The 141,905-nt window shown below is 40.6% G+C and overlaps 10 protein-coding genes across 15 annotated transcripts in view; 7 read left to right on the top strand and 3 right to left on the bottom strand.

Annotated features, from left to right (window-relative positions):
* Window positions 1-32,581: 32,581 nt before the first annotated feature.
* jak2b (Janus kinase 2b) lies at window positions 32,582-59,152 on the top strand. The gene is made up of 25 exons (XM_083978350.1): window positions 32,582-32,980; window positions 33,123-33,269; window positions 36,294-36,530; window positions 37,223-37,346; window positions 37,455-37,572; window positions 41,566-41,711; window positions 42,127-42,418; window positions 42,708-42,827; window positions 42,958-43,115; window positions 45,193-45,304; window positions 47,199-47,385; window positions 48,830-48,954; window positions 49,161-49,295; window positions 50,089-50,176; window positions 50,855-50,982; window positions 51,741-51,879; window positions 53,080-53,231; window positions 53,749-53,899; window positions 54,725-54,861; window positions 55,146-55,335; window positions 55,992-56,116; window positions 56,199-56,371; window positions 56,501-56,618; window positions 56,925-57,038; window positions 58,198-59,152. The coding sequence occupies exons 3-25, from the start codon at window positions 36,299-36,301 to the stop codon at window positions 58,303-58,305; spliced, it is 3,372 nt and encodes a 1,123-aa protein (XP_083834476.1). The 5' UTR covers window positions 32,582-32,980; window positions 33,123-33,269; window positions 36,294-36,298; the 3' UTR covers window positions 58,306-59,152.
* A 2,452-nt stretch (window positions 59,153-61,604) lies between these two features.
* On the top strand, window positions 61,605-65,743 carry LOC310991313 (monocarboxylate transporter 13). The gene is made up of 4 exons (XM_083978968.1): window positions 61,605-61,860; window positions 62,397-62,540; window positions 63,497-64,279; window positions 65,141-65,743. Exons 1-4 carry the CDS (start codon window positions 61,644-61,646, stop codon window positions 65,317-65,319), a joined length of 1,323 nt encoding a protein of 440 aa, XP_083835094.1. The 5' UTR covers window positions 61,605-61,643; the 3' UTR covers window positions 65,320-65,743.
* A 2,212-nt stretch (window positions 65,744-67,955) lies between these two features.
* Window positions 67,956-86,367, bottom strand: gldc (glycine dehydrogenase (decarboxylating)). The gene is made up of 25 exons (XM_083979249.1): window positions 85,936-86,367; window positions 85,675-85,753; window positions 82,277-82,412; window positions 81,640-81,804; window positions 81,376-81,453; window positions 81,114-81,261; window positions 80,550-80,746; window positions 80,351-80,447; window positions 80,112-80,217; window positions 79,632-79,771; window positions 78,545-78,625; window positions 78,272-78,369; window positions 77,230-77,314; window positions 77,062-77,103; window positions 76,789-76,931; window positions 75,263-75,338; window positions 73,465-73,590; window positions 72,393-72,542; window positions 71,969-72,081; window positions 71,280-71,421; window positions 70,476-70,587; window positions 70,283-70,378; window positions 70,009-70,181; window positions 69,799-69,879; window positions 67,956-68,889 (listed from the first exon to the last, which is right to left on the bottom strand). The coding sequence occupies exons 1-25, from the start codon at window positions 86,227-86,229 to the stop codon at window positions 68,749-68,751; spliced, it is 3,099 nt and encodes a 1,032-aa protein (XP_083835375.1). The 5' UTR covers window positions 86,230-86,367; the 3' UTR covers window positions 67,956-68,748.
* A 33-nt stretch (window positions 86,368-86,400) lies between these two features.
* Window positions 86,401-91,878, top strand: mboat4 (membrane bound O-acyltransferase domain containing 4). Its single transcript, XM_083979250.1, has 3 exons — window positions 86,401-86,536; window positions 89,677-89,901; window positions 89,997-91,878. The coding sequence occupies exons 2-3, from the start codon at window positions 89,723-89,725 to the stop codon at window positions 90,958-90,960; spliced, it is 1,143 nt and encodes a 380-aa protein (XP_083835376.1). The 5' UTR covers window positions 86,401-86,536; window positions 89,677-89,722; the 3' UTR covers window positions 90,961-91,878.
* A 1,050-nt stretch (window positions 91,879-92,928) lies between these two features.
* Window positions 92,929-96,249, bottom strand: coq2 (coenzyme Q2 4-hydroxybenzoate polyprenyltransferase). The gene is made up of 8 exons (XM_083978341.1): window positions 96,167-96,249; window positions 95,359-95,751; window positions 94,836-95,002; window positions 94,613-94,734; window positions 94,420-94,505; window positions 94,186-94,319; window positions 93,381-93,569; window positions 92,929-93,274 (listed from the first exon to the last, which is right to left on the bottom strand). Exons 2-8 carry the CDS (start codon window positions 95,687-95,689, stop codon window positions 93,113-93,115), a joined length of 1,191 nt encoding a protein of 396 aa, XP_083834467.1. The 5' UTR covers window positions 95,690-95,751; window positions 96,167-96,249; the 3' UTR covers window positions 92,929-93,112.
* A 1,244-nt stretch (window positions 96,250-97,493) lies between these two features.
* LOC310991946 (zinc finger protein 462-like) lies at window positions 97,494-107,530 on the top strand (the record flags this gene model as incomplete). The annotated part of the gene is made up of 9 exons (XM_083979877.1): window positions 97,494-102,368; window positions 102,478-102,710; window positions 103,080-103,198; window positions 103,385-103,519; window positions 103,647-103,881; window positions 104,157-104,299; window positions 104,402-104,625; window positions 105,042-106,140; window positions 106,995-107,530. 9 exons carry the CDS (start codon window positions 97,494-97,496, stop codon window positions 107,135-107,137), a joined length of 7,206 nt encoding a protein of 2,401 aa, XP_083836003.1. The 3' UTR covers window positions 107,138-107,530.
* Window positions 107,531-108,353: 823 nt separating this feature from the next.
* mfsd10 (major facilitator superfamily domain containing 10) lies at window positions 108,354-115,553 on the top strand. The gene is made up of 13 exons (XM_083978869.1): window positions 108,354-108,448; window positions 109,526-109,708; window positions 110,726-110,822; window positions 110,993-111,096; window positions 111,281-111,439; window positions 111,567-111,758; window positions 112,899-113,001; window positions 113,122-113,233; window positions 113,325-113,433; window positions 113,525-113,615; window positions 114,444-114,491; window positions 114,596-114,685; window positions 114,777-115,553. Exons 2-13 carry the CDS (start codon window positions 109,559-109,561, stop codon window positions 114,878-114,880), a joined length of 1,359 nt encoding a protein of 452 aa, XP_083834995.1. The 5' UTR covers window positions 108,354-108,448; window positions 109,526-109,558; the 3' UTR covers window positions 114,881-115,553.
* Window positions 115,554-116,750: 1,197 nt separating this feature from the next.
* Window positions 116,751-120,632, top strand: hint2 (histidine triad nucleotide binding protein 2). Of its 3 annotated transcripts, none has more exons than XM_083978424.1 (5): window positions 116,751-116,896; window positions 117,817-117,954; window positions 118,842-118,946; window positions 120,093-120,165; window positions 120,280-120,632. In XM_083978424.1, exons 1-5 carry the CDS (start codon window positions 116,807-116,809, stop codon window positions 120,369-120,371), a joined length of 498 nt encoding a protein of 165 aa, XP_083834550.1. In that variant the 5' UTR covers window positions 116,751-116,806; the 3' UTR covers window positions 120,372-120,632. The 3 variants fall into 3 exon arrangements, with proteins under 3 accessions (XP_083834550.1, XP_083834549.1, XP_083834551.1); XM_083978423.1 differs by having other exon boundaries at window positions 116,757-117,049; XM_083978425.1 differs by having other exon boundaries at window positions 116,758-117,066.
* A 1,342-nt stretch (window positions 120,633-121,974) lies between these two features.
* Window positions 121,975-135,018, top strand: LOC310991755 (long-chain-fatty-acid--CoA ligase ACSBG2-like). Of its 3 annotated transcripts, none has more exons than XM_083979661.1 (15): window positions 121,975-122,331; window positions 123,982-124,056; window positions 124,170-124,399; window positions 125,383-125,666; window positions 127,129-127,217; window positions 128,144-128,264; window positions 128,401-128,481; window positions 128,657-128,806; window positions 129,606-129,773; window positions 129,872-130,053; window positions 130,818-131,051; window positions 131,422-131,639; window positions 132,504-132,643; window positions 132,750-132,993; window positions 134,609-135,018. In XM_083979661.1, exons 2-15 carry the CDS (start codon window positions 123,992-123,994, stop codon window positions 134,698-134,700), a joined length of 2,298 nt encoding a protein of 765 aa, XP_083835787.1. In that variant the 5' UTR covers window positions 121,975-122,331; window positions 123,982-123,991; the 3' UTR covers window positions 134,701-135,018. The 3 variants fall into 3 exon arrangements, with proteins under 3 accessions (XP_083835787.1, XP_083835788.1, XP_083835786.1); XM_083979660.1 differs by lacking the exon at window positions 121,975-122,331 and adding an exon at window positions 122,405-122,938; XM_083979662.1 differs by lacking the exons at window positions 121,975-122,331; window positions 132,504-132,643; window positions 132,750-132,993; window positions 134,609-135,018 and adding exons at window positions 122,390-122,938; window positions 132,173-132,207.
* A 3,614-nt stretch (window positions 135,019-138,632) lies between these two features.
* LOC310991307 (flavin reductase (NADPH)-like) overlaps window positions 138,633-141,905 on the bottom strand; it is a 5,931-nt gene continuing 2,658 nt past the window's right edge. For both annotated transcript variants that reach the window (XM_083978960.1, XM_083978961.1), the window contains exons 3-6: window positions 140,906-141,107; window positions 139,804-139,968; window positions 138,971-139,446; window positions 138,633-138,912 (exon numbers count right to left, since the gene is read on the bottom strand). In XM_083978960.1, coding sequence (XP_083835086.1) covers window positions 139,289-139,446; window positions 139,804-139,968; window positions 140,906-141,107 — 525 coding nt within the window. In that variant the 3' untranslated portion in view covers window positions 138,633-138,912; window positions 138,971-139,288. The remainder of the gene's footprint in view (window positions 138,913-138,970; window positions 139,447-139,803; window positions 139,969-140,905; window positions 141,108-141,905) is intronic.

Here is a 141,905-nt window from a genome sequence, read left to right as displayed (position 1 = left end):
CATGCTCCAGATTTCACCTTTGTAGTTATGTGTTTGAGGCGGTGCATGATAACTTATCTTACCTAACCTTCTAGTGCACTGCACAAGTTTAAGTTCAGCAGTCAAGCGGCTGCAGTGTTTTTCCATTCCCTGTTCATTTGACCCAGACAGTCATTGTACCTACTGACTGTACAGACATTAGCTGCAAGGCAGAGGGTTTTTTTTTTTTTTTTAATTAGCACATTTCAACAACAAGGCAATTCAAAGTGCTTTATATGTGACATAAAACATCATTAAGCGGAGACATTAAAGAAGCTCCAGACAGTATGAAAAGAAAAAGCCTATATAGCTGGAAATGTTCTCAACAACTGTGCACGGTCCTCTGTTGTGTTTATGATACAGCTCAGCCTGTGACTCATCTCAACACGTCCCACTGCTTCTCTTATTCTCATATCTCTACATACTTAATTCACACTGCACTAAACATAACTGGAAATTTCCACTTGTACTCTTGTCTACAACTTCTCAGGCACTTGAGCCGACACCTTTAAAACTCACTTCCTCTTGTTTAGGCTGCATAGTTTTGCATTATTTTGTTGAAGATCCTCACAAATGCAAACCTGTGTGGGAAAGCACATGTGTGAGGAGCAGTGTGTAATGGGATGGTATAGGGTACTGAGTAAACAATGGAATGATTGTTTACATCTTCTCTTGTGTTTGTTTGCCTCGTACGCCCTGTGCACCGTTCTCTCTCACACACACACATCTCCACACACACCCTCACACTACACAGAACAAATTAAAAGCCAAGAAGCAATCACGAGTTGGATGCTGACGCAAACACACACAAGCATCAAGTGACACCAAAAATCAAAGAGTAACCCAAGCCCACATGAACACACTCAAACACATCGGGCTATAGATTAGGTAGATCATTTTAGTCTACACACACAAACACACACACACACACACACACCTATTGTAGTTGGCATTTCATGAGGCCCAACTGTCCCGTGTCCAATGTGTCTTGATAAAGCTTTTACAACCAAGTGTGTGTGTGCTTGTATGTGTGTGTGCATGTGTGTGCGTGTGTCTGCAGGTCGCTGCTCTCAGATCAGGTCCTGCTCAGCACGGTTTTGATTTCCCCAATGAAATCACCAGCTGTACCTGCACAACATGAACACACACACGCACAAACACACTGTGTTTGATTGGGGCTTTTTTGTGAGTCACATAACACAAACTGTCTATTTCTCCATCACAGCTGAAACAAAGGGGAACATATCTGCTGTGGTGGGTGAAACAACCACAATGAATTTTTCTCTGCTTCCTCTATTTTCTTCTTCAAATGTCGCTCACCATGGTAACATGGTGACAAATAAAGAAAACTAAACAAAACAGAGTGATCTGGTGGCATTTACAAACGAAGGAAAGTCAATTTCTCTGCGCATTGCTGCAAAATAGGTAAATATCAAAGAGTGATGCCTTACTTTATGCTTTTTACTTTTCTATTAAACTTCCTCTAGCTTCATGTTTTTGAAACACTTTGATTGCACAGCCATGATCTGTGCTGAATCCATATTTCTTTAGTAACTTGGTGGCTTGTTTCCTGCTGTATGTTTTGTCTACTATACTCTGATCAATGGCTAAGTGTGTGTGTGAGTATAAATCTATAATTTGTTGAGATATAGACTTTATGCGTCATGCCTCATGGTGAAAGAACTGGTTTTCTTTCAAAAGAAACCAAACTTTTCTAAACTAATGTTTACCAAAAACACAATGGAGCAGAACCTTTTGAACCTTTTTGTTTTAAGACAAACAATTTAGTTGGTCTGATCTGGAGCCAGATGTCATTTTAATTACACTTTCTTTACATGGTTTAATGATGTTTCAAGAATTCCAAGGCCATAAAAATGAGTAAAAAGTGAAACATTAAATTGAAAAAGTTGTAGAGAGGATTTGTAACTTTGTAAAAGAAAAGTTTAGAGATGCTGATTGTGCCACAGAGGGTTGTTCAGTTTCAGGGAACATGTTCAGACCAAGCTCCAAATGCTGCTGGAAATACAGCAGCTAATAAAGGGCCAGGGTTGGTTTCAACAAAAAAAAATGGAAATTGTTCATTTGTCCATGCATGTTCTGCTTTTTTACCTGGATCCACATCACATGTAAAAATGCCAGTGTGGCTATTTACACTTGGGTTTAAAGCTTCACTGGGCTGGACTACTTCAGTCAGACACATGGGAGAAGTTTTGGCCGACTCTTTCTAACAAGCTCATGTGTGAGCGGGTTTACTTTAATTTAACCCAAACCATGGTCTTCTTCCCAAACCTAATCAGTTAGTTTTGTTGCCTAAACCTAAACAAATGAAAAACCAAGATAGTAAATCAACTAAGTCTATAGAAACTCTCTCAACTCTTCTTCATATGGACTTTGTTGCTCTCACCTCACTTCAAGCCTCTGTGCCTCTGTATGTTTAATATGAGCCTGATGGCAGCAGATATTCAGAAAGCCACCCGGCATATGGCTCTGCTTTAACAGCACCTTTACTTTTTATTTGCTTCGAGGTGCACTGTGGAGATTCTGACTGCTAGTGGCATTTGAAGTAATGTTTAATGATTGAAAGCGAGTTTTGAAGTGTTTAAAAACACTTACGAAATGTTTTTTAGGAGGTAACTTATTTGTTTGTTTGATCCTCTAGGATTCACACAATTTGATTTTTTTCAGGGAAACACAGAAAACAAGAAAACTCTGCAGGGAATCTTTGACATTATTCTATTTCTCCGTATTTATTGTACATTTTCCTACAACTGTACATGCAGCAGCTTTTGCATCATCTGTCTCTTTTTGGGCGGAGGAATCCCTCCTTTGTTGGTTTTAGTTGAGTTTCCCCCTCACACAGATCTGACAGTGTCAGGACAGGGTGTTGTGCAGGATACACAGGCAGGTAAAGCAGTAAATAAATGCAAGGACAGATTGTTGAATCATTCAACAAAGTTGTCATCACTTGAATGCCAATCTAGGCAATGACATCAGGCATAATGATCTTGTATAAACACATCTGAATATGTTAATAGATGGAAATGCTTCAATGCTAAAGTGTGTCAGTGCACACACTGCTGCACCCTATAGCCCACAATGGGACCAGCGACTTTAACAACAGTAACCTCAGATGCAGCTCTCAATGCCAAACTGGGTCAAAACTTCCAATTGTTCTCGCGAGTTAAATACAAGTAAAATCGATTAATAAGCCGCGGCAAAAATGAGGCCATCACATCTGGATATCCAGCTGTAGCCTACCACCGGACGGGGGAGGAGCTGTGACCTGATTAGAAACAATGCATTGAGCGAGTCACGGAGCGAACGTGTGCTGACTTCCAGAATAACTTTAAGGTTTGAAAACAACTTCATGATGTGGCCTTCTTTTGAAAACTTCCACGTATCTCATCAAGGAGAAGTAGGGCAGAAAATCACTAAACAACAGCCACAAAGCAGGAGAAAGAAAGAAAAAAAAATCACTGCCGGCTGCACTAGTTTACTCACGTAATGTCAAGTTTTAATACCTTTTGGGCGGCGGTCGCAGATGTTGATAAAAGAGAGGAGAGAAAAAAAGAAGAGCCAAACAAAACCCTCCGTTTATTTGCTTGTTTGTTCGTAATGATAGGTGTTGAGTAAAACCTGAGGACAAAGTAGTCGGGCATTACACCTGGATCCAGCTGAAACCCTGCAGTGTGTTTCTGCCCGATTCCTCATGTTGTTATTTAGCTTTGTTGTTATTACTTTTCTTCCCAACAGATGGATCCAAAAAACAGTCGAGCCATGGGGGAGAGAGAAAGAGGAGAAGGGGGGGGGGGAGAGAGACAAGGTAGGAGAGAGAGTACATAGGATCAGGGAAAGAAAAGCTGAGGTGACGGAGGAGGAGGGGACAGTAGAGCCGCCTGGAGGAAACAGAGGCAGAAAGGCGAGAAAAAGGGCTCAGCTTTGTTTATAACACCCTCCAACTATTATTAGTGGAGGTGGGGGGGGGGCTTCACCTGCTTCAGGCATGGTATTGTATGCACTGGTGAGCTGCAGTGCTACCTGAGGGTGTGTGTACAGTACTGTATGTGTGTGTGTGCATGTGTACATATGAGTCAATGTTCAGAGGACGTGTATAAGTATAAGGTCTGTTCCCTGCATATGTTAATGGATGTTGGTGTTTATAACCTTTAGGGATGTCTTGTGTGTGTGTTTCTTAGTGGTGGAGGCACTTGGGTGTATTTCATCAAGCCGAGGTCACACAAAGTGGAAAAGTCCCACACTAATTCAAAATGTGTGTTTATCCTATTTGGATGTTTGAACTTCACAGTGGAGAGTGATGGAGTTTGACACAAGAAGGCTGTTTTCTTCTTCTTCTTTCTTTCTTCTGCGAAATGCATGAAGTTGCTCTGTGTTACATCTTGGTGTGCAACGTCACGACATCACAACTAAAATCGCTATGCAATACACAGCAGACACAAGGGTAATGTGGAAATGTAAAGCCTCCAGGTGCATGTACACGTTGATTTTACTTTAATATTTGAATTAATTCTACAGTACTTCTTATATCAGTATGGTGCAGGCCTCACATCGAGAGGGTTTTGAGCTTCATGTTCTCCCTGTTCTCTTTGGGTTCACTTGCTTCCTCCCACAGTCCAAACACATGCACTAGGTAGGAGTCTCTCTGAAATGCCCGTAGATGTGAACATGAGAGTGTGAGGTTGTTTCTCTGTATGTTAGCCCTGTGATTTACTCTGCCACCTGTCCAGGCTGTCCCCCACCTTCGCCCTTTGTCTATAGTGGGATTGGCTGTGATCCTACGTGTATAAGTGGAGTAGCTGATGGATGGATTACATTACATTACATAAACTCATTTTGTGGACACTTACATAATTATTAAAGCAGAAGTGAGTGATATATTTGTGTTAATATAAGTCTTAAATAGTTATATCTTCCGACAGCAATCACTTGTGTTTGGACTGAAACACAGGTCTGTCAGTCCCTCTGCTCTGCTCTGAGCCGAAGAGAAAACATTTATCGTATCCTACAGTTTTTATCCAATGAGGAGAGAGAACGGCATGCAGGGCTGTGTGTGCAGCCAAGGAACGCCGTGAATGTGGTGACGTAGCGACGAGGACTGTTATGGTGCGTTCAAGGAAACTCGTATTTTTCCGACCGTGAAGTGGTACCAGTTCGATCTGGTACGAGTTCACCGGTCGGAAGTTACGAGTGGCCGTTATAGTGACTTTCACCGGTAAAACAGGTCGGAAAAACACGAGTGGGTTGCCTGGAACGCTACAAAGTCGTAAGTTGTGACTTGAAGCTGTAATTTACGATTTCAAAAGCCTGCCTGGAACGCAGCATTAGCGAAAACGACCGGATCACTCACTTCTGCTTTAAGTGAGTGTGAGGGACAGAAGTAAAGCTTCAGTGGTGAAAGCACCACATAGGCTACTCCATCTATTTCAAGTGATCAACTGAAGAGTGGAGCAACTTTTCTGTCCGGCAGTTAAACTTTTGAGTTTAACGACTGATTGAATTACTCTTGTTTTTCATTTGCTTGTTGTGACAACCACATTTTTATTAAAGAACAAAAAGTATTACAAGTGAATTAGTAAATAGATAAGAGGTCTAGATAGAAGAGTTTATATGATTACCCAACAAGGCACAATATTTCTGCTGTATTGTGTTACATATATAAACATATATCTGCATGCACTTATCTGTATTTATCAAGGCAAACAAAGTTATAATTACCTCGTGTATGATGAGGAGAAAGTGATGAAAACAGTTTTCACATATTTTAAAGAGATTCAGCAGTTACACAACTAAGAACAAGAATATTTCCATTTTAAATAACATGAATATTACTGTACACAGTCATAATGAAATGATAATCCTAGAAAACAGACATCAGTTGAACAGTTCCTGTTTTTATACAAAATGAATCATGCATGCGTGTCTCCTCCTCCTCCTCCTCCTCTTCATCTCTCTCTCTCTGCGTTTATTTGTCTGCCTGCTTCCTCTGCTCTTTGCGGACCCTGCAGCTCAGTTCAGGAGCCAGTTGTGACAATGCAGAATCTTTAATTGTCATGTGAGGTGACCCATTGTTTCACTGCTGTCAGCGCCGTCAGCCAGCACCAAAGGAAGGTGAAGGAACAGGCAGGTAAAAGAAGTAGAGCAAGCAATAAGTATAAAACAATAAGATATACTGCAGGAAGCCTGACAAACTATTCATGCAAGCAGAGACCAGCAAGAAGCAGACGGACAGGTAGCCAGCTCCACTGTAGAGAGTGGGAGACTGTACCGTATAACTCAGTGTCTCCTGATTTTTGTTTTTCTGGTGATCAAAGGTTTGTTTACGCTGCTTCAGAGCGACCCAACAAATGAAAGAAAAAACAGGAAATGGAGCAAAAACAAACAAACGATAGAAATACTGTAGGAGATTCTACGTCAAAAGTGAGAAAAGAAAATGACACGGAACCAAAATATAATAATTCAGTGGTGATGTTCATTAGTTTCACTTTTCAGTTGTTTGTGCGGTGGGATGAAACAGATCGCCTTACAATTAACCAAACTGCTTTTGGAAAGTGACACGAAGTGACATGAAGTGTGAGCTGCACAGCTCACACACGTGTCATGAAGCAAACGCCATGCAGCCTCATTTCAAAGTCAGACTCTAACTCTGATTTTGTCCTTAGAGCTGTTCATACACTGTTTAATAAAGATTATGAACAAATTTGTTACCATGATGATCTGATCTTAAGCCACACTATAATCACAAGAAGGAGAGACTAAAAGGATGATGAATTCTGATAAGTTCTGTGAAAATAAGGCCAGTTTGGTTTGTTGCTATGAGCCTGAACTATGTAACACCACACTTTGAGCCAGATACACAAAAAAATGTATTTTATTTCATGTATTTTGTTTGAATTTTTTTTATATTACACAATCTTCTTCTTTCAATCCCCTGATGCAGAGCAAGGTGGAGTCAGTGGAGCGAGATTTCTGTCAGCGGAATCACACACACACTCACATATATATATATACATAACCAAAACACACACACACGTACACACACGCACACCTAAGCTCTATCTCCTCGCTCTGATTGTCAATGAAGGGGCTTCATGACGATACATATTTCTTAGTTCTCCGCAGCAACATCAGATGCTTCATTTTGTTGTCAGACTTAACACGGAGGATTTTCAGTCAGTAACAGGAGAAGCAGGAACAGTCAGCTAAATGTGATCTTTTATTTCTGTTTACTCATCTTCAGCTTGATATGAGTTTATCAGCAGAAAAAGAAAGCCTATTGGAAGAAAAAGAGCATATCAGTATTTGATATCAGGTTTTCCTGTCATCCACAGTTTGTGATGCTGATACTGATACACTGAGAGAACAGCTCACTCTGATAGTTAAGGCACTGTTGTTGCTCGATGTGTGTTGAAAGCAAACATTTTTAAGTGATCTCATGTTCATTTGTCTTTTGAGTAGCTAGTGGTAACTGATGGCTCATTCATGCCTGATGACTCTCTTGTAAACTTGTGGTTAAATGAAGAGTGTTTTAATCTGACAGGTCTGACAACAGCAAAAACAACAAAACAAACCTTGTGCTGTTAGAAAAGCCCTTGAGTATCATGTCAAATATAGTGGTTTTATATTCTTGGAGTTATATACCTACTTAAAGGGGAACCACGCACGGTTCCGCTGTTTTGCTAACCCTCCTCCCGGCCATGTGCATTTGTTTTCAACAAAGTCATGGAGCGGTGGATAAGGTTAGGTTATATATCATGTATGTTTTACAATGTGTATATTTGTTTAGTCTTATCTGTCATAAACAAGAGATTACGGGTTACGGGGCCCGTTTGTGTTGTGGTCCTGCCGAGACAAGTTCTGGGTCACCGGGTCGGAGGCGCTGATCTTACAAGGTTGGTTTTCGGCCAAGAGACGCTAGGGTGAAGACAGAGAGCCTCCATTCTCCTGTAACAAGTTTATTTAATCATCATTATTGCTCCAAGGCTGTTTAATTAAGGTAAATATGCAGAATAGTTACTGTAAGGTAAAAAATCTTGCATAAAAAAGCCCTTTGAACTTTCACATTTGACTGTATTCTGTCTACATTAAGATTCATATTTCTCAAAAACTACCTGTTATTACTGGACCGTCCACTTCAGACTGGTAGTACTTGACCTCAGGATAAGTCAGGATGAAGTCAGGGTTCACATACCATTTCCAGCCTGCACTGTAAATGTTTGAATGACGTTCTCAGTATGGTTGATTGTGTATATTAGTTAATGCAAAGTGATGACCTGACCATTTTAGGACGAATTTATACATAAATTGGATCTTGTTCAGAGGGCTCATTTACCTCTTGTTGCCAAATAATCTTCTGTGAGTGAATTCTGCTATGACTTTTACTCAACAATGCAACATTTGCACATTAATTAACCACAGAAACAAACAAGTGGAAGCGGCGACAACATAAACAGTAATCATCATTACTGGGGGTAAAATTAAAGCCAGTCAGTGTTTCCCTCTTCTTATGCAGATGCTCTTATTTTCCAACCACCATCGCCACCTCGCACAAATCACCACGTGGCTTCTGTCTGGCAGTCCAACCACTAATCCCACTGCTTTTTCTCTCCATCACACCTCTCTCTGTTGTTGATTTAGCTGCATGCTGAACGACAGGGAGCACAAGAGAAACCATGATGATTCACTCAAGCGAGAGAATAACACCAACTCCTAATCTAAAATAAGTCTATACAGCATAGGAACAGAGCAGAAATAACAGCAAACACGAAAAGACACAAGTGACAGAACAACACATTGAATGCACAATGATGTATGGACTGTATTTGTGTGTGCTCATACAGTAGGCTATACATGCTCTCTTTGTTGTTTGACTGACAGCACCATCAGGATTGATGACCAATCAGTGTCATCCGTGCAGCACTGCATGTCCATATGACGGTTTGCGAACGGAGCTCACTTTTCTTGCACAGACCCCCCCGTAACTCAGAGAAGGCACGGAGGACTCTGAAACTTCTCCCAGCCCTTAGTCGACATGAGGGTGAGTAGATAATGAGTGAAATTTGAATTTTGGGTGAACTATCCCTTTAAGATGAACACACAGTGATTGGAACTGGAAACCTGCCCACACTTCTCCTGATTCGCATTGTGGCACAAATAACTTGATGGATCAATTGTTTCTCAAACCACTAAACTATCAAATTACTGAAGTAGTTGACTAACCAGGTGTTTATCAACAGCTGTTTAGCATCTGTTCATATTTATGGAACATCTGTTTCCAACAGAAGATCACAAAATTTGGGGAGGCCAGATAATCTTGATTGTCACTGATGATATTCCCACCACTGGTCAGCAGAGCACTGAGCCACGGTCTACTGAGCAGGAACTGCAGGGAAGTGAATGAGTGCTTCCAATACACTGAGGTTCGCCTGGGTAGGGGAAAATAAACAGCTTTCATTACATCTATCTTTAAAATTAAGGCTTTGTTTGCACCATTGGTTGGGGTCTGACCTCTATTGTGCGTCTTCCTCTTTGTCTCCCTCCAGGTTTCCTCCTCTCACTGTCTCTCCTGACTTTCTCTCTGTGTTCATTAGTGTGTTTATTAGTGTGTTTATTCGTAAATACAGCTCTATCGAAGCTCTGTCTTTGTCTTTCATTTATGTGTCTGGTGAATTTGCCGTTATAGAAGTTGTGATTTGACCACATGCGTTCCAGCCTCATGCCAGGTTTTGACCTCGTCTTTTCTTAGTGGGAAAAAATACATATCTTTGTTTTCTATTTTGGAGCCTGTTGTTCTCTTACAGTTTTCACAGAACACAAGATTTTGTTGTTGTTGTTGTTGCTTTCCACTTTAAGTGCCTGCTGCCACTGTCGCTGTTTTTCATAACCCCAAGATCGCCACAGACCACTGACAATGCACTGCAGGAGTGGGGGGAAAAAAACCCATCAAAGGTGTGCCTTGAGAGAAAAACAACTTTTTGTACCTCGTATGACTTGTTGAAAAGCTTTTTCAGAGACGAGGCAGCAGGCAAGGCAGTGTGGCATATTTTGACCTTAAGTATGTAAAGACATTATCATACTGATTGTCAAATAATGTGATAAAGACGCTCTCATCCCGAAGAGACAAACAGAACAAAAGAGAGAGAAACAAACAGAGCGGGAGCAACTGGAAAAGGAGGGGGGGGGGGTTCTCCTCCATTAAGATGCAACTGCTCCTCCTCCTTTGGGAGTGCAAACAAGTGGGAGAGGCAAAGAGAGGAGGAGAGGAGGAGGAGGAGAAGGATAAATGAGGAGAGGAGAAAATGAAATGAGAGGACAGGAGAAGACGGGCTGGTTGTGTTGATCAAAGTCTGAATATTCACAGCACTCTCTGCTCCGAGATTAAATACTAATTACTCTCAACAGCTGCTCAATGAGCTCACTAAGACTCATTATGTAAGGGATAATGTACAGTTCGGAGGTTGTTATGGAGAAATAAACCCCGACAGGTTGTATGGAACCCCGACGCGAAGCGGAGGGGTTTCATACAACCTGAAGGGGTTTATTTCTCCATAACAACCGACCAACTGTACATTATCCCGCTTATTACACGGTTTACGAGTGAAATAATTAATTTGAAACATAATGTTGATCAAAATACGACTTTCATCGATTTAAAATTGCATTTAGCGAATCTGCAAGACGTAGCTACCGGTCACTTCCGCTGTTTTGCCGAGCCTCCTCCCGTTCGTGCATTTGAAGCCTTTGATAATCAATCAGTGGATCGATGGATTACCATACACGTGTTAAGATGTGTGTATTGTGTGTAGTCGTATCTGTCATAAACAAGAGATTAACTTTACTGTTTACGGGGTGCGTTTGTGTCGCGGAGCCGCGGTGCCAGCTGCACCGAGAGGAGAGGAGAGTTGACACCGGGTCAGAGGTTCTGATCAGCAGGTTTGGTTTCCAGCAGCATGTGGAAGGAGCCTCCACTCTACTTGTAACAGGTTACAAGTCGTTTATCTAACATCACTATTAGTCCGAAGCTGTTTAATGACGGTAAAAATGAAATATAAGGTAAATATCCTGCATAGTTTCTCTTTTCTGTGCTGCGCTGATCAGAGCGGCATCCCTAGCAACGGTCTGTTATACTTGACGACGGTCATTATTCAGAAATAACAGACCGCAGAACGCAGCTCTGGACCAATCAGAGAGCAGCATTCAATAGAGCCGTGTAATAACACAATGTAGTACATGTGTACCACTTTAGAAACACAGAGCTTCATTGCTAAACAAGACGTCCACCAAGAGGAAATAAAAGCAGCACCGTCAATGGGCACAACGATTCCTGCAGGAAAGTTAAAAACTTTATTGTGGATCATTTGTTGAGACCTTCAGGAGAAAGACAGGGCTGTTTGATTAACTAAGCAATAAATGTTTATCTGTCACATCCAGCAGTGATTATTGAGCAGTTATTGTGGTACAGATGTGTTACTGCCATTGCAGTTCTATGGGGGAAGCTATCATAAAAAAAATGTTTTAAATGAAAGATCGTACCAAAACCATTTGAGCAAACAAACTGAGAGTATTTTTAACATTTATGTGTTTTTATTTCTCAACAGAGCTGCACAGGAGCTGCTCTTAATCACATGAAGTGCAACATACTGTACATGTGTGCAGCTAGAGGGTAACCTTTAAGCTTTGCAAAGTTAGTGCTTTGTTGTTGACATTATGCTGTTCAAACCATAATTAAAGCTACAGTTTGACATTAGAGGAGTTTGGTTTTTTGCCAAGAGTTAAGGCCATTTTTTCAGGTGGAGGAGGGGGAGGTTACAGTGAAATTCTGCAATCCCCAATCCAGAATAGTGGTCCATGCTCTCCCTGTGAGACACGTTCACTGACAGCCAATTTGGGGCTTTGGGGGCCAAATTCAGACACTGTCAGAAATTTAGGAGCAAGTTTTCACAGTGTGACCACTGCTGCTGTAAGAGTCCCGCAGATGGATGACATGAGCTGATGACTCCCAGCCCCCAAATACGCTTTTTTCATAGAAGTTGAGTTTTTGGCAGAATAGTTTTACTGTGCTGCATTCAATGACTCTCCTCTGAATGAAAGAATGAAGATGTGATGTAACACATTGATAGGAAAAGAGGGAGTAGCAGGACAACACAACTCAGAGTTCAAAAGTGTCATTTAACATCCAGGAATTAGTTGTAGCATTAGTCAGTTCCTGGTAACATTGCATGGTTGAGCGGTTTGGGAGTTGTAGCTGTGTGTATGTTGTGAAATATCTGTGTGTGTCTGTGTGTGTGTGTGTGTGCATGTTGTGGGAAAGAGGTGCATTCGTAATGCCAGTGGGCGGGGTGTTTCTGTTCCAAACCAGGGTACAGGCTGGGAAATGAGTTATGAAATCCAAAACTCTCAGCGAGCACTTGGTGTTGACTCATTGGTGCTGATCAACAACAAACTCCCACAGACTGTATTTCACTGTGGTCATTTTGTGCTGTGTGGCAGCACAAATCTTACTTATTGCCTTTGTGAGAACACAAACCATCTCACGAACTACAGCAGTGCCGCTTGTCTTTCCTCGAAATCCCTCCTCGCCATAACTCTGCGCACTAGTATCCTGATGCTGCAGAAGCACCATCATAACATATAAATAACAATAAAAGAACGCGGCAGATGGTGGCCGACCCTGTCGCACAACTGGGTCAGCATGTTGGGAGAACGGACCAGACTGCACAGTGTTTAGCACGAGCAGAATGAGACACGGTGCAGCTGAGATGGATGATGGAAGCTGAATTTGCACAATAAAGGCTGTACGAGCCTAACATAAGAACAAAGAGGGCAAAACAAGCTGAAAAACAAAGCTCAGGAAGTTACCCGGCGCTAAAAATATCATCAGTATTCAGTGGGGGATGGCTGTCCGGCTAAAACATGTCCCCACATCTTTCTGTTGTTTTATTCAACTGAATTAGCTGCAGTTTATCCTGCTGGTGTGACAATAAGTATCCTGAGTGCATAACAGGTGGAGAGAATCGTGTGCATGTGTTTGTGTGTGTGAGTGTGTGAGTGCAGTCGGGGTGTTGCTTTTTGTTTGTTGTCTGTGTGATTGACAGTCGGGCAGCATGAGAGTTGACGGTTAATCAGTGCGTCACTTCCTAATGGGCTAAAATGTACACACACACACATACATACACACACTCCAGCACACACAAGCTCAGCTAGGAGTATAATTGTCTGTGATTGCATTTGGATACCCATCCACACTCATGCTGATTAGCATCATGGCGTCAACGGAGAGAGGGAGACACTGAGAGAGAGAGAGAGCGAGGGAGACTTATTAGCCTGCACAGTTGTCTGCATATTGCTATTAATAAGAAATTTCAGCCAATTAAAGTGAGTCTGAATCCACTAAAAACCAGCAGCCCAATATATTTGGAGGGATGCATCAATGTGTGGACTAGTATTGGGATGTTCTTGCCTAGTAACAGACTGTGTCTAAAATCTTTTCCCTACTATAGTACAGCACTCACTACCCAGTTTAAATATGCAGAAATGTTTTGCCAAATTTATTGTTGAAACTGTGTGGACTGTTTATACAAACCAATGTTGTGTCTGTGATGTTTAACACAGGTTCCTGAGGAGAGTGGGCTCCTCTGCTCCATCTAGGCGGTTCCTTTATCCACCTACCTCTGGGCTAATACAAGAGACGGCCATCGACATGGGGGGCGTGTGCTTCAGTGCAAGCTGATCTTTGGTAAGCATACGGTCACCCATCTGTCACTCATAGTGGCAAACCAACAAGTTATAATACTGTAAGATTCAAATGGGTGAAGAACCCAGAGGAGAAACCAGAACTCACTGGACAGATTACATATCCCATGATGGATGCATGGATGGATGGGAGGTTAGTGAGACACTAAACCTGTTTTTGAGACCAAGTTAAAGGGATAGTTCAACATTTTGGCGAATTGGCGCATTGCCATAATCCGTATGGTCATAGCAGTAGGTTTGTTATCTTTAATTGTCGGTGCAAGCTATTTTTAGACCGGCGGAGCAGAGCGGCGAGCTGCTCAGAGCTACGCTACGGAGGCTCATGGGATTTCTTGGTTTCCCTCTTCGAACTCATCAAATACACAATCCAACAACTCCAAAACGCTCTGGTGTGGCCTGCACATTCACCACGCTATGAGATAATAACACATCGTTACGAGACGGAGCCGTTTTAGAGGTAAATTCATGCAAAACCGCTGATGTACGTTGCCTTCAGGGACAGTTTTTCAGCAAGCAGTCTCTGTATTTACCTCTAAAACGGCTCCGTCTCATACCGTTCCATTATTATCTCATAGCGTGGTGAATGTGCAGGTCACAACTTGTCCACGAAAGCGTTTTGGAGTTGTTGGATTGTGTATTTTATGAGTTTGAAGAGGGAAACCAAGAAATCCCATGAGCCTCCGTAGCGTAGCTCTGAGCAGCTTGCGGCTCTGCTCCGCCGTTCTAAAAATAGCTTGCACCGACAATTAAAGGTAACAAACCTACTGCTATGACTATAGCGATTATGGCAATGGGCCAATTTGCCAAAATGTTGAACTATCCCTTTAAACATGCTCTGTCTGCTGTGTAGTTTGTTTTTTTTAACATGTGAGTCTATGGGGGCTGACTCACTTTTGGAGCCAGCCCTAATGTGGCCATTGGAGGAACTGCAGTTTTTGGCACTTTGGTGTTGGCTTCACTTTTCAGCCCTGGAGATTGATCCTTACGAGACTCTTGACTGCCCTGTGCCAAAGTCTTGTAGAAAATCTTCCTCAGAGGAGTACAGGCTGTTGTAGCACCATATTAATGCCCATTTATTAAGACTGAGATATCCAACAACAAGCCAATATATTTTGGTGTCATTCTTCACCTTGCTGATAACCACCCATATGCATATTTATTTCGATATACAAATGTTGTCAGGACTGTGATTTGTTTTTAAGGCCACATTTCACCGTTTCCACCCTGAAGATGCTGTTGGCTGTTACGTCAACAATAAAGTTTGCAGTAAAGCGTGCAGACTTCCATGTTCACCCAAATTAAAGCACCAAGCAGGTCCTTGTGGTTGATACTTAAATATGAAAAGCATATTTGTTATGTGAACGTATCGTCTCGTGGCTGAATTATAGCAGATTATTGTTAATAAGCAGATCCTGCACGCAGCATCTCTGTGAAAAGATAAACAGTGTTCACTGCCGTCCCTGACGGTAGATCACATGAAAAGACCGAGGATGTCTCGCTCTTTCTATGTACACAGATGGTAACAGAGGAGGAGAGTGAATGGGTGAGAGGGAAGGAGGGCAGAGAGGAAGTGCGGAGAAAATGGAAGCGGGAGACCGAAAGATGAGAGTGGGGAGGAGAGGAGGAAGGATAGTGGCGAAGATGGTGAAAAGAGGGAGGGAGAGCAGAGAGAGCAGTGGGAAGAGGAGAGCAGAGAAGGAATGACAGCCATAATGTGTCAGCGTGAGTGACAGCCATGTATGAATATTGCATGTGTGATTAGGGAGCGGAGAAGATGGGGCTTAAATGGCTTGTTAACCAGGGCCCCTAAATACTGGCAGAACCATAGCAAGGAGCAGGGGAGAGGAAGCTGAGGAGGAGAGGGCGGCGCCGATGTACCGACAGAAAGAGAGCTGATGAGCGAGGGAGGGAGAATGTAAGAGGGTGGAGGAGAGATAAGTTAAAGTAAAGGGACAGAAAAATGACTTGATCTTTTATTAGCTGATACAGCAAGACCTGTAGACGGCAGCAGACACCACAAGGGAGAAAATGAGGGAAAGCAGCCTGATCATGGAAGAGAGAGATGTTCAGGTTGTAGAAACAATGGAAAAAACACAAGTCATGCCTGATCAAGAACCATCTTCAGTCGATCTCAGACATTATACAAGATTCACTCTGATATCAAACCTTGTAAAGAACTTAAACCACTAGCCACAAGTTTCATACAGGAGCCGAGCCTTACCAGCAACGATTAACAGATTAACAGCAACAAATCACTGCTGAACAATAGATAACTAATAGCCTACGTTTTTATATGATAATGCTATGGTGATGATTTACTATGCTTTATGGTCTTAAACAACCTGGTTAGCTTTAGGGAAACATGATCTGAGTTGAATTAGTAGGTGGTAGCTCGGTGTTGCAGTGGTTAGCATTGTCACATCACAACAAGAAGGTTCTGGCTTTGAATCCAGGGCTTTGGGCTTTTCACTGAGTGAAGTTTGCATGTTCTCTCTGCGCCTGTGGTCGTCCTCTCCAGCTTCCTCCCATACACTTAAGTTAACAGGCAACTCAAGATGTGACCTGGGGTCGTCAACTGGGTTTGGATCCAACGCCCTGTGACCATACACAGATACAGCATCCATTGGCAATATAGCTAATGGATGGATAGATGGATGGATAATAAACAGTTTTGAAACAGGAAATAAACAGACCAGAGGGTTTGTAACATGCATGCAAAAATTGAGGCTAGTCTATGTAAATCTATCAATATAGTGTCTGTAATATATGAAGTTGTGTTTCATCTATTCATACATTTCTAAATGAGCATATGATGCCTGGGGAATGGATTACGTTTGTGTTTCGGTGTTTTAGATTCTTTTCACGGCCTCTAATCCACAAAACTATGCTCTGCTCAAATGCTGATTTCTAGGAAAAAAAACAAAAAACCTTTTCATATATTTTTTTCAAATGTTGCTGCTTGCTTAGTCGTATTTGTTTCTTTTCAAGTCACATTTTGGATCTTTGGATCTGACTTTTCAGACCATAGATCCATCCATTATTTCATTTGATTGATTCATTGATCAATTTATTAATTCAAACTATGACACCTATGATTTGAGTGACATTTAGGCTACTTATTATTATTTGCTAACCATTTGGCAACACAGTTAGTTTATTTTCCAGCAGTTAAATTTAAATACATTTATGTTGAATTCACTGCCAAATTTTGAGAAAAAGTCTGGTAAAAGCTGGTTCATAGACATTGAGGTAAATCATGCAAAACCACCAGTATTCTTTTTTTTAATGGCTTATAGAAATGTGTTGACAATAAGACTTGGAACTTTCACTTTAGCCAAGACACCGTGTTATTAATTCTCACTAATTGTTTGCTGACAGTGAACAAAAACACTTATGGCAATGAATTATGATTTTCTTCTTATTGTTTTTATTGTTCACAGCATTTTGGACAAGTTTTTGGCTCTTGTTTGTTGTTTGCAGCATCTCAAACTTGTTTTTGGCAATATGGAGTTTTTTTCTCAGCTCTCTCCACCAGTCCCTGGCAGTGCCAGAGCTGTGATTGGGCAGTGCTGGGCCGTGCTAATCGAAAGTGGCTGCATGCCCGTTTTGGCACCGTGTCACATATCAGCGGAGCAGCGGACACTTTCTCAACTCCAAATTCATGCTGCAGGACATTTTCTGGCAGAGAGAATTAGCTGGCCAAGCCAGACATACACGCACATGGGCACACAGACACAAACAACACACAGACCCACACACACACAAACACACACTGTCACGCAACGCTCATAAGTGCAAAAATGTGTAAGCAGAGAGGACAAATGAGACACAGACTTAGTGGGGGTGGGTGGTTTAGGTGTGAACATGTAAATGACAGGCGTATGGACAAGAATAACCAGCCAGTATGTTCCTCTGCTTCCCTTCCCTCATTCCTATGAATAAAATATTGACGAGACTACTTAATACACATGACGGCTGATTTGGGTAATTTGCAAATGACAGATGATTTGCTTTAATTCAGACCTTTTACTCTCTTCAGTCTTAGGCCCACTTCTCTTCCTGTTTACTACAAAGTTTACTCCAAAGTGTTGGTGTTTGGGCATTGTTTAGCTCAGTGGGTAGAGCAGGTGCCTCATATGCAGAGGCTATGGTCACATAGCCACAGCGGTGGCTCTTTGCTGCATGTCATTCCCCCTTTCTCTGTCTCCCTGTTTCCTGTTTCTCTACAGCTATCCTATCAATTAAAGGTATAAAAGCCCGAAAAAGTATTAATGTTCAATAACATGTGATGCGTGGTCTTGTGTGGTCTTCTGTCTGTTGCTGCTGTGGTAACAATTTAATTTCCTGCAAAGGATTAGCTTAACTTTAACTTAACTTGTCGATAGCCTGTTTCGAATTAGTCATCATTGATCAAAATGGCTACACACGGGGCGGTGCGTGGCGCAGTGGTTAAGGCGGCCGCCCCATGTGGAGGCTACAGTCCTCAACGCAGGCGTTCCCGGTTCGAGTCCCGCGTCGGGCAGACCTTTCCTGCATGTCACTCCCCCTGTCTCTGCCTCCCCCTTTCCTGTCTATCTCCACTGTGGCTATTGAATAAAGGCAAAAACGCCAAAAAATATACTTAAAAATAAATAAATAAATAAATAAATAAATAAATGGCTACACACAGTAGATGCTATAAATCACCATTGCACTGGTGTGTATGTGTTTATAGTAGATGCTTGCCTGTAAACTTTTTTCTCGTAACATGAACTTCAGACTTCCTTCATTGCATACATTCACTGCAGAAAGTGACAACGCAATGGAGAGAAAACACATTCATTTTATGTATTTTGTAGTTATGATAAGATTTATGATAAACATATGATGTGTCTCTGGAAACACTTAAGTTGTGTGTGAGTTTTTGCAGTGTGTTCGTGTGTTTCCAGGTGTTGTGAGTGTTTGATAAAGCTGTTTCCTGAATCCGTAGCGCATTTAGGTGTTTTCTGAAGTTGCAGTGCGTTGAGCTACGGGCCACCGTAGTTTTTCTTCTTTTTATCCATTTCATGGCGATTGTTCTTTCATTTGCTTAGTGCTTCGGACGTCCTCTGGTAGCCATGGCAACCCTGTGTTTAGTGTAGCAAGGCAATGAACTGTGGGTAATTCCCTTTGGCAAAGCGTGCAGAAATGTGGACTTATGGAAAGTGTGCATAAAGGGCTCAAAATGTGTACAAGAGAGCTCTTATGTGCTGGATGATTTTAGAGTGGGACAGCCCTAAGCCCTCGAGGACTTAGTGGGAAGGCGCCTCAAAGTCTCAGAGCCCATGAGGGTGGACATTGGGATTGGGCCACAGTCACAGACTGTAACCATCACACTTCCTCACTCCCATCTCAGACTCCCTTTATCCTTTGGTGCATGCTTGTTTATTCATTAAATGCCTTGAATGTTTATGAATGTGAGTCTGTGTGGACACTTTAACCGTTACAGTCTCTAAAATCTCTCCACTGTGTTTCTCTTCAACCATAGCTCTTTAAGTTTCTGCTGTAAATGTCAGAGCGATTTTTTTTAGCTGGACTGAGCCGATCTCCAGTGGCCAGTTTGACAATTAAAGCAGCTCTTTAATGACACAGAATGGGCCCTGGAGGTTTTGCAGGCTGGAGCTCACCTTGGTGTACTCTACATTTACACAAACCCATCATCATCATCACAAGTGAAAAATAGAGACTTTGTTGAAGGTCAAATCTAAATAATGTAACAATGACACTGTATGCTACAAAATAGCTGGCTGTTGTGTGTCATATATGTGTATCATATAGTAATTGTGTTTTCAGCAGGTTACTATTATGTACATCAAACAAAACAACATACAGTAGCTTTATATCCTTTATATAAAATCTGAATTGTCTGTAGGACAGCAACCTATTTATTTTGTGTATTACTTAAACATTTTTATATATTTAATAATATAATAATGATATAACTCTATAATAACATAGCTGCAACTGGGACATTAACTTTAAGGTAACAGTACAACATCATGACTTCTATGGCACCACCATGGAAGTTAAAGGTTCAGTTTTGATTTTCAAGGTGCATTGTGAGTGGTCGCACCCCAACCAATCAGAGCAATGAAACCCTTCTGCAGTGTGTTTAATATTGTAGCAGATTCTGCAGACAAAAACATTAATGGAAATGCTTAAGCGGCGCTCCTGTCAGTCTTAATAGTTGTGACTGACCTAAGCCGTCTCAGGGGGGACAGAAATCTGTCTGAATGGGAGGGTGGTGGAGGTGCGAGGGGGGTGCAGACCCAACTGTGAGAGTGAATAAACATGAGCTTACTGATCGGTCTGGTTTCCAGGCTTCTCCTCTGGTGGATTGAGAGAACATATAGTGTGGGAGACATGCCAGAGTGCAGACAGACGTATGAGCTGCATCACATGCTGCTAAGTTGTAAAAGCCAAGAAATCACAGTTTAAACCCCCTGAACATGCACACACACACACACACACACAAAACTTAGACTCACTTACCATTCAAACACTGAAGTGTATCTATTATTTGCTCCATAGCTAATGTCCGTGAAGGTTCTCAGTCATCCAGGTCATCTTATCCTTGTGGAGTTGTCCGATCTGTCCTGAAGACGTAGTAGTACTGCTACTGCAAAGGATGTCTTACAACTTATTCTATTATGAAAACAAGCATGCCATTAAGCATAAAGCACTCATTAGTGGAGACTTTACTAGACCATATAGGAGGATATTGCATTAAATTCAATAATAATGTAATGTAGTAGTATAGTAGTATAATGTAGCTCAGTCATAATCTCAATTCTCCATCCTAAACAAACATGCAAGAAATAGTATTCATTCACTTAAGATTTAACAGTGGAGGATCAGATTTTTGTATTGCTATTTAGCATATCTTCATATTGCAAGTGCACACTCTCATCTGTTTTATCTGTAGGTGGGATAATAATCATAACCTGTCAAACGAACCTTGCGGGAACCAAATTTATCTCCCAACATGGGAGACGAGTCCATAAAATGTGATTTTGCAAACATGCGTTGGTCCCCCGCAATGTGATGAATACAAAGTGAATACATAGGACACACACAAACACACACACACACGCATTTCATCCTCCTGCCAGAAATCACATCTTTTGCAAAGACCATTTTTGCATTTAGCTCGACTGAAAGCTAATGAAGTGGCATAAACATGATCTTTCACGCCGAGGTGCCCCTTCTTAGATGCACAGGCCAGACAAAATATGAAGATCATTCCACATGACAAATACCTTTTACCATATTCATCGCACTGTCAGGACACACACGTCATTCCTTTTTTTCTTTTCTTTTTTTTGATCTTTTGTGTCAGTCTGCTGTTGTGCATCTCACAAAAGAAAATGGGGCATGTAAAAGGAGGAGGCATCGGCTATAATGCATGTGTTTGTCATGCACTAATCACATTTTTTATATACTGGTAACAACAGGTTTAAATTCAACCACTAGAGCTCTCATTTACATTCAGCAACCACCACAACATATACAAGTCCACAGCACAGTCAGTGTCTACTGAAATCTACATTAGATAGGTGTAGTCATCTGCCAGCGAAAATGAACCCTAATCTTGTGATATACACTTTTGAAAACAGACATTCAGAGAATGTATATAGAGACAGGGATTTCTCCTCTACCAAATACACACTATATACTTTTATAAAGGTTGCTATAGCTTGCGAAATTCAGAGAAAAAAGAGCAAAGGACACGACCTTTACATTCAAACAAAGGATAAAGACTTAATGTGTCTCCAGCTGGTGATTCAGCATCACATACCTTTGATAAATAATTATTATAATGCAGCTCTCACAGGACTTTGATGGTTAAGCTTAAACATGACATGACATTTCCGAGTAAAATCCTAGATGCTGTAAAAGTTTCTGAGCCATTTTCTAAGAAAGAGTGAAAGAGCGAACGAGAGAGGATGAACGAGATGAAAAGAGAGATGAGGAAAGAGAGAGAGAGAGAGTCAGGTAAAGCACAGAAAAAAGATACCAGAGTATAGGCAAATGGAAAAGACAGTTGGAGGGAGAAAAGGGAAAAGTTATATAAAAGTGCTTTAAGGAGCTTATCGCTCATATGATAATCATCATTCAATTTGATTGGTTGGCAGATAGAAGGTCAAGAAGGCAGCTCCTCATAATTGTGCCTCCCAGCTCGGCCAGACTGAGTCTTTTCAGGTATCAGGTATCATGTGAATCTACAGTATGTGTGTTTGCGTGTTCTTGTATTTCTATCTTTGTGAGGTCCAATTTGAACTACTGACCTTGTAGGACTTTTTTGGCGGGGACATTTTGTGGATCTCTGTGACGAAGGGTAATCCTTGGGTTTAGGGGTTAAAGGTTGGGTTATGGGTTGTTGTTGGGTATATCATGGCACAGACATGGAAATATGTTTGTGTGTGACAGAGAGAGAGGCAGATAGCGAGAGAGAGGCAGGTAAAGAACGAGATGTGACATTAGGTTCAAGTCCATTCTAAGCTGTAGTTGACATTATCATGGATTAAATAAAGCTTGTCTGTGCGTGAGGACTTTTTTTTGGGGTTGAGTTTCCATTTTTATGACAAAATGTATGTGTTTCTTCATGAAGTCCAGCAATTCCTCTGGTTGTGTGTTTAGGTTGAAATGACCATGATGATAATAAAAACAATATTTTTCTCTGGATTGTAAGACAGTGATGTATATAATATATGAGCATCTCACTATCAATAATGGACAATGAAAGGATGATCGAACAAAAAATACAATAAGTCTAAGAAGGAACATAATAAGGGCAATGATGTTAATTAGTTAAAGTTAAAAAAAAACGCACATTCATAGAAATTCAAAATTCAACACTGGAAACGAATTAGGTTAATCATTAAAGCAGAAGTAAGCAATCCGGTCGTTTTGGCTAATGCTGCGTTCCAGGCAGGCTTTTGAAACCATAAATTACAGCTTCAAGTCACAACTTACGATTTTGTAGCGTTCCAGGCAACCCACTCGTGTTTTTCCGACCTGTTTTACCTGTGAAAGTCACTATAACGGCCACTCGTAACTTCCGACCCGTGAACTCGTACCAGATTGAACTGGTATGACTTCACAGGTCGGAAAAACACGAGTTACGAGTTTCCTTGAACGCACCATAACAGTCCTCGTCCCTACGTCACCACATTCATGGCGTCCCTTGGCTGCACACACAGCCCTGCATGCCGTTCTCTCTTCTCATTGGATAAAAACTGTAGGATACGATAAATGTTTTCTCCTCGGCTCAGAGCAGAGCAGAGTGACTGACAGACCCGTGTTTCGGTCCAAACACTCTATGTAAGTGATTGCTGTCGGAAGATATAACTATTTAAGACTTATATTAACACAAATATATCACTTACTTCTGCTTTAATAGAAAAAAATCTATTGTTTACTGAAGTTAAAAAAGGGTCTTGTGAAATACATAATGCTCCTTTCTTTCTTTCTATATTGAAATAATCTCATTCTGTGTTGTATTGTATTAATATACAGGAATTAGGTAACTGACTTGTGAGTTTCCACTATTTGATTATTTTTCAGATGTGATTTGTAGGATTCATAAAAAAGACAACAGTGTGATTTATGATGTATTATTGTTGCAAGTTGTTGCGTCCACACACACACACACTGGAAACATGTCCACAGTCTCTTAATAGCTTCTGTACCAACAACAGGAGTTTTGACAGTGAAGATACTGAAGCACCACTGTCACTGTCTCTTATAAATTATTGTTGTTTATAATAATAAAAAAAAACAACTGCGAGAAATGAGTTCATCCTTACAGGACAGTTGTCTTCCTTTGCCCGATTTACAAAAGTGAATGATGAAGTGCAGGTAATTGCTTTTTTTTTTTTTGAGGTAGATACGTTGTTCTGGAGGAGAAACTTTTAATTGAAAACCAGAAGTTTTGCAACTCTCAGCAGCACTTAAAGCATTAGTGTTGTCCTCATTTTGACAAACACGTGTCTGTTTCCTTTGCAAAAAAAAACACTAGGCTATTAAAATTAACAAAGTAGGTTGTTTTAAGGACCTCAACTTAAACAACAACAACAACAACAAAAAAACAGCAAAGTGTAACAAAGGTTACATACAAAGATGCTGTTTTGTGCAATAAAAACACAGGACACTGTTACAAAAGCTTAACTGAGTATGCAAAGTCTTCAACAACATTAAAAAGCCTTGGAGAAGAAAAAATAGCATAAATAGCACTCTTCAAGTGTGTGTGTGTGGGAGAGAGAGAGAGAGAGAGAGAGAGAGAGAGAGAGAGAGAGAGAGAGAGAGACGCAGGTGGTGAGTTTCAGGCATGGAAAGCCTTTTGAGACTCTGTTCAAACCACCAGGGACTAAAAAGAAGAACATTTTTATCTCTGTTCTTTCTATTTTTTGTCATCACTCTCTCTTTTTCCTCATGTTCTTCTCCTGACTCTATGTTCCTTTTTTTTCTCATTTTCTTTTTTTATGTTGTCCTTCCTCCTCAGTGCGCCTCTCTACGTGAGTTGTGTGCACATAGCCCCATCTAGTGGTCAATCATATGGAAGGAAATATTTAGTCACCAGAGTCAGAGACCACTGGCCCAGGTTTTTAAAGATGGGGAATATCTTAAAGGTCCCATGTTTACAGTTTTTCCAACTTTAATTTGAAGTTTGACACCCTTAAGAACATGTAGCTATTAGTTATTTTAACTATCACAACGGCCCTGATTTGTTTTACATCTCCTCTCAGTCTTCTGTCTTTTTTTCAAACAAACACCCAGAATAGATGGTGGGTCTCGTGGCGGGTGTTCCTGAGAGTGGTGACTGCTCTGTTGTGACATCACAAAGTTACAGAAGTCCTGATAGCTCATTTTCAGGCTCAGTTTCCTAATAGGGGCTGTGTGCATTTCTCTGTTCACTGAGCACTTTGATATATTCACAGTATTTATGATAATCCTAGACCTGCTTTATCATTTAAAAAGACAAAAGTCTACATTTATACAAAATGGGAACTCTAATACTTAAAAAAAAAAAAATAAATAAACTTATTCGGTTTCTTGCTAAGATGGGAAGATGACTCTTATATCTGCATTAGGCATGATTAACTAGAAATACAACTTTTTTTTTCTTTTTTCAGTTTGGTTGATTACTTCTGCTTTAACATTTGATGTTTGATTAAACATCAAATGTTAAAGCAGAAGTAAGCGAAATGTTTGTGTTAATATAAGTCTTAAATAGTTATATCTTCCGACGGCAATCACTTATATAGAGTGTTTGGTCTGAAACACGGGTCTGTCAGTCACTCTGCTCTGCTGTAAGCCGAGGAGAAAACTTTCCTTGTATCCTGCAACCTTTATCCAATGAGGAGAGAGAACGGCATAAAGGGGCAGTCCTCTCTGTGTGTGCATCCAAGGGATGCGCGTGAATGTGGTGACGTAGGGACGAGGGCGGGGACTGCTAACTGACAAGAAGTTAGCCAAAACGACTGGATCGCTACTTCTGCTTACTGTAATTCCTGAGCTGCAGATGTGCTGTTAGCAGACTTCATTACCTTGAGACGGAGCCATGCTGGCAGGTTCACCCTTTTTCCCGGTCTCTGTGCTGAAGTTGAACCATTTGACAGCATCATATTTACCCTGCAGGCATGAGAGTGATATCAGTCTTGTCATCTGACGCTTGGCAAAAAAATTACATTTCTCCAAAAGAAATTCTATCTAAGGCTTTATTGATTGTTCAAATAACGCAATCTTTACAACAACGGTGCAAGGTCTGTGCCTTCCTGCCACCCTCGTAAGTTCAACAATGCACATGTAAAACCTGAAATCTCAGATTCATGTGTTGCATGGTGTTTTGGTTAAAACATACAGAAGTGCTACGGTGACAAGCTGTGATTTTAGAGGTGTTTACATGCCCTCACTTGTCTCATAAGTCTTTATATTACGTAAGCTTAACAAACAAAGGAAATAAACCACAGACCCATAAAGAACAAAAGACTGGAAGTTAACAAAGGTGGAAAACACAGTAGTAGAACTTTTTGTGTTTGTTCACAAAAGTTAGTTGGCATTTTGACAGGAAGCCTTGTTGTGTTTCCTTCAGATAATAACTCTATTAGAGTATCCGTTCCTCAAGTATTGATTACAGTGACACACTCTAAATCTTGTTTTTACGATTTAAAGGAGAGAGGAAATTGCTGGATCAGATACATGAAGAATAGATGTGGGTAATTAAAAGGTTACTTAATAGTCGTGATGAATAAAAACTATTCCTCCTTCTTCGTCCCTCCCACAACTTCCCTTTCTTCCACCACCCCGCCCTTGTTCCTCTTCTGCTCTTTCTCTCGGTTCCTCCACTTGTTCTTCTTCCTCTATCTTCCCCCTGTGTGTTTTTTATGTCCTGCCTCACTCGCTCTTATTGTCTCATTTTTCTCCCTCCATCTCCTCTGTCTGCCGAGGGCAACCCGGCTGTGATGCTGTTTTAGATCCACTGGAGGGATAAGTGTCGGAGCAGAACAGATTCTCCTGTTCCTGTGTGTGTGTGTGTGTGTGTGTGTGTGTGTGTGTGTGTGTGTGTGTGTGTGTGTGTGTGTGGTTGCGTGTGTGTGTGTGTGTGTGTGTGTGTGTGTGTGTGTGTGTGTGTGTGTGTGTGTGTGGAAGCAAAGACAAGTGTCACCTGAATGCCTTAGGCTCTTCCAATGGCTTTATTCATCCAAGTGTGTGTGTGTGTGCGCGTGCGTGTGGATCAGGTGCTTGCCCATGGGGTTCACTCGACGTGTTTGCCTTGCAGCAGATAATCTGTGTATCCAGCTTTATCTATTAAGGAAAATCTTATAACGTGCAGCGATAATATATTTTAGACCCGTGGCTCTCAGTACAACCAAAGAATGAATCTTCCCTGTTAGTTTTCACTGTGTTGGTTGGGCGGTGGCTCTTTGGAGGCGCAGCATGTCGCTCCACAAGATGATGCAGATTGAAATGATCACAGCAGCTGTCAGATGGATCGGAACAAAATGTTTGTACAGATGTTCATGGTTCCCAGACAATGGGCCTCATTCACGAACCGTTCTTAAGAACAAATTTGTTCTTAAGTCCTACTTACGAAGTTTTTACGAAGATTGTGGCATTCATGAATGTTTTCTTATCCAGAATTTGTTCATAACTAAGAACAAAATCTACGAACAGTCAGGAGTATACTTACGCACTTTTAGGTGCTGAGACTTCTGCAAAAATAACCGATTATAGCGTTTTCTTTTGTTCTGCAGTTGTATGATATTATATGATTTGAATAAGAATTCTTTTCTTATCTTTTATGATGTTTTTAATAATCATATATATTAATAATAATAATTGACAAATCATTGCAGTCTCTTAAAAAACATTAGAGACACTTAATTCATATCAGTTGTTTTTTTTTCTCTCTTTTTATTTTGGATACATACAGCTGCCGATATGATTTTTTTCCTAATTGCGGGCTGCAACAGTGCACAAACCGTTTTTTTTTTCATATGTGATAATATGATGATATTTATGATGGCACACGTGAGAGTGTGGTCTCTGATAACAACCGAAGAGCTGCATCCACTGCTGACGCTACTAAATACAGCCTAAATATAAATATAAAAATCTTAACTAAATATAAGCCTTTTGTTTGTTTCTTTGTTTCATTTCTGCCGCAGTAGCTCCACTTCACAGTTCTTTTTACTTTTGGAGTCTGGTGCTCCCTCCCAGATTTTCATTTGCGCATTTCAACTTTCTTTCTCACTTTACCTTCTCTGCTCAGTGCCTGTGGGTTCTGTGTGCACACGGCCCTGCAGTCTCATGCCCTTTTATGGGCATTGATGGGGCGGTTACCTATGCTGATCCTATGTTAATTAGACTCACCTGGCACACGCCCTCAACTTACGAGGAGTTGGCCTAAGAACACAGCTGCGAACAATTCTGAGGCTTACGAACGCGTTGATGAATCTGACGTAGGGTTTTCTTAAGGAACTTCTTAAGAACAACTTAAGAAAGAATCTAAGAAGGTTCTTAAGAAGATATTGGTGAATGAGGCCCAATGTATCCTCATGATCCAGGTGCTGGAGAAATACAGACATAACTAAATTAATAATGACATAAATGCATAAAATAAACAAACAAATGAATGAATATACAGAAATTACATTTTTCCATTTCATTTATTTGGTATTTATTTAGATTTCTGTATTTATACTAATTTCATTTTTTGATGTTCATGTCCCTGCCTGGGTGAATTGTATTTTGTAATTTTGCCAGTCCCTTGGTTTTTGATCTACAGTGACTATCGGGTCATATTTTCCATCAGTCCAATGCTTTAGCTCAGAGTCAAACACCTTCAGAACTAACAATATGCAAAATACCTCGTGTTTACTGTTGATTAGTGAATGTTAGCATGCTAATACACTAGACGACGTATATGCTGAACGTTGGTATGTTGAGAATGTTAGCATGCTGATGTTACAGTACTCACATAGCTGTTAATGTGGCTTTTTCAGCTTGTAACAATTATTATATACTATATATAAAAAAGGCAAACATTAGAAGCAGATCTAAAACAATAAACATCCTGTCGGCCCCTGAGATCTCTCCTTGACCCCTGGTGATGGTCACAAACCCCAGGTAAGGAACCACCTATTATAGTGTGTTGTGCCTGTACTTCGGGGGTGGGTCATTTCCTCTCTCAACAAAACAAAACAATACCCTGGTGCAGAAAATGATCTCAACACGTAAATAGATTTCCCAGCTGAGTGTGGAAAAGTTGACTGACCTCAACTTTGTCCAACATCTTCAGGTCAAATGAGTGTCCCTCTGATAATTGCCTCTGTGGAGATGAGTGAGAGCAACAGGTTTTAAACTGCAGATCTTTGTTGTTGGGGAGGGAGGGGGGTCAAAGCCTGGAAAATCATCATAATTTAGTCCTTAATTCCTATAACACTTGTCTTCATTGTGGGCAGCTGGTCATAAATACAGGAGGATGAACTCAAAGCGTGTCAGTAACCACCACAACCACCCACTTACCCAGTTGTTCCTATTTCCAGAGTAATGAAATCACTGTCATGAGTCTGTAATGTCACTATTTCTAATGTGCACCAGTTTCAGTGATACATTCGGTGCATGAAGTCAGAGTTAGCCTACACACTGGTTCAAACCAGTTACTAATTGCAGAAGCTGTCATCACTTTGAAAATACACAAAATAACAGAACAAACAACAGTCAACCTAAAATACCATAAATCTGATACAGTCTCAGTAAAAATGTAATGTCTGCTTCAAATTCACCGGTTGTAGCCTACATTGCATTATAGTGCACTTCATAATAAACATATTTTTACAATATTGTTTAGTCTATTCCCTTAATCTGTAATCTGTGCTTTTAGTGGTTAATTTCAGTTTTCGTTTTTGTTTGTTGGTTAAGTTGCCTTCATGTGCTCCTGATAACCATCAGACTTTCAGACTCAGAGTTGTATATTAATCATAGATAGACAGATGCAAAAGATAGGCTACAATAAATCAAACTATGTTTAGTTTTCACACATTGCAAAACACTGCCTGGATTTCTGTGCATTGTCATATAATTCAGAATAATTTGATAATTTCCACAATAGAGTCAGAGTCAGTTTATTTGCCATTTGCAGAAAAAAGACCGCATTGGAAAAGATTTTGCAAGAGCTCAAGCAGGAACAATTAGGACAATAGGACAGTAGACAACATTGTTAAAACCTAGAATAAAAAAATTGAGTAAATAAATACAATAGAGACAGTAGGAAAAAAAGGGACAATTTGTCCCCATGGATAGGCCGACAGTCACTTAAGTACAGTACATATAAAAGTGCATACAATGTAAAGTGCCTACAGGCATCGGTCATCTGACCAAGTGCAGGAGTATGATTTAACATGCGTAAAAATTAAGTGTGTGATTTTAAGTTGCTCAGCCTACGCACAGCACTAGGAAAAAAACTGTTTGCTTGCCTATAGAGGAAGAGCATTATACTGCACGATACCGTCTGCCCGACGGGAGAGGAACGATGTTTAAAAGGCACGGGACAGAAGCCTGGAACTGTAAATGACTTCAAGATCTGGCAGGTCAGTACCAGTGGTCTTGCGAGCAAGACGGACAATTCTGCTCAGAGATTTCCGATCTCATACAGTCAGATTCCCAAACTGCACTGTAAGTGAGGAGGTAAGAACGCTGCCAATAACACAATAATAGAAGTTTGATCAAATCCGGCAGTTTGAGGTGAATTCCTTTAGTTTACGCAGAAAAAAAAGCTGTTGAAGAGATTTTTTTTACAAGGATGCTGGTATTGAGATGCCAGCTGAGATGACTGGTGATAGTAACACCAAGAAATGTAAAATTACTCACCATCTCGACTCGGCACTATTTATGGTGAGAGGGAGATGGGACACATTTTTCCAATGAATCACAATTTCCTTTGTTTTGGAGGCATTTAAGATTAGATTATTGTTCTCACTCCACTTGATTACATTTTGTACCTCTAGTCTATAGTTTGATTCATCAGTGTGTATTAGCCCAATGATAGTAGTATCGTCAGCGTATTTTACAATCAGATTGTTCTGAAAAGAGGCATTGCAGTCATATAGAGAAAACAACAAAGGACTGAGGATGCAGCCTTGTGGCGAGCCAGTGTGTAAAACAAGTTCGTCAGACACACAGTCACCAATTCTGAGCCTTTGAGGTCTCAAGGTTAAAAAACTAAAAAATCCACTCACACACAGCATCGCACAGGCCGAGACACTGGAGCTTGCAGAGGAGATTTGAAGGGATGATACAATTAAAAGCAGAACTATAGTCTATGAATAGCATTCTAGCATAAACATTTCCTTTATCTAGTTGTTCATAGACTGAATTTAAAGCAAAGTAAATAGCATCTTCCACAGATCTGTTTTTCCGATAAGCGAAACAGGAATCTGGCATTTAATATAGTCCAGTACTAACCCCTCTAAACATTTCATTAATACAGAAGTAAGAGCAATTGGTCTGTGATCATTATGACATGTCACTGGTGAAAGCAAAAGGTGGTTACTTCAAAAAAATCTAAAACATATTCTGCTTTGGTTACTAATCACATACATGTGTTCCTTCCTTCATAGTTTTGATGTCTTCAGTTTGAATCTACAACCTATAAAGTAATGAAAATAAAGAAAAAACATTAAATGAGAAGGTGTGTCTAAATTTTCAACTGGTAGTGTATGATTTAGGATATTGTCCATAGTCCACCATACATGGGAAGATAAAACATGACGGGTGGAATTGAATTGAATTTTTTTTTTTAAGAAATGCAACAAGTGTTATTTTATTATAGTGTTATTTATAGTGTTAATTAACTATTGATGTTCAACTGGCTTTTTTTTTCATTAAAGTTAAAGGTTATTTTTGAGGCTGTAATTCTTGGCATTACATTTTATGGCTATATGTACTGTATGTTATATTGTCCACCATACATAGCAAGATAAAACATGACAGTTAGAAATTAAATTTTGAACAGAAATGCAACAAGTGTTATTTTACTGCTCATGTTCAACTGGCATTTTTTTCCTTTTCATTCAAGTTAAAGGTTATTTTTGAGGCCATAATTCTTAGCATTACATTTCATGGCCATGTATGTTGTCTTAGATAGAAAGATAAAACATGAGGTAGAAATTAAATTTTGAACACAAATGCAACAAGTGTTATTATACTGCTCATGTTCAACTGGCTTTATTATTTATTATTATTTAAAGTTAAAGGTTATTTTTGAGGCTGTAATTCTTGCTATTAGCCTACATATTATGACTATGTAGGCTAATGTTTATAGGATATTGTCCACTATAGATAGATAAAACATCACACAAGTTTGAACAGAAATGCAACAAGTGTTATTTAACTATTGATGTTCAACTGGCTTTTTTTTCATTCAAGTTAAAGGTTATTTTTGAGGCTGTAATTCTTGGCATAAGGCTACATTTTATATTGTCCACCACAGATAGCCTACATAGAAAGATAAAACATGACAGGTTGAAGTTACACAAATGCAACAAGTGTTATTATACTGCTCATGTTCAACTGGCTTTATTTATTTATTTATTTTAATCCAATCAAGTTAAAGGTTATTTTTGAGGCTGTAGCCTAATTCTTGACATTAGCTACATATTATGGCTATGTAATGTTTAGGCTATAGGATGTCCACTATAGAAAGATAAGCATCACACAAGTTTAAACAGAAATGCAACAAGTGTTATTTAACTACTGATGTTCAACTGGCTTTTTTTTTCATTCAAGTTAAAGGTTATTTTTGAGGCTGTAATTCTTGGCATTAGGCTACATTTTATGACTATATTGTCCACCACAGATACATAGAAAGATAAAACATGACAGGTAGAAATTACATTTTGAACACAAAATGCAACAAGTGTTATTACTGCTCATGTTCAACTGGCTTTATTTTTTGAATTTTTGAATTTTAATCCAATCAAGTTAAAGGTTATTTGTGAGGCTGTAATTCTTGACATTACATATTATGGCTATGTAATGTTTAGGCTATAGGATGTCCACTATAGAAAGATAAGCATCACACAAGTTTGAACAGAAATGCAACAAGTGTTATTTAACTATTGATGTTCAACTGTCTTTATAATATATATAAATAATATAAATAAAATATTATTATTATTATTATTATTATATGGATTTTCGACAGCACTGGAAGGCAGCATTGGTGTGGTGGTGGTGGGAGAGGCTGGCTGGCTGCTGGTTTGTTGACTGCGCTGCCGCTGCAGGCTACCTGCTGCCACTGGTGGTGAACTAGCTCCAGTCAGTAGCAGCAGCAGCAGCAGCAGCAGCAGCAGCAATAGCAGCAGTAGCAGCTTGTTGTATGTCAGAGTTGCAGCCATTCAGTCCGACGAGATGTCAATAATGTAACTTTCGTCGTAGCTGCAGCAGTAGCCACCACTACCACATGTCCTGGCGCCGCTGAAAGAAGAATAAGAAGAAGATGTTCGTCTGTAGATGAATTTTCATTTCGTGTTGTCGGACTAATTATTTTTTTTTTTTTAAGTTTCAAGATTGACTATAATAAGACAGATAGACGGTGGCTAAAGTTGCTGCTCCGGAGCAAAGATGGGTAACGCTGGGCTGCTGCTACTACAGACAGGCTGCAGAGGAGGAGGTAGGCTACTACCTTTAGCCAGCAGCACAGCAGCAGCAGCAGCAGCTACAGTGCGACATGGAAATACATAAAATACGACTATTTCCGCGCGGATTTCGACCACATATAATAACCACCACACGTTTCTATCCACTTCGTGCAGGTTGTTTTGAGTACTGATCTCAAAAGGACCGGAGCTGTAGCTGTCACAAACTCTCGCTCGTCCTGGCCTAAGAGGCTAGCAAGCGAGCTAGCAGCTAGGTTAGCCAGCACAGCTAGCCGCACGACTGGCTCATCCACCACCACCAAAGTAAGTCTTTTTTTCTTTTCTTTTTTACACTCTGACACTTTAATGTAAATGTTTTCAGTGTTAAAATACAAAGATTGTAGTATTAGGTAGCTAAATTGCGTAAAATGCATGTGCATATATTGTGCTTACATGGTAGTTAACGTGAACTTATATAGGTGGGTGGGTGTGTGTGTGTGCCTTAAAGTTAATCTATTGAAGCTATAGCTAATGGTAGCACACGCAAGATCATGGCCTGGGTGAGTGAGTAAGTTTTTTTAATATTTGCACGGATCTAACTGTTGATTGTTTGGGTGGGACATGCACGCAACCTTTGGCTAAACTTCCCATAATAATAATAACAACAACTACTACTGCAAACATCGCCCTTATTGAAAACATAGCATTGCAGTTTTGACATGACATTTTACATTCCCAGTGTCCATGAAGATTGTCCATTCAGTTACAACACAGAGGAAGTGGGTCATGTGAAGATTTAATAAACGGGTTATCTATCTACGTGACCCACCCCCAAGAAGTTGTTGATATTTTAGAGCTTCGTGTCAAACAGTTGGGGGGTAAAAATCAGATTTTTAAGATGACAATAGTTGTACTGTCTTTGCAGAAGTTGTATAAACAGTGTGTGCTGGATTCATGAATGTCAGAGGTGCCATATTTTTCTTTCTCTGTCTCTTTCTGTGGGAAATGTCATTATATCAGACTGCACGCTTGAAGCTTCAGTGTACTGTTTCTTTGCTCAATGGCCATTATACTTACTTACTTAAGGGCTGAATATAGTAACTCTATTAAGGAGTAGTTGAGTGTACTTCACTAACAGTAATAGCTAACTTACTTAGTATATACTATTAACTAATTATTTTCAGTTCCCCATTTGTAAAGATTTGTAAAGGAGATTTCCTCGGCTTTTGCATAACTGTGGATTGAATTTATCATAAAAATGGTCTAATGCCATTAGTCCTAATTGTTTCTTTTTTCCTTTTAATACTATTTATTTATTTCATCAGCATTGGATGACTTTAAAACTAATTGATCTTCTAACTAATCACATTTGCTGATGAGGTTTATAAGATTGAAATGTTTCAGTGTTAAATCAGGTTAAATTAGCTGCTGAAGACGAACCAGTTTTGGATATTTAGAGGAGGTGTTCTTGGTTATGATTATGGCTACAGCCTTGAACATCTTTTTTATGCCACTCTGTCATATTGTGAGGTGCAGACCTGTCTCTCCTATCTCAGCCATAGAAACCTGCAGCTCTTTAGAGTTGTAGTATGTTGTTGAAGTTGTAGTAAGTAGCATATAGTACTTATTTTTAAGGAATGGCTTAATCAATGTAAATTTGCAGTTGTGCCTTAATTGTCAATAGATTTATTGACCTCAGTGTATATGTAGAGATCTGTACTTTACTTTTACTGTATCTGTATTTACAGGAAAAGCACATTTTTTACTCTAGACATGAAATTAGGGATGCACATGATTAACCGATAACAAGAACTTTGACCGATTAATAATTGGCTAATTCTTTTTATGCTTTTTTGCTCCTTATGTCGTCAACACATTGATGCGTGTTGACACGTGCAGACTTCCACGTGCCTTCAGTCATATTTCGCAGCAAAAAGTTACACAGGAGGACTGACAGTATGTGCCAGCTATGCAGCGCAGTCCCAGTGAGGGAAGATCAGACAGTAAATGTAGCCCACACGGACATATAGATATGCATCATCTGTAACAACAGCGCTGCTATAAAAAAAAAAAAAGGATGTCGCTATGGTCTCCAGCCGGTTCACCTGCAGCTCCATAGAGGAGCGGTCAGAGGAGCCTCTGCTGTTCCTCTCTTCCGCCTGGTGTTTGGCTGCACTTTGTATAAAAACAGTTCAACATTGGAAGATCTAACCTCCATCTGAGACAGAGCACAGTGGATCTGGCGTTGATCAGCTGTTGCAGCGCACGTGTGTGTATTTTATAACGGCAAAAAAAAGAGAACATTTTAATCTTATCGTTTAACGGTTAATAATCGGTTAACGAGCGTCGATTATCGGTCATAAAACAAATTCACAATGTGCATCCCTTCATGAAATACATTCTCTGTGACTCAGTCATATACAACATTGAGAAAGAGGAGTGAGTAATTTTTATTTCAACACAACAAGTAGAGGAAAAAAACATACAGGGAAGTTTTGGTTTTCATTTGAATTAGTTTGATAAGCTGTTATTAATATATGGCACTCGGACTAGTTTCAGGTTACCCTGATCCCTGTTTATCTGGAATCACATCTAATATGGAGCATCTGTGTGAAAGATGAGTGGTGGCCCAAAGGTCTTATCTGAGGTCACCGTGACCTTGACCCGCAAAATCTGATTGGTTCTCCTTCAAGTCCCCGTGCAACATTTGTACCAAATTTGAGGAATTTGACGGACAACTCAAAAACAAGATGCCTCTTGGTCTGGCCGCCCTGGACATGGAGGCATGCTATGACATAATCTGTGTTTGCCAAGTTACGATTATAGGAGAAATGTAACATCCTTATTTCAGCTCCCAGCTTGATATAATGCTGCTGTCGCTTGTGCAAAGGGAAAAGGGGGTTAACTGAATAGCAGCTACTTGTAAGAAGGAATTAAAGTATCCTGGTTTTCCTCTGTTGAGTGCATCTCTCAGTAAGGATTGCATGTAGACAACACATGAGGAAGAAATACACTTGAGATTAACACTAAACTTGTTTTAAAAATATCATGTAACAGGGCTAAAAATGTCAATACTCCATTTGCAATGAAACTTCTGAGTGTGTTTGATAACTCTCACTCCAAGTAGCCTATTTTTGAATTAGATTTACAGATTTTATAACCTTTTTTCCCAGACAATGGTCCCTCTGTACTGGAGCTTTATGTAATACTTGAATTTTGATAACAGTTGTGCCCATGTTCCCTGATTATGATGTTAAATTCATCACACTTTGCTCAGAAAAAAAAGCAGCCGTCATTATTTCTGGTGACTATTTCTCTTTTCTTTTCTTTTTTCATAACTGATTGAAGGTTGCATGTCGTTGAGGGCCTCCCCGCCAGCCATGGACACTGTGACAGACACATGCCCCGCGGTGCACCAAAATGGAAATGCCCACCGGGAATCTCCAGACACAAGACCAGCCACTGCAGTTCTGAGGCTTCATTTCTACCACAGCAGCCAAGGAGCAGCTGACTGCAGCTTACTCAGCTACCCACCTGGGGACTATGTGGCTGAGGAGCTGTGTATAGATGCAGCCAAGGCGTGCAGTGAGTACTCAAGCTCTGCGAGCCTGCATAAAGCACCCCCATTCATGTGTTTTGTTGTAACTCAGGGCATAGGTCCCAAGATAAGGTTATCAAGAGGCCACAGTGAAACCTATCAGCAAAAAAAATCGTTGGCTTGTTCAATCATCTCCATGCTTTGTTTACAGTCTCACTTTATTTGAGCATAAGCAGAAATATGATGGCGTGGCTTTGCTTTGCTTTGCTTAGCTTAGTGGTTTTTCATCAGAATTATTATTGTGCTTTTTTTTATGTTGTTCTGTTTTGTTTGTTTGCAGAGGTACAATTTCACAGTCAACATAAGTGTGATGTAACTAATACTTAGAGCCAGGGCTATGAGGTTGGGGGAGGGCTTGGCAAGACTAGTACGAGACTAACCAGCATGTTGTTGGAATCGCACATTATGTGTTTGATGATAAACCAAACATGGCTGACGTTTTAGATAATCTTTATTGACCTTTTGTTTACCTGTGTTGGTACTAGAAACAGGACTTTTCAAATGTGCGCCCTGAGGCGTAACCTAACACAGTGTGTGCTCCTTAGAGCCCTAGGTTTTACACAATTTACATTTGCACACTGTATAACATTATTCACTGAATTTATATAAATAAACTGTATGGATGTATTAGGTGCAAGGTTACAGAACATAATCCGGCTTCTTATTCTGTCTGTTTCAGGTATATCACCTCTATACTACAGCCTTTTTGGTCTCTTCCGAGAGCGAGATTGCTTGTGGTTTTCACCAAATCACATCTTCCAGCTCGACGAATCGTCTTCAGAAGATGTGCTTTTCAGAATAAGGTAGAATTAGTTTTTCCTCTGTATTGTCCTTTCAGTATCTTTTCCAGACTGTAATTCAAGTATCGTCGTGACTTGCTGCATTTTCCTTATCATCACTCTTTACCACAGGTACTACTTCCCTGGCTGGTTCAGTGGTGGGGCGTCCCGGGCATATCGATATGGGGTGACCAAGGGGTCAGAAAGCCCTGTCCTTGACGACTTTGTAATGTCATACCTCTTCTCTCAGGTAAGCACCTCAACCTACCTACAACCAGCCTCCTACTGCATACACTGGTTAGAAATGAAAGCTTGAGATGCAGGTTAGTTTAAGGAAGATATTCCAGATTATTGTAAAATTGTTTGTTCATATGATGCCTTGCCAGCCTGGTATTCAAGATTAGGAATCAAAAAGCAAGCAGCTCACATCCTTCACAGGTGCAGTGATACCAGTTTATTTGGTCACATCTTCAAACTTCATTTGGTTTTGTTTTGTCTTTAAAGGGATAGTTCAACAATTTGACAAATTCGCCTATTGCCATAATGCATGTTGTTTTTAGATCCGTCGGGCAGAGACACGAGCTGCTCAGCAAACAAAATGGAAGTGAGCGGTACAGGTGCCCTGTCCCTCATCACACTCATCAAATACACAAACCAACAACTCCAAATCACTCTCACGGACAAGTTGTGACCTGCACATTTACCACGCTATGAAATGAGAAATACTCGTCTCGTAATGTTACATTCTGAGTACTTAGTATTTGCTTCATGTATCGTATACATGATTATTTCATAGCGCTTTGAAATGTGAACTATCCCTTTAAAGCACTGCACATTGACACAGGGCAGCCTCATGTCTGTCCATGGATATCTATAGTGAGTTAGAATCAGTTGCTGTAAACAAGAGGGCTGCCCGTGCATGCAAGCACAACCAACAAAAAAGCTTTCAATGAGGGCGGTTATTACCGCCCTCACTGGGAGGGAGTGAGCAGTCTTTGGAAGCAGTTTTGCAAGTTGCATGCCAAAATCTGCATCTTGGTGTCAACAGAACCCAAACGAGAGAGGAAAATTTAATTTAAACTTTTTTGCAGTGTGTGTTTATTCCAAGGCTTTTTTGTGTGCTGAAAGTCTGAAAAGTCCGAGCAGTCTTGGAGCAGAGCCATTGTCCAAAATGCTATTGTTTGCTGTTAAGTTCCTGTCCGTGTCTAAAACAATATAAGTCTACCACACAACATATTGACAAGCTGCAGTCAGGATGCCAGTAAAGCTTGATTACTGAGATGGCAGAGCAGGAAGCTGCTCCAGACCCTGCAGACCTGGCAACGTCCCAGATTTCCTTTGTTGAATTTGACCAAATGTTAATTTTAAAGGTAGAATCTGGAGGTTTGTTCATTGCAGTTTGTCAACAAAACATTCAAACTGGGGCCCTCCTCTCGGGGCTCAGCTGTGCAGCCCCCTGCCTCTGACAGCAGCAGCAGCAGTTGTCAACACTACAGGGAAAAGGAAATACAGTCAGAGTGAAGCGCTGGACCCGGCCGTCACCAACAAGGGGAGCCTCTAGTGTTATGCTGTAACGAGTACGAGGGCCGCGGTGAGCTGGGAAGCTGGTACTAGCGGCGGATGCTAGCCGCCACCGCTAGCGGAAGTTAGCGTCGAGCTAGTGGGTGTTAGCGTTGGTGAATAGCATCCGCCGCTAGCACTCGCTAGCATCCAGGACAGCTAGCGGGGCTCGCAGCCCTCCTACTCTGCTGCACGGAGCTTCACCTGCTCTGTCATTGGCTGGAAAGAACACTATGATGATAAGGGCCTTTAAAAAGAGGCCCCGTATTGTTATCTAGTCTTGAGGCCCTGTCATGTCGAGGGGCCCTCAAATGTGTTCATGATCACTATTGTGTTTTTAACAGTTTCCTGACATCAGTTGATGTCTATGGCACTAAGGAATAAGCCACATCAGGCACTGGCTGCACAGACAGCTGGAAAATACAGAATCCAAAATGTCAGCTGCTAAACATCTGACATTACTATTGTTAGGGGTTATATAGGGTCCAGAGGGGGTGCATGGGTTTAAGTATGGGCCCATTTTGCATTGCATTTTTTTTCATCAGGGCCCCCCCAGCAGGCTAATCTGGCTGTGGATGCCACACTGGCTCACACAACTACTACAACTTTCTGAAAGCCTTCGAGATCACAAAGTCTGAAAACATAAAGCCCCCCCCCCCCACCGCCAAATTCTCTGGATTTAGGTTACACTAATTCCCTTTACAATAAGTTCACAATTTGCTGTCTCTGTGCAGTTATGAGCATTTGTCCTTTTTCGTCAAAGGGAAGCAGAGCTGTAATCAATGTTTTGTTTAGTTTTTATCTCCCACACTGCACAGACAGTGTAATATCTCTCCGCAGGACAGGTGGAGAATAATAGAAAGGGTACATTTTCAGATGTATCACCATAAACCCACAGGCCCCCAGTCAAGAAATGCCTTTATGAGGTTTGTCGTACAGGTGAATCCAGGTAATTTAAGCCAGTAACATGACTGGAGCTAACCTCTGAGTGAACTAAAGGATTATGTGGAATTATGCCTGTGGAAATCTGCCCCAGTGGCTTGGGAAAAGCCTAAAAGGGAGGAGGGAAGCACAGCTGCGAGGGTCATTTGAGGGCGTAGCTCATAGTGTATTTGCCGCCATCAAACCACCACACATGCTCGGATTCACTCCGGACAGATGTTGTGTTTTGCTTTCGTGAAGGATATGTTGCATTCTCACAGTCTAATCTGGAGCTGAGCTTCTGTGTTTGCGATAAAGAAATGCTATTATGACTTGGAAGGGGAAGTGTGTCCCTGCATTCACCAGCTGGGTTTCAGCCAACACAACAACAAAAACTAATCGAAAGCCTTAATTTTTCAAACGACAACAACAAAAGGTATATCGATTGACTTGTCTGTTTCTGGCCGGGAAAGGGTGAAGGGAACAAACCACCACCGCTGCAAACACCACTGATGCATAGTATCAGCACAAAAACACCCACATCTCCTCTCTCATCTCATTTGGTAGTTGAAGGTTAAGCAATACAACAACAAAAGCCAATCTTTTCCCCAGTATTTTAAGGACTCTGACTCACACAGTGTGGCTGTCAGAGGAAAGCGCAAATGTCGCCCTGTAGTTGCAGCCTGTTTAATGTTACAATGATTCGTTATAGTAACAAGAAGACTTAAAACCCATGGTGTCAGATGAACTGACAGGAAGCTCTTATTCATTCCAGTGACTGGCAGCAAGTCATGTTGTGCAAAACTGTCCTCTGAGCCGTTATTTACCATTTCTTGTGGTTTTGACAAGAAAGACGATGACAAAGTAGTTACGTACTCATATCCGTGGAGGGGGGGGGGGGGGGGGGGGGCAGCTCAAACCATCTGCACCACAAGTTGCATAGATGCCAATTAAGAGACACCAGATCAGCCTGAAACTGCTGGACTGATACAAACCTCCTACACACACAACAAAGGGTGTTCACATATTCTACATAAAACATAAGTGACTTATCTGAACACACCTGTGTGCATTAAAGGGATAGTTCAACATTTTGGCAAATTGGCCCATTGCCATAATCCCTATAGTCTTAGCAGTAGGTTTGTTACCTTTATTTGTCGGTGCAAGCTATTTTTAGAACAGCAGAGCAGAGCCGTGAGCTGCTCAGAGCTACGCTACGGAGGCTAATAGGATTTCTTGGTTTCCCTCATCAAACTCATCAACTACACAATACAACAACTCCAAAACGCTGTCGTGGACAAGTTGTGACCTGCACATTCACCACGCTATGAGATAATAACACAACGTTACGAGATGGAGTGACTGATGCGAGTTGCCTTCAGGGACAGTTTTTCAGCAAACAGTCTCTGCATTTACCTCTAAAACAACTCTGTCTCGTAACGTTCCATTATTATCTCATAGCGTGGTGAATGTGCGGCTCACAACTTGTCCAACAGAGCGTTTTGGAGTTGTTGGATTGTGTATTTGATGAGTTTGATGAGGGAAACCAAGAAATCCCATGAGCCTCCGTAGCGTAGCTCTGAGAAGCCTGCCGCTCCGCTCCGCCGTTCTAAAAATAGCTTGCACCGACAAATAAAGGTAACGAACCCACTGCTATGACTATAGCGATTATGGCAATGGGCCAATTTGCCAAAATATTGAACTATCCCTTTAAGTGTCATCAGATGGTTGTGACAGTTCCTCTCATCTCATTTTTGTGCAGTGGAGGAATGACTTTGTGAATGGCTTGGTGAAGATCCCCAACTCCCATGAGACTCAGGAAGAGTGCCTCGGCATGGCTGTGCTTGACATGACCAGGACGGCCAAGGAAAGACAGATGTCTCCACTGGACATCTACCACACTATAAGGTACAAGTGAGACAGAAAGACATGAGTAAGCGCCTGAGCATCAAGAGCTGGACACCAAATCTTCTTTCTTTTTTCTTTTTATTCGATATTGAGTATAATGATCACAAGCCATACTTCTGAAACGTGACTTTGCGGAACTTTTCTTAATAAAGCAACAAGAAGTTTGCCAAAGTAAAAAAGTTGTCAGTTACACTTCTCTACTCTCCAGACAGTGTGTAAACAAAGCATTAGATGCCACCGCTCAGTTTTAGAATCTCTTTTGTCATGAACGTGATTTTTTTTTTCCCCCTCATTGCACTAAAGTTTTAAACTAACCAAAGAGCACCTCTTATTTTTGTTTGCTTCTTCTGCTAACTTCTTCTTACGTGCAAACGCAACATTCAAAATGACAAGTGATTTCCAACATCTCTTTAAGCTACAAGTCCTTCTTGCCAAAGGACATGAGAGCTCAGATCCAGGACTGCACCTTCTTGACACGTAAGCGAATCCGCTTCCGCTTCAAGCGCTTCATCCAGCAGTTCAGCCAGTGTCGGACCACAGCGCGCGACCTCAAGCTCAAGTACCTCATTAGCATGGAGTCCCTGGAGAAGGCCTTCTACACGGAGACCTTCCAGGTCAAAGAACCATCCAGCGGGCAGCTCATCATCCTGGTGGCAGCAGACACTGGCATCCAGTGGTGTCGGGAGAAATTGAAAGATTCAGACCAGGTTGATGATTTTTTTTTTTTTCTTCTGTTGAATTTAACTCCAGATGTTTTAAGTTTTATCCAGAGCAGTATAAAACAAATACAACACAGGAAGCCATTACTTCCCAGTGCTGAGGTCAGAACCGCAGCTGTGTACACCCATAAAATAAAAACTCAAATGTTTTATAACCAGAGATAAACTATTAACTGTATAAACAGGAAATATGATATTGATCTTGTATGGAACTTCTTATAAATGTGGTTTGTTTAATGTCTTTTCTCATTTTGAATGCATTTTAATGTGGCGGCAGGAGCTGCAGACCCTGTGCGACTTCCCAGATGTCACTGACATCAGCATCAAACAGGCCAACAGAGAGGGTGCAGCAGAGAGTCGGGTGGTCACCATCAACAAACAAGATGGCAAGAATCTGGTAAATTCACTTTTTAAACCAAAGCAAAGATTTGAGAGAAGATATGAAAAAAAAAAAAAAGACATTCACAGTCTGTTTATTTTAATTTTTTATGTTAATGTGCTCTGTTGTTGGTTTGCATCCATTTCAGGAGCTGGAGTTTCCCACCTTATCTGAAGCGCTCTCCTTTGTGACCCTCATTGACGGCTATTATCGGCTCACTACAGATGCACATCACTACCTTTGTAAAGAAGTGGCACCTCCGAGGCTCGTGGAGGCCACCGCTTCTCATTGCCACGGCCCGATCTCGTAAGTGCAGATAAACAAAGCTCCATTTATATTTGAACGCTAGAAGAGTATAATCCTGAGCTTGAAATGTGATTCATACAGCATCTGTGGTGCCTTCCGCTGCCTCACTTGAAGGTCAAGATAATAAATTATTTCTCAAATTTGTGACTATGTCAACCTAATCTTTCAAAACTTCCCAAAAACAGTCACTCATCCTTCCCCACAAAGCTCAAAAGCAGGCACAAGAAGAAGTGCAAATGGGCTCAGCCAAAAAAAATCCTGATCTCTCAGTTCTTCACATTCAGTTCTTTGTTGCATGTATTTCACAATACGCATTCAGATCTGATGACGGTAAAACCAGTTTCAGACGACTTGTTCTCTGTGACATGGTGCATCATCATGCTGCAGCTGCAAGAAGCCATTAGAAGATGGTCATACAGTAATAATCAAGGCTATAAAAGGGGGAGCACATGATCAACAATAGGACTCAGGCAGGCTGTAGCATTCAAAACCTGATTGATTGGTGTATTGGTGTTAAGGGACAGGGTTAAACTTCACACTCATCCTGGAAATCCTGGAAAACACTTCAGCCATGGAAAATGAGGGAACAATTTAAATGTTCTGGCAAAGTAATATGTTGTTCTCCAGTTCTTGGTATCAATTTGTCACAATTTCATAGTTAATTGGTCATGTAACAGATTATTTCATAGATGAGCAGTGTCACATAGTGGAGGAGCCATGAATGTGTTTTCTGTTGGTTAAGTTTAAGGGTTGTTCTGAATGATGTTGTTTATTTTGAGTATTATTTAGTTTATGTTATTATTTTTAGTGGTGTGTCACATGATTATGGGTGGGGTCTAGCACTCATTATGTTCACCTGTTGCTTTTCTTTTGTTTTGAGAGCTATTTTTGTTATTTTTATCTCAGGGATTACTTTATTTAGTTTGTACACTTTATTAAGAGTTAACCTCTTCTGTTTGGTTAATAAACACTTTGATCTTTAGTTCTGAAATCTCAGTGAGATTGTTTCTTTTTGTTAGCGCGTCCGACATCCGGGCCCATGCTCAGCCTCTCAGCGGCTCTTTAGGCTGAAGTCGCTACATACATTATAGACTGCACTTATTATAAAGGAACATATTGATGCATGTTGTGATTACTATCTGTCTCTCACATTATCTAGTCCATCATAGAAATTGATCTGTAGAAAAGAGCAGGAATTCTTGCCCCATGTGAGTCAAGAAAACTTTTCCCACACCGTTACATCACCACCACCACAGCCAGGACTATTGACACAGTCCAGGCTTGGTCCATGTGTGTGTCGTTGATTGTAAGATTGCGTGAAGAGTCCAATGGTCTTTTCGCCTCTGTGTACCAACCTGTTTGTTTCTCTCCAGCTCACTGGGTGTTGTTTTTTTTTTTACTGTTGTGTATGTGAAAATCCCAGGAGATCATCAGTATCCAAAATACTCAAACCAGTTTGTGTGGCACCAACAAACATGTCACATTCAAAGTCAACGAGTGTCACGTTTTTTTCCCCTGCCATTCTTATGCATTATAGCATTAAACTGAAGCCTAATCAGTGCCTTTAAATCAACATTGAAGACTTTCATGTTTGCTGACGCCTTTCATTAACTGCACTGTAACATTATTCTGATATTTTATATCTTTTTTTTACTATGTTTTAGTTGTTCTGTCTCCCTTTCTGTTTTACTTCTTTTTATATCTGTTTTAATTCTTTCTCTTGTCTGTTTTTAAATAATGTTTGCTTTTTATGTTCTTATGTCTTGTTGCGGAAATGTGCTATACAAATAAACTTGCCTTGCCTTCCCTTGCCTAATCCCATGCATTGTACTGCTGTCTGGCTAAATGGTGAATCACAGAAATAATCAGGTATACAGATGTTCCTAAAACATAATAATAAAAAGCCTGGTTAAGTGTGTATCTTTCAGAATAGCAGCCAAAATGCATTCAGACAGCTGTATTTATATTCAACACAAACATCTCTGCTGAGATACAGAGAATATTCTGTTTTGACAACATAGTGTAGTGGTTTTATTTTTATTTTTATTTTATTTATGTATTTTTTCTTTCATTGCAGAATGGAGTTTGCCATCAACCGGCTTCAGAAATGTGGAAACAAGCGGGGCCTTTACATTTTGAGATGCAGCCCTAAAGACTTCAACAAGTATTTCCTGACTTTCCCTGTGGAGGTAGGTAACACTGTGCTGCTGATAAACAGTGGAGGTTAATATTGTAATTCTTTACTCCAGATATATTAGTATATTATTGAATTGGCAGTCACACTGTCTTTGCATTAATGACAATGAAGTCTAATTTTCAGCTGCCTGACAGATTCACTTAGACTCGTACTGTTTGACCCTGATGAGATAGTGTCAGTCGACCTCTACTTGAACCTCATGTGGAGTATCGGTATTTAATGCACATGACAAGGTGCTGTTGACATTTTAAACCACATTCCCCTTCTGACATCTTTTAAACTAAATATCCCCCTCTAGTCCTTGTTAACTCATTGAGTGCCATTGACGTATACTGTATGTACGTCAATCAAAATCCAAAGCTTGAGTGCCATTGACGTACATATACGAGAGGGTGAGGGGGCAGCAACTGTAGGAGGAGAAGTAGGAGAGCAGGCATCACTCTGCAGAGTAGGACTCCTACTTGTTGTATTTTAGTTGTTTTTTTGTTTTTTTTGAACCAGGTACAAACAAATGTTTTTTTCCCCTAGTTAAATAGAGAGTCTCCTCTTTCCTTTGAGCTATTTGGTGTTTTCAGAGTCATAGTACAAAATATTCTGTGGGTCTTGAAATATTACTCAAAATGCCCCCGAAACGCTGGCACATGGCACTGACCATTTTATAAAAGGGCTGGCACTCAATGAGTTAAGGTCACTGTAAAACAGTTCTGATACGTTGAGTAAGATGAAAGCTGAACCATGAACTCACAGGTTCATACTCATTTGAATACTCTGGACTCATTTTTAATATCTAGTGATACCATTTATTCTCCCTGTAGAGCCTGCGATATACAGTGTATCGTGGTTGTTGACATAATGAAATGATGAGCGCTGAACTGTGCTTTTGAAATATCAAGATATTCAGATGATGTAGATCAATCAGGTCAATGTTGTTACAAACTGTGAAGAGAAAATGGCCACCATCTCTCCTGGCCTGTTTAGTCTGACTGACTGATAAAACATTTAAGTTTAGAGGACAAACCTGCACCAAGCAGCCAGGTTTCAGCTAAAAAGCATGCAATGTCATTTCTTCTCAATTATTAGATTATTAGCCAAAAAAGATTTGTCTTACATTGAGGGATTGTGTCTCTGGTGCACACCTGAGTGATTATGTATGTGGTTATATAACAGGCTAGTTCATTAATTTGCCCGGGCCTCAGCAGGGAGGCAGGGGGGCTTCATTGGTCCCTGATTGGGACACAGATATCCTCTGAATGCCTTCATTTGAGGTTGGACAGACACAGCCAGTCTCCCTGTGTGCATTGTCTTTCGCACTTATCCACACATTTTTGTCTGGATGTGGCGTCCTAAGTTCATGACGTAGGTTGGCACCGAGGAGTCTGGACCCACTGATGATGAGCTCCACCAGATTTAACGTGGTCTTAGCACTTCTAATGGACTGAAATTGTGAATAAAGAATAAATCAACATAGCGGTGCCCTCAGCTGAGTGCATGCTGTGATCGACAGTCGCTCAGTTTCTCCAGTAGCAGCAAAGCTTCTTTTTTTTTCCAGGATCTCTGAACCAGTTTTCCTTTGCAGAATGACATAGGAGTCAATGTGGACAATAATACTTGTATTAGTTGGATGTGTAGAGAGGATAACTGGCAGCCGCTCTGTTAGATTCTCTGCCAACCTTCACTTTCTTTCTTTTTTTCTTCACTACAGACACACGTTGTACGATACAAGGCTGCATAGAAATCCTGCCATGCATTTCCCGCTCAGAGAGATTTGATACTCTCGAATAACTGTGTGTGTGTGTGTGTGTGTGTGTGTGTGTGTGTGTGTGTGTGTGTGTGTGTGTGTGTGTGTGTGTGTGTGTGTGTGTGTGTGTGTGTGTGTGTCTCTCCAGGTGTACGACTCCGTAGAGTACAAGCACTGCCAGATAACCAGATCTGCCAGCGGGGAGTTCAACCTCAGTGGAACCAAAAGAAACTTCAGTAGTCTGCAGGAGCTACTCAGCTGCTACCAAAAGGAAACTGTGCGCTCTGACAGTGTCATTTTCCAGTTCAGCAAGTGCTGTCCACCTAAAGCCAAAGGTAAAGGACTCGTAGCAGAAATTAGCAAAACCCAGTTTCTGCAGGCAGGCAGACTTTTTGTATACACACTGTGCTCCTGTGTTGAATGGATGTCTCCTACCAGATCGCAAATGTGGTAATTGAACTGAGGCCTCCAGCTCTATGTTTTTTTTAGTCTCCTGATGAAAGACTTCAGTTGCGTTTTCACTGCGGGAGTTCCTGGTAAAGGGAGGATGGGTAGCAAGTTTACAGGAACCGTCCTCTCACTCCTCCAGCCTACAGTTTCGATCATCACGCAATCGTTATGCAGCAATTTTTCTCCCTGCTCTTTGTTTTTCAGGCAGTATCGATGCTTTCTAATGATGCTGGGTTCTAAGGTAAAAAAGCCCCAAAAAATATACTTCCAGGAGATCGTCCTTTGGGGCGGTTCCTGCAGTGGAAACTAGGGATGTGCACGGTTACCCGAGTACTCGAGTACCCGAGTACCTGAATAGGCAATCTGCTACTCGGTTATGAATTATTACCCAGTTAACCTAGGATTTAAAAAATGGCATGTTAGAGCGCAGTCTAGCGTCGGATCAAACTACATAATCATGCCATGGTTCGGCTTTTTTGTAGTGTTAAACACGTTCGGATCAAGCAACGTGATTTTTTTTCTGTGTAAAAGAGTTTTTGGATCAAGCCTCGAACTTTCAAACCTTTTACAAGAATCTGTAGGTGTTCCCTTGGGGTAAGCTGTCGGGAGGGAGACGACAGGTGTCATCAAGTCTGTTAGAAAATCTGCTTTCAGTTTACAAACATTCTGAAACATTCCCAGTTATTTCCTGAGACGATGCGAGGCAGAGAGGAGCGTAGGCACCAAAATGTACTGTGGACTAATAAATAAGCACCGCTAATGATTAAAAAAAAAAAAAAGTTTTCTCCTCCGAGGCAGCCAGGGCATAAGCACACATATGCCCCATATGTGCATCTTGAAACACCCCTAATGTATGGGGATCTCCTCCCACATCACAAGCATGGTAATTGAACTGAGGCCTCCAGCCCTATGGATTTCAGTGTCCTGGTAAAAGACTTGAAAACAAGTGCCCCACACAAGTTAACTGCTCATCCAGTCCAGTCCCAATGGGATGTTTACTACTGTCTTATTCAGAGAGATGTAAGTACTGATTGATTAGTCATCCTGGGATGGAGACTTACAGCAGCTAGAGTGGCTCAAATATGACCCAGTTCTCTTTTTAGGTACCAGTAAATGAAAACTGGTCTCGGCAATAAAGTTTAATAACAGATCTTTATGTGGAAATGCCGAGTTTCAAAATGTTTCTCACTCCATCTCTGACTCACACTTTGATTTCTCAAGTTTGTCTCTGTCAGTTGGACTCTTATTGTTGGAGCACTTTCAACTTGGTAAATTTGTGACTGGTTTTAATGCAAGTTTTTTTTTTTTTTTTTTTCTTTCCACCATCAGAAAAGTCCTGCCTGCTCGTGTGCAGGAGCAACAAGGGCTCAGAAGTGCCTCTATCCCCATCACTACATCGTCACAACATCAGTCAAATGGTGTTTCACAAGATCAGGAAAGAAGATCTGGAATTTGTACGTTTAGTTTTCATACTACTATGTCTCAATTTTCTAACACACTGTATGTCACAATATATGGACTGAATCATTGTGCGCCAGGACAATTTTACTGCAGCATCAACTTAACTTCATGGTGCAATCACCTGTTTGTGGTTAGAAATTTAATGTTTTGATGGTGATGTTTTGCAAATTGAACCTGTGATCTTGTCCTTTTCTGTTAGATGGAGAGTCTTGGTCAAGGGACTTTTACAAAGATTTTCAAAGGCGTCCGCAAGGAGCTGGGAGACTATGGACTGGTGCACCACACAGAGGTCGTCATGAAAGTGTTGGACCAGGCCCACAGGAATTACTCCGAGGTGTCTGGGCTCAGTTTAGACAGTTTTTTTTCTAAGTCAAGAGTGTATTCATCTTGCTACATTAGGTTGGTAGAGTTCTTGAGTCTTTTTTTTTTAAATTGCCATTCATTTGTGCGGACGACTAATTCTTGACCACGGGTATATCGATCCGAGGTGATGGTTATGCAGTGGAAAAATTGAGTAATTCAGCTGATTTAAAGGAAGATTAAAAATAGATATTCAAACATGGAACATTATTTATTATTATTATTATTATTATTATTATTATTATTATTAAACCTTTTTTTAACCAGGTAAAGCTTATTGAGACATAGAATCTGTTTTTCAAAAGCAACCTGGCCAAGAGGCAGCAAAATTACAAGTACAAGCAGTAATACAAATAAATAACTATAGTTCAATGAATAAAAATGAAATTATCAGGGATAGATTGAAAAAAGTATAACATCTAATAACAGTTCAAGTTCCTTAGTTTTAAGAATTTTAACAAAGTTATCAAGAGGGTTCAGGTTCGACTATCTTAATTCATCTTGCAGAGAGTTCCATGCAGAGGGAGAAGCAAAACGAAATGCTTTTTTCCCCAGGTCTGTGAAAACACGAGGGACAGTCAGAGTTAAAAAAACAAAAAAGCCAGTGGATCGTAGCCTGTAATGAAAATATAACCTCTCTTGGACTTTTCTTTGTCAGACAAGAAAAGGTTTAGAGAGGTCACATTGTCTCGAAGTGAGGCCCAGGTGAATCACCGGAGCGTAGCTTCTTTTTCTGACATCTGTCTCCTTCTGTCTTTCTCTTCCAGTCTTTCTTTGAAGCGGCCAGCATGATGAGTCAGCTGTCTCATAAGCACCTGATCCTCAACTACGGCGTGTGTGTCTGCGGAGAAGAGAGTAAGTCAGCATCTCTCTTCAACGCTATAAGCGACACAGCATGTCCTCAGATGCCTACTCATCCCCCCCCCCCCCGCCCACCCCCCTCTAAGTTGACTACCATTATGAGCTTGGTCTAATGATATCAAGAGTCCACCATGCTCAGCTATAATCTTGACCGGCCTCTTTGAGCCTGAGGATTAGGACTATACCCCGCCCCACAAACTCCTTCACCTGACACACACTCTCTCTCACACGTCTGTACTGCTCAGACTGGTAAAGTAGAAACACTAATATTATAAAGGACAAATTTTAATGCAAAAAAAAAACAGATGTTAGTGAAGTGCTTTTGTATTATATTTATTTGTATGGGTTACATTCTTGATGTGTAAAATAGAGAAAAAAGAACCACAGTATAACTGGAGACAAATCCAAAATTGGTCAGCTCAATTACAAGTGAACTGTGCGTGACATTTTGTCAAGTGTCCTCAGGAGTGATACTTTACCCCTCCTCCTCCTCCTCCTCCTCCTCCTCCTCCTCCTCCTCTCTGCAAGTGGCTTTTGTTAACACCATTTGCAAAGTGGATCACTTGGGTAATTACATTATGTGGGTAACATGATATTATTGTTTAAAACTGTTGTGATTGCAGGATCCTGAATTGCTTTTTAAATTTCAAACCTTCCTTCTATTCCTTTCAGACATTATGGTGCAGGAGTACGTGAAGTTCGGCTCACTGGACACCTACTTGAAGAAGAACAAGAACTCTATAAACATCCTGTGGAAGCTTGAAGTGGCGAAGCAGCTGGCCTGGGCCATGAACTTCATGGTACGAATCCACATGGTGTCCAATTTCAATCCATGTACCAGCTATTCACAAAGTATTTATATGAAGAGAGAGTTTTTTTTAATGGGAACAGGCATATACAATGTATAAACTGACAATACACTGACCAAAAAACAGACAGACAGAAGACAAACGACAAAGCAAACCCAACAACACAACAAAACATGACCAAAACAGGACATAAAAGTAAAAAACACGCACAAAAAAACTAAAACAAAACAAAAGAACAAACAACTACAACAAAAAAGGATGTGAAACTACTCAAATTAAAATTAACAGTAACTACTTAGTGTACCTTCACTCAAAAGTGTTATGCATTTCTACCTTGTCTTGATTTGATGCGATATTTTTTTCCAAAAGAAATTGGCGTCGCACTTTGTTTCTAAAAGAAATTTGTGAATATTTTGGGGTCTTAGCCACTTTTGAATGTCTAACCAAAATCTGACTACATGTGTACAATAAAAGAATAAATGTAACTGATCCTCCACATCTTCATTGCAAAATTTGCATAATGGAGAGTGGTTAATGTTAAAAATGTGTTTATTCGTGGCAGTAATTCTATAGAAAATCTTAATTTGAAAAATCCTAGAATATGAATCAATTGTTCTTGTATAAATGGACCTAAAATAATCTTTCCAGGGAATCAAAGTGTTAAACTCATCTTCCCAAAAGGAGCAGGCTGCGTGTGGAATCTTCTCACTATTGGTAAGATGCTAATAAGTCATTTTCTGTACCTGCAGGAGGAGAAGCATCTTGTCCACGGGAACGTGTGTGCTAAAAACGTCCTCCTGATCCGAGAGGAAGACCGGAGGGCCGGGAACCCCCCGTTTATCAAGCTGAGCGATCCCGGCATCAGCATCACTGTCCTACCCAAAGAAAGTGAGTCTCTCTGTTCTGTAATGCACCTCTTTAACCAGCAGAGGGCAGTAGGTTCCCGTTTAACAAGGACCATAGTCCACATCTTAACCCTCCTGCACTCCTTTTGGGTCAAATTGACCCAATCTGTTCCCTTCCTCCATCTTTCCTTCTTTCCTTCCTTTCTCCCTTCCTTCTTTCCACAGTCCTTCCTTCCCTTCGTCCTTACTTCCTCTTCCTTCCTCTTTTGATTCAATTGACCTGATCTGTTCCCTATACCTCCATCTTTCTTTCCTTTTTCCTTCCTTCTTTCCATAACCCCCCCCCCCCCCCCTTCCTTCCTTCCTTCCTTCCTCCCCTCCTTCCTTCCTTCCTTCCTTCCTTCCTTCCTTCGTCCTTACTTCTTCCTTCCTTTTTGACCCAATTGACCCAATCTGTTCCCTCCCTCCTTCTGTCTTTCCTTCCTTTTTCCCTTCCTTCTCTCCCCCCATCTTTCCCTTTGTCCTTCCTTTCTTCCTTCCTTCCTTCCTTCCCTTCATCCTTACTTCTTCCTTCCTTTTTGACCCAATCTGTTCCCTCCCTCCTTCTATCTTTCCTTCCTTTTTCCCTTCCTTCTTTCCTCCCATCTTTCCCTTTGTCCTTCCTTCCTTCCTTCCTTCCTTCCTTCCTTCTTTCCCTTCGTCCTTCTTCCTTCCTTTCTTCCTTGACCCAGGAGGACAACAGGAGGGTTAAATCCACTTCTTATTGGATTGTTTCAGTGTGTGTGTGACTTTGTTACAGAAAACACATGAATGGTAGGACAGTGTTATTCTAGAGTTTTATAAGATGAGATTTTTTTTTCAGCATGAAGAGGTGATGCATTCAATGACAGCATTAAAGCTAAATTGAAGATTGTTAAAAATGTAAAGATTAATTAAGTTAAAAAATAATAATAATTGGTAACACTTTATTTTAAGGGGTCCTTGTTCCTGTGTATCTACCTAATTAATTACAGTGTAATTACGTATGTAATAACATGTACTTACTTTGTAAATACATAGTGTATTTTGGGGTACTTACAGGTCCTTGTTACACTTGTAATAAGAAATGCCAAAGTGGCCTCTCTCTTTGCACAAGCATTTCTTATTACAAGTGTAACAAGGACCTGTAAGGACCCCTTAAAATAAAGTGTTACCTAATAATTTATTAACAGTTGATGCTTAACGGTGTGTTGTTTGTGCTCAGTCCTGATCGAGAGGATCCCCTGGGTTCCCCCCGAGTGTGTCGAGGACCCTGCCAACCTGAGTCTGGCTGCAGACAAGTGGAGCTTTGGCACAACACTATGGGAGATCTGCAGTGGTGGGGAGAAACCGCTCGCAACACTAGATAACTCTAAGGTAGGATGTACTGGTTGGACCCAGAATATATACACTACAATGTATATATAAGGCAGATATTTAACATCAGATGGTAACATTGGTGTGTGTACAGTATGTTTCTCCGTCTTGTCATTAATGCAGCACAACACATGACATGCAGTTTCACTTGAGTCACATACAATGGCTGATTCAATTTGCTGTAATTTAATTTTGTATCCCCATTGCTCCTGTGACTGTGACCGTGACCATTCAGTGACACCACGGTGAATGTATAGCAGCCAAACAGTTTTTTTCTTTTTATCATTTCCGACATTGTCAGTATTGAAAATAGCTTTTTGAAACTGGCTTCAAGCTTCTCTGTTTGCAGTCAACAACAGGTTGAAGAGCTGCAACCAGTTGTCCTGCCAAGACTCTGTTTACATTGCTCTTCTTTTTTCCATTTACTTTAACATAAAATCCAAAATGTGTCATTTTGCTGACATGGAGAATCCACAAAGACGGCCCAGTTTCAGTATGATTTCTTTTATTCACACAGAAAAGTCTGTTCTACGAGGACCACCACCAGCTGCCTGCCCCGAAGTGGACCGAACTGGCTAATCTGATTACCAGCTGCATGGACTACGAGCCCACGTTCAGGCCAACATTTCGCGCCATCATCCGTGACCTCCACAGCCTCTTCACGCCAGGTCGGTGTATAACCGCCTCGACGGCCAAAAGGGCCCCTTATGACGTCACAGCGGGGAATTAAGGGCACACCAACGTTGAATCTCAAACTTCCTCACACACATCCACACACGTTCACTATAGTGTCCTCAGAAAGACGACCGTGAGGAGGGAGCCTCGGTTCCTGTTTTGATGAAGTCATCGTCGTCATCAGCTGATATGGAGTAGGGATGGTGTTAAATAGGGCTGGGACGATATGCTTTTCTCCCGATTCGATTCTTCTACGATTTTTTGGATGGCAATTCGATTTAAATTGCGATTCTACGATATTGCCGATTCTCTCGATTTTTAGTCTTTAGCATTTTTAACATTTATCTGCACACAAATACTATAGGAGCCTATAAATTAACATACTCCATTATAAAGTGAACTTAAACCCTTTTCAAAAGCCTCTACTCTCTGTATGTAAAAAAGGCTAACAAATGCACATTGCACAATATTAAAAAAAATTCAAAAAAAATAAAATAAAATTCAATTTTTTTTTTCAAAAAAAAAAATCGATTTAAAAATCGTCAAAAAGATATCGCGATATATATGTGAATCGATTTTTTCTCCCACCCCTAGTGTTAAAGTGCAGATTTGAAAATTATTATCATTTAGTGTAGTAATGATAAGTTCACGAGAGGTAGGGAGACAAATGCTGGAAAGACTTTAATCCCAATTAGAAAATGTTCCAACAAACACAGGAGTGACATTTTGATCTCAGTGGATGTTAATTTAATTCATCCTATTCCTAAACTGTCACATTTTCTCTGAAGTGTTTTTCTCTTTGTCCTTTGTGTCCCCAGACTACGAGTTGATCGTGGACAGTGACATCCTGCCGAACAGGACGGTGGGCTCCGCCTGGACCAGTGGAGGCTTTGAGAATCAGGAGCCAGCTCAGTTTGAAGAGAGACACCTTATATTCTTACAGCAGCTGGGCAAGGTACAAAGATGTTTCATTAGGTTTTTGAGGCTCATGTGGTTTCAGTTAAGTTGGGTTATTCCTTTTTCTTTTTATAAATTGCATTATGAGTGCACAGTTGCATTTGATGAGGGTATCAACATAGGATTTTCATTTAATAGACATGGGCAATTTATGTCGGTCCCTCGACCTATAAACATTTTTGTACAACTCTGGTGCACTGCAGAAGCGTTGTGCAATAAATTCAGCTCACAGGACTCTGACAGACTTTAACATCGAGTCTCGAATCTGCTTCTGTGTTTCAGGGAAACTTCGGCAGTGTGGAGATGTGCCGGTACGACCCGCTGCAGGACAACACTGGTGAGGTCGTGGCTGTGAAGAAGCTCCAGCACAGCACTGCAGAGCACATACGGGACTTTGAGCGCGAGATCGAGATCCTGAAATCCCTGCAGCACGAGAACATCGTCAAGTACAAAGGCGTCTGCTACAGCGCAGGTACAGTTCACTTTAACATTTTAACAGCTTTGTTCCAGTGTCCTGTCTTTTTAAGAACCAAACGGTCACGCATTTCGTTAGCTAATACAAAACCAGGTACACACATTCAACAATAAGAGCTTGGGTCTAATGATATCAAGACCTCCACCATGCTCCGCTATAATCTTGAGGGCTGGTGGGTTGTTTCTAGGAGGATTACTATACCCCGCCCCAGAAACTCATACATTCACTTCCCATTTCCTACACATTTCCCCTTTGGATTAAAAAATCCCAAATTATTGACATCAATTCTGTACATTTTATAGGTTAACTGTAAAGTAGCAGCATCAGGTCTGTCACAATAATGGTGAGCGGCATCTGGTGATTTAAAGATCCAGTTAGTTCATACAGTTTATTTAGATAGTTGTTTCTAAATCTGGTTTTCACCATGTATTGTAATGTTTGTTTTATTTCAAATGTAACTTTGTTGAAATTAGGACCCGTAAAACTTTGGAGATTTCGTTCGTTTTCTGCCAATTTTTGAGTGTTATACTTATAATGATAAAACCTGTATTGAATTGGTGAGCTTCACAGGAGTGAGACAACTTAGTGTTTGACCTTATGTAGTATCATCCACAAGTTCATCCACGAGTAACTCTCTCTCTGGATCCCTTCAGGTCGACGAAATCTCCGTCTGATCATGGAGTATCTGCCTTTCGGGAGTCTGCGGGATTACCTCATGAAAAACAGGGAGCGAATCGATCACAAGAAGCTTGTACACTACACTGCTCAGATCTGCAAGGTACGGACCCTTCGGACAGTTCTGTAACCTGCTGCCTTCCCAAGCTACTGATGATGATGATGATGTTGTTCTGTGTTACCAGGGTATGGAGTACCTGTCAAGTAAGCGGTATATCCACAGAGATCTGGCAACAAGAAACATCCTTGTGGAGAGTGAGCTGAGGGTGAAGATCGGAGACTTTGGCCTCACCAAAGTTCTGCCTCAGGACAAAGAGTACTACATGGTCAAAGAGCCGGGAGAGAGCCCCATATTCTGGTCAGACTGCTTTCTCTCTGTCATGTTTTGTTCTCTTGCCTGAAACGCTGACTGTGAGCTGACACTGAGGAACTGCTCTGAGATGGTTGAGATGATTGAAATCGTCTTGTGATCTCTCCTGTTTTGCAGGTATGCTCCCGAGTCGCTGACTGAGAGCAAGTTCTCTGTGGCGTCAGATGTGTGGAGCTTTGGAGTTGTGCTTTATGAGCTCTTCACCCACAGCGACAAAATCTGCAGCCCTCCTGCAGTAAGTCACTGCACGATTTTATTATGTATAGTTTGTTCTTTATACTCTTATACTATATGTTGTTATCGTCACTGTGTGCAATGCTGTTGCCTGCTGCTGCACTGTTATTTCCCAGCTTGGGATCAATAGTATCTATCTCTCTGTGTATGCATGCATGCACAGGTTTCTTTTCCACTACCTGTTCACTTCCAGCTCAGTTCAGCCATTTTTTTTATTGTCTGTAAGATTCTTGACATTTTCTCTGAATCAAATGATTTTATTTTTCAACTTAATGTATATAATAATAATTGTAATTCTTCTCCCCAGGTTTTTATGTCAATGATGGGGAACGACAAGCAGGGACAGTTGATCGTCTATCACCTCATTGAACTCCTTAAATCAGGCAGCAGGCTGCCACAGCCTCTGGGTTGTCCCACAGAGGTAGGAACATGTGCACAACACACATGCACAGTATACTGTTATATACACCCAGTCAATGAATATTCAACACATTATCTTTTTCAGTTTTTTTTTTTATATCTATTTATATTTTTAGATAACATGAATATAAATGCATATTATGTAAGTTAGCTTCAGGTAGGAGCCCTATACATAGTGTAATACATTTATTGCATTGTCTCTCCCTTGTCCTCGTTGAGTAAAGCATAAATAACATGAAATAGTCATATGTTCATGCTAAAATGTAGTAATTTGTTCTCTTCATTCACAAAAAGCAGTGCTGATATTTTTCTATTTGGTAAAACCCTGCAGCTCAAACTGTTTTGCAGCCATGGACACTTTGTGTTCAGGTCTACTAATTTTCAAACTGGGTTCACAACAAAAACTGCACCATGGAGGTGTTATTCTGGTGGTATAGCTGGTATTTTCCTTTGTAACATACACCAATCAGGCATAACATTATGACCACAAACGGGTCACTTTGTCATGGCACCTGTTAGTGGGTGGGATATATTAAGCTTCTAAAACATTGACAAGGGCCAAACTGTGATGGGTCAGAGCATCTCAAAAACTGCAGCTCCTGTTGGGTGTTCCCAGTCTGCAGTGCTCAGTATCGATCAAAAGGAACAGTGGTGAACCGGCCACAGGCTCAATGATACATGTGGTTGTGTCCGATCCAACAGACCAGCTACTGTTGCTCAAACACCTGAAGAAGTTCATGCTGGTTCTGATAGAAAGGAGTCAGAATACACAGTGCATCACAGTTTGTTGCGTATTTGGCAGCAGAAGGGGCACATTAGGCAGGTGGTGATAATATTATTCGTGGTCGGTGCAGATGCTGTGATTCTGCCGCGTCACAGCAGAAGATAAACGACTGCTGCCATGGTCAGTGGTGCTTTGTAAAATCTTTAAAGCCTTAAAGCCTAATAACGCAACCTCTCAGTTCGCAGTTCATCTTCTCACCAGCGCCTGGAGCAAATGTCATGATCAGTGGCGTCTCTCGGTTACTTAAGTGCCATTTTCAAGATTTATAAGAATTTTTTAAAGGCTCTTTACCTCAAGGCTGTGAGACAAGTTGATCTGCTTTGTGACTGCACCTGTCTAACATCACTGTCTTCTGTCCTCCCACCTCGTCTCTCAGATTCATGAGGTCATGGAGGAGTGTTGGGACAACGACCCCGGCTTGCGTCCTTCTTTCAAGGAGCTCGCCCTGCGCATCGACCTGTTCAGGGACAGCAAGGAGTTTTAAAATCACCCAAAGTGCCCACCCACCCCTCCACCCTGCACCCTGCACCCCTCGCTCCTCTTCAGCCGAGACGCTCTTAACGTTGTCGTCCTGTCTGTGGCAAAGGGACAAAAAAGGCCAAAACAAGGTCCTTCTCCTGCTGAGTGCCAGAGCAGTTTGTGATTGAAGAGCGGTGGTTCAAAAACAAGGACCAGCTCAAAAGAACTACTGCCAAGGTGCCTTTTAAGCAAGGCACGCAAACCCCCCCCACCCCCCTTCCCCTCCTCGCCCTCTTTTTTTTTCTACAGTGGAGTGGCTGAGTGGCCAGAAGAAGAAAATGGAGGACTGGATGTGTCGAACTTTTAACGGTGATGTTGCTGAAAGTGTTTGGTCAAACGTGGTGGTGGATAAAGTTTGAGAGATGAGTTTGTAGAAACTGTGAGTAGACTAATGCCAGGCCTGAAGCTACAGTAGAGATGCTTGTGTTAAACAACATCTCTGTGTTTGTGTGTGTGTACGTGTGAGTGTGTGTGTGGGAGTGACTGAGAGAGAGAGAGAGAGAGTGTGTGTGTCTGTGTTGTCCGTACAAACAGCTAGCAGGGCTAGCTCTTGCCACCCCCTTAACCCCCCTCCCCTCACCTGAGGAGAAATGGACTAATAGATCAGAGTGTTTTCTATGTATGTGTGTATATACCTACAATATATTTGTGTACATATGTCCAGAGAAATTTTATAATTTTATAAAAATGAAAATATAGTAAATACTATATTTGAACTGCCAGCAAAGTGTCAATGTAAATGAAGTGCATACAAAGGTAATTTTAAAAGAAATCTTGTCATTGTTTTATGTTTTCATTGTGAGAGGTGTTTTGGAAATTAAAGAACAGTTTAATTCAGCAGTGTTACCTGTTGAGCAACTTCTGCTCCATTGCTTTGTAACGCCTCGTTTTTTTTCCTACAGTTCAAAGACATTTAAAACCTCCACTGTGTTTTTCCACCCAACGCAACACTTAAAGATCCTCAGCTCAAACACTGTTTATCTTTAAAATTGGCCTTAACAAATTTAAGTACAAATTCTGGTTTATTTGTGACTTATAGATATTTTATATATTTTAACTAACTCTATAAACTTAAGTCAAATGTATCCTTTTTTTTTATTTCATAAAATATGATATATCTCACTTAAATGTGAAAAGTCAATACTTCATGTTACATAACAGTACGGACTGCATACTCAAGCTACAGAAACTGTTGAGCTACAGTATAAATAGACTTTGAGAAAAAGGTCAGTGCACTCTCCTTACAGAGCACCTTCACCTTTCATTGGTTCACCACCATTTGATTTGATTGATTGGCTTATTCTCTCTCCTGATTTGCTTTATTTTAGCTAAATTACTTATTCCATTGATTTTTAAAGTTTGCGATGCTGCAAACAGACGTTAAAATGAACCTTTCTTCAAATCAATTTATGCACTGTTGCTTCAGTTTTGTCAGAATCTCCTGTGTTGTTAATTGTCTCGTGTAATCAGTTTTGAATAAAACAGATTACTGCAACAAAAGGCACATTTTAAAAGAACTGCAGAAAAAGTAGTTTAAATTCATTCATGCTGCTAAAAACAACAGAAATCCCAAGACAAAAATAAATCATCATCTCAAATGAAACACACCTCCACACCAGTGGAGAGCTGCACTTATTTGACTGAACACCTCTCTGTCCTGTAGGAATCAACCATGAATAATTGTCATTTAATTGATTAACAGCTAAAACAATTTGCAAAATTCATACATTACTGTTAACTACCATTTCCTAAAGATATTTCAGATGGTGCAGATTTCAAACTGGAACCACTTTGATTATCTATTTACATTTTTATCTAGGCATCAATCAGCCCTGTCCTCAGGCCACAATTTGAGTGGCCAATTTTAACCTGTCTGAACGGGGTCAGAGGTTAGAGGGGTTAAGTCTGAAAATCAAGGTAAATTTAACTCTTGTGGGTGTTACTTTGCTGCACAATTTTCTCTATTAAGTTACAGACAAAGAAAAGTAACAGCACTTAAAGACATTTTTTTTTTAATCTTTTAAATTCGTGTTTGTTGCATGCATTTTACTTTGCTCATTTCACGTAGTTTTACATTACAACCGGCGTCGACTTTATTTTGAAAATCGGAAGTTGCGTACGTTTCCGATTAGCATTAGCTTCACCAAAGTCGGTAGGGGGTCGCTTGACCGATGGGCATCGGACTCGGTAATGAAGGTAATATCTGTACAGCTGTTATTTGAACTAGTCCCAGTGGTCGTTTGCTGTGTTTGTCAGCGTTATAATAACGTGGAGAAATTGTTGAATCAAACCGAGACCTCGACGCGAAGGGTTTGATGCTGTTGTCTGTTGTTCCAGGGCGATTACCGTAAACTTCAAAATAAGAGCGCACCAGGAACAACGTAAAGGTCAGTATAAAAGCTCAACCGCAGCACAATGTTTGGACCGGCGGCAGCAGAGATGTGTCCAAGACTAAGTTACTGTCCTCTAGCATGAGACAAACGGGAAAGTAAGGTAAGTTTAAATTTTGATACCTACATATTGTTTTATCTGTTTCAAAACTTTGTGGGTTAGCTAAATTTAATTCTGTATCTGTGTGTTTGTAATTTGAAGATACCGTGGTGCGTTTAAAAGCCTCGTACAGGACAGGAGCAGTGGGGGAGGGAGTAGTTTGATCCCTGTGCTGTAGTAACATACAGTATGACTCCATCACACTGTTAATAATCCAACAGGACAAGTAAAGGAACTGTATTAAAAACTGTAATTGGGTAAAAGTAGCGACAATAAAGTGCTGGCACCAAAACTAACTCAAATAAACAAATTAAGAAGAACAGCTGTGCCGAGTTGAAGCTCTAATTGCTCAGTGACATCATCCTGCAAAACAAGTGTAATTTCCCCTGTTTGAAGACAATGCATTGGTAAAAAATAATAATAATAATAATAATAATAATAATAATAATTCAGTTCGACGCATTTTACTGAACATTGAATAAGTTTTTGAGGCTGTAGCTACTTTTTGGTGCTTTGTTTAAGACTGGTGTCTGTAATATTTTTTCTCTTCTATACTGTCTTGAATAATGTAATGTAAAAGTGCAAGTACAACACTTACCAATTAAATGTACTTGATATATGGATATAAATAAATTCTATGTAAAACACACATAGGCCTAATTCAAAACTAAATAAAATAAATGCACCCCTGCCACTGTGTTATACTATTTGGTCAGGTATCTGTGTGTGGTATTTTGCATGCTGCTCATTTCCTTATCTTCTCAGGGTATCAGTTTATTGCATGGCAACCGTTCAGAGGCAGGAGAGCAGCTGATGAAGACAATGATGAAGTCCACCACGAGAGCTGCACCTCCTGACGGGGGCTACGGCTGGGTGGTGGTCATGTCGGCCTTCTTCATCATGGGCCTCACCGCTGCCGTCCTCAAGAACTTTGGCCTTTTCTTCCTGGACATCCAGAGCCACTTCGGGGTCCTGACCAGCACCACCTCCTGGGTCACCTCCACCACCATTGCAATGTTTCACCTAGGAGGTAAAGAAAGAAAGGAAGATTTTTTTTTAGTTTGTGTTAGGGATGTCACGATTATAGATTTTCTTGGTACGATTATTGTCAGAGAAATAATCATGGTATTACGATTATCACAATTATTATGCATCAGTAAATTTCACAAGACTATGAATGTGTAAAATCAAATATAGTCAAAATATAGTTACATTAATCTCTAAATATAGGACCAGTTATTAATTCCCTGGGGGAAGTGTTTGAAATATTTAAGTCATTAATTGCCATCTATACCAATTGTTTAAGTCTATTTTTTTTTAATTACAAATGACACGCTAACATTTAAATTCCCACCAATTCAGTGTTACGTTAGATAAATGGACCAGTATCTGTGCATCTTCCTTTACCGTGGTGCACATCTGCCGATATGGTTCCGACATAATCTTTTTTGGAAAGTGATGGTATTTAAGAATCTTTACGATCAATTAATTGTGGCGTTGCATCCCTAGTTTGTGTTTTTAAAAACTCAAGGTGTGTTTACAGTCTTGTTTTGACGCTCTCCTCAGCTCCAGTTGCCAGCGCGCTGACCATACAGTTTTCTCAGAGAGTGGTCATCATAGTCGGAGGTCTGCTGACCACCTCGGGGATGTTGCTGGCGTCACTGGACCTCAGTCTGCCCTGGCTCTACCTCACGATGGGCATCCTGCAAGGTACGACCTACTGAAACCTAAAAAGATTTCTGCTCATTCAGTTTTAGTCTGAGGAATGGGGAAATTAAATCTTACATTTCACTCTTTATTTCAATTATTCATCTGAGCCCTTCTGTGACATTTTTATAGGTTTGATTCCCCCGGTGGCCATTTGCTGCATGTCATTCTCCCTCCCTGTCTCTCTAAACTGTCTTGTCAATTAAAGGCAAAAAGCCCCCCAAAAATACTAATATAAAATATAAAATAATAATTCAGACTAGCCCTTTAAGGAATTTCAAAATAAAATCTTAGTAAAAGGACAAAGAAGCAACAGAGCAGAGTCTTTACTGCTCCATTAATTCCCCTATTTTCTAATTTAAAAAAATAATAGTGTTGCCAGCTAAACAGGGTGGTTGTCAGTGTTCTACACTAAAAAGAAGCAAGTTGCAACATATTTTACTGTGCACATTTTCTAATGAAGATAATTTGTTAACATATTGGATGTACAAGTGTGCGTACAAATATGTATAGAGGCAAAATTGTATTGTGTATGTATTTTTAAACTCTCATCATCAGTTTTCCATCAGAGGCTTTTCTGACCGTTTGATCAACCAACACACATGTGAGGGCAGAGTGACAATAATATGACTCACATCTGTTTTTATGACCAGATGCAGCTGTAACTGAGATTTAATATTCAACCACAAAATGAAAACAGTTTCAAATCCATATTAGAGCTTTAACAATGAGAGATGAATGATACTTAAAGACTTTTTTTTTTTTACATAATCAACAGAAACGCATACCGAAAATCAATTTTGTAGATAAAACAGTGAGATCTGTTGTTGCATATTTGAGTAAATTGGTGCATATTTTGCCTGTTTTCACCTGATAATTTGTTTCTTGGTGTTTTTTTTATATGTCACAAAGAACAAGTCGTAGCTGGATGAGTTCACCCGGTCTTCTTCTGTTTCCAGGTTTGGGTATCTCCTTCTCGTGGATTCCTGCCAACAGCATGGTGAGCCACTACTTTTCGCGCTGGCGCCCCATGGCCTACGCCATCGCCAGCTCGGGGGAGTGCGTGTTCGCGGTCATGTTCAGCCCGTTCTTCCAGTGGCTCATCGAGACGTACACCTGGCAGGGCGCCTTGATCATCATCGGAGGCCTTCAGCTCAACCTGTGCGTCTGCGGCGCCCTCATGAGACCCCTGGAGACGACGACGACGACGACGCAGCGCTCAAACGTCCCAACAACAGACAAAGACCAAAGTCCACCGAAGAGCAGCAGAGTCATCTTCCAGTTCTCGCTGCTCAGGAAGCCCGAGCTGCTCTTCTACATCCTGTTCGCCATCTTTGCAGCGGCCGGTTTCTTCATCCCGCCTCTCTTCCTCGTGCCCTTCGCCATGAGCTTGGGGATGGACGACTACTGGCCGGCGTCGATCCTCTCGGTGCTGGCGCTGGCCGACCTGGCCGGGAGGCTGATCTGCGGCTGGGTGGCCAACATGAGGCTGCTGAGGAACCTGCAGCTGCTCACCATGGTGGTCACGCTGCTCGGGGTCGTGCTCATGCTGCTGCCCCTCAGCCAATGCTACTGGAGCATCGTGGTGTTCGCCTCGCTCTACGGCTTCCTGTTCGGCTGCGTGGTGGCCATCCACGTCACCGCCATCGTGGACATCGTGAGCCTGGAGGGGTTCGACAGCGGCCTGGGACTCTTTATGCTCTTCAGGAGCATCGGTGGCTTCATGGGTCCACCTGCTGCAGGTGAGATTCAGATTTCAGATTTTCAGTTTACAGTTCACTTTATTGTCCTTTTTATGTAAGTACATAAACGAGACTGTGCAATTCAAAAACAATTTAAAGTCCCCCTATCCGCGACCCTTTATTGGTTGCCAGATGCAGAGCGGGGCGGGAGCTTGTAGCACTAGTGCCCTCCCCTGGGGTTGTGACACGTCAACCAGTCTCCCTGAAACTGCCAGTTTGCCATTGGTTCACAGCAATTTGAAGGCAGAAAAACTCAGAAATGCAATTTTGCACTTCCTTTTCTGCTGATATGTGCTCTAACACAAGAAAAATGCCACAGGAACATGTGAAAAGCACGAAAAACACCATTTTCATGGGAGGGGGTCTTTAAAGAGAAACAGTGCAGCAATAAAACTGTCAAAAATATAAGTCAGTGCAGCATTAAGAACGTGAATCAACTATTTAATAGTTAATAATAAATACTAAATGCTAAGATATATATGTTAAATAAATAAATAAAAAAGCTGTATGTGATTAGATCATCAGGGGAAAAAAGTAGAATATGAAGTTAAAACAAGTTAAATTCAAATGGATTTTTTAAAGAATATTATTACATCCAAAAAAAAACAGATGTAAATTAGATTATACCCAAGAAGAGACACTGATGTTCTTACAAAATAACCTGCAGCGCAGTCAGAGCAACAACCTGTGTGTGATAACAGCTCTGTAATCAATGAGTGAATCTCTTCTCCAGAGATGATGCTACACATTCAAAAACGAACATATATGACCCATGTTTTTCAATTCAACAGTGCAGGTGCGAGTAAAAACGACTGTCGATCGGGTCACGTATTCATCAGCCCTTGTTTTACTACATTTCAGGCTGGCTGGTGGACGAGACAAACGACTACAGCGCTGCCTTCTACCTCTCAGGCCTGTGCCTCGTCACATCAGCTGTGTTCGTGGTCGTGGTCGACCGCCTTCTCCAGAGGAGAAAAACTTTGGAGGCTGAAGTTTGTCAACAGGAGACCTGGGAACCAGCACAAGGACAAGTCAAGTGAGACACACTGTTACTAAGACTTTTATTTTATTTTTTTACCTGAATGACCCTGGAGGCCACAGATGGTGAATCAGCAGAGAAGATTAATCCTCGCCTCCTCACTGCTGCACCTTACTGGTTGAACAGACAGAAAGTGGATATTGCAATAAGTATGTTTTTTTTATTTCTTGCTCATACCAAATCTATCTTCTAGTTTTAATGGAAGTTTTTAACTCTGCAAGATCCAAACTTTCTTTTCCCCCTGAAGGACCAGAGCTTCTGAACAAACAAACAGCCAGAGCTACTAAGCTAAACTCTGAAACTGTGTCCGTGCCTCCGCTGGTCACTTCATTTTGGAGACATTAAGTCAGGGTTTTTTTGGTAAAAACAAAAGAAAAATCTACCCTATTCTCCTGTTGGTGCTGACACTAAATGTTCAGTGTTTTATTGAGACCAAATCCGATGAAAAGACTTGAGCCAACAACATGCGTCTTCCCTGCTCTGTCTGTCTGGCTCATTCTCTGACCCCACACAGAATATGCTAGCGACTTAAGACATACGGATGCGGAGGGAAAAAAACTTCAAAAATCTCAGTTCTTGACCAGAGTGACGGTAAAACTGATAAAACTAATTAATAATTAATCTGAGCTGACTGAAAGAAACTGTGAGGAAATGTTATGTTTGAAATATGACCTCTTATTTTCTCACCGTAGCACACAACCTCCTGCAAGTCAGTCAAGTACTTAACTCTGTGAATGGATTGTGCTCCGTCTGAACCCTGGAAGACCAGAGAGTTGATCAGCTCCAGCTTCATTGCGGCCTGGGGTTTTCTGTAGATCACAGTTAATACAATCACATATGGCTTACAATGATGCTGCAGTGACCGTATGGGATGTTTTGAAAGGACAAATGGAAACATTTAGCTAGCATTTTGTCCGTAACTAAACCCCGGTCTGACAGTGCTGGTTTCACTTGCACATATGACCCCTGAGTGTCGCTGACGTCATGCTCACTCTCTTCATGTCTGTCGACGCTTACTAGAAAACATCCGTCCTTTACACACAGATATGTAGTGCACAGATCGGCTTTGATTGATTGTATTTATGGCAGAAGCAGCAGCAGCCTGTTGGACAGACTCTAGATAAACTTCAGTGTTTGGTAGTGAATCAACACGTCAGCTGGTGTAAACATGTGGTTTGTAGTTTTCAGTCAGCAGTGGCTCAGTGTGTCGCAGAGGAATGAGACGTTGGAAAAAGATGAATGGTCGTTGGTTTTGGTCTTTTCATGGGATGTGTTTACAGTGATCATATCAGTATTACTGCAGTATTTATCGTTCCTCCTTAGGATACGTTTTTCTGTTTGAGGCTCAATCTCAATATTATTTTCGATTAAGACCAAGTATTTAATTTTTTTTGGGGGGGGGAAAAGCAGAGGTATATTTGTTTGTTTTTTTCTTTCCTTGATGATGCTGGACTCTTGGATATGAACATGAATGTGGGTCAGTCCACAGTGTGGAGCTCGGGTTCACAGCTCAGGTTCCCTGTGACGACAGGACGTGTGGATTTCACTTGAAGGCTGTTTCTGATGTCACTTTTATGATTATTCAGCTTATCCAATCAAATCAGTAGAGGCTTAATCATATCTTAAATATAGGTTATTGTGACGGAAGTATTGTATATGCACAGTTTCCAAATATATCACTTTATTTAAAAAAAAGTGCTGCATATTTAAGTCTTTTAAATGAAGTGGTTTTAATAGGAAGGTTAAAAGTGTTTTATGTTTTAAATGAAATCTGAAATTCTGCCTTAAATGTTTGTAAACATGTATCTCAATATATTTGATTTTTTTTTTTATGTCACCAGCTCTGGCTGCAGTTAAAACACAATTTTAAGAAACTCTGTTGTTGTGTCTGGGTTTTTTTTTTCCTCCCCTGCCTCTGTAATTTTTTGTTTAATCTTCTGAAGCAGCCTCAAACTTCCAGGAGATGAACACTGAAACTAAGATCAGGATATTTGTAGTGTCTTTTGGGAATCTATGGTATGTGCTGTACAAATTGCTCATGGGTTAAAGTGCAGTTACGCAACCACATTCTCAAACTGGTTTCACTTGGTTTACAAACTTTAACTAGAACTGAACCAATTACAATAGAATTCTTTTTTTTTTCTTAAAGTTTTCTACATCTATTCTAATTTAAAAAATGGCAAGAATCCACTGATTCCAGCTTTGCAACAGTGAATTTGATCATTATGTTTGGGTTGATGATCAGACAGAAAGGAACCATTCAAATATATCAACCTGGGATTTGAAAAATTCCTTGTATGATAAAGATTATTATTATTACTATTAATAAATAGCATGTCAACTTAAACTGAAATATCACCACTTGGTGGCAGTGTTGCCATAAACAAGAAGTTTGAATTTACCTGTATAAGTCACACAAACACACAATTAAAGAAAAATGTTTAATACATTTAAGACTTTTTTTCTCTACAGACAAAACATTGAGATTAGAAAATAATTCACGTAAAATCAACATTAAGACATTATTTTCTATGTATCCAACAAATGCCACAACATACTTTAAAACATTTCCATACTACAGATGCATATTAACAAAAGCCTAGAAGGAAACTAACATCTATAGTTTGTCATATTTGGGGGGGGGGAGAAATTGGGGAAAAGCCAAGGCAGCTATTTTACACAACAGAATAGAGGCACCAAGGGCGTTCTTTATCTTTATCAGATGCTGGGAGTCAAAAACAAAAAAAACTGTGCTCAGCTCAGTGGCACAGTGTTTCAGAGGTGTGTTACAGAGCGGACTCAGAAGTTGCACCTTTGGTCCATTAAAGTTCAAGAAGGGTAAAAAAAACCCATAATCCCCAGACCAGTCCCAACGTCCCGACTCAGACCCGACATCCATTCATAATAAGTAGGCTAAAGACTCGGTGTGAAATCAGAAAGTGCTCAGGCCAGGGACTCTCCTGCAGATTCACAGACAGCTGTAGGCTCCGTTAAACTCACAGGACACTAATGTTAAAAACAAGGCAGGACAGGGAAAGTCTGAAATCATCAAAACAACAAAAAACAAGAGAGAGAGAGATGGAAGAAAACAGCAGCAGAGAAAGTCTAGTAGTTCATTGTCTGGTGAAGAGCCTGACAGCACAACCTCTGCATTTCTGTCTGTACCCAAGTTGCTCAAACATTAATATTATTATATTAATGCTATTATTTAACGTGACAGTCGACACATGTCACTCAGGTTTATTCAACTACATCTAGACAGGTGACAGAAAAACTTCTTCTCCGACTAACGTGATTTCACAAAGTCGTGTTTTGGGGCCTTACACAACCCCCTTTTTTCTCCTCCACAACTGTTTCAAGTCTGAGTTTTAAGCGCTTGGAGCTTCAGCCGGACGTTGGGACCGGAACAGATTAAAGGGGGGGGGGGCATCTATGAGGACGCCCTGTTCTCCTCGTATGGAGACTCGTAGACCTCCATGGGGGGGCAGGTGCACACGAGGTGCTGGTCGCCGTAGATGTCGTCGATCCTGGAGATGGTCGGCCAGAATTTGGTCTCGGGCCTGATGAAGGGCTGGAAGGTCAGAAAACAACGGCACAGTGGTGAGAAAATAGTCAGTTACTGAAATGCTAATGGACAGTTGCTTTTTACTGAAGTACAAACACTTAAACAGTAAATATGTTTTACATTTTACTATACTTTTTGACTTCGAAAACTTCTTTCTTTCTTACTTATTTCTAAGTAAACACAATGCAAGGGCTCCTATATAGTGCAATTTATTAATTAGTGACAACGTTTCGAGCCACAGCAGCATTTTTTAGCTCAGCACCTGCACAATTTTGTTTTTGTATATGCATGCTTTCTACTGCTTTGGACAAACTGCCTATAAAAATGACAATGATTCCATTTTTATGGCCATTTCTTTTTGCCAAAGTCGACAGATTTTACAGTGAGCTGTTTAATTCCTTGGGTTTTGTAACAACAAAAAGACTTGCAAAAAAGTTTAAATACTTGCTTGCTGCTTTTGAAGTATATTTAAGTAAAGATTTGACTGTCCAAGTATACATGTTAAAGTTATTCAAAGTACATAACTCCATTAAGTCAAATTATATTTGTTTTACTGCAAATCGTGTTTCTACATTGAAAAAACAACAAAAAAAGTGCTCAAGGTGACATCCTCAGACAGTTTTTTCCCCTAAAAAAATAGTTACTATTCATTGATTTTTTTTTACTTATTATTGTTGTTGTTGTTATGTCTTTTTAATATATTTATTTATTTGTATTATTATTATTATTAAAGTGGAGGCACAAATGACCAACCAAACTAACATTGTGACATGGAGATTAAATTATAGAGGCTTGTGCCTCAATGTTGTTGCAATTCCTACTCGTCACCACTAGAGGTCGATAAAGACCAGGAATTATCCAGAACACTTTTAGTTGAGCAGGAAACTTTGAGTTGTCAGAGATGAGGACACTCACCAGGGGGAAAGCAGCAAACTCCCTGGAGTAAGGTCTGTCCCAGTTGGAGGATGAGATGCAGGCCAGAGAGTGAGGGGACATCTGTGCACACACACACACACACACAAAGGTTGTAACATCGACTATCAAAGGTTTGTATACAGTATATCAACTAATCCACGTCATCTTTTCACCCTGAATAAAAAGAGATCAATAGCTCCAGTGTTGTACCTTGAGCGGGTTGATGCGTGAGTCCATCCTTCCCTCCTCGATGTCTGCGATCTCCTGTCGGATAGCGAGCAGGGCGTCACAGAACCGGTCCATCTCAGCCTTGTCCTCCGACTCCGTGGGCTCGATCATGAGCGTACCAGCCACCGGCCACGACATGGTGGGCGCGTGGAAACCTGGACACACGCACCCAAATCAGAAACAGACGGTTTAAAAACACCAAATATACAGGCAGGAGATACAAAGAGATACAAATAAATACAGTAACTCATCGTACCATAGTCCTGCAGCCTCTTGGCAACGTCGACAGCCTCGATATTTGCCGTCTTCTTGAACGGCCTCACGTCCAGGATGAACTCGTGAGCTACAAAACCTGTTCAGAGCAACACAAAAACATATTTTTTAAAAAACGACATTCACAAACTGTCTGAAGGTGTCCGAAGGTGTAGAGAGTAGAAATGAAGCCGCACCTTTCCTGCCTCTGAAGAGGACTTTGTAGTGACTTTCCAGCCTCTTGGCCATGTAGTTGGCATTGAGGATGGCCACCTCTGTAGCATGAAGCAGCCCCTTGGATCCCATCATCTAAAACACACAGACACACTATTAATATGGAACATAATGATTCAAACCTGTCTATTTTTTTTACTATTCAGATCTGTGGTAGATCTGTCATAACATCAGATTTTTGCACGATCCGTTACACATTCAGTCATGCAGCTATTTCCCGTTATGTTTCAAATTGAAAGAGCTGAATAATAAAACCTGTTTTACATGAAAACAACACAAGACGATGTAGAAAGTGGAAGTTGGAAACAGAGCAGTGACCCAGGTCAGACAACATCTAAAATTATCACACTGAAGGCATTTTTCTTTCGTTTGTTTTGTTTCCCCCATTTGATTGTTGTCTCTCCCTTCCTGAAATCAGCACATTTTATCTCCTCGGAGCATTTCTTCCTGATTAAACAAAAATGACAACACTTATTGGTCGCCTCCACAGTGACATTCTGACCTTTAAGTTCACGTGACTCCGGCAGTAAACACTTTAACAGCTCATTATGTGACAACATGTGAGAGGAGCTGATGTCACTTACAGTAAATATTTAAACACGTAACGTCAAATAGCAAATCCAGTTGTCTCCGATCCTCTATTCAGAGTCAAGACTCATGCAGGAAGCAGTTAAGTCTAAAGGTTTTATTAACAACGGGGTCTTTATTTTCTCCGCTGACTGAACGGGTCTGGATCTCGTCCGTCTCTGATAATCTGCTGCACCGACCTTGATGTAAACCCAGGAGATGGGCAGGATGGCGCTGGAGCCCCAGGGCGCGGCGCTGATGGTGCCCAGGGAGCTGCTGGCGTTGACCGAGTGCATGGGGACCACCGGGTGGCTCGGCAGGAACGGGGCCAGGTGGGCCTTCCTGGTGAGGACGGAGCAGACGGACGTGTTCAGACAGGCTCAAAGAGTATTAAAACCCTCTACTGTAATCAGACTCCTTCTATAAGTATAAACATGTTACTCTTCTATGAATAACTAATTTTTTTTTTTTATGTTTATTTAACAGGGACAATACATACAACATTGCCACAAAAAATGGAAAATGCGATGCATACAAGACATCTAGCTTCAACTAATTTGTAGTCTTTGTCCCTGGTCAGGCTGCTTTAGAATAGGATAACATTTTAGCATTAAACATTAGTGAAGTGCTGTATTGACATGACTTGAGAGAAGTTAATGTAAATTAAAATGTTTGATACCTTAAGATTATATTTTATGCAAAACTTTGATAAAGTTTGATAAAAACTATTTTTTTTACAGGTTCTAAATGATTAAAATGCGATGCAGGATAATCATCTCCACTCGTCTATATTGTAAACATGCAGGTGTGAGCATAAGTGGAGCTGATTCAGTGACACACAAAGACATCATTTCACTTTTTTTTTTTTTTTTAGTTTAATTTGACTTACACTCCAATGGGACCCATGCCAGGTCCTCCTCCACCGTGGGGGATGCAGAAGGTTTTGTGCAGGTTCAAGTGAGAGACGTCAGAGCCGTAATCTCCAGGGCGACACAAGCCCACCTGTAAGACAGAGAAACATGAAGAAGATGCTTTTATGCTTTTTTTTTAATGGTTTCATCAAATCATTTGTGTGTGTTTTTAGATTGAATGCATACATTTCACATTCAGACTTGAAGACTGTCTGGGATTGGTAGAGGTTGTATTGGTGTAAAAAGCATCATATGCATATTATATAGAGGCCAAAGGTTATTTATTTACAGCACGATAACATCTATTACCCTTTTCTTCTATAAGCTTTGAGTTTCCACTAATTAATAATGTACTGATGAACAGCACTACACAGCGTATTGTGCTGCTGTTCCTTGTCTCACCTGGGCGTTCATGTTGGCACCATCCAGGTACACCTGGCCACCGTTGGCATGAATAAGATCACACACATCTCTGATTTTCTCCTCGAACACACCGAAGGTGGAGGGGTAGGTGATCATCATGGCCGCCAGGCTCGCCTTGTGTTTATCCACCTGAGAGAGGAGGCAGCATAAAGTATTCATTAGGAATAAAATATAGATGGTGGCGCCCCAGGAGCCACCAACTGAACTGGAGAGCTTTGTTAAAACACACTGTTTCTTTCCTCTCCCTGGTCTCCTGTTATTTCTTCACCAAAACAAACGGCATTAAATGAACCCTTAAAAAACCCTAATGGAGGTTTGTGATTCTTGTAATGCGGAGAAAATTTGACCTGCTACCTCTGAATTGTGATATGACAAATACAAGAGATGTCACATCGATAGTCCTGATAAATACTTAAAAAGCTGAAATGTACAATGGGCTTTATGCTCAGCTCTACTACTTCCTGAAATAAGCCAGCTCGTTTATTTCCTGTCTTACATTATTGGACCAATTGATTAATCCAGGTGTGTCTGACCTCACAACAATGGTCAGACACACCTGGATTAATCAGTCGGTCCAATAATGTAAGACAGGAAATAAACGAGCTGGCTTATTTCAGGAAGTAGTGGAGCTGTGCATAAAGCCCATTCAATGTTCTTTCATTGTCATCACATTAAAGCCAGACTGTAATAGAAAATGTAGCTACTGACAATGATCACTGATCATTATCTATTCATGATCAATGACTTTATACATAAATATTTCAGGAAAGAGTTTAAAAAAAGAAAAGTCTTGTTAAAGTTTGTAGTGATCAGCTTCAGTCTGTAGGTTTGGACCACAGACTCTAAATCTAAGGAGCAGAGAGGTATTAGTGTCCTCAATTTTAGGGTCAAGCCCCAGACTGATGGATCCTTTAAATCACAACATGCTGTTCAATAGCGTTCCTCAGACTCCTTATCACATCTCATCCATTAGACAAGGATCTTGTCTCTGAGAGTTAATCCATCGTCGTGTGTCCAACCAGAAGGGAAACAACAACAGCTCAGTTCTCACCAGCGCTTTGAGGTGTGCCAGGTCGATGTTGCCGTCCTTGTCCACCTCCACCACCTGAACCTTCATGCCGGCCATCTGAGCGCTCGCTGGGTTGGTGCCATGGGCCGATTTGGGGATCAGACAGACCTGGAGTTAAAGAACATATATATATATATATAAAGTCAGATAACAGCATGAGGAAGTTGTGATGTAGTGTATTTATAACCTGGATGATAGTCAGCATTTGTAAAAACCTGGCAGGCTATGACCTTGTGATAACCTCTCACTCTCCAGGAACAGAAAGGAAGAACTGATATAGGGATTGTGGGGACTAAGTCCAAACCTTTGATAACAAAAGCCACATTTTATTATAATTAATTTCCCTGAGTGAGTTTAAATCTAAGAAGACCACGTTGCCTAGAAAGACAAAAATTTGAAACCAAAAGCAGCTCAGAGATGGTGTCCTGGCTTCTCTACGTATGTTTAATAAAATACCAATAAAGTGTTGAATTAATAAAATACATTCTCCATCTATAGGAAAACAGAAGGTCTTTTAAGGTTTCAGTCTGCGTGGGGAAATCGTCTCACTCTTTGGTTGAATTTTGATCCAGTCCACACCCACTGCCGGAACCAATGCTTAACCTGCCTTCAGGTCACTAATTGATTTTATCCCTTATTAGGGTGACACTTGCGTGACTAAAGTTGCAAAATGTCACAAAGGAAACTGGGGCGCTCAGACCTCTGGGTTGGGTAACTTCGACCCCAGCGACTGGCTGGGACAACACTGCAGAGGCCGTCGCACCGCTGACTTGCAGTTATCAAAGTCTTGGAGGCTCCAAATATGGCATCTTGAAAGCAGGTAACCCACAGTGGGTTCAGAGTGTTTTCAGCCCCCCCTCTGTTTGCACAAACGGTTGTTAGTTTGGACCTTGACTGTGTCAAGGGATCAGGCTACTATCTAAGATGTCCTTATGAGGGAGCTATTAAAAAAGGCCCAATAACAGTACAAGACAGAAATACCTGCGTCAGCCAGTCTTTAATCTGAGGGGGGGGGGGGCGTCTTATCTCGCCTTGTCCTTGGATCTACCGCCAATCAGCACGTCAGGATACTAGAGGAATTTCTAGCCAGCAAAACCTGAAACCTGTTGTAGCCCTGAACAATAAAACCGAAATGACTGACTCATCTTTACATATCAGAGCTGCTTCTGTGGCCAAATGGATCAGAGTATAGTATGTCTAAGAATAGCATGGGTGTTATAGTTTTTATTGCTTTTAGAGGAACTCACACCCTTGTGGAGAAACAGGGAGGACTTACCGTTTCACTTTTAGTTGGGTTTATGCAACGTTTTTGGGTAATACTCTTATTTGCTGAGAGTTGTATGACGTGACTGATATCAGCTCCCTGTCTGTGGATTAAAGTGAGAAGCTCCAGACAGGAGAAGAGGTAGCTCAGCTCTGCTTTGTAGCATTAAACCCTGGTTTTGCTGTCTCTGGCAAAAAGTAGTAAAATCTGACTCGTTACCACATTATACGTTTGCGTTCTGCTTGTAGTCTCCTGTTTATTAATGCACAGGAAGGAAGTCTTCGTGCTACATTGCAAATAATATATATTTTCCTCTAAAACTGTGATCGTAACTAAACATAGTTTTAGTTTTAATCCCAACATTCCTCAGTGTTATTTGCTCTCAGTGCAGATAGTTAAAAGGCTGTCTTGTTATTTAATCTTATTAACATCAACTTGACATTAATTCTCAGTGATTTTTTTGCCTCAACTTTTCTTATCTCTCAGCAGCAGCAGCAGCGGCGGCAGCAGACTTACACTTCTGGAGCTCTCTCCCTTTGAGTTCAGGTAGGCTTTTATGGCGGCCAGACCAGCATATTCTCCCTGAGCACCACTGGAAGACAGGGCAAACACACCATGGTCATGTATCACACACACACACACACACACACCCACATCCTTACCTCAGCACAGTTCAAAGACCAGTCTGCAGACATTACCAAAAGGGGAGAAAAGGCAGCATGGCGTGCTGTTCATAAACCTGCTGCTGCTGGTACATGGTGATACCAGGATCATGTAGGTGTGTGCTTTATCAGCTCTATCGATGTTCTTTCTGCCTTTCTATCCTCAATCACAGTTGTGTTCACACTCAAACCATGCACATAATGTACAATTAAAAGACTGTAAAATCACTCTTTTACCAAAGAACAACAACAACAACAACTGGTAGCTAAAATCTTCTTATAATGATTCTGCCTTTTTTATAGCCTGAAGTATAAGAAGATTTTAGATTTTTTTAGGCTATAAAAAAAGGCAGAATCATTGACTGTCTGCATGATTAACACATTCAACAAACAAGCTGATGTAGTTTTCATACCTTGAGCTACATAAACTAAACATATTCAAATTTTCAACTCAGGTGGTTTTGTTAGAAATTTCCCACATTTATTACATGATGACAATGAGCAGCTTTAAGACTTACTGAGAGTCTGACATTATATCTAAACCAGTGCTGTCAACTAAACGTTAACATGTGAGGCATGTCACCGTGGGTCACAACGGCAGTGCCATTATGATGAGCAGGTTTAATGTTTAACATGTTAACTACAGCATTGACTACAGTTACAGCTGAGGTGCAAAACATTACACATTAGATATGAAGGTATTTGATGATAAATCAAAGTATTGGATAAATTACACATTTAACCTCATAGTACTGCATTAAAGATGGTGAAGAGATCACTAAAGTTAATATGTCTCATATCCAAACTCTCGATGCAGTCACCAGAACTTCGCATGGTGCCATGACACTTGCATGACTTAAATTGACATCCATTATCTTTACACTTTTGTATAATAATGAATAAATGAATGTTTTTGTTTTTTTTCGTGTCATGCCACCACTGTAGCCCATCCCATATGGGATTACAAGACACATTTAATGGCAAATACAAAAAAAAGGACTAGACAGTCCTTCCTGTTGGTGTTACCTGCCACACAGGTGTGACACATAAATAAACAATTTAAGGTTACTTTCAGTACTCAACTATATATCGCTCTCCGTCTCATTGCCCAAGCCTTTTCAAGAAATAAAGAAAATGCAAATATGTTCAACTGAAAAAGATGTTTTAGCTTCTCAGCATCGTCTAACCACACAAATTATTATTTGGATCTACCTTACTAAACAATGAGTCATATAGAAAAGACAGTAGAACACAAAATGGATTTCATTCTCCACCTCTTGGATGTCACATAAATTACAAATGATATCGTATAATAACTGCTTCAAGCTAGAGGTCAGAGATTATTAATAGACCTAATGAGTTTATGAGCTCTTCTCTTACCTGTTTGGCTGGAAGGAGATCTTGTCGTAGCCCGTCACCTCACAGAGGTCTTTCTCCAGCTGTCTGAAGAGTGTCTGGTAGCCCTCAGCCTGGTCCAGAGGCACGAATGGGTGGATGTTGGCAAACTCCCTCCAGGTGATGGGCTGAAGAAAGAAGAGTGAGAGCAGAGAGAAGAAGAGCAGTGAGCTGAAGGAGCGGCAGGAACTTTCCAAAAAAAAAAAAAAGTGAAAGTTTTGCACAGATTTACTGAATCAGATCTATTGAATCACTCACCATGAGCTCTGAAGAACTATTTAGCTTCATTGTGCAGGAGCCCTTGAAGAAGAAAACTACATTTTACCAACACAAGTCTCGCATAATTATGGCATCATATGAAATTCAGCTTTTTTTTTTTCTTGCAAATGTGAATATCTTGTCATCTCGACTCCAGGGACCACTAACCAGTGGGATCATGCTGTGCACCAAGGAGATGTCCTTGTTCTCCAGGCGCTTCATGTATCGCACAATGTTGGTCTCAGAGTGATAACTGGAGACAAAGGTGAAGCACAAAGACAAATAATTAACCCCTGTAGCCTTCTAACAAAAAAAAATAGCAGGGATTTGAGACAACCTGAATCCACAGAGCAAAAGAGAAAATTAAAAAGAGTGTTGTCATGTACCCTGAGAAACTGCCCAGAAGTGCAGTCAGGCCAAATGTTGATCCTATTACCCCTCTCGTTTTTTACTGCACTTTATACAGTTAATTGAGGAATTTATGAAAAACTATTCATGGTCTATATTTGGTTATATGACCTAAGCCTTTTGCACAGTATTGTAAAGGAATAACATTAAGGATTTATAGCATTTGAAGTCCTGATTGCAGGGTGCCGTTCAGGCAGCAATAAAGATAATAAGGTCTGGTTTAGCTGCCAGCAGAGACTCGTGTTGCCACAAAGACTCTTACTTTTCCACTACTACTGTAGAAATAATTGGTTTAAACTCTAACTCTATCAAGAAAAAGCACGTGCTTTATTTTGTATAATAAATTAAACCTGATCTTAAAAGACTGCGAGTGGACGTCAAGACGAACACCAGCCTGGGTTTATCTTAAAAAGGTCAGAAGAGGTTAATTACACAAACAGTGTATAAAAATAGAAAATGTTATATATCACATATTAATTCCAGTTTGCAATGTACTGTTAATCCTCTGAGGCAAATCAACGAGTCTGTTAGCGCAGCAGCCTCATGTCAAATAACCACAGCACTGAAAAGTCTGAAAAGTCAGTTATGTTCTGCAATATAGTCACTATGGAAGTAATAAAACGGCTTTAACAGCAGCGCCATGTTTGGCAAGTGCAGCTGCGGTCAATGAGACCAATATTCTGATATTTATTTATAGCCCAACATGTCATAAAGGCATAAAGTCAGTATCATGTCTGTGCAGTGTGTTATCACTGGTGTCACTCTGTGCTGCAGTGTTGTAATTCAACTGAGGAAAACCAACCTGTTAAAGATCTGGTGCAAGAGGTACTTGCTCGTCCTCTTGAAAGGACTTCCCATAATTCCCTTCACCCGCTCGCCCATCTTCTCAGCGATCAGCTCCTAGAAATGTTAACATTTCAAAATTAAAGCAGGTGTTTTTGTTTATTATTTTTTTAATTTGACCTTACAGCTACCTCTACAAATAAAAAAAACACTATCCTGACCAGGTACAACTAATAATTAAATGAAAATAGATAAACTATAAATAAAATGTGGTGAATAACAATCAACATACAGCTGATGATTCACAGCCAAAGACCCACAGCAAGTCGTCCAGGTCCCTCTCAGTCACTGTCTCGTCCAGAGAGACACCCAGCTGTAGAGAAGATGGTCAAAAAATGCAATAAAAGGTCAAATAAAAGTCATAAAATAAAAGCAGAAACTGACATTTTGAGAAAACTTTATAAACACTAATACATTATTAACATTTAGATAGGCATTGTGAAATATATAAAGCATTCTTCCATACAATACGATTAATATATGTATTAAGAGATGTGTTAACAGATGTTTTATAAAGTACTTAATAAACAACCTGAATTAATTATGAATCACAGCATTAATTAATTTTGTACATGTCTAAATCATTGTATGTATAAGTGCAGCTCTAAATATTTGTTAATCATTGATTAAACCTTTTATTTATAACAGATCTAATGAACCACTGGCATCTCCTAAAAAACTGGTTTGTGACACAATACTATAATCCTTTGTTTGTATGCAGCATCTCTGTTCGGCAGAACATTTCCCTCCACATCTGAAACAATATTTAATTCCCTTCAGTTCACAATACAACCTAATATTAATCAGCTCTTCTTTCTCACTCCTAGAATCAGTAAAGAATCTGGTCGACACGCATTTAAATTTAAAGCTCCAGTCGACTGGAATAACCTCCCTTGCTCAATTAGGTCTATAACATCTTTTCATCTCTTTAAATCCTTACTGTTTATTTACTTCCAAACATCCTGTTCCTGTTTCTGATTTATCTTTCCCTCTTCCTTTTCTCTCGAGGACATAGTTTATCTAAACTGGTTCTCCTCTGTTCTTGTTAATGTACTTTATCTATTTGGAAGTATAGGTAGGCATGTATGTGTGTAAGTATTCTGTGTGTATGTGTGCATACGTGTACACAGGCCCACTCTTGAATTACGTATTATTGCAGAGGGTTTCTCTGATTTTGACGTGTAAATTTTCCGGTGTGTGTGTGTATGAATGGGCGTCTCTAAATTGTATCATGTTTTGTGTTCACTTTCACTTTCGGTGCTGCAGTTCGACCCCAACGTCTGTGTTCCCCATTAAAACCATAAGGAATTCATGCTCACCACTCCCTCGGTGTAGGCTCGTAGGTTGATCTGCCTCTGCACGGCTCTCTCCAGGATGTCCTTGGCCGCCACACTACAGTTGATCTTCAGAGTGTCGAAGAACATCTCACTGTGCAGCCGGTGTCCTGCTCTCTTCAGACCTGAAACAAAGCAAATTGTTCACCTGTACAGTCAGTGTATAAATAACTGAATATACTTATACTATATCTATTATATATAGATAAGGAGATTGGAAGGAGGTTTTTGCTGCAGGAATTAATCCAAAGTGTCCAGAATGATGACATATCTTACCATAAAATGACAATGTATACACAAAGACTATTTCATTTCTCTTTCATCTTGAATCAATCACATGTTGGAGGAAAACAAACACATCTAACACACAAAGTTTCACAAAGTGGGAGAAAAACGACTACATCTGGAAAATGATTCTGCTGTTGAATCAATAAAACCTTGATTTCAAGTAAAATCAACTCCTACCTTCAGCAAGGATCAGAGCAGCGTTGTGTGTCCTCTCGGCGATGTGTTTGAGGCCCTGAGGACCATGGTACAGTGCATACATGGCAGCCATGTTGGCCAGCAGAGCCTAGGAGGATGCAATGAAGAAAAAAAAAAATTCTATATCAGCTCATTGGCATACAGGCTTTACAAATACATAAAGAAACATTTTCCTATGATGGTTAGTCAGAATTTTTTCCACTTCCTGCCCGGTCACGTACCTGTGCAGTGCAGATGTTGCTGGTTGCTTTGTCTCTGCGGATGTGCTGCTCCCTGGTCTGCAAAGCAAGTCGATACACCTCCTTACCGGCTGCATCCCTGAAATATAAATTCCACTGCTGAGTTTCCTCCACGGAGATTTAACTTGAAGCTCTGTCACAGGAACTCAAGCGCGATCGATCAATCAATCAAACGTCTCACCTGGTGACGCCAACCATCCTGCCAGGCATCATCCGGACCAGGTTGTCTTTAACAGCGAAGAAGGCGGCGTGTGGACCTCCATAGCACAGAGGGACGCCGAACCTCTGGGAGCTGCCCAGGGCGATGTCCACGCCAAACTCACCGGGAGGACGCAGCACGCAGAGCGCCATCAGATCGGTGGCACAGCAAGCCAGGGCCTGGGAGCAGGGACGGCATCGGAAGTGAGTCACGGTGCGGTTGTGAAAGACTCCTCTGACTAATCTCTTGCATTTTATAGTTATTATGACACATTGTGGATTTACAAGAAAGATTTCCAACTGCAACAACAACTTAATGATGAATGAAACACATCCCAGCCCTCTGGCTAAAGCCACAGAAAGCTAAGCCTTCCATGTGAATATAAAGCTGTGTGTCATCAGTGTAAAACTTTAGGTGCAGGTACAGTGAGATATTCAATCGCTTTCTTCAGACATCAAGACAATAAAAATTTAGATATTGGACACTTTTCTATTGAAACCACTGCTAGAAAAATCCCATTGCATCCTGTGTGGAACTGCCTCTTACCCCTCCTTTGTGTGCGCGGTCCACCAGGGCGGTGAAGTCCTCCACCCTGCCATCGGTGTCTGGATACTGGAAGAGCACACCGCTCACATCCTTCCCACTGAAGTCCATCTCATGAGGCAGCTTCAGCACCGTTTTCACCCCAATGTAGCTACAACAGAGGCATCAAAGCTTTAAAAAGGTACATCATAGAAAAAGACTTCACATTTCATATTTTTGTATCCAGAAGTTGTTTTGACAGCAGAGTCTAGTGTGGAGTTCATACTTGGCTCTGGTCTGCACCACAGCAATGGTCTGAGGGTGGCAGCGTGGGTCGATGTAGAAAGTCCTTCTTTTGTTCTGTCTGTGAGAATTTAAACACAAATATCTGGTCAGAGAACTGTGGACAAAATACTGCAAGTCAGGCCCTGTGAGGCAAAACACACATTACATCTACAGTTGAACTTTATTCTCATCTATTTCTATTTCTAATAACACTTCTAGGATTATAAGTAGCTGTGATACTGTATGTGCAAAGACTTTTCTCCACCTGTGGCACAGCTGCATGGCCTCAGCGGCGGCCGTCCCCTCGTCGAGCAGGGAGGCGTTGGCCACGGGCATGCCTGTGATGTCACAGATCATGGTCTGGTAGTTGAGGAGCGACTCCAGGCGACCCTGAGAGACCTCCGGCTGGTAAGGAGTGTACTGAGTCACCCTGAGAACAAGACACACGTTATGAATCAGCAGAGCCAGTCTGGACACGAGGACAATGGCACAATGTTGGTGGATTTCAAAGAGCCGAGAGGGGGACAGCGGGACACATTGTACACCCCTACGCCCCCCCCCCCCTCCCACCACCGCCGATCCTGGGATTTTGGACAAAAAAAAATGTGCGCAAGGACTGTTGATTTGGTTTTTTGGGGTCAAAGAAAATCTTTGCGTGTGACAAGTAAATCATCAGATCTCACATGAGTAAAAGTCTCAAGTCACACAGCTTCCTATTAAAGTCACGTTACTGTGCACCACAGCAATTTACCTTAAAATGAGAAACCAAACCTCATGAATAAGCATTATTAGTTATCTGTGACTGAGTCAGAAGGGGGGGCTAGGGTTACACAAGCCTTTAGCACTTTAAAACGTCTGCAAGTCCTCTCCTGAGGTCAGGTCACCCGAGGTGAGCCACTCACCAGCCTGCGTTCTCCAGGAGATTTCTCTGGATGGGTGGTGGTACCGAACAGTTGTAGTAGCCCATGCCGATGTAGGACCTCCATACTTTGTTCTTCGATGCAATCTCCTGTAGAGTTTCAAGAATCTCATTCTCACCTGTGAGATATTCAAAGAGAGACAGACAAAATGTTGAAACAGTAGCTTCAACAAAAAGTCTGCTGGGCATGACTTTAGATTTTCATTTGTAAGAATGGGACAGTGAAAGGCTTCAAAACATTACAATACTAAGACAATAAATGTGCCTACATGTCTGATTTTATTATAATTCTCAATATGATGAAGTAGCATTTCATTCACTCACTACATTAACAATGAACAGATGTTTCCATCTGTTTCTCGACTGGATTATAGCTAAATGTAAAAGTATCAGAATACATGTCACATATCGTGCATTCATCCACACCGCCCATCTATAACATGATGATGATAAACATAAAGATTTCTCATTTTTTTGACTTTACATTTCTGTCCAACACCAAACTAATTATATCTAACAAGATATGGCCAAAGATCTGATGAACAACGTCATGTATCTCATGTGGAGCAGATCAGTGCAGCACGCAGTTCGTTAGAGGTGCCATGTGTTCCTGATGCACTTAGATCAGCAGTGATTAGTCAATTTGTCAAATGTGAGAAAATTAATTTGCCGTGTACTTTGATTATTGATGGATGGTTTATCAATGAATTTATGAGTCTGAACTAGTGGGATATTGTAACGTGGGGCATTTGTTTTTACTATTTTCTGTCAGTTTTTGGAGAAAATAATCTGCAGGGTTATAAAAAATAATAATTTGTATCTGTCCTAAATAAAGTTTGACTCTCCGAATACATATAGTGCAAACAACATCATCGCTAAGGAAGAACAGCTAGTGCTAAAGATGCGAGGACAATGCAGCTGTACCACATGTCATGTCATGCCATACGGTTTCTCTCTCTCTCTCTCTCTCTCTCTCTCTCTCCGATGGCCAGTTATTTAGCCTCATTCCCCACTGCTGTAAGGAAGGGAGCTCTGCCAGTGCACAACCAGCCTCTGAGATTCCTCTGGCCTTCCCGGCTGCCTAGCAACTCCAAGGAATGGACAATACTGCCCGTCTGAACCGAGAGCCCTGACTACTCCCGTTTTCTGGAGAAGAAAAGACACCTCTAGTCCTCAGTTGGTGAGAGAGAGAAAGAGAGAGAGAGACAGTCAGCCAGTATACAAATGGATATTTACAGCGTCTTCGAAAAGGCAAAAAAGATGCACATTCAACTCCCACAGAAGTGCTTAGGGGCGGGTGGGTGGGTGGCTGCAAGCGGCCAAATCCAGCACAGAAAATAAGAATTTAGTGACTGAGGATTATCAGCAGGTTCTGGGTGAGCTGTTGTTGGGTGTGTGTTTTAGTGTGTGTATCTTGTGTGAGTTTGTGTCAGTATAAGGACGGAGGAGGAGTGCTTTTCCCATGGTCCCGGGAGTTCTACGGGGGGGGGCAGCGAAAAAAGCCTGATTCAGAAGCATCCAGGAGGCCTATTGTTGGAGAGAGAATCCTTTGCTGGCTTTGCAAACCGAAGCCCTCCAAAGCTGAACAAGCAGAAAACCAGCACGGCCTCCAGTTTGTTCCTTCAGCATGGCTTGTTGCATTATGAAAATCCGGCAGAGTCACAGGGAGCGGCCGACACGGGGCGGATCAGAGTGACGAGGAGGAGGAGGAGGAGGTGGTGATATGGAAACGCCACAGTATACCTGAGCTTCTTTATCTCACTTTACATTAGTCTTATTAATCTCTGTTTGACAGTTTATTATTATTATTAGCGGTGCATAAGGTCTTTACACACACCTTAGATTAAGGAGAATATGTTAGTCTGGGTTAGGTGTTCATTTAATATTGAGTTTAACAGACTTTCAGTATTGTTTTAATCAACTATTTCAAGATTGATTAAGTAGTTATATCTTTTCCCCTGTTATGTCAAAAAGAAATGTTAAAAATCCCCCTCCATCAGCTCTTCACTTGTGAAATTTGCCCTTTATCTTTATTTGATGAGGTAGTTAATTAGGGATTTTGAGACTGCTGGTCAAACAACACAACACATGCATACATGTAATCACCACTACGGGCTTTAGGGGATTGTGACAGGCATTTTCCCCACTGCTTTTGTGATGTTAATTGACGATGATAATCCTGATAAGCCCTCATTATACTGTGTTACTGTTTTACAAAAAATTCTGATTTGTGATTAAAAATGAATAAACTCGTTAAGGGAATTGAAGAAAGTCAGTGAAGGCTTCGTCTGACACGTGATCCATAAACAATGACCAGATTCACTGCATCAAACACCAGCTGGATTTACTTACTCTCATCATTTACAAGTATCATCATCACTACCTAATGTTATTCATCCATACCACAAATGTTGTTCTTGCCATTACTGCAGTGTATTGTGTGTTTTGCACATCTGCACACTCGAGATAATGACAATGACCTGCAGCCCCCTGTGCAAAAAAATTAACATAAGCCCCCCCTCAAAGCAAAATATATATATATTTGCATTTGAAAACACTCATTATTTATGTAGTCGGGTGTCATTCGTGTAGCTTTCTGCGGTGCCACAGAGAAAGCAGCTATTCTACAGTACATCAACTATTTAAGTCATGTATTTGAAATTATTGTCTTGACCTCTTATTTATTATGAGCTTCTGATTAAATTAAACCCTGTTATTCTGTGTCTGGCTTGTATCTTCTGCATGGAATAATGAATGCAATGTCCACTCACATTACAAATGAAGAAAGAAAACACACATACACACACACATCCAGGCAGATCCCATGCAAAACATACGAAAGTCACCTTATTAGGAACCCCCTCGGCTGTGATGTAATGTGAACGCTGTAACCAGATTGAACTGGACTTGGGACCGGAGCTCAAGGCTAAACTTTACACTCCAGTTGCCATCCTATGAGCATCGGCTTCCCAACAGGAGATTGGTGCCGCTCGCCGAGTTTCGCAAAAACAACTCCAAATATGTTCAAAGGAAGACTTAACAGGGGAGTGCGCTCCACGGCACACAATAGAGGTGCAACCTACATTTCAGCCACTCTCTTAGCTTCATTTAACGCCCGATTTATGTGGGAAGAAGGAGAAGAAAAAAACCTCACCGTGCAAAATAGCAGTGGGATAAACAGCCTCTTTTTTTTACGCACATTTGTATTTTAAAAAGAATATTTACCATTGTGAATCGGGTTTGGCACAAGTGCATCGAGGCTGATCGCGCATGCAGAGGGGATGACACACCAGAGGGATGTAGCCTATAGATTATAAATATCTTATCATAGCAATGACACATATTATAGCCTATATAGTGAATATAAAAAGACAAACTTACACACTGGATCATCCATTTTCATACTCCACCGCATACGGATGGAGGCTGGGACTGTGTCTTCGATCAACTGGTCGATCGACTGTGAAAAAGAAAAAGAAAACAAAACATTCATGATACATAAACGTGGGTAGACAATAATACAGATTTGTCGCTCAGAGCAAGTGTTGGGTTCAATTAAAAAAAAGAAGGGGAAAAAAAACGAAAGGATGTATAATTTGCGCCCATTTTTGTTTTTGGAGGGATGAGTATAGTAAATCTTACCTCGACTCCCAGAGCATCCAGCATTTCTCTCTTCTCCCTCTCACCTGGACCGATGTGCCGCTCTGCGAAGTCATCGTGCCGGGGTAATATTCGCTCTATCTGCCTGGAGGAGACGGCTGCAGACGTCCTCAGACCCCGGGCTGCTGCTGAGAGGGGGGATGCCCCGCTGTTTCGGATCCTGCTGCACTGAAGTTTCCAAACCACGCGGCTCTTGTCACTCAGATGCCTGCACGGTGCGCTGGGATTCACCGACTTGGCCAAGAAGATCCCCCAGGACTTGGCGCAGCTCTGCATCTCTAAATCACTTTGCAAAAGGACAAGTGTGCAGAAACTGGAGAAGCCTCTCTTCTTATTACTATTATTTTTTTTCTTTCCTCCTTCCCTTTTGCTCAGCAGAGTTTCCCCCCACTGAGAGTGATGCGATCCCTGCAGGAGACTCTGCCAACTCCTTCAAACTGCAGAGTTTATACAACTGCACAGTTGCACAAGAGCGGACCAATCAGAGCGGAGATGCTGCGTGACGTAGTGACGAGCCCCGGTCAAACAGCTGCTAAACTTTCTCACGTGCCCACCTTCTCCTCCTGGCCAAGAGAGGAAGAAGGTAAAAAAAAAAAAAAAAAAAAAGAGAGAAAAAAAAAGGGAGCGAGGTATCACTCCGAAGTCTCAAAGTCCGTCCCGAGCAGCGCGGAGACTTTACCCAGCCTCAGGGTGTGTTCAGTGATAACGAGTGAGTGCATGGAGGTAACAGGCTGTCTGAGAAATGGGACTGGGACATTGTGACACCCTGACCTGTAGGCATTAACTGTAGAGATTAACTATGAGTTTATGAGCTACTACTTGTTAATTCAATCAGAAATCAGTCAGATTAAAACATGCACAGATGATGACACAGACATGTTTGCATCTCTTTTTGGTTGTTGTGCAGTTAGGCTACCACTTATTTCACACACACAAGAGTCCTACTGTATGTCCCCTTCAGCACACAAGCCTTTGACCAGCAAGATTGCAACAAACATACATTGAAATGAGAGAGTATACTTGCAGATAAATTAAATTTTTTTTTTTTTTTTTAGCAGGTGATGTTCAACAGTTCAACATTTTTCTAAAACAACTCTGTCTGGTAACGTTCTGTTATTATCTCATAGCATGGTGAATGTGCAGGTCACAACTTTTGTCTTGGATTGTGTATTTGATGAGTTTGATGAGGGAAACCAAGAAATCCCATGAACCTCTGTAGCGTAGCTCTGAGCAGCTCGCGGCTCTGCTCCACTGTTCTAAAAATGCACCGACAATTAAAGGTAACAAACCTACTGCTTTGACTATAGGGATTATGGCAATGGGCCAATTTGCCAAAACGTTGAACTATCCCTTTAAGGGATCAGTGCTGCTTCAAAAGGACCAATCCATATACTGACAGACATCAAACATCTGCAAGCAAATAGAAAACAACAACAACAACTTGAAAACACCTATGCATGATGCCACAGAAAGTCAATTGTGAATGAGCACATTGTGTCACCACTTTGTATCTGAAGTGGCTGGTTGACTCAAAGTCTTTTCCTCCTAGTGTTAGCCTATATATCGTATAAGCAGTCACTTCCAGTTCCAGTCCCTACTACGTACAACATCTCTGCCTCATAATGTCTTCCTTCCTGAATATCCTGCAGTTACTTTTGCAAGATCAGGCAGGTCATTGTTGCTCAGTGGATTCCTGTGGTTTTCCCCAAAACATTTTTCAGCCATGTTTGTTTTGTTTTTTGGTTTTTTTGCTTTGTGCTTAGATATCACTTCAGCAAAAGTTTGTGAGGTTTTAATAAAATGTACTGACTGACTGGGACCCTCAACTTTCCTTGACAGATTGAAAATGTTATAGCCTATATCATTCTCAGACATTATTTTGCAATATTTTGACATTAGAGTAAATTAAGATTGTTGTCATAACTGATTCATCTGCCAGTTATTTTCACACAATTTTCAACATCTATAAGATGCACAGTGCACCATCATAATTTCAATCCAGTGGTTTTGTTGGACCAGCAGTTCAAAATCATCTCATGTTAGTTTAATATATAGTTCATTTTCTTTAATTAATCTTCTATTGACTGACTAAACAATAGTCTAGTTCATTTTACCATTTAAATGTCATATTTTATTATCTCATAAATAAAAATAAAAGTTGTATGGTAAAGAAAGAGTTTACAATATTTTCCTCTGGATGTAGTGGAGTTAAAAGATAAAGTCACATGAAACACTCCTCAGTCAGGATTTAACTAAAAGCCTAACATCTTTAATTAACACAGAAATTAACCAGTGACAGTTTCTTGTTTTAACTTGTGATACTGAATCCACTATATCAAGATGCCAAGATTACAAAGCAACTCTTCTTTAAAATAAGAAATAATCAAATTTCCATAATCAGATCTGGTTAAAATGTTATCAAATCTGCATGACGTCTTCAGTTTCTATCTGTTTGGTTTAGAAACATTAGAAAAAGACAAAGTGAGGTTTAGTTCAGTTGCCACAGTTGCTGAAATATGGATTGACAAAAAAGCTTCCCAGTCCTGACAACGTTAAACAAAAAGGAATAACCATTATCAGTAATGTGTGTTAACAGTAAACAACAGAGTCACTTTAATGCGAGCCACAGGTGGAACGGCAAACAGTCGTCCAGGTAAATCAAGTATTTCAGCTCTTTAATAGGACAATCAGCACCGAATGTCTCTGATCGGTGTCTCAGTTCTGTCCCAAAACTGAAGCTCAGATATGGGTTTGATCGACTGGCTCCTAGAGCGACATCAGTTCTTAATGCACCAATGTTTTTCTCTTCCATTTGCATTTTTGTTCTACTTTTTAGCCAAAGGTGGATATCTGTCGTTGACATGCAGGTATGTAGATATTGATCAGATGATTATTATTATACGGTATTATGAACTGCAGGTGAAAAGCAATGTGTCAAGAAATCCATTAGTACCGGTACATTACAGGGCATCATTACAATGGGACTCTTAATACTCTTTAAAGGGGCCCATCTCTCAGAGAAAGTTTTATTTTATATAAGCTGAGAGTATTAATTTGTAAATGTGTCCTTGTATGAACTATTCAGACCAATTGAAACTTTTTTTTTTTTTTTTTTTTTTTACATTTACTCATAATCTTTTATTTTTGTTTCACTAATATTGGTAAGTATTTAATAAAAAAAAAATATTGTCGTTATTAAGATGATTTTAAACAAATATTCCAATTAAAAGTGTACTTCAATGATGAATGGACCATTTTCCTGATATGTCTTTTTTTTTTAATCACCAGGCCAGGACCTCAGGATATGATAAATGTAAATCAATAAATAAATAATAATACATTTGTCAGATGATATTCATCCCCACACTGGAGAAGCTGCAGCGGCTGAGATGTTGCTGATTCATTCACTTTTGAACTAATCGATTAATCAACAAATAGTCACAGCTTGTCAACATTATTTAAACCGACATCCCTTGCTTTTTAGTTTTTTGTATGTTTTATCTGAACTTTGTATTATAATCTACCTGAACTCTGTATTTTAACCTATTTATTGCACTCACCGCAGTTTCTTTCTTTCTTTTTTTTGTGTATGCTTGCCATTGATACTGTTGTATATTCTGTATGTATTGTATGAACTAGGCAGTTACTTGCCCAAGACAAATTTCCCTTGTGGGACAAATAAAGTTTATTCGATTTGATTTGAACATGAGCTTCTGTCGACAGGTACCTGTTTGTTGCTGTCGGAGGTTGTGTCCTGGCAGTTGTCACCATGGGCATCTACAGCGCGCTTCTGTTCATCTCCACCTTCGTCTTTCTTCTGCTGCTGGGCTTTGTGGATCCAGCCTGCATCCACACCTGGGTGTTTGGTATCCAGATGTTGTGGCAAACCTTCTGGCACCTGCTTATCCAGTATAAGGTATACTGGTTGCACGAGCCTGTCAGCATCAGGTAGTAATTTAAAAATCAATTAAAGATCAAGTGAATAGATTATAGGAGAGTTTTAAAAGGCACTACAGTCAAAAACCCACCTCTTGTACTTTCAGATTGCTTTGGGCAGTGTCGTCTTTGATGCTGCTCACTCAGAGAATCACCTCAGTGTCCATGGACGTCCAGGATAAACAAGTTTTGATTACTTTTAATGCTTATTCATCATCTAGAAAGAGATGCTGGATGATGCTTCTCCCACTCGTCAGCTACCTCCTCAGTTTCACCACACTGCTCGGTGGCCCCTTGTGCTCCTACGGCCAGTTCGTGTCCCTCATGCAGGGCATCAGCCTCAAGCCTCCACCCTGTCCACTGGGTGTGGTGTTTGTAAAGACGATGCAGATGTTACTGCTGGAGTTAGTCAGGTTTTGTCTGCTCTGTTTCATAACACAAAACATCCCAGATCCCTCTTGCTCTGCTGTTCTTTCTGACATCTTGTGGGTTTGGGGTTTTGCTCTGGCTCTGAGGATCCAGTATTACTCCCACTGGAGGATCAGTGAATGCCTCAACAACGCAGCCGGGTTTGGATTTCACGCAAACCCCTCTGGAGACTGGGGCCGACTATCTGATGGGGATTTCTGGAGCACCGAGTCGTCGAGCCGAGTCTCAGAATTTGCCCGTCGATGGAACGGCACAACGGCTTCGTGGCTGCGTCGGCTCGTTTACACAAGGTGCAAACGTTTCCCGGTGTTCGTGACTTTTGGTTTTTCACTGTGGTGGCACGGTTTGCACTTAGGTCATTTTGTGGGGTTTTTGACCTGGGCAGCAACAGTGACAGCAGACTACTATATGCACAGGTACGTACGCCCAAAGCTGTCCTCATCATGGAGGAAGCTGCTCTACTCTTGTTTAGGCTGGATAAACACTCAGATGGTCATGTCTTGTGTGGCCGTAGCTGTAGAATTAAGAAACATCTCCGGCTTGAGACTTTTGTCTGTAACATATATCGGTCTGTTTCCACTTTGTAATATACTTCTACTGGTTTTACTATTAAAGCTTAACACATTTAGGGTAAAGCCCTGATGTAGTCGTGTGAGCAAACTCCTAGATCTACATATTTGTGACATAACAGCACAAATACAAAAGGCCAAAATTGTTTTTAAAACCTCCACTGATGATCACGTAAAAGCAAACTATATATATAAAAAAGACCCTCTCTAATAATTAAATCAAAACATTGCTTAAGACCCACTTATTTACTGTTGCATATGGGTCTTGGGTTTTCATTAGTGAAGTCCTGCCCTGTTTTAAGTATGTTTTGTGTGTTTTTCTTTTTGGTAATGTTTCTGCTTGTAAACTGCTTTCAGTTTTTGATGATGTGTTGTACAGCGCTTTATAAATAAATGTATTATTATTATAATTATATTATTAATAACCCTGCTGGCAAAAAAAAAAACAATTTCCTGGAGGGAATTGTTATGAGAGGATCACAAAACATACAACATGTATTCTGGCCATGTATTGTTACAAAACATTTTGGCATGAAATGTACTGTACTCTTGGTGGCTGCCAATAAAAGCAACAAGACTGGACTGGCTCAGCAAGCAACTGACATCCCATAACAAGTCACAATCACTGACTGATCAGGAGAAGACTGGCTGGGAACTGGCTTCACTGAGAGACATCTACTTCAGCATGTAGGAAAGATTATAGGCATCATAATAATCATACAATCTCAATACTAATGTGGTTTTATATTATGCTGTGTGTTCATATCATGTTATTTATCTGTAACATCCAAGTGAATGATGTATGTATTTTTTTTTTTCCTGTTTGAATTGTGGCATGTTCTGACAAAGAATAGATCTAATATATGAAATTAATATTGAAATCACATCATGCTCAATTAACAATAACTTTCAAATTTGGATAAAGGGTAAAATAAAATGCATTATTCCTTGAGTGGCAATAGATAATTACCACGTTTACATGATGTTTTTAAAGCGGAATTAACTTTAATTCAGAATTAAATGATTTTAATTCTGAATTAAAGCTCTCATGTAAACGGGGCAAGTGATAATTTATTAGAATGATTGTTTGTCTTAGGTAATCTTTGAAAACGATGTAGCTGAACTGTGAAATAAACTGGACTTCATGAATAAACGCCAAAAATACTTAAAATGTATGGCCACTGGATTGATCTCTGCTATAGCATATTCTTAATGTAAATCTGCATTAACTGATATTTCTGATGTTGGCATCATAGTAATCGAGCAACACACAGTAATAAACTTGGAAAAAGCACCAATTAACCAGCTCCTCATATAAAACAATAGGCAGTTTTTCTTAAACAAGTTCAGACAGGATGAGGAAACATTACCTACTCCAAAGGAAATGTAACCCAGTGACTCAGGAAGAAAGTGAAAATAAAGACCCGGATAATTTGTTCAACAGTTCTTGACACAGTGACTCAGGTTACGTTCATCAAGTGAATCAAATGAGTCATGCTGCCCCCTAGTGGTCAGATATTTGTTACTGCAGGCCAACAGGAGCTGACTGGGAGTTTTTTGGTAATGCTATGAGCCAGGATGAACATTTACAGCTGTTTACTCACCAGTCCTGCCAAGAGCTTCAGCTATTTACAAGACAAGAGGTTATATTATGCCCTGTGAGCAATGCCTCTTCCTCAGGACAGCCTGAACCCTACAGTGATTTTTAAAGTAAAGAGATAGTCCGCAATTAACTGGTTAGCACGCTAACTTCAGTACAAGAACATAAGTGACATAGATAAAAGAAAAAAAAAACTGGAAAAAGCTCTTGGTAAATAGAGAAATCAAGGAATCTTGAATCCTGAAAATTTAATTCAAGGCTTCTAGTGGCCATGGAGCAATGGCAAAATACACAAATAACTCATTTAATGTGATTTTACAAAAAAAAATAGAAATACATGTTTAAACTTCACAAATGATTTGAGGTTAAAATGGTTATTTTTTGTTTGTTTTTGTGCACAATAACCAATGATGCACAATTATATTGATATGAGGGCTTGTACACAGTAGTTCACTATATACAGTATGTAAAAATGAGTTTATTATTTTATTTCAAAATACAGTTAAATGTGATTCTTTAAATTGTGTTTTCAGGGCACAACATTTATCTTGGTAGTCCGTAATGATGCAGTATGTAATGTACTGTACATGTAATAAAATGTGCTAGTCTGGGCTGTTTATGTCACTCATCTGACGTCTGCATCCTCCTCATCTTGCAGCAAAGTTTCTCTTCTTTCCTTCCACAGGTTGCCAGCAACAATGCCCAAAAATAACAGTAGTCCAAGGTTTCTGTTTGAGACGAACTTCTTCCAGCAGTCGTCTGGTTTATTGATGTCCAATGTGTAAATCTAAAGGAGAGAAGAGAAGAGACACTGTGAGATGTCGGGTCAGGATAATAACCACAAAGCTTGGTCATGGGTTTGAAAAAAAACTCTGTAAGATCATATTTCTTGCCTGGTGTGTTAGGTGGATGGCCACTGTGGACAGAACAGCATAGTAAGGTAGAGTCTGTTCAGCATTGATCCCAGCTACAACGAGTCCTGACATCATGGCCGCAGTGAATCCACCCAACCAAGGTTTGGTTTGCTCCTGGAACCGCAACGCAGTAGATTTGACTCCTACTTTGACGTCATCGTCCTTGTCCTGGTTAACAAAGAAAGAATAAAGTGTCATTCAATATCATCCTATTTGCACAGATGAGTCATTATAAACTTATATTCAACTCCTATCTCTGATTGTGAGCACAGCATTAACACTAATGCTGTTTTTTGTTTTTTTATTAATTCAGTATCTTTCATTTTTCCATGTTCATTTGTCTTTCTTTTTTTCTTTGTCTTTCTTTCTTTTCAGTTTTTTATGCTGTGAATTTCTGTGTTGTCTTACTCTGAAGACCACCACTGTTGTTGTTGTTGTTTTTTTACATAGGGGAGGTATTTTTATAAGCCTTTTTTGGCTTCTACCTCTCCTGCACAATGTTTAATTTTACTATTTTCATTGTTTTACGCGGGTTATAAAATGTGCAAATAAAAAACTAACTAACTAACTAAAACTACCATCTCTAGGTTGCAATCAAATAAAAACAAAGGAATAGTTTGCATCTTGAACTGGTGCAGAAAGGCAATCTGAAGCTAACATTGTACTACAGTGGTGCTGTGCAATATAGCAATACAGTGGGTAAAACATTATGTCACAATGTTTCTCTTAATTTCAAATGTATAAGATGGTGTTTGCCATTTAAAAAGTTTGCCGTCCACTTCACCTGATGTGCATATATGGTGTCGTATATCAACGTCCACATCACTCCTGAGAAATACAGCGGGAGGCACACGGACCAATCGCAGGAGCCCTTAACAGCGGACCAGCCGAGCAGTGCTCCCCAGTTAAAGGTGAGGCCTGAACAGAAGGAGCGGATCCACGTTTAGACTGAGCACTAAGCGATTCTTGAGGCACTCTTATACAGTTAATCTTATTACAGTATAGTACAATGCAATACCTAGCACAAGCTGTGGCCAATATGTGATCCTCTTCATCAGTGGGTACGTGACGACTAGAGACAATGAAGCAGCACCCAGAGCTATGCTGTCAGAAACATTTTCAAAGCTTTGGGTCAAACACTGTTAAACCATTGAGTATATGAGAAACAAAAAGACAATATTTTTGTCTGAACTAGACAACATTGACTGTACCTGTAATAGTTGAGACACAAGAGAACCCCAAGTGCAAGAGAGAGCTGCCCCCCGAGGAAGACTAGTGCCTGCATTTGAGAGATCTCCCCTGAGGCAATGGGTCGAGTGGCTGTCCGGGACACCTGCATGGTAATAATAACAAAATACAGTAAAAAACAATAGTTAAAACTAAAACATTTGTAATATAAATACCAGAAAATGACTGTATATGAGTTTCATATACCTTTTTGTCAAAGTCTTTGTCCCACATGTCGTTGATGGTGCAGCCCGCTCCTCTCATCAGCAGAGCACCGGTACCAAACAGAGTGAGCATGCCCAGATGTGGGAGGTTGCCGGGGTCTGCAGCCAGAGCAATGCTCCATGTACAAGGGAGATACAGCAGCCATGTCCCTGTAATAAAAAAACACACACACAACAAAACCTGTGTATTACAACTTAAACTCAAACTTCACATTGAATTCAAAGTGGGTCAGTCCTGTGGGGTTTAAATCCAGGCGAAGACAGAAGTAACATCTAAAATAAATTTAATTTCCTCTGTGTACAAATCCAAAAGGAGTCACTCTGGGATTTCATCAAGAGACAAAAATACTTTTTGAGGTAGTCTCGATTCACAGAACAACTGTGGCAAGTGGTCAGAGCAAAAAACAATGAAACTAATCAATTAAAACGCTTTTTGCACAGACCTGTATGTCACTTAAATTTACTCCAGATGTGACTTTCATTACAAACAAAATGTACAAACAAACCGATGGGTTTGTCCAGCCTCATCAGTCGGAGGTATGGCTGGACGGGCGCTGGAGCTGAATTCACAATCGTAGCAGCTGATAAACTGAACGGTCTCGTCCCATATTTCTGGATTTCACGGGTTAGTCTGACTGATGGGCGGATTGCACCCTGGCTGTAAAACACTCTTTTTTTCAACACGCCGGAGTCCAAACCGAGCCCATGCTTAGGCCCCGTCCCTTCCTTGTTATGGAGGAGGCAGTCTGCCAGAGAGTAGAGACAAGGGTAGGCTCCATGGTGAGTCCTCCTCAGGCCGGTGAGAGGCAGCCGGCTGCTCAGCCTGGCTGGGAGCATGGTGGTGGGTCCCTGAAGTCAGACTGGCATTGTGGTTTTCTCCTCGGTGTCAGTGTCACCCCCTGAACATACACAAAAAAACAAAAAAACAAAACCACACACACACACACAAAGGTTTGACACTGGCTTTTTTCACAGAGGAGGGGTGATTTGCTTGAGCAGGCATTTCCTTTTGTTCCTACACTGAATGAATCAGATGCACAAAGACTGACAGGTTCATGTGAGTCTCTTAGCTGTGTGCCTGCAGCAGTAGTTAAGTATATTAATGGTCTATTGATTTATATCTACTGTGAGGATTGAGATAATTTAACTAATACAGAATCATACAGAAAATGACACGCTATTATCGCCATGCATTTCTCTGAAGTATGAATGAATGTTGCAAACAGGCTCAACTAACACCCCTCTAAGTTAACCTGCATTTAACACAATAAATCAATAAATACACGAATAACTTTAAGGGTGAAACCAACATACACTGTGAGATACAGATGAGAGACAGCTAATTTTGAAGGACGGAGGCACTACACCGGTGGCGACACTACTGTTGTAGTTTCCTGTTATTGTCCGCCGGATGTCGATCCGGGTGAAACCAGGTTCAACCTCGGAACCAAGGACAGACCAACACACTTATACCACTATTAAAACATATTCATAAAAATATTTATTGTAATTTTCATATAGATGTCTGTATCAATATCAACTAAAAAAAATAATAATAATAATAATTTGAAATTCTTCTTCAGTTTTCTTCTCTACGGCATTAACGTTACCAAAATTTGCCGAAATTTTGTAGTTGAATTTTGATATCAAACAATAAATAAAAAAAAAAAAACGTAGCCTACTCTTTGCTTTGAAATAAATTTGAATGAAAACAGGCCAAACTAAAACGAAAGCAACGGGGGCTGTGGATGGAAAGTCGGAAATAAAGCCACACTGATTGGTTAACGTTTCCTGCAATGCATGTGGAAATAAATCTACGTTTATGAATGATTTAATGATGACCTATCCACCTTGAGCTGCTACGACAGTAACATTACATGTGTACGCTGAAATAGACGATCACAAATATATTTTTTTTAATCTATTTTGGATAATCTATCAATCGTTTAAATTAAGTTAATTCATAACTGAACTCCTCCTTTGCGAGCGCATTCACTGACTTTTATTTTGAAGGTGAAGTGACTCTCGGGCGGAAGTGGAGTTGTGATCCGAGTTCATTGATGGTTTTTCGCTGCAGAGGAAGCAGTGAGTTGTAGTCGCGGGAAAAATGGCGGAAACGTGCGGTCTCTTCATGTTATTCGCAACAACGGTTCAAAACATCGCATCGTAAACACCATCCTGCCTTTTTCTGCCCGCCTTACCACAAACTCTGTGCGCAGCGGTATGTATTTCTCCAAGTTGTATTTACGCACATGTCTTTTCCATTGTGTGGTGTCGATTTTACGACTCCTTCCTGTTGAACTTAACTAACTGAAAGTTAAATACCAGTGTGATGTGCCCGTATACCCGTGTTTGATTTGCAGAAATCCTCAGTTGCGACAGCTGTAAAGTCTAACAGGAGCGAAACACGTGGATGTTTGTAAACTCTTGAGAAATGCAACGTTTGTTTTCAATCCTCTAGGTGTGTCACTGCTGTGTTTTTGGTTTACGGTCTCCTGGACCTCAGAGGAATGCAAGATGCAACAAGGTATTTACTACGTTTAGTTTTTCTGTTATTGTAGTGCATCATATTACTTTCGGTATTCAACGTTATCCTTTATTCACCTCCTCAGACTCAGTGCACTTTTCCACCTCTGGACACATGACTGACAATAAGGCTGTCCCAGAGACATCCCCGGTCAAGTCTTTACAATGTAGTCGTTGCCCGATCATCTTCAAATCCAAAGTCTACCTTTTTGAGCATCTCAACATTGTGCATAGCCTTGATGTGGACACGGCTCTGAGAGAAGCTGGTCTGAAACACCATGAGACTATCACAGTATGCGGTAACAGGAGAATCACTTTGGGAAATTTTCAATGCCAGCATTGTGATTTTAAAGCTTGCAACCAAGAGAACTTGACCGAACATGAAATGCGATGTAAGAAAGTATCAGAAACCCAGAATGGGATAGTATTAAATCCGGCCTTTCCAGAAAACCAGGAAATAATTGTAATTTCAACAGAACAGCACAAGAAAGGTGCAGAGGCTAAGGAGATTCGTTCAGATAAATCTACCCCAAAATCTAAATGCCCGGTTAACTCATCGAAGGATCTGAAAACATACAAGAGACCTTTGCAAACCATCACCAAGTACTTTCTACCAGTATCTGGATCACAAGGAAAACCCTCGTTGAAGTTATCTGAGAACCCACGGCCTGTAGAGAGCAGGGAGATGCAAGAGACACTAATTCTGAAAGAATCTCCATCATGCTCCAGCCCAGAGAGCAGCGGTGTGTTTAAGGTCACTGCAAAGTCCATGATTGATATCTCTAAACAAGGGTCTAACCGATTTCTGCTGGATAACCACCTTGCCATTCCTGACTTGACATCACCAGAGCCTGTGGAACAAGTAACAAAAAACCCTCCTAACAAATGGGGCAAGAGGAGCAATGATGAACCGTTCAGTAGCGCTGCTAAAAAAGCAAAGTTAAGTAAAAAACAGGAAATGCTGCCAGAGGAAGCAAAGGAAAAAGAAAATCAGACATCAAGCAACACAGACTTTTTGTTTGAAATTAGTGAGGATGAAGAAGAAAAGATGGCTAATTTGTTAAATGAAGACACAGAAAACCCCAAACTCTGTTTTTGTAAGCAGTGTAACTACAGTGATATGGGCACCAAAGCCATATCTATCCATTACCGGAATCACCACCCTTACGTGAAATATACCGTTGCCTACATTAAGGATCAGAGCGATCAGAGTGCTACCTTTCGTTGTCTGGAGTGTCCCGTTGAGTTTTTAAATGTTGCTGACCTAAAGAGACACTACGCAGAAAATCACCCAGAAGCCCCAAATGTTTTCTCAAAGCAGTTGCCTGAGCTGAAGTTGGTTTTCAAGTGTTTTGTGTGTCCGTTTACATCCAATGTATTGAATCTATTGAAAAGACATTACAAGGAAAACCACCCGAATCATAAAGTGAATAATTCGCTGTTGTACTACAGATACTCAGTGGCTCAAGAGGAGGAAGTCAAAAATGCACAGTCTCCCCAACATCCTATCTCGAAAGCGTCGGACACGGTTTTATATCATTGTAACGGTTGTCAATTTAGTCATAAGTCAGCTGTTGTTATGCATGTCCACTATCAAAAAAGTCATCCAGATGAAGAAGTCACAATTGACAAAATCAAACAATCAGCTAATGTCACATCACAGATGACGCCCAAGAAAGCTGTCACAGTAACAGAAAACGATACACCCCAGAACAACATCTTGGATTCTTCTAAAAGAGCAAAGCTACAGAGAAAGATTTCATTGACTTTGAAACGCAAGCGCACACCAGACGCTTCTAACACAGAGTCCCCCGAACCTGAGAAAGTGAAAACTGCACAGGAGGGAAGCAAAACAAAGACTACCAAATCTAACAGAAAGACACCTGCTGCAAATTCATCCTCCAGTTCACCAGATAAACTGTTTTACTGCCAGTTTTGCAGTTATTCCAGTACCAACGCCAAAAGTGTTGCTGGCCATCATAAGGTGAAACATGCTGAGCATGGCCTGAGGAACACTGAGGACATCTTGAGGTATAGTGCTGACATGTGGAAAAAACAGCAAAGTAAAACTGAGGCCCCAGAAGAAGATAACGTAGGAGATGCTTCAGTGACGATATCTAATCCTTATGTACGTGCCGAAAACTTGTTTTACTGCCAAAAGTGCAACTTTGGAAATCCAACATTAAAAGGAGTGATTAACCATCAAAACAAAGCGCATCAACGGATTAATACCACTCTAGAAACCATACTTGAACACACAGCTTTGATTCGTGATGAAATCAAAAAATCGAAGACAGAAGAGTGCGCCTCCTCTACTAATCTACCTCTCCCAATCCTGAATAAAGGCGATGAAGATATGCAGTTCTGCCCCTTGTGCAACTATAGGCACAATTCTATGGACCGTATGGTGAGGCATTGCTTTGAAAGTCATCGTTGGGCTCAGGTTAAGTCCCCTCAGATCCAAAGGTATACCTTGGAGGTTCTCAAACAGGCACAGAATTCGCTCCTTCAAACAACTGCTAGCCAAGCAGCTAAAAATGCATCCCTTGTGGGAAAAGGAAAGAAAAAAAAAACGACAACAAAGATGCTTTCCAAACGCTTGTCAGTTTCAGCGTCACCATCTCTGAGAGCTACAAGAACAACAGGGGCCTTTAAGTGCCATAAATGCCCCTTCAGATGTGAGGGTCTTAGTGCTTTGAGGGGGCATATGTCGAAAAGCCACAATTCAAATCGCACACTTAATGAAATTCTACGAATTCTTTATAAACATGGATCGGTACAGTCAGGCTATCATTGTGACACCTGTGTTTTCTCTCACGAAGCTGCAGCAGAAGTCCAAAAGCACTTCGATGAACAACATCCGGAACGTGGAATGACCTTTGAGTACTTATCCAGGAAGTTATATGTTGGTCCTTACAAAGACCCCCCCGAAGACAAGAATGTCAAGATAGAGCACATCGATGCTATGAGCGACGGTGCTTGTACTGATGGCAGTTTACCATCCCAAAGATCTGGACAAAATAAAACAAAGAGGCATTCGTGCAGAGCATGTTCATTTAGAGGTAATTCAATGTCAAGTTTGGCACAGCACTACCGCGCTGTTCATCCTTGGACTGTGAAAGATGACGGCTCAGTCCTGAATGTCATCACCAGTGAGAAACTGAAAAGTGAAAACAGCAATGTGGAAGAACGCAATGAAATGCAAGGGACAATTGTCACCCAAGAAGTACCTCCTGGATCTGGTGGGTCACTTCGTTTATCTGGTGTAAAGACAGAATCTCCTTCATCGGTCAAGTGCTGTTATTGCCCTGCAATATTTAACACCCACCATGGTCTCCAGACTCACTATGGTATGAAACACCTAGACGCTTGGTGTAAAAGTTCAGCCAAACGGGTAGTACAAAAACCAACTCGTGTCCATGTCTTCAATTGTCCACATTGTACCTACATCAGTACCAACTATCAAGGAGTATTCACTCACTGCCAGATGAAACATCCCACCTTACCTTCCAGTGTAGGCAGTACTCATGTGGATGAAAAATATCTACACAGTTTGAAAGATAAAGGAAAGAGTATGAAATTTAAGGGGTACATGTGTGAAACCTGCCCTCAAATCCATGCAACACTGGAGAAGTTCAATAAACACCGTGAGAAGGATCATAATGACACTGTGCAGAATGACCTCAAACCACCTCTTGAACCATTGGTTATAAGAAACCTACTACAACAATCTAATAACCGCAGCAGTCAAGGATCAGTATCAAAGGCTTCCTTTCTATCTAAAAAAAAATTTACACGGATTAAGTGCCAGCAATGCAGTTATACTTGCACCAACAAACTAGCACTCAGTCGCCATGTGCAACTTCAGCACAGGAATGCATCTAATGCTGTTCTAAGAGATTATGCCTACAAGTGCAACCTGTGCTTTTCTCCCTACTACTCAGAAAAGTATCTGGAAAACCATATTATAAGGAAACATGGAAAGGATGCCTTCCTTAAATACCGTGCTGAAGTTGCCAAACGCGTCCCAGAGCAGCCTGACCCTGAAAAAAGAGTAACGGTTTTCAAGTGTCCACGCTGTCCATATGTGAATGCTTGCACCCATGGAATACTCACTCATTGCCAAATGAAGCATCCTACTGTTGTGGCCAGGGCAGATGAACTTAAAAGAGATGAAATAGTTGTAAGCAATATGGTCGGCTGTAAGATGGGAAGGAGTTCAAATGAAAGAGGGTACAAGTGTAAAACATGTTCCCAAGTTTATGCTACATTGACGAAATTGAAAGCCCATCAAGAGATGGAGCGCAAACAGGCTGGTCAAGCAGCTTCTGGACATTCGATGGACCCTAAAACAAAGACTAAAAAACAGGCTCATTATGACTCGGACTACTCTGTATTGGAGGCTTTGGCTATAAAAAACCAGAGCGACAGTTTAGGAACAGCAACGGCAATGGAAACCACAAACGCAGACCTCAGTCAACAGCCGACCTCACCTGAGAAACGTCAGGTGTCATTGGAAAATGAGGAATCGCAGTACAAGTGCGCCATGTGCTTCTATGTTGGTAATTGTCGAAAATACCTGCAATGTCACTACAAAAACGCTCACAAATTGGATCCTCTCACCACATACAAGCTGCTTGTGAACTATACAAAACGTAAATCCGGCTACCTGCACAGAGCTATGCTGGAGGAAGGTGCACCGCTCAAATGTAAGAAGTGTCCAAACCTGATGTTTGACTCACCGCAGCTGCTCATTGCCCACTATAGTGTTTTTCATTGCAAAATGGACTTCATCGTGTTGTCAGAACCATCAAAGAATTACAGAGGAGTTTACAGATGTGCCCACTGTAGAAAGAAAATTAGAGGAATTGGAAAACTGTGTCACCACCTTGATCGGCATGCAGCGAGGGAGAAGAAGAAGGCGAAGGCAGCCAAAGCAGCAAACGCACCGCCAGTCATTACCACAACACCGGAGGCCACATCCTTTGAAGTAAGTTGACACTGCCCATATTATCATTTATATTCTCGATCTTTTGTTACATGCTTGAACTACACCGTAAGTTTAAAAGTTGATGAACCTTGCTATGTCTTATTTCCAGCCTGGTTTGGAAGAAGAACTGCCCATATTGGAGACTGTGGAGGAGCTGGCCCCATTGAGTGTCACACCAGAAGAGAGCTTCAATTCTCCAACAAGACCGGACAAACACAGATGCAAACCATGTGGGAGGAACTTCAACTCTCTTAAAGGCTTGCGCTTACATGAGCACAGCCATGCAGCCCTGGCAGCCATTAAGAAACTGAACCATCTGCCTACCTCAGTGCAGAAGCAGAGGTAAGAATAAGCTTTGATGGGTCTATGAGCATTCAGAAATGTAAAAATCAGGTCAATTATTGTTTAACACTGCCCTTTCATTATATAAGTCATTGAAATTGGTCACACATTTGTTCACGTAATAAATGAAAATGATGCTACTCCAGTGATTACAATAACAAGAAGAGATCCCCCATGTTCCAGTGCCATTACACATATTCAGATAGCTGTGCAAAGATGATTAATAATGTCACACTACTTAGTTTACCAGTACATCATAAAGTGAATGTCACAAATTTGAAATCCTGAACCCACAGTGTGCCTTCAGTAATCGATAAGCTAATTGTGATTGTATCCAACTTAATATTTTTTCTGGCAATGTCTCTCCAGCATTGACAAATACCTCCTCTACAAAAATGGGACCTTGAGGCCTTTTGTATGTGTTATCTGCTCCTTTCGCACGACCGTGTTGGACCTGTGGAGGACACATTTTACAAAAAAACATCAGGGTGAGCAACATTACAGCTTTAATCAAAGTCAAGTGCTTTCTTTCACGTGGGCTGTTCCAATGCACATTGTGCTTTGACTGTTACTAGTTGCATTGCTGTGTGAAAGAGAAAAGGGTTTGAGTATTGTATAGTCTAATCCGTTGACCTTGTCTTGTTTTTCTGTCTGCCAATGCTGGATGCCCGTAGATGTCATTGTGGATTCTGCAGAGACTGATAACCAAGAAACGGAGGGGGCTCATACGAGCAGAAAGGAGCCTCCTAATCTATCAGAGGACCATAACTATTTGGCTGAGCCTAAAGAAGAACCTGACGTGGCTGATGGCAAGTTGTCCCTCCTATGTTTTATAAATCCTAATATTTATATAGCTAACAAAACGCCTATTAAACACACACTGTTTATATCAAAGTGGCCATACTGAGGGTCCAAGGTTTTGTTTTACTTCAGCAGAATCCCTGTATTTGGAGCCTCCAGATGTGCAGAGACAGTTGAACAACTACAATTTGGTGGCACAGACCTCGAACCTGCAGCAAACGGCGCTGGTCGAGCAGTCGAACAGTCTGCTTCACTGCGAGTCCTGCACTTTCAGCACCGGACACATTTCAAGTTTGAGGCGGCATTACGCAAACCGCCACGGGAAGAAGATCCTCAAATGTAGGGACTGTGACTTCTTCACTGGCTCCAGGTAAGTTATATCCACCAGGGGTATCTGTCTTTTATGAATTTTTCTTTGGAGTGTGAGAACTACTGCAGACAAGGCCACAGACGAAATTGGAAAACAATTGGCAATATTTTTTGAACATCATAAATTGTTCCAAAAACTCTGGTTCACATTGCTTCATTCATGTGTAACAATTTAATCTGAAATTCTCCTGAATAAGACAATTAACATAATTGTTATTTTGGTGTCAGGTGTAGTAACAGATGAGTTTTAATTTCTTTGTCCACCCCTGTGTTTAGGAAAATCCTGGATATGCATGTGGAGATGGGTCACTCAACCTTTCAGGCACAGGCTACTCAACAGAGATTCCTCCGCTGCCCTTTCTGCCTCTACCAGACCAAGACCAAGAACAGCATGATCGATCACATCGTCTTGCATCGCGGTAGGTTAGATGATGGACAGGATTCAGTGTTTTCCCCCACCTGCTGAAATCCCTAATCTGTCATGCTGTACTCAAGTATTATTTGTTTTCGTTTGGTTTCAGATGAGCGTCTTGTGCCAATAGAGGTGCGCCGCTCGAAGCTGTCTCGTTACCTCCATGGCGTCGTCTTCCGCTGCCACAAATGCACTTTCACGAGCGGCAGTGCTGAAAACCTGCGTTTGCACATGATTAAGCACGATGACATCAAGCCCTATAAGTGTCGGCTGTGCTACTTTGACTGCGCGCTGCTGAGCGACCTGGAGGCCCACCTGAGTGATAAGCATCAGGTGAGGATTTGATGCTGAAGCCGACTTTGCATCGCTGGAATTCTTTTGTGTCTAGAAATTATACATTACCCCTTTTTTTGAGTGTGCAAGAATTTTAATGATTAAAGGGAAGCACTGGCACTGGCACTGTCTTTGTTTTAGGTTTTCAAAGCTAATGTAAAAAATTCACTGAACCCTCGGGCCATGGTAGCCAGACAGCAGCCTCTGGGGTTGTTCCTCTACCACACCTGCAAAACTGTGTTGGCTCCCAAAAGAAAAATGCTGAAAATAACTTGCATTACAGCTGGTCCCTCCCTGCCTTAGGGGTTCAGGGAGCCACTGCTCGAAACACAGGTTCCTAAGTTTCTGAAATATATCTATATCTTCTCTATAGGTGCTGTCAAGTTTGACATTTGTTTCTGTTTTCTTTTGTGCAGGTCATGCGGAACCACGAGCTCGTGGGCCAGGTCAGCCTCGATCAGCTGGAGGTGGCAAGCGTTGGTACGATGACAAAGGAGGAACAGGTGATGCAGGAGGAAACGTCATCAAACTTTGAGCCCCACAACAATGACAGCGAGGATGTAGAAACAGAAGAGTTTGGTACAGAGACACAAGCCGAGAACCTGGCAGAAAGTAACACAGAGGAGGAAACTACAGTTCATATGAAGGAATCATCACAGGACCCACAAGGCCACAAAGCAGGGAGCGCGGACTTGATGGAGATTAAAGTGGAGTCGGATGCTGAGAGCGCAAACATTGCAGATATTCAGTCTGATGAATGCAGCAGCCCAGAGAGACACGGGAACCAGGCTCAACCTCAAGAGAGACATTATGAGGACGGTGGCTTAATTTCCCCACAGCAAGAAGAGGAGGCAGCAGAGGGTAGTTCAACAACATGCGGTAAAAACACCGTCAGAATGGAGGCCCACGAGTTAAACGAGGAGGAGCTTCAGCAGAGGACGTTGAACATCGAGGAAAGGGTTGAAAATGACATCCTGCGTCACATTCTCCTGTTGGATAAGGACGAAGACGACAAGCTCCCGATGGCAGATCAGGATAGAGCGATTAAGACGGAGGAGGAGAGCGCCATGTCGGACCGCGGAGACGATACACTACACGAGTCGCCAGATGAAGGAGGAAGCATCGCTGTGTCCTGTAACTCGAAACCTGAAGTTGATCCGGAGTCGAAGAGAAATCACGCACATGCAAATAATAATGAGCGTTTTAAAGTCGACAGGCATTTGTTAACTCTTTCACCCAACCGTGTGCAACTAATGATAAGCCATAATATTAAGAGCTCACAAACTGTCTCGCTCACAAACTGCAAAGAAGAGCCTGAGTGCGTTCAGACGCACAGTGAGGAGATGACAGACCCTTATGGAGAAATGCCAGTGCTTGAGAATGAATATCTAAAGGATCACCCAACACCTCTTGGGAGTTGCATGGAGGAAGAAGATGAGATGGTAACTGAAGACAGTGGGGACACATGCAAGGACCAGGAACACGAGGAAGAAGACGAGATCAGTGCGCACAAAAGTAAGAATTTGATCACAGTAATGTATCTAAGTGAATGATTTATAATTGAAGGAACCCTAACCTTTTGATTGATTGAGACAATTAAAGGGATAGTTCAACATTTTGGCAAATTGGCCCATTGCCATAATCGCTATAGTCATAGCATTAGGTTCGTTACCTTTAATTGTAAGTGCAAGCTATTTTTAGAACGGCGGAGCAGAGCCGTGAGCTGCTCAGAGCTACGCTACGGAGGCTAATGGAATTTCTTGGTTTCCCTCATCAAACTCATCAAATACACAATCCAACAACTCTAAAACGCTCTGGTGGACAAGTTGTGACCTGCACATTCACCACGCTATGAGATAATAACAGAACGTTACGAGACAGAGTTGTTTTCGAGGTAAATTCATGCAAAACTGCTGATGCGCGTTCCCGTTGGGGACAGTTTTTCAGCAAGCAGTCTCTGTATTTACCTCGAAAACGGCTCAGTTTCGTAACGTTCTGTTATTATCTCATAGCGTGGTGAATGTGCAGGTCACAACTTGTCCACGAAAGCGTTTTGGAGTTGTTGGATTGTGTATTTGATGAGTTTGATGAGGGAAACCAAGCAATTCCCTTAGCCTCCGTAGCGTAGCTCTGAGCAGCTCATGGCTCTGCTCCGCCGTTCTAAAAATAGCTTACACCGACAATTAAAGGTAACGAACCTACTGCTATGACTATAGGGATTATAGCAATGGGCCAATTTGCCAAAATGTTGAACTATCCCTTTAAGCTTTCAAGTTAAAATACCAGATTTGCCACATTGCAACATATGCCAGATTTTCAAACTTTGTTGGCTTTTTACTGTTTTAAAGTTAATTTCTCTTGTTTTTCAGGTTCAGAGACAACCACAAGTGTAGCTGCTGAAGTCCTGTGCCCATCGGTTGCAGAAATAAAACTTTATACCTGTGGGTTTTGTGGACGAAACCTCAAAGACAGCTCTGAACTGACGCGTCACGTTATGAGACATGGGTTGTAACGGTTCTCCTGACATTGCCGGTGGCAGAAGCAGCTTCCACTGATGTTTTTTGTTTGGGAAGTTTAATTTTGTTTTCAGGAACCGTCCTGTGCTCTTTTACTGTACTGTGTATTTGAAAATGACTTAAACAAATGCTTTTTTTTCATGTTTTGTAGATTTTAAAACTTTTTTGAAACGATATCTTTTCTTTTTTTTATGGTACATATGAGTGTGATTTAATTTTGCTATCCAATAAATAAAACTTCTTAACGAAGCTGGTAACTGCAAAACATGTGACACATTGTCATAATATGCTGTAAAACACAAAAATTTTCACACTGTTTGATATTGTTATAGAGATGTTTCAATATTAGGAACTGTACCAACCTCAGTACTACTGCTGGTGGAAATGCTTTTGCTGCCCTCACTGCAGTTGGATATTTGATTCTCCTGCATTTTTTTTTCAGTGAACCTGTTACAAAAATAAACTTTTCTTTACATTTTAATCTTTTGCCATATAGCATTTACATTTGTTTAAACAACCTGAACATGCTGCCATTGATGTAATGTAGTCCAGTGTATTTATTTGCTCGTGTGTCCACTAACAACAGACCAAATAAGATATCACTATTATGCTGAGTATCTTTTTTAATATTAATCATGGTGGAGACCTGGTTTAGCCACATCTGACCCACATACCCCAAGACTGTGCTGCCTTTGATCAAGTAAATTTACATGCACAGCTATTGAATAGGGAGTGAATCAACACTTTTTCTCTCTCTCTTTTTTTTAAATTAATTGTTATGATTTCATGTGCCTAATAATCCCTCCCTTGAACAATGAAATGCGTGTCTGGAACAGAACTGGTGATCAGATTTTTATTAATAAGATAATATCCCCAGTTTAGCTATAGCTAGCAAAGCTATTCAAATGCAATCTGTACAGTTTTACCTCACAAATTTGTGATCATTAAAATAAAACTGTGACTTTCTGGGGCCGTTGTCTGCATTGTCCAATTGGTAGTCCAGATTGACTAGTGTAAAAAAGCCAGGTTGTTGTGTTTTCGCTGTAGTAGACGGGGAACTGTGACCAGCGAATCGAGAACACAAAAATACGAGCTTCGGGGAATCCCTTGAATGCAGCATCTCGGTCCGTGTGCGTTCGGTTTGGTTACGACACTTCTTGTCATCCAAGTGTAAGAGGACACCGCTTCCTGGTGTGGACTAATAATCATGAACTGATGAGAGAGAAAGAGGTAGAGCTGTCCCAGTCAGTGTTATTCGTGGGTCCTGAGCATAGACTGGTCCCGAGTTACGAGTCTGCGGAAATACAGTAAGTAAAAAACCTGCTTCTTCTGATCGCTTTGTTAAAAAATGTCTGAAAAGAGGTGATGCTGCTGAATACTGGTCAGTCTCAGATGGATCGATATCACAATCCGCGAAAGCAACCACTTGGAGAAGATGTGCGTAGGTGTGTGTATGTGTTTTTTTTGTTTTTTTAATGAGACAGTTTAGTTACACACTGTAAGTCAATGCATTTTACTGTGTAGTTAATACAGACTAGGTTAAAGTTTGCTCTCAGCAATGGCATTTGCAGGAATTATTTCCTCCTTCCTTGGGCAACACCTCTGCTTCCTCATTCACCTACACTCAGCAGATGTAGTAAATGGGAAATGACTGAATGTAGTATATTGCCCTTAGTAAACGTTTAGGTTTGGCACAGTAAAAGCAGCAACACAACTTTGTAAAGTACTCTCTTACAGGTAAATAGCCTACACCCTACAGTGTTTTCACAGTTTCATGTTATTTGAATATTACAACTAAAGTGTTAACACAAGAACAGCAATACTACTTATTATTCTGTCACACTATGTAACTGTTGATCTGAAAGGTAAATACTATCTTCAGCAGTCAGAAAAATGTAATGGAGTAAGAAGTATAAGATATGATATGTATAAAGTAACCTGTAATAGAAAATTGTAGTGAATAAAAAGTACCTCCAATGATATAATTTTCCACCACTGCCAACAACTTAGTTTGATAGTAATGTACATTTTCCAAAAGCGCTGCACGTCAGTACAGTTTTCAGCACACAATTAAAATAGACAGAAGAGTATTATTGTAATCATAACAAAAGGTTTAATATTTTGCTTGTGCAGGTCTTTCATGTCCTTGCCCTAGTCATTTAGTCATGTACTGTATTCCTTTCCAGGAAACCTTCAAGGAAATGATAAGGAAATTACACACCTGTGAAGTGAAGTTTATAATTGTGGTACTTCCTTGAGGCTTTAATTGTTCCTGTACCTACAGATAAAAAGAGACTTTGACTGTAAACTTACCCGAGCACATTTAGTGTCGTGGCAGTGCTGCTCTTCTTAACAGGAGCTGTTTGTGTTTCACTCCTGAACAGGATCAGAAGAAACTGGGAGATTCAGCTGGAGGAATGTCAGATGTAAACAAATCTGCAGAGGATGGCGGCTCGTCCTCCAAGGTCATCAAAATTGTGTTCATCATCCTGCTGCTGGACCTGCTGGGATTCACACTGATTCTACCTCTGCTGCCGTCCATCTTGGACCATTATGCACAAACAGGGGTGAGTCATTGTTTGTTTTGCTGTTAAAGAAATTACATTAAGTGTCGTCAGTAGAATTTCATGATAAATTTAACATAGAAAAATACATAATCTTATTGAATGGCAACATCACTAAACATATGCATCGTGTCATGGGTAGGCTGTAATAATAATAATAATAATACATTTTATTTATACCGCTCTTTTACAGCTCTCAAAGACGCTTTACATAAAACCAAATACAGAGGAAATACATGTACAGAATACAAAAATACATACAAGTGCTCAGTGCAGAGGGAAGTGAAAAAGAGAAGGAAAAAATATTAATGAAAAGTACATAGAAGAACTAACAATGTGCAATAACTATGTATATTTGTAATTATGGAAACTGATGTGGGAATAAAGGTTGAATTTAATTAATAAAAACTGTCACAACATTACTATGTATTACTATTTATCGTACTGACAGAAATTTGCTTGGACACACTTTATTCTGGTTATGCTATTACATCAGTATAATGACTTAAAATGCACTTTTAAATGAATGTACTTGTCAGGACAGACATAACAAAGAATAATATGTAGAGCGTGTAAACAAAACACAATGGCAGCTCACCCACAATTATAAGATCCTAAATGTATCATGATTGTATGAACTGTGCGACCTCATTGTAGACTGAGCTGTGTATCTAGCCTGTGATGGAAATGTTGCAGTAACAGGAACACCTGTGCCCGGCTGGGGTTGAAACTGGTGTTAAACCTCAGCTGCAAAGTGATTTTGACTCAGATCTGCAGGAGAGACAACGTGCAGAATGTGATGCTCCTCCTTCTAACAAAGAGGCCTTTGTGCAAGTCATCTATTTCATAAAAGAACGTAATGAGTGATTAGATTAGCAGCAGTGGGCTGTGTTGGGGGAATCTGCTGCCGAAGCTGACTCATGCTGAGTTGACCTCTTTCTTGGTGTTGTTCATATTGTCCCTGTGTGTGATGTTATAATTTTTGGTGTTTTTTTTTATTTTATTTCTCCTTCTGGATAGGATGCTGCATATCAGTCTCTGCAGAGTATCGTGGACTGGTTCCGGGAGGCCGTTGGGATTCCCATGGAAAAGAAATACAACAGCGTCCTGTTTGGAGGTACAGTACATATTTGATTGGTTTCGCATTCTGGGCAACTCGTTATACTGTATATAGCCCTGCTTTTCACGACTTTGCGATCAAGTAAAAATAGAATTGCAATCATGCAAAGATGGGGTTCATTCCAGGTCGCTGGTTTAATACGTGAGCTCCTTAATTCCCCCCCTCAGGTCTGATCGGGTCACTGTTTTCGCTGCTGCAGTTCCTTTCATCACCTGTAACTGGTGCTCTGTCAGACAAGTATGGCAGACGGCCCCTACTCATCCTTACCACAGTGAGTATCATTTATAAACATGTTGATAGTATATTGTGTAATGTGTATTATATATTTCTATAGATTTAAGAATATAAATTTGAATCCTTTCAGAAGGAACAGTGATATAATATCATTACACAGTTTGTGGAAAAGACATAACAGCCACGCCATTCTGATCTAATTGGGTGCCTTGTTGTTCCAGTTAGGGCTGTTGTCCTCCTACGCCGTGTGGGCAGTTTCCCGGAGCTTCACCATGTTCCTTTTGTTTCGGATAATTGGGGGCATTTGTAAGGGCAACGTCAGCCTCTGCACCGCCATCGTAGCCGACATGCCATGCCCAAAAGTCCGAAATCGAGGAATGGTAGGCACAGACATTTGTGGCTGTTTTTTAATCTATCAGGACACTGTGACTCCGACCTTCACATTGCATGGTTGTGAAAACAATACTGCTCATGCCCTTTGTTGTTATCTTCTTCTCCTCTGACCAGGCAATGATCGGCATCGCCTTCTCCTTGGGCTTCACCGTGGGGCCTCTGATGGGAGCCTACTTTGCCGTCAGCTCCAAAACAACGGGAAATGTCTTTTACGAAACTCCAGCTCTGCTCGCCTTGGCCTTCAGTGCTGCTGATTTGCTTTTTATTTGGGTCATGCTGCCAGAGACTCTCACAAAAGACGTCAAGGTCAGCTGCGGAGACATACACACTGCCAACTGATGAACTAACTCACACATAGTTTTAAGGAACAGTCACTTATGTGCAATAAGCAGAATTATAGTTGGTTACCAGGTATAGGTGAATGATATTAAAGGAGGAGGAGTTACAGCCAAAAACAGGCTAGCTTAGCCTAGCATAAAGACTAGAAAGAGCAAATAAAGTGTATTAAATCTTCCCGACAGTACACCTAAAGCTCAGCGTGCAGTATTTCATGGAAGTCACTACTCCAAACCAACACATAATTGAAAACATGGGTAATGTAAACCCACAATAAAGCCATGCTAATTATGTCCCTATGTTTCTAGTCTTAATGTAAAGCTAGGCTGAGCAGCTGCTAACAGCTGTAGCCTCACATCTACTGGACATTTTCAGTCAGTTCTTGGAAAGAAGAGTTGGTCCGATATAACAAAACCAAACGTAATGTGTTTTTTGTTGCTAAACTTGGACGATTGAGCTTCTCACAGATGCAGAATGATGGATGTGCAGCAGAGTTTGACAGTAGAGGTCTGATTTCACATCCATCTGCTGAAGGGGAGAGTTTCTTTGTGCCATCTAATTAAACTTTAGTGTGATGTGGAAACTTTTTAGAGGGGGAATACACATATTTTGGCATGAATTATATCTGCATATTCATTCATATTTTTCACTGTGCAGAGATCATAAACTCAAAAATGTATTTTGCAAGCAGGGGACACATTGCCAAACACCGTCTTGTTGTGTTGAAGCTGAGAAAGGAAATGCTGCTCTTAACTCCAGAGTGCTAAATACTGTGACTATGGTGTTAATTGTGCTTCACAGTGGAGACAAGGGTGATGGAGCTGTTAATCATCAAGTACAGTCTGTTCATGCTCACACCAGTTGAACTTGGTTTGGTCACCATATTGCAGCAATAGGAATGAACTGGCTAATAGTTGACAAAGCAAGAAAGATAATGTGGAAACCATATTGGTATGTGGTGATAGGTTATGTTATAATATTTATGTACTGTAGGGACACTACCTATGTTACATGTTTGTCTATTTTTCAGGTAACCAAAGGCATTTTTACGCTATGTAGGTCAATAAAGTTTAATTTTGACTCTTGGTTTTTCTTCTTGCTTCATCCCAGGCTTCGTCCTCTGAGTTCGGGGACTCCGGAGACCTCTTGAACCCGTTGTCTTTGTTCTATTTCTCTGCCGTGGCCAGGACAAAAGACCCACCTTCCAAAGAAAGTGAGTATTCGTACATACTGGATTCCTGTGCGAGGCAGAGGCTTGCACCCTTTTGACCCAATTATGAAGCATGAATGAACTTTGGCAAGCTGACAATGGGGCGCGGGGATGTCTTTACAGAAATGCAGAAGCTTCAAGTGTTGGGCCTGGTTTATTTCTGCTACCTCTTCCTCTTCTCTGGTCTGGAGTTCACACTCAGTTTTCTGACTCACCAGCGCTTCCAGTTCACAAGGTACAAATAAAACTCAGAGATAAAGCTGTGTGCACTCATGAGTTGTACTGAATGCAACCGAACAGCAGCTTTTGCATTTTTCTCTCAACAGTATGCAGCAGGGAAAGATGTTCTTCTTCATTGGCGTCATCATGGCCTCGATCCAGGGGGGGTATGCTCGCAGAATCAAACCTGGGCACCATATCAAGGCTGTTCGTTTGGTACGAGTCTGTTTACATGAGAACAACTGCACTACAGCACAACTCTATTGTATTGTCTTGTACACTGAACTCAATTCTTTATTCTTTTTAGGCAATCATAACATTAATCCCAGCATTTATTCTCATTGGGTTATCGTGGAATATAATGATGCTTTACACCGGCTTGGCATTATACTCCTTTGGTGAGTTGTGTTCATGTTCACTTTATGTTCAGAAACCAGTGATAAACCATACTGTATGCCATGTTAAAAGATGTTAAATCCATTACTATGTAGCTACACGATTGTGTCGGAATAGATAGACTTTTATTATTATTAGACTCAAGGTCCATTTAAAAAAGACAAACAAACACACAGACATACAAATTTAAAAGAGACAGTCATACCAGTGTTTCCACATGGCTAACTGGTATCTCACAGCACTGAGACCAGGATTGGACAACAGCATTAAGACAGAATGTTGTGTGTCATTCAGTCGACAGATTAATTTATACATCAATTTCCGCAACAGAGCATGAAATGTATTTACTCGCACTTGACAAAATAACTCACTCGCGCTGCACCACCTAGGTTTTCTAGGCAACCTGAAGTTTTTGAACTTAACCCACAAGGGGGCAGTATAGAGGGCGGTACAGTAAACTCTGAAGAGATTAATTTTAACATCATCAGAACACCAGAAAAATATTTCTGTCGCTGCACCAAACCAAGACATAGTCACATACTATGCAAAGGTCGTCTGCAATATACTTATGTGAATAATGAATTTCCCTTTTCTAATTTGACATTCCTATATCTAGTCTATGCTGCTATTTTGGTAGTAATAATGTATCAAAAGAGACTTTCAGGTTAAATACACAACATACCGTCACACATGTGAATCACACAGGTGGTATGCAACAGGCTGATTTCCATATAGACAATGCAAGAAATGAAGATATTTCTGAAATTATGAAATATGTATTCATCAAAAGGATTAATTAAAGTCATAATATTTTCTCCTTTCTGTCACAGCGGCTGCAATAGTGGTTCCATGCTTGTCAACGCTGGTCTCTGACCACGGTGAGCCTCATTCATTATTAACTAAAAAAAAAAAACATTTTCATTAACCCACAAGCCATTTTAATTGTGATATAAATCTGTGCACTGTTGCTGATTGTCTGCAGGTTCAGCCAATCAGAAAGGCACAGTGATGGGGATCCTGCGTAGTCTGGGCGCCTTAGCCAGAGCACTGGGACCTGTTGTATCTTCCTCCAGTGAGCAAGCTTTTTCCTAATATGACCGATACGATCTTTAATCCAATGTATTTACTATGTGCTTGTTTTAATTGTTGTGTTTTCTTCTCAGTTTACTGGATAGCTGGAGCGCAGATCTGTTTCCTCGCCACATCGGCCTCTTTCTTCATACCCCTCACCCTCTTGAGCACAGCCAGGAGGCTAAAGGAGGAGTGAGCAGTGCTGCAAAGACTTTGAACAGCCTTTAAAAGGACTGATGAGGACACCATTCTGATATTTTGATGCTTAAATGAATGTATCTGCCGGGAAAGCAACCACTGAGTGATTTCTTCTTTTCATGTGCAACAACCATGAGAAGATGTACAGTATATTTTCTGTGCTGCTGGCCAAGGAACAAAAAATGCACATGCCAAAAACCAAAGGGGGATTGAGTGAGTGACTGTATGAGTGTGAAATAAATAACCGAATGCCTTTTTTTTTTTTTTTTTTTTTTTTTTTTAACCTGTGCATATTATGGACAGCATGGGTCAGAGAGTGGGGAACAAATGATTAGTGTGCTTGTGGATCATATCTTACTTGAAGATTGTGCAAAAAGCTTCTCTGCACTGCAAGTTAATGGACTTGGTGGAAAATATTTAGGGATGTTTACTCAAGTACAACTCTGAGGTACTTGTTCTTTACTTTAGTATTTCCGTTTATGATTTTTAACACTTTTTACTCCATACATTTTGCACCATATTATGTGTATTTAGTGCCAAAGGTTGTTCTGAAAAGATACTACATAAACTATTTGGTCAAGCTGTAGAATAAAAATATATTTTTTATAAATTACAGTGCATAATATTCAAATAAGTAAGAATAGGTCCACCTCAACAGCTACAACATTAAAATACTGTTTTGTGCAGATGCATTAATAATGGGATTTTGATACTACAAATAGTTTTTTAAAACTTTTAATAAAAAATCAAATGCAAGTTTTTTACTCAAAATGTTTTTTTCATGTGTGGCTTGATTTATTTTCACCAAGGATGCTCATAATAAACCAAAAATACAGGAGTGAAGCAGCTAAATCACTGTAGTATTCCCACTATATGAGCTTTGCCTTTCTTTCCAAGCTAGATAACATTGTGACATTTTAGCAAAGCATTACTGAAAAAGAAAATCATGAAGGCTTTTGTGAGGTTAGTACATCGATGTATTATATTAACGGGTTAGTAGCGCCGCGAGGGCAGAAGATGTCGCTGTGACGCTGTGAGCTCTCTGGCCCGCGCGCGCACACACACAATGTAAACACAACATCAGCTGACGTCATAGCGCCCCCTCCTGGACGAAATCACGAGGTCATATTCAGTAAAAAAAAACACAATTTTATTTATTTGTAGATATGTAGATACTGTGATTTATGTCAGTTTAATGCCATGTTACGTAATTTACTTACGTAATGCCAGAACATTCGTGGTTAGGGTTAACCAGAGCGATAGATATAACATGTTATATCTATCGCTCTGGGGTTAACAAGCCGTGGACCGTTGACGCTCTTGAACGTCCCCTTGTAGCAAAGAAAAAGAAAAAAGACCCCTTTGGAGACACTACAAGATGTCGTAATTTTGAGTTGTTCAAAAATTATAATGAGGATACAACGATTTAAATGCAGACCGTCACGTACAAAATGTATTTAAAAATAATAATTGAAGTTATGTCTTACAACTATTAGGAAAAAACAGGTTTTGTTTGTTTGTTTTTTTGTTTTTTTCGACTGATGTCGGTACTTCATACATGTTGGTACGTCAAGTCAAGTCAAGCTTTATTTATATAGCACCAAACAAATATAATTGCAAATAAGTAAAAGGCACAATAAAATCTACAAGAAGAACCGTCATGATAAAAAAAAAAAAAAAAAAAAAAGAAAAAACAATCAACTTGGCAGTGTTAAAAGCCAATGAGAAGAGGTTGGTTTTTAGGAGGGATTTTAAAATTCCTACTGTGACGTGAAAGCATGAATGCACCATCAACGTAGTGCGTCTTGCCTGCCTGCGTCGGCTGGCGGCTGCAGAGTTTTGTGTTTTGGCCAGTGAACGAGACTTTTCTATAACTTAAATTGAAGTTAAACAAATGAAAACTTTAATATTAGATTAACCAGCCATGTATTGTCGTCAGCTTTTGCGGACACGGTTCGTCGGGGCCGGCGGAGCGGCACAACTCAACCGGCTGCACCTCGTCTGTCGATCCGAGGTAGCTGCTCTAAAAACATTCACCTTTGCTCTTATCATCATAAATATTTTATTTCCTGTAGCAGCCGAAGCGACACATTTGGACAACAACATGTGTGTTACCAGCTCTGACGGTGGCTCTGGCAAATCTGCACAAGTGCCTCGCCACCAAGAGGTTTGCTTTATTGTATGGTGCGTTCATGTTATGATAGCATGTTAGCAGCAGCAGCTGTAACAGTGCCTTGCAAAAGTATTCATACCCCTTGAACTTTTCCACATTTGGTCACGTTACAACCACAAACTTTAATGTATTGCATTGGGATTGTATGTGATTTTATGTGTTTTTACAAATAAAAAATCTGAAAAGGGTGGCGTGCATATTATGTATTCAGCCCCCTCCCCTGAGTCAATACTTTGTTGAATCACCTTTGGCTGCGATTACAGCTGCAAGTCTTTTGGGGGTATGTCTCTACCAGCTTTGCACATCTTTAGATTGCAAATTTTAACCATTTTTCTTTGCAAAAGAGAAAAAAAAAGCTCCAGTTGAGTCAGATAATTGGATGGAGAGCGTCTGTGAACAGCAGTTTTCAAGTCTTGGCACAGATTCTCAACGGGATTTAGGTCTGGACTTTGACTGGGCCATTGTAAGGGATGGATATGCTTTTATCTAAACCAGTCCATTGTAGCTCTGGCTGTGTGTTTAGGGTCATTGTCCTGTTGTAAGGTGAACTTCCATCCCAATCTTGAACACCATAAATCATTTGGTGTATCACATAAAGTCCCAATGAAATACATCTCAGTTTGTGGTTGTAATGTGATAAAATGTGGAAAAGTTCAAGGGGTATGAATGAATGAATGAATGAATGAATGAATGAATGAATGAATGAATGAATGCAATGCACTGTATAGCTGTTGTATGTCATGTGTGTTGTCCATCTGCAGAGACCACTGTGCACCAAGAGCGACGAGGTGAGGCTGGCAGAGGAGGCCAGCAGGAAGTACGGCTCCCCGGCTCCGACCATCTTCTCCAAAGTGATTGACAAAAGCATCCCTGCAGATATCATTTATGAGGACGAGAAGGTAAACAAACAATAGAGAAACATGATCCCCAAAAACATGTCTTATCTCTGCTGACGTGGAGCCTGGAGATAGTTAAGCACAGACTTGTTGATAAAGTTGAAATCAACACAATGTGTGCTAAAGTGGGGTCACAACATATTAAGTTTGAGACAACAAACAGGAATTGAAAATGCTAATTTGTTCAATTGTTCTTGTACTTTTTATTTCATGCACTTAAAAATAGAAAAATATGAAACAATGGGGAAAGAAACCTTGCATTTTTTAGTACTTTTAGCTCAATAATCTGTCATTCAACTCTGTAAACTAGGTCAAGTAGTGTCTTTAGGAGCTGACATTTCTACATCTGTAAATTGTCTGACTTTACAGCCATAGGCTCCTCTAAATAAGACTGAAAGCCTGATAATGGATTTAAGTAGTGCCCACAAAATATAGAAAATGGAAATCATTGGGGTGAAAGAAAATACGCAATATCTATGAGGTGATACTATATCAATTTCCGAATCTTTATTGAGCCCCTCCCCTCTACACACACACATTTTTATGACTGGGACAGATGTGTATCTCCAACACGGATTCTAAGTAAATCTAAAATTGCACTTTAGACAAGATCAGCAGCCAAATTTCTGCTGGTTAGAGAAGCAAAGCTCGACCCCCACATGACTGCAAAGATCCTGCAGGAGAGTTTAGCTGACACAAGTGAAAATAGAGAGCCACATTTGATGAAAACAAGTAGAAACATTTCCACATGAGGGTGGAAATATTCTACTTTGGGGTTTTGAAACATACTTTGGGAGTTGATTGTATTCACTTTTTTCACTTTAAAAATGGATTTAATCTTACCGTAATATAAGATCTAAAATATATGCATTATCTCTTGTGTCGACCAGTGTTTGGCTTTCCGGGATATCACGCCGCAGGCTCCTGTCCATTTCCTGGTCATTCCAAGGATTCCTATTCCCAGAATAAGTGAGGCCAAAGATGACGATGCTGAGGTAAGGAGGTCCACAAATTACTCCTCCATCCAAGAACCCATGGCATCCTCACATACACTGGGGGTGGGGGTGAGGAGATGGGGGATGGTCAATGGCATCATGGTGCAACCACATTTACATGTCTCTAAACACTGGCCAACAGTAGGTGAGCAGCCAAACAGTGCAACTACATATCATTGTTGTACATTTCATCCCTAAACTATGGACAATAATCTGCTGCCTCCACTCTCCTGGAGGGGCAACTGGATGTACATCATAGTCTAAAATATATATAATGCCTGCTACATCAAATGTCTGCAATTGAAACTAAGGGGTCCAGCCCTAATCATTAAGAATATATCCCCAGGCCAGAAGTATGCAAATAAACAGGACGTCAATACGCTTCAGGCCGCACAGTGATGTGTGCCCATGTGTTTTTTTTTTTGTTTATCTAAGTTGCATATCTGTAGACTTTGGGAGTGGTGTTAAAACATTCAAACAAATACTGTAATCCGCACAGCACAGCAACCCCCCCAAAGCCTCCCCCCAAGTTCAAACACAGGACCAGCTGTTGCATGTATAAATGTACCGTATTTTACTGGCACTTCCACTTTGTTCTGGCTTCAGGACAGATTCACACCAAGCTGAGGAGTAGTAGCCCCTCATGTATTATTACTTTTGGAGCTAACCATGTTTTTGTTTGGTTGCTTTTACAGAATTAACTGAAAAATTGTTGATTAAAAGCTTTTGCTACATATCTGACATATTTATCTAACATATTAATTTACTAACTCTTAAAGATTCTGCTAAACCATCTCATCGTCTACATGAAAAGTGTTTATTGATACTAAAAATCTTCAGTGGAAAGAATATTTTTAATCCAGATAAGATAAGAAATAAGAGTCCTTGGGATAGTAAAGATATCTACTGTACTTAATAGATAGAGGCGATTAACCAAGGTGTCTAACACCATATCAACTATCCAAATAAACATTAAGAATGTGCTTTTTCTAGGTTGAATCACACAAAAAAGAAAAGATTACAGGTCGATTTTCCAAAATTTCCTCCAGTCTGCAGCTCACCCATCACTGAGTAATGATTAACAACGTAATCTGCACACATCCAATAAAACAATATAATTGATCTCTTTGTTTTCCCAACTTCCAGCTCTTAGGACATTTGTTGGTTGTGGCTAAAAAAGTGGCAGCGCAAGAATCTCTAGTTGAAGGATACAGAGTGGGTAAGTTGTTGTGTAGCTGACGTACAATAACACACCTTCAGTCATTAATGTGAAAATATAAGCTGTTTATTTACTTCCACATTGAATTTTTGGGATTGTTTCTGCTCTCCACAGTGATCAACGATGGGAAACACGGCGCTCAGTCAGTTTACCACCTTCACATCCACGTCCTGGGAGGGAGACAGATGACTTGGCCCCCAGGATAATGGTGTCGCATGTGTATGTTTGTGTGTATGTGTTTGTGTATGTTCATGTGTGTGTCAGCTGAGCTACTTTCATGTGTTGTTAGTCCCATGGGCGATATACAATATGATGGGTGGAGTTCATTCAAAAGTTTGTATTGTCAACCGTCTTCAACACACGAAATATGAAATGTAAATATATAGATTTTAACAAATGTGAAAAAACAAACTATTTGTAATTGTAAAAATGCAAATAATGCAAATAAAGACACTATTTCCAACGAGGTAGCTGGAAATTCAAATCAGTTCTTCAAAACTACTAACACCTTTTAATCCACTTCAGATACATTATGACATATTAATGGATTATAGCTGATCTATACATTTGAGTAATAGTAATATTAGAAAAGTTTTTATTTTTAAGGTAGGAAGGTACACATTGGATAAAATACATGTTACTAACAAAGCAATCATAGTTTTACAAGTTTTTTGTAACACACAATGATAAAGTAAAAAATAAAAAATACGGGGGGTAAAAAATGGCAGCAATATTGAACATAAAAATAGATTAGAAATAACAATTTGACGGATTTCTGCACAAAACTGGTAAAGTACTGTAGCTGAACAAAGAAAGTGCAAGCTTGAGCTGGAAATACATAGGACACTGACAGCAACAAAAAGTTAAAAGAAGCCGCGTGTCTTACAACAGATGAAATAAAACAACATTTATTTATTAACCATTAACTCATCTATTGATTGCGGCCTATAATTTCTTAACAAGTGGTGCCTCATCCAAAGGTGAGACCCACTGGGAACAAGCAACACTAATGCAAGCAACACCACGCTAAAAGTGTAGAGCTGCTGGCACTGATGAGTCGTTCTGCTGCTAATCATTGACCACCCCCCACAGACGGCATGTGCCCAGATATTTATCGGGGAGGGTGGGAGAAGGGGGCGAGATAGTGGTGTGACTGGGTGGTATGATTCAGTGACCTTGGTGCCCGCGAGCCGAGGTTACTGCGAGTCATTTGAGAACGGCGGGGCTGAACTTTCCTCTATATTTACTTGCTAAACAGTGTCCACTTTCTTAAACGCAGCTCTGAGATACACACACACACAGGTCAAGAGGAAAGGGGAAAAAAAGGCCTGGATTAATGATTTTTTAAGACAAATTGACTTTTAACTGCACCAGCTAAATAAAACTTATTACCCCCCATTAGTTTCCATTTCATACCAATAACAAAAACAGGTGTAAAATTGAAATCCTTTAGAGGTTTTTCAGAAAAATAGGTGTAATATTTTAATGTATTTTCCCCCAAATGTGACAGTCTGGTTGGAAAAAGTTGCACAAGTTTTGTTCAACTATTGAATAACTGTTTTATGGGTCAAAGTCTTGTGTATGCTCATAAACCAGAGGAGAACTTATCTAGTTTTATCATTATTTCCTCTGACAGGCCGCGTCATGCCTATCAGATAATGGCCATCTTCACAAGTCAATTTGGGATACTAAACGTCTCAATACGACACACACACACACGCCCACTAAAAGTATTGTTTTACAGGGGACGCTTGAACTTGAGTGTTAAATGCGCCTGCAGTGGCACCATCGGTTGCCAGTGCCAACAGCTGTCGCCGTGTTTCTATATTTAATATAAACAAAGCCGGACTGCACCAGCTGCAGACTGCCAGTGGGTCAGGTCCCGTTCACCTTGAAGAGACGTAACCTTTGGTCAAGTTTGTTGGTGGATCTTTAACTGGTTCGACACGGCAGGTGTTCAGAGGATCGATTGTGCAAGTCTGGACGAGGCGTGAGCGCGTGCCCTTTCCCAACCGCTCCCCCCACCACCCCTCTATAGGCTGAGGTTTCCTCCAGGGGGGGTAACAGTCGAGCACCTGCGACGAGCAAAGGTTGATCCAACCCTGTCCTGAAACCTGCCTGCTGCCTTCAACTTGATGCCATTCAGCTCTGTTGCTGCTGCACAAGGTAGGCTTTCTTTTTAACACATGCTTTCTGATGTTGAAGGGTGTAAATGATGTGTTGTGTGTTGTCACAAAAAGTGCTACAGGGCATGAATGTGCTGTCTTCTGGGGGAAATTTCCACATTAACTTACACATAGAAACTCTTTGTGCTGCAAAACTGAATTTCACAGTTTAATTTTAGAGTTAAACACTGAATGACGAAGACCATCACACAGTCTTTGCAATATTGACAGAAGCAAACTGAACTCAGAAGCCCCCCTGGGGGGATGTACTTTATGGTAAATATATTTGAGACAAACACATGACTGAGGGACGAGCGTAGCCACCATTTGATATGGGCAGGCTCCTCAGCTTCTGTTGTTTGGTCAACAGAGACGCCGTCTTTTGATTGGCTCGAGTTAAAAAGCTAAACAAACCGCTGCAAACATGACTTCTCTTCACCTGGAGCTCATCTCTGTTTTCTGAGACTAAACATCTGTAACTAGTAACTACAGTACGCCGGCTGGATTTTCACTCTCTCCTATGGGACTGTAGGACTTGTCTTTCTCTTCTTTTTGTTGCTCGCTGCCTTCATCACAATGCACGCCTTCTTTCGACATCTCCATTCTGGGTAATGTACAAATCATCTTAGCTCATAAGGAAACTGAGATCTGCTCTCTGTGCAACTTAATTAAGCTAATTGCCTAATCCAGAGCAAAGACTTTGCTGCTGCCTCTTCGTTATTGCCACACTGTAGTTTTGTAAGGCGTGTGAACTTTGCTCCACTGAAATCTTGACCAAAGTTATCTTAAAAACCAGAGGTCACTCTTGAGATTCTGCCTGGTTGACTGATCTTGATCTTATCTGATCTTATTATTACAAATGTAGCTTTTGCATTCATGTCAGTCAGTGAATATGTCACTAATTTGTTCCGACTGACTGATTACGTCTTGACATCTGAGAACGTGTGTGGAGCAGATTGTTTCTACTGTTGCAGAATAAACACACTAGATGGCATTATTTCACTGCCTCCATGGAGACACAGAGAATAATAGTTGAGTTGATGATATTTACATTTTATTTAATGTTTTAAATCCTGTTAATCTTATTTGATTATGATGATAATAAACAAACTACTTTATGTAGCATGTTTCATACTTACCGGAGTTGTAGCTGAAAGTACTTTACAATGAAAATTAAAGCAGAAAAACAACTGATGATAAAATATATAAATGCAAACAAAACCAGAGACCAGTGAGAAAAGTGAAATATGAACTAGTCAAGTTGGATAAATAGGTTTTCAGCTGTCGTTATTAAAAAGTTGTAATGAAGTAGTGTCAGTGTCAGAGATGCTGCAGATTCAGTTTCAACGTGTGATTATTTGGATCAAAGGTGAGTATCACGAGTGCACGCCGATGTCCCAATGCCATCTGGCACGGCCCTCACAGTTTCAACATTGAGACCACTGCTCTACGTGATGACTAGCACTGCTGGTCATTGGCTCTTCTGACCTGTTGCAACGACTGTGAAATGACCAGTGTCAAGTCTAGGTATAAATAGGCCGAGCGACGCTGTTTCATAATTGATGTTCTTAATCTGTGCGGAGGACGTCTGCAAGTGTTTTAATGCTGATTTAATTCATGTCCACTGAAGACAGTGTTTCTCTAATTATAGAAAACGCAAGATGAGCGTTAAAGGAGATTCAGCTAAGAGCAACGGAGTCGCAGTCATGGACACTAACACTGAGAGGTACGGACAATAAGAACTAGAAACAATGTCTTTAATGTATCTAAAAGTGATGTTTTATGCTCTTTTTTTTATGAATCAATTCTCATTCATAACATCTGAACGGCTTTCCACAGCATCCCTTCCCAAAAGGCACAGACTCTGTCAGACCCCACCAACTTAGACATCCACTCCACTCCTCCTATGTCTAACGGAGAGGCCACAGCTACAGCAGCAGCAGTTGAGCTCAGTGCACCATCGGCCTCGGAGATCCAGGAGGAGACTCAACCCTCCGGCTGCTGTGAGGCTCCGGCCGAACCTGCCACATCTCCTCAGCTGGTGGAGGCTGTGGAGAAACTTTCACTGGGTAAGAGTCAGAGAGTGATGAATGGGAAACACACAAACAGAGGAAGAGGAAGAAGAAAACTGTGCTATTTGAAGAATGACATCTGTGGGAGTTTTTTTTTTTAGACGTAGTGATTTATCGTATTGGAGGATGCACCCAAGACGAAAGTCATTTGCAGAGCGTTGAAGCACCTGTTGACAGAAACGTGTTTTCTTTTTTTGAAAACACTTAAGGTCAAATTTTCACAGCCACATGCCTCAGTGAGAGAGCAATGCTCCTGAGGTGAAAGGTGCTGCAACAAGACATAAATTGCTCAGTGATGTGGTGTGAACCTGCATGAGGAAGTTCAGTCTGAAACTGATGAATTAAAATAGATTTTGCAGTAGTTCACTAAAATCCAGAATAAGAAGAAAGAGTGATAGAATAGATCATAGCTACCATCATCAAATTTTGTTGAGACTCTGGAATAAGAAGACGGAGAGAGGGGCAGGAAAAGAAAAGGGCATAAATACAACAATTAAAAAAGAATAAAAAGAAAGTAACAGGAGGGAATATTTGTGAATCAGTGAGAGTAATAATTATTTCTTCTGTATTCTTCCTGCATTAAATCCAGTAGCTTAATACTTTACATTTAAAACATGACACTTCCTCTAACCAAACCTGATTGGTGGGTGGGTGTCGACATTCCTCAGCTTCCTGTTTTGTCTCAGGTAACAGGAGCCTCCTCCTCCTCCTCCTCCTCCTCCCCCTCCCCCTCCTCTCTGCAGACCATGCTGCTATGACAGCAGGTGTTCACGCACTCACAGGTGTCTGCAGTCCTCTCGTTAACTAACCATCAGGCTCCTCTCCTGCAGTCAGAGCAGCACACTTGACTCGCAGTGTCTCGGTGTCGGTGTGATCGTCTCTCTCTCTCTCCCTCTCTCTCTGTGTGTGTGTGAATCACGCTTTTTCACTCATCATCATCATGGCGGGTAAATGCAACTGCCCTTGTTGCCCCAATGCAGAAGAGCCAAAGGCAGTTCCTCTGTCCACGGCCAATGTGGCCACGACTCTGACCCCGGCCGACCAGCTATGGAGCAGCGGCAGCGACCAGGCGGTGAGGCTGCGGGTGGAGGGCTCGGGCCAGGCCTCGGAGACGCCCATGACCGTGCATCAGATGATGCTGCAGACGGTGGACAGCTACCCGGACGTCCCAGCTCTGGTGTCCAAGAAAGACGGCCAGTGGGAGACGCTGACTTGGAGGCAGTACTACGAGCAGTGTCGGGCAGCTGCTAAAAGTTTCCTCAAGGTTTGTTTGTTGTCAATTAACTCATCATTGCACCGCTGTTTGGTTATGAGGAAGTACTAGTTCGTCCAGTGACATTTTTTACCTTTGTTTTCTAAACTCCTGCACATTTAGTTGGATTGAAACACTGTGTTAAGCCTTAATTCAGGATAATTTCTCAATTAAAAAGTAGAAACTGTAACATTTTCACACCAACTACTGCAGTAAAAATGCAGAGATGCAGTAACTAAAGAGACAGAGAAAAATAAAACAACATTTGAAGATTGATTTAAAGTGAACTATGCTAATTATAAACCTTAATGTGGACAATGAAAGATTTAATACAACATCAATTCTCGTTCACTTTTCTTGAACATTTGACTGAATTAAACACTTGAAAAACCTCTTCAAAATATATATTGAAGCTTCAAAATATTTTCAGTTCCAAGCAAAAGTAAATTTAAGCATTTGAATCTGAACTTCTGTGGAAAGATGAAGTCGAACTCTGATTCAACTTTCAGTTAACATGCAGTTGTGTTGCAATGTAGTTGGAGACAAATCCATTTATCTTAAGCAACACAGTTCAAACTGAGGCAATTTCAAGCAACTGCGCTTAAACTTTATCAAGATCTAGGACAATAGTGAGCAACACAGTGACACTAATGTCCTCTCTTCTCTCATTGCTCATTGTTGACTTTGATGCACTTCACCTATTGTTTAGGTCATGGTAAACCAACCAGTTATGCACAGCAGATGAATGACCTTTTGAAACTGAGATCACGTTTCTATAATTACAATCATTGTAATGTTGTTCTATACTGTATGTCCTCTACATTTACATTTAAGTGCCTGAAATATGTGATTCAAGTTTTACAAGGTCTGAGTGCTCCACTACATTGTGAACACCCCACTGAAACCAAAACCCAAGTGGTGCCAGACACATGTATCTGTTTACTTTTATTGTTTCAAATATGTCTATTGGAAAACCAACCAATTAACATAGAAATTAACAGTCGACAGTTACCAGTATGTTTCCTTTTTTTGTTTTTTACATAAAGTAAGAAAAAAATAATTACATCCACTAACACCATCCCTGATGACAATGACAAATGACAAAAACGAATAGCAAATAAACAGAAACCTGCAACTCTGTTTACTTTTATAAACCTTTATTTTCTACATGAGCCATATTTTAAGGTGCACAGGTGAGACAGACCCCTGCTGTTTTTTGTAAACAGAAGAACAGAAGAATTTACACTATGATCTCTTCTGGTGTGAGAACGGGCGCTGAAAACCAACACTTGGGCGTGTGAAATTCACAACTTGAGTTACTTACGTCTCCTGTTTCATGGCCATGTTCATGTCTCATAAGCTGGAGTGAAGGGAGATGTAGGTCAAAAGGAGGCACTGTGCCACTGTTTCATTAAAGATACATGTTCTTTAAAAAAAATGAAACATCTTTCCTCCTCTCTCTTTTTTTTTTTAGTTGGGGCTGGAGCGTTTCCATGGTGTTGGGATTTTAGGATTCAACTCCCCCGAGTGGTTCATCTCGGACGTCGGCTGCATTCTCGCTGGGTAAGATCATATTTGAAGAAGTCATACTTTTTTTTTTTTACCTGCCCCGACATAGTTTCACCTGACGCTGCACAATTATCTTCGTCCATGCTTCTTATCTCAGAGTCTGTCTCTGTGTCTCTGCCCTCACCTGTTGATCCACTGAACCAAAACTTGAAAACACCTGCATCAGTCTGAATTGTTAATGCAGAAACTCTGCGATCTCCTCTGGCTTCTGCTGTTTTTATATGTTAATATCATGAAGTTGTTGTTCTAGATGAGGTTTATTCAGTGTGTTTATTCAAGTGGTTTTAAAATGTGTAAGCTTTTACATTTGTGTATGAATTGATTGTTATGTAACTTTGACTTTGGCCAGGGCAGTACTGGATCTTCTATGTGTAGGTGTTGGCTAGTCATAAAGAGCAGTGGATTTGCCTCAGTCATTTCATTTCCCAGCTGTAGGCAGTAGAAATGTTTCTGTATGTGATTACAGGCTGTTATGAGATCTTATTGTAGTAAATACTGAGAGACAACAATTGGATTTTGCTGAAGGAGACTGGTCAATAATATGAAATGGGGATTATTCTAATATGTTGTTGGGCATTTTGTATTGGAAAAATCATATAACAATAAAGGATCCCAGGTTATATCATACTCTAATTTCACTTTGGATGGTTTGACTGTAAAATTGGGTGATAAAATAGATTATCTGTGTGTTTAAAAAGTCTTAAATTTAACTTTGTGAACCCTGCAGGAACTCTGTTGAGGAAGTGGTGTTTTTATTTCAGGCTCTGCTGGTTAATCTAATCTTGAAACGGAAAGAAATAGGTTGTAATCATTAGCCAGTTTGTTATTTGAGACGGTGGACAAATGTGCAAAATGTACAGTAGCTCATCAGCGTAAATGCATGAATTCAACTGAGCGTTTTATTCTGGTTTGTGACACAGGGGTCTGGCGACTGGGATTTACACAACCAATTCCGCAGAAGCTTGTCAGTATGTGGCCGCCAACTGCGAGGCCAACGTCCTGGTCGTGGAGAACCAGAAACAGCTCGAGAAAATCCTGCAGGTCAGCAGCGTAATTATTACAGCATCGGCTCGTACTGACTGTCCTTGTAGTGACTTTTTGCAAAGACAGAAGGAGGAAATACATTTTTTTTTTTAAAGAATCTATCCTCACATGTACAATTTATCTTTCCCAACAGGTTAAAGATCACCTACCTCATCTGAAAGCCATTGTCCAGTACAAAGGCGAGCTGCAGCAGAAAGCACGGTTCCTCTACACAGTACGTTTAATCAGCAAATAGATTAGTCACATTCAAATCATCCGATGTATTGCTCTATTGATTTTTTTTTTTTTTAATTTTAAAGCTAAATCATCATCTCTCTTACTGTGTATAATAAGAATCTGCAAATAGATAAATGTGACTGAGCCTCACAGCTGCGTTTTTGTTCCTGCAGTGGGCAGAGTTCATGAAGCTGGGAGAGGCCGTGTCCGACGAGGAGCTGAACGCCGTCATCGACAGTCTCCGCGCCAACGAGTGCTGCACTCTCATCTACACCTCTGGAACCACAGGCAACCCCAAAGGAGTCATGTTGAGCCACGACAATGTGAGTTTTATCCACAAGAGGCTTTTTTTTTTTTTTACTCGTCTTAACTTCTGTTGCTTTCACTCCAACTGAACTGATTTTAAATGTTTTCAACTAAATTCTGCTGCATCTGTAAAATCATTTTGTTTATTTTAAAAAAACAAAACAGGAAATTGTCTCAAAGCCTAAGATGACATCTTCAAATTCATTGAATTATCTGAGTGTTTAAAGATTTGCCTATATTATATTTAGCTGTCAATCAATTAAATTAATAATTTCAGCTTATTTCTTTGTTTCATAAAACTTTTATTTTGATCAGACAGGATATGAATGATAATAATGATAAAGAGATTGTGATTGAAGTAAAACAAAGTAGGCTCATAAATAAATTATAAGTCAGCTGGTGCTGATTTACACATGTAGTTTTATAGGGTCTGTACATGCCTAAGCCCTGTTGGGAGTAACATAGATATAAATAGGGAGTTGATATAAGAATAATGTAATATTTATGTTAAGCCTGGATCCTGTTTTGCCAAAAATCTTTTAGATGAAATTATATCAATCTGTGTTTTTGTTGAAGTTATAATCTATATTTACTCTCCAAACACAAATTATTTGTATAAACTTTTATAGATTCTTTTTTATTTTGGCTCAAAATAAAATGAAACGAGCTTTGTTAACACAAACAGCAAAGCCATCCAGATCAATTTTTACAGTTTCATAAGCTCTGACAGCGTTTTCTGCCCGTTCTTATACACGCGTGTGTGACACAATATGAAAATTGAAGAAACTGACTCCTCCCCAACTTGTCAATGTGCAGCTGACATGGACGGCACACACGGCAGCGAGCCTGGTGGATTACACCTACGCCTCGGAGGCGGTGGTCAGTTACCTCCCGCTCAGCCACATCGCAGCCCAGATGTTTGACATGTGGATCGGGATGACTTTCGCCGCCACCATCTACTTTGCAGAGCCAGATGCCCTCAAGGTAAAAAAAAAACATCCACTGTTTACACAAACATGTAACAACATGACGAAGGTTTTCCTGTCTTCACTACAACCTCCTCTTCTTTGGTTCACCACCAGGGCTCCTTAGTAAACACGCTGAGAGACGTCCGGCCCACCTACTTCCTGGGGGTCCCGCGAGTGTGGGAGAAGATGCAGGAGAAGATGAAAGCGATCGGTGCCAAGTCGTCCCCGATGAGGAAGAGGGTGGCGGACTGGGCCAAGTCCATCGGCCTGCAGTACAACTACAGCGTCATGAACGGGTGAGATGGCAGCAGCTTCCAAACATCCGTCTGTACTCAGTGACGAGATGCGATACCAAAGATACTTTATATACCAAGATACCCCATGAGAGGCGGCTCCGATGATATGAAATGGTTACACTTCCTGTTTCCTAAGTGGGCGTGGTCACCCGTCCCCTCACCTCGTGCTGTGAATGTGTGTGTCGATTTATAAAATTTATTATTAGATGAAAGTGTGATATTTATATTTTTTATATTACACAGCTAACAGTCATATTTAGCATGACAAAAATTATTTAAAGGGGTAGTTCAACATTTTGGCAAATTGGCCCATTGCCATAATCCCTATAGTCATAGCAGTAGGTTTGCTACCTTTAATTGTCGGTGCAAGCTATTTTTAGAACGGCGGAGCAGAGCCGTGAGCTGCTCAGAGCTACGCTACGGAGGCTAATGGGATTTCTTGGTTTCCCTCATCAAACTCATCAAATACACAATCCAACAACTTCAAAACGCTTTGTTGGACAAGTTGTGACCTGCACATTCACCACGCTATGAGATAATAACAGAACGTTACAAGACAGAGTTGTTTTAGAGGTAAATTCATGCAAAACAGCCCCGTCGGGGGCAGTTTTTCCGGCAAGCAGTCTCTGTATTTACCTCTAAAACAACTCTGAAGCTGACTCATCATGGGGGGGTCTTGGTGTCTAAACCGTCTTTGGCGATACTACACATTTACCCGACCACATAATACAGATGTGACTCTAACCTCGACTTCTGGGTTACAGGGAGAATGCGGTGCCGTGGGGTTTCATGCTCGCCAACAATCTGGTCTTCAAGAAGGTGCGCGGCGCTCTGGGGCTGGACCGCTGTAAGATCTGCTTCACGGGCGCCGCCCCCATCACCAAGGAGACTCTGGAGTACTTCATGAGCCTGAACATGCCGCTGATGGAGCTGTACGGCATGAGCGAGAGCTCCGGCCCGCACACGGTCTCCGTTAACAGAAGCTACCACATCTCAAGGTCAGCAGCAAAGCATTATGGGACATGTCAACTGTAGTTCATGTGTGATTATTGAACTTTTTTTTTTTATATTTAAAACCAATTTTAAATCAGATTTTTTTTAGTTTTTTAGAGTGCTGTAACCTTATTTTTACACCATTTTTTTTAAAGCCATTGACATTAAAGCTAGTTTTGACATTGTTTTCAGAGAGGCACAAGCTAATAATGTTGGGAACCACTGGTTTATTTAGTATATAAAATGTTTTTCTAGTTATAAAGCCATAATCTCTAGGTTATGGCTTTATAACCTAGAGATTGTTAAACCTCGAAGAAGACATGCAGTTGTAGCTCATCTTTTTTGTTATTGTTGACGTCGTAATCGTCTCTCCAGCTGCGGGAAGGTGATGCCAGGCTGCAAGACGAAGCTGGAAAATCCAGACGCGGAGGGGAGCGGAGAGATCTGTTTCTGGGGTCGTAACGTCTTCATGGGCTACCTGAACATGCCCGACAAAACAACAGAGGCTCTGGACCAGGACGGCTGGCTGCACTCCGGAGACCTGGGGAGAAACGACCAGAAGGAGTTCCTGTACATCACAGGAAGGATCAAAGGTAAGCTGCGTTTAAAAACACCTCTGCATGGTCTCAGTTTGGGCCACAAGATTTATTTTGAACGGTTACTGTGTATGTGTTGGAAGCATGGATTTGTCACGACCTTCCTTGAAACTTACAACTCATTGGTAGAAATGAGCTTAATGCATTTATATTGTATTCTTTGTACCGTTTAATGCAATTTCATACTTCAACCCCACTCTATATCGGAGAGAAATATTGTACTTTTTACTCCACTACATCCATTTCACAGCTGGAATTACATCATCATCTCACTTTTCTCACAATTAGGAAATGGCACATGATGAAAACGTTAACTTTTCCTCTTGAAAAGCATGTTACATGATCAAATTTTTCTTTAACTTCTTTCATTTGTGTGTTTTTCATTTTTCATTTTTTTTTTTTAGATTATTAGTAGTGAATATTTTTAGAAACTAATATTTTCTACTGTTACATGTGCTCATAAGGAATTAATTTCTGTATAAAAGACAAGAAAACAACACACAGTTGAACCTGTGTCTGTTTTTGCACAGAGCTGATCATCACCGCGTGATTCACTGTACATTTATTTGACATCTGGAGTTACATCATCAACTCATGACTTAAATTAGGAAATGGCACATGATAAAGAAATTAACTTTTCCTCTTGAAAAGCCTTCAAAAACTTGCTCTAACTTGTTATATTTGTGTGTTTTCACTTTTTCTTTTTTGTCTTTTTAGATGTATTTGTAGTGAATATTTTTGTTTTAGGACTTAGGTGTTCTCACTTACTGAAAACAAACATTTTCTACTGCTACGTGTGCTCACAAAGAATGAATTTGTGCATAAAATACAACCTGACCCTTGTGTCTGTTTTTTGCACAGAGCTGATCATCACCGCCGGTGGCGAAAACATCCCTCCTGTGCCCATCGAGGACGCCCTGAAGGCCGAGGTGCCAATCATCAGCAACGTCATGCTGCTCGGAGACAGGCTCAAGTTCCTCTCCATGATGATCACCCTCAAAGTAACCGCACTTCTGTTCCAAAGTTGCAAAACACGGCCACAGAATTCATAAATTAATAAATAAATAAAACATAATAACGACCCGTCTTTTCTCCCGTTTTCCACAGTGCGTCGTCGATGACAACGGCGACCCCACGGACGAGCTGAGCCCCGAGGCGTTGGACTTCTGCATGCAGCACAGCGTCACGGCGACCAAGGTTTCAGAGATCATAGCCAGTAAAGAGCCAGCGATCTACAACGCCATTCAGGAGGGCATCGAACGCGTCAACGCCAAAGCAACGTCCAACGCACAGAAGGTCCAGAAGTGGGTCCTGGTGGAGAAAGACTTCTCCATTGGTGGAGGAGAGCTGGGTGAGTGAAGATGTTTTGTTTTACTTCCTTTTTTTTTTAACAAATTCAAGAAATAAAACAACAGTAAAAGCAGCAAAAAACATAAAAAAAACATAACAATAATTAAAACAGGTCAATACAGATCAACTAAAATAGGAACATATGGAGGTAAAGTGTTAAAGATTTAAATGTCCTAAAGATGAAATCAATAAACTTTTAGATTATTATTTTCATATTTTCAGATGTTCAATGTTGCAGGTGCAAAAAGAAAGAGAAACTGTATCTTTCAGGGTCAGTAAAAAAAAAAACCTGGCGCCTGCAGAGTGATCCGATCAGCTGAGTGTCTGATAAGATCCCACATTAAAAGAAAACAGTTTAGTAATATAGGACGGGAAAGGCCAAGAAGAGCTTCATGAATACATAAAACCTTGTGACTTAAATCGAGCACAGAAAGGTTAGGGAGGGTATGTTTGAACCTAGAACTTTCTTAACCTCTCGCTGTGAGGCGTGTGGCGAAGTGTTACAAAACACAAACAGAATAATTGATGAGAAAAATGAATTGATAAAGAAAAATATGAAATAACATCAGTCTAACTTAAAGCAGAAGTAAGCGAAATGTTTGTGTTAATATAAGTCTTAAATAGTTATATCTTCCGACAGCAATCACTTATATAGAGTGTTTGGTCTGAAACACGGGTCTGTCAGTCACTCTGCTCTGCTGTAAGCCGAGGAGAAAACTTTCCTTGTATCCTACAACCTTTATCCAATGAGAAGAGAGAACGGCATAAAGGGGCGGTCCTCTCTGTGTGTGCAGCCAAGGGATGCGCGTGAATGTGGTGACGTAGGGACGAGGGGGTTAACTCCATCGGCTGACAAGAAGTTAGCCAAAACGACCGGATCGCTTACTTCTGCTTTAAAGGGACAACGAGGAGTTTCTATTTGGTTATAAAACAGTCTCACGTTAATGTGGATGAATCTCCGCTACCCACACTTGTTAATGGGCCCATTTTCGATAAATATATCGTTTTGTCGCTATCGTTATTTTGTTATTATTAGTGGTGGTGGAAATGCTGGGCGAGCCGACCAGGTTTCCTTACTTTAGGTTTCGCAACTAGTCATGAGAATAACGCAGCCGAATCGCCGTTTATGGTCGGAACTACGACGGTATGTGAACCTCTTTGAACCTCTGACTTTAATTATTGATGAATGAAAACACAAATAATTTTACGGTGCGCGCGGAGGCTCATAAATGTAGTGTGAAAACGCTTCGCTTTTCCAAAACTCCTTGTTGTCCCTTTAAGCAGAAAATCAGATGAACAACAGAAAGTGATAAATAAGCTCAGAAACCTTCTGCTGCAGGACAGATTGTCGCTTTTTAACATGGCATATAGTCTCATCAACTCTTAAGGTCAAGTTGTAATCACACTTACAACTTGTGACCGTGACTCACGCCACGCGACATTCCTGTGGAGTTTTTGTTTGTTTGTTTGTTTGTTAGTTAATGATTCAAATCTCTGTATCTCTGACAACATTTTTAAACCTGCAGCAGATCAAATGTTTGCCATTGTTTGAGGGTTAGCGTTTTTTTGCAGATTTAGATCGGTCCTAACCTGCTTTTTCTCTCACATCTGTGCAGGACCCACCATGAAGCTGAGGAGGCCCATTGTTGTGAAGATGTACCAGGAGACAATAGACGAGATCTACGGACTGACGGCGGACAAACAGTAGAACGAGACGACAAAACCAGGGAAACACTCGTGAGAAACTTGTTTATGAACACTGTGGTTGTGTCCAGACGTTTTGGTGTTGGACCCCCTTTTCACCCGAAGAGTTAAAAAGTGCACAAGAGGTTTATAATTTAATGGTCTTGATGATTGTGTTGTATTTAATGAGATAGAGGTTTGTGCTGCTATGTATTGATACGCCGAGTTTTCCACAAGCTGACTCTTTGGTGTCTGTTCCAAATTGATATTTAAGCTGTTGAATGTAAATACAGTTCCACTGCAGATGTGCACTTTTTTTTGTAAATAAAACATCTAAATCAGAGCCAAATCTCGCCATTTAGTGTCTGACACACACACACACACACACACACACACACACACACACACACACACACACACACACACACACACACACACACACACACACAGGACGGGGAACACTGGATGGTGTCGTCATCATTTACAGAAATAAACTTTTACATTTGTATGTTTTTTTTGTTTTGTTTGTTTTGTGAAGGACATTGTACTCACTGTGGCCCTGAAACATGAAATTCTCCTGAGTGATCATGACCTTATGTATTTAATTATTTTTTTGACAACAGCAGTATCTATTTAAATGTTTTACAGCATTAATTGCCAGTTTTCAGTCTCATGTTTTGCACATAAGATCAATGAGCCCAGTCTGGCAAAGCTGCATATTTATCTCTATAGAGAGGAGATGATGCTTGAACAAGTGCTTTTTTTTTTTTTTCTTTTGTCTTTTTTTTAAAATATAAGATTATGAATAGTCTGAATTTCACTAATCACAAATCAAGCATGTGCAAATTATAAAAGCTACATTTGAATTTGTGCTTCTCCGTGTACAGTTTTGACAAATGCTGACATGTTTATGGATGTTGCATGATTGTCAATAAAAAGTGATTGATTTGGACAAATTGACCAAACGGAGTACAAGAACATGTGTTTTTACTTTTTCAAAGCAGTGAATATGTTCAGTGTTTTGTTATGTAGCAGGGATCTGAGCTGACTACAAACTGTCATACCTGGGAAACTGAAATGTTTACTCGATTAATGACTTAAAATATAGAATATTAATTATAAAAAAAAAAAAAAAACATGGTATACTGTTCAACCACAGCTCAGCTTTAAAACAAAAATCCCTTAGGTTGCAGTTTAACCCTTTTAATTATTTACAACCTCATTACCCCAAAGATCCAGTTAGTCAAGGGTCAATTTAGAAAATGGATAGCCAGTGGGACTGTGCATAATAACAGTGTTTGACAAAGCCTTAGGAGCAACAGGCAACAGCTAAAGGTAAATATAAAGAAAACATGTAAACCACTGTACATTAACCAGAGCCTCCTACACTACCTATTACTGTATTATCATATCATTTCTGACATGGATGTCACACAGTCATACTTTGTTTTCGCCATAATTTGCCTTTACGCTCTCAGTCGTATCAGATTGCATTCTTGGACAACTGGTTGTGTTGCTTTTCATTCCTGTCCTTAAGATAAAGTTACGCTCAGTTCAAACCATAGGTGGTGGGAATGTGTCTACACATCTCATTTTCTGACATTGTTAGGCTATTTAAACTGTTCGTGCAGGGCTGGGCTGATGGCTGCTAGCTAAAGATAATATCAATATGCATCTATATGGCTCATCGCTGCATTCCTGAACACAGGGAAACAACCGATCTGCTCCATTTCCATTGGCTGGAAGTAAAAAGTAACTCTCCTTACGTAACCTTTAACCCATTTTCCGTGGGTCAACTCAGGACCTGCAAAGACGTAAACGCTGAGGACATTTTCTCTGACGTCTTGTCTCATGATCCAGTGTCTCTCCAGCAGAATTGGAGAAACATTATCCAGTCCCTATTATAATGGATGTCCCTAAGTGGAAGGGAGAGTTTTCTGCTAATGGTGAATCTGGGGTAAATGCTGCAAAGAGTTTAACTGGAATAATATAAAAATCAATTTTCATTGATAAAACACATGATAGGGAACAGTTACATGATGATTAACCAAACTGTGATTTATTGCAGTTGACATCTTTATCTGAGAAATGCAGTTCAACACAAATATGTCAATTAATTCTCATTTTACCAAATAACCCTGATTGTTTTTTGTTTGCAGTGGTCAGCACCGTCACCGAGAAGGTTCTGGGTTTGATTCCTGCCCGGGCTTGAGGCCTTTCTGGTGGATCTTTTCCTCCCACAGTCCAAAGACAAGCACATGAGGCCGACCGGTTAAATTGGCCACAAGGTGTGTGAGAGTTGTTCATCTTTATTTACCAGCTGTGTGATAGACTGGAGACCTGTCCAGGGTTTATACCCCACTCCTGCATGGATCTGCAGTACAGCCGATGGATGCATCTGTTTGAAGTGGCCGACACCGAAATTGCTCTGAGATAATCAACATGTAATTATCACCAATTTAGCCTCACTTACATTAAGTAGTAGTTATTTCTCAATCACACAAAATTATCTGTCAAATTCTTCAAAGACGGCAGCTCTTGAAATAATCATCTTTATTCAGACATCCTCTTAACCTTTGCACTAAATTGCAGCATTTCTTTCTCATGTGCTCTCTCTCTCTCTCTGAATGCCTTCACCTCCCACAGCCAAAACATCTTACTGTGCAGGATTTAGTTCATCTGTTGTTTACTGTTTATCAGCACGACCTTGTTTTCAACAAGGAACCAGTCAGCATTTTACTAGTGTCATATATATCTTTATACGACCATAACAAACTGTAAAAGGCAAAACTCGTTAGAAAAAGGTTATGTAGAGGCAAAATATCTGAACTTTCTCTGCACTGTGAATGCATTTTGTATTTGATGTGGGCTACATATAATAGTATACTAGTGAGCACAGGAATGAAATCCAGCCAGATGTTTCACCTTTGACAGATCACACTACGCACTTCCTTGTACTAAAATTAAACTCATCAGTGTGGCAAACAACATGCATGTGATTCAGTGTCAATATGATGAAACCCGGGATCCCAAAAATAATAATAATCATAAAGCAGAGGATGTGCAAAGTTTTGTATTTTAGATCTTTGATGTATATAAATGAGAACTAATCTTGAACCAAACCCAAGATATACAAAACCTCAAAACCCTGAACAGACTTTGCTTTAAGCTGAAATTAAATGAATCTTTGTCAGTTTCATGATATATATATTTTATTTTTATTTCAAGGAACTGATACAGTGCATTTCTCATATTATAAAGTACTCCAGTGAATACACGGCGCAACACTGACTTCTGTCTGAGATACAACAGAGATAGGACACTTCTGGAGGTAAATCTAGTTGCCCCATCACTTCCTGCTGCTGAATATGGCATCACACTGCCCCCACGTGGCGGCCGTCACATCATACACATCATAACTACATCTGTAAGTGCAGTGTAACACAACGAGTACATAAAAAGACACATAAGGCAGTTAAGCAATCATGTCTGTTAGTTCACTGTGGAGGTCAGGAAATAGACATTCATATATGTTTTGTTACAGGGGCCAGTTTGCTCCAAATAAAACATTTTCTGTCTTATCTCTCGTAGTATCTCACCATGAAGATTAGTTATGAGTTTCAAATCAGCGTGAGTATCTCCTCTGTAACTGGAAAAGCCGTGTTAGACCTGAGGATAGAGATGTGATGACATAAAACGCAATAAATTTTAGGTGTATAACCATAGAGAATAAGAAGAAGAAAGATTACCGGTACTTGTTGAATTTTCATAAAATAGAGAGCATTATTATTACATATTATATGATATGTCTTTGTTATATGTTTGCATATGACGCTGTCATTTTAAGTTTAGTCTGCTCTGTTAGGTTTCAGCAATTTCTTCTTTATACTGTATGTTAATTGGGTTAGGGTTAGGCTTATTGTTCACAGCTGATACATTTGAAAAGGAAACTTAAAACACAACTTAAATGAGAGTTTAATTATGGCTCCATGTGTCCATCATTTCCATCACTCCTGCAGTGACTCCAGAACAATACAGAAGGAACTGGAAATTGTTTGTGATGACGTCCAACATTAATCTGAATAATTCCCTAAAAGTACAATCAACAGTTTTCTTAGGGACTGTTTCTTTTATGACTGTAGTGAAAACTCTTTCTGCTGAAGTCTAAAACAAAGGAAACACCCTGAAAGAGCTTTTCCAACATTACTGTAGATATCGTCACCCCAAAAAGTCATTGCTGTTTAGAGCTGAAGAGATTAATGGATGTGTCAATCAACAGGAAATTAATCAGCAACTATTGTGATGATGCTTTCATTTTTTTATTTGTCAATAAAAAATGACAAATATTCTTCCAATTTAAGCTTTAAACTTAAATAATATGAGGCTTTTCTTCTTTTTCACTTCTTTTTTGTGGCATGTAAAACTAAACATTTTGGGGTTTTGGTTTGATGTTTGGATGAAACAATGAATTGTTCCAAATTTTCCCTCAGATTTTAGCACCAATAATGTCCAATTTACCTCTGTTGTGTATAAAAACCAATTCATGGCACGATATCACCAGAGATGTGTGAGTAAACATAGATTTATAAGGCAATAATTTTTGTACTTCTTCCTCATTTGGTAGTGATGGCGACTCCCTTCTTGACCCAGGCGTTGCTGTTGAGCAGAGAGAGCATGAAGCGAGCCACGTCTCCTCTTCCGATGGCGCTGCCCGCATGGTTACCGCTGCCGTCCGGCACAAAGTATCCCTCGTGGGTCAGAAACTCTTGAGCTGCAAAGGTCATCACACAGATGAAAAAAAAAACAAGAGTGAGAGGAGTTACGACAGCAGCATTTTTCATTCAGTCTGACTCCTTAAAGTTGTTGACGGCGCACAGCAGTTCGCCTGAATACATGTTTAAGGCAAGTGTCGGTATTTACAAAAAAAATGAGGCCCATTCATTCTCATTAGCATGGTTAAAGTAATGAGAGCACGCGCTAATGAGCTTGAACTATGGCAAAATGTATCCCAAGGCAGTGAACTCTTTAAACACTTGATGCAGCTCTGCTCCTCCAGCTTAAATCTGACTTCCTCCTGCTTGTTAAAAAACAAATGGACACTTCTTGATTCTGTTTTCGAGGCGTCTACCTGAGGCCTCCAGGTTCCTGAGGCCAGGTGGGCGGACCACGGTCCAGCTGATGTCGGTGGTCTTCTGCAGAAACTGCTCCATCTCGAACATGTTGGTGAGGACGCTTCGGATCATCGGCAGCAGGAGGAAGCGGATGAGATAAGGTGCCTGAGTCCCAGAGTTGGCTAACAACGGGGGAAAAAAAGAAAAAAGAAAAGTTGTGATAACACTGTGAAACTGAAAAATGATGATGATCCAAGAGCTGCATCTAACTGTAGGTTTCATAATAAATTAATCTGCTTTTTATCTCCTTGAGTTAAACTCCATAGTACATGAAACAAAAAAAGGAAATGACACTAATTCACTGTTTCTTTGAACCTCCTGTGATGAACAAATGTCCAAAACCAAAAGATTTTCCAACTTACTGTCGTACAGGACAAAGATGAACATTAAATTATTTCATTTTTCAAACTGGAACTAGAATTTGTGGCTACAAAACAAGTGGAGATGAATGTGGACGATCATTTCAGCCTTGTTCCTCTGGCTAACAATGAAAAAAAAAAGAAAACACTGTGAAACAGTGAAGAAAGCTGAGAACAACCCTTTTTTTTTCCCGAAGAGCTGCATCTAGCTGTAGGTTTCATAATAAATTAATCTGCTTGTTATCTCCTTGAGTTATTATTAAACTCCTTAGTGCATGACATTAAAAAAGGAAATTAAACTCATTCAAACAAACTCAAACACTGTTTCTTTGAACTTCCTGTGATGAACAACTGTCCAAAACCAAAGAAGATGAACATTAAATTATTTCATTTTGTAAACTGGAACTAGACTTTGTGGCTACAAAACAAGTGGAGATGAATGTGGGCGATCATTTCAGCCTTGTCTGATGGTTCACTTAGTAGTTCCTCCACCAAAAAAATGAAAGTAATGGATTTAAATCAGAACCAAAGGAAACTCTCTATAGGAAAATTAGATATTAACGTGACCAGAAGAACTAGTACAAACAAATATTCACAAGTTAGTTGAATAAAAAGCAAAAACTTGACTATAATTTTTTTTTCTCATAACAAACCAGAAAAGGCCTTGAAGGCATCATCAAGTGTGTGCTGCTGAACTTACGTTCGGTGCACCAGGAGGTCATGGTGATGATCCTGTTGACCCGGGCCTCTCGCATGGCGCTGATCATGGCGTTCATGGACAGGGTGTAGCCCGTCACCCCCGAGAAGAAGGAGATGGGGAAGCCGAGGCAGGACATGATCACATCCTGTCCTTTGAAATGTGTCTTCAGACTGTCTGCGGAGAAAATATCAGCTTCCACCACCTGAGAGTAGACGATAATAAGACAAATAATTAATCATAGATCTTTGTATTAACTCTTGGCTGCAAGGAGAGACTTTAACATGCTTGTAGTTTCATTTTTAATTCATAATTGATGTACAAATGTAACTGGTGAACTGATGAACAAAGACCTCCCACATTCAAATCAGTGCTTAAGGCCACAGTTGCTCTATTGCATCAACACATTGCATGCAAAGACCAAAACCAACAATGTGTTAGTTTATATTTATAATTTCTGTTCCTCAAACACGCTGGTTTCAGACTTCAGACTAAACCAAACCAAACCACACTGAACGAGTCCTTTTATGTGTCCTTGTTTTTCTATTTTGCTTCCAGATGTGTCTCATTCATTCTCAACATGTTTCGGTGTTTCCATTAAGAAGATTTGTTCAACAGTTGCTGTTGTGTGAGAGGAGGCTACAATTCCTCCAGTTCCACATATTAATAAAATATATATCACTTATGATTATTTACACTTTCTTATAATTTTCTTTATACAGTAATTATCTTTTTTCTTTCACATCCTTAACTTTCCTCCCTCGAATCCCCATACCATCATCTCCTACATTTACTCACTATCAATCACTCATACACAAACATGATTGCACTAGCATATACACACACATGCAATTGGTTGTTCCCTTTTCAATGTTTTTTGTACTTTTATCCCATTTATATCATTTTATAATAAAAAAATATGACACATGATGGAAATTACAAATCGATAAAGCTCCACCCAACACAAAAGTATCTTAATATTTGTTGCACCATTTCCCTTAAC

Source organism: Trachurus trachurus, assembly GCF_905171665.1.
Source record: "Trachurus trachurus genome assembly, chromosome: 9".
Classification (NCBI taxonomy): domain Eukaryota; kingdom Metazoa; phylum Chordata; class Actinopteri; order Carangiformes; family Carangidae; genus Trachurus; species Trachurus trachurus.
This window is presented reverse-complemented; position numbering and strand designations above follow the sequence as displayed.

What these genes read in the sequence shown, in the direction of transcription:
- jak2b (XM_083978350.1), top strand. Translation starts at nt 36,299, where the DNA reads ATGTCGTTGAGGGCCTCCCCGCCAGCCATGGACACTGTGACAGACACA. An exon ending in CTGTCCACCTAAAGCCAAAG is followed by an intron (nt 47,386 to 48,829) that starts GTAAAGGACTCG and finishes TTCCACCATCAG; the next exon opens with AAAAGTCCTGCCTGCTCGTG. An exon ending in CCTGGGCCATGAACTTCATG is followed by an intron (nt 50,983 to 51,740) that starts GTACGAATCCAC and finishes CTGTACCTGCAG; the next exon opens with GAGGAGAAGCATCTTGTCCA.
- LOC310991755 (XM_083979660.1), top strand. Translation starts at nt 122,907, where the DNA reads ATGCACGCCTTCTTTCGACATCTCCATTCTGG. An exon ending in TCATGTTGAGCCACGACAAT is followed by an intron (nt 128,807 to 129,605) that starts GTGAGTTTTATC and finishes GTCAATGTGCAG; the next exon opens with CTGACATGGACGGCACACAC. An exon ending in CCATGATGATCACCCTCAAA is followed by an intron (nt 132,644 to 132,749) that starts GTAACCGCACTT and finishes CGTTTTCCACAG; the next exon opens with TGCGTCGTCGATGACAACGG.
- gldc (XM_083979249.1), bottom strand. Translation starts at nt 86,229, where the DNA reads ATGCAGAGCTGCGCCAAGTCCTGGGGGATCTTCTTGGCCAAGTCGGTG. An exon ending in AGGATGGTTGGCGTCACCAG is followed by an intron (nt 80,448 to 80,549) that starts GTGAGACGTTTG and finishes TTTATATTTCAG; the next exon opens with GGATGCAGCCGGTAAGGAGG. An exon ending in CACGCATCAACCCGCTCAAG is followed by an intron (nt 69,880 to 70,008) that starts GTACAACACTGG and finishes GTGTGTGCACAG; the next exon opens with ATGTCCCCTCACTCTCTGGC.
- coq2 (XM_083978341.1), bottom strand. Translation starts at nt 95,689, where the DNA reads ATGCTCCCAGCCAGGCTGAGCAGCCGGCTGCCTCTCACCGGCCTGAGG. An exon ending in GAGGCTGGACAAACCCATCG is followed by an intron (nt 95,003 to 95,358) that starts GTTTGTTTGTAC and finishes TTTTTATTACAG; the next exon opens with GGACATGGCTGCTGTATCTC. An exon ending in TTGTGTCTCAACTATTACAG is followed by an intron (nt 94,506 to 94,612) that starts GTACAGTCAATG and finishes TGTTTCTGACAG; the next exon opens with CATAGCTCTGGGTGCTGCTT.
- LOC310991313 (XM_083978968.1), top strand. Translation starts at nt 61,644, where the DNA reads ATGAAGACAATGATGAAGTCCACCACGAGAGCTGCACCTCCTGACGGG. An exon ending in TGCAATGTTTCACCTAGGAG is followed by an intron (nt 61,861 to 62,396) that starts GTAAAGAAAGAA and finishes CGCTCTCCTCAG; the next exon opens with CTCCAGTTGCCAGCGCGCTG. An exon ending in CATGGGTCCACCTGCTGCAG is followed by an intron (nt 64,280 to 65,140) that starts GTGAGATTCAGA and finishes ACTACATTTCAG; the next exon opens with GCTGGCTGGTGGACGAGACA.
- mfsd10 (XM_083978869.1), top strand. Translation starts at nt 109,559, where the DNA reads ATGTCAGATGTAAACAAATCTGCAGAGGATGGCGGCTCGTCCTCCAAG. An exon ending in CAACAGCGTCCTGTTTGGAG is followed by an intron (nt 110,823 to 110,992) that starts GTACAGTACATA and finishes TCCCCCCCTCAG; the next exon opens with GTCTGATCGGGTCACTGTTT. An exon ending in AACGCTGGTCTCTGACCACG is followed by an intron (nt 114,492 to 114,595) that starts GTGAGCCTCATT and finishes GATTGTCTGCAG; the next exon opens with GTTCAGCCAATCAGAAAGGC.
- mboat4 (XM_083979250.1), top strand. Translation starts at nt 89,723, where the DNA reads ATGGGCATCTACAGCGCGCTTCTGTTCATCTCCACCTTCGTCTTTCTT. An exon ending in CACGAGCCTGTCAGCATCAG is followed by an intron (nt 89,902 to 89,996) that starts GTAGTAATTTAA and finishes TTGTACTTTCAG; the next exon opens with ATTGCTTTGGGCAGTGTCGT.
- hint2 (XM_083978423.1), top strand. Translation starts at nt 116,807, where the DNA reads ATGTATTGTCGTCAGCTTTTGCGGACACGGTTCGTCGGGGCCGGCGGA. An exon ending in AAGTGCCTCGCCACCAAGAG is followed by an intron (nt 117,050 to 117,816) that starts GTTTGCTTTATT and finishes GTCCATCTGCAG; the next exon opens with AGACCACTGTGCACCAAGAG. An exon ending in AGTTGAAGGATACAGAGTGG is followed by an intron (nt 120,166 to 120,279) that starts GTAAGTTGTTGT and finishes TGCTCTCCACAG; the next exon opens with TGATCAACGATGGGAAACAC.